At 46.4% G+C, this 140,697-nt stretch overlaps 2 protein-coding genes across 2 annotated transcripts; one reads left to right on the top strand and one right to left on the bottom strand.

Annotated features, from left to right (window-relative positions):
• The first annotated feature begins 47,742 nt into the window (after window positions 1–47,742).
• TOMM5 (translocase of outer mitochondrial membrane 5) lies at window positions 47,743–49,196 on the top strand. The gene is made up of 2 exons (XM_006274785.4): window positions 47,743–48,010; window positions 48,580–49,196. The coding sequence occupies exons 1-2, from the start codon at window positions 47,857–47,859 to the stop codon at window positions 48,612–48,614; spliced, it is 189 nt and encodes a 62-aa protein (XP_006274847.2). The 5' UTR covers window positions 47,743–47,856; the 3' UTR covers window positions 48,615–49,196.
• Window positions 49,197–67,352: 18,156 nt separating this feature from the next.
• Window positions 67,353–108,079, bottom strand: IGFBPL1 (insulin like growth factor binding protein like 1). The gene is made up of 5 exons (XM_059724508.1): window positions 107,644–108,079; window positions 71,425–71,534; window positions 70,077–70,193; window positions 69,564–69,717; window positions 67,353–67,617 (listed from the first exon to the last, which is right to left on the bottom strand). Exons 1-4 carry the CDS (start codon window positions 108,062–108,064, stop codon window positions 69,568–69,570), a joined length of 798 nt encoding a protein of 265 aa, XP_059580491.1. The 5' UTR covers window positions 108,065–108,079; the 3' UTR covers window positions 67,353–67,617; window positions 69,564–69,567.
• Window positions 108,080–140,697: the final 32,618 nt, after the last annotated feature.

The following is a 140,697-nucleotide window of genomic DNA, read 5'->3' as shown; positions in this document are numbered from 1 at the left end:
TGTCACAGCTTTCTTCTTTTATCCAACCAACTAAATAGTTAGGGAAACGGTTCTTTGCATGCAACAAGAAACTCTCCCAATCCCTGAAGAAGGGTGTTTGTGCCCGAAAGCTTGCAAAGGACAACTTTCCAACTATTTAGTTGGTCTAATAGAAGATATCACATTTACGCAAAGAACCTTGACAGCTTTATTCTGCACTATATTCCCCATGCCGTGCAATTCCCCTCTCCCCGAAAAGAGCCAAACAAAGCCTGTGTATGCAGTTGAGAGAGCTGCAAATGCTGGAGACCGCTGCCAAGGGCAGTGGAGCAGAGGAACCGGGTGCTTAGGACCGAGTTACGCTAAGCTCTCTGGGTTGACAGCTATTCAAAGTGTGACAGAACCTGCATTCGGGGGTGTAGGTTGTAGCCCTCTTGGTCTAAGGACATAGGCAGACCAACCTTTGGGTAAATCTGATCTCTTTTATTGAGTTGGTCTAATAAAAGAGATCAGATTGAGATCAGATTTACCCAAAGAACCTTGTCTACCACAGAACCTGCAAGGGTGTTTCCCTCACCTCCATGGGGCAGGGAGGGGAGTGCAGAAGAAATCCCATGTGATTTGCAGTGCTCTCCTGAGATTGTCAAGCAGTGGTTTGCAACCTGTTTTAGACCAAGGCCCCTCCCTCGGAAAACACCAGCTCTTTGCTATCTGGACTTTTCCAGGAAAAGCAATAGAGTGTTTCTTCTGCTGAAAATAACTCCGAAGCACCACAGCAGGTCAGAATGTTTCTGATCCTGTGGATGTTTCTGTCTGGTTTATCTTGTGAAATGTGCATTTGCACATCTAACAGTGCTAATACTGCATGCCACCTATAAAAGGATCACGTGACACCCCAGTTGAGAATCACTATCTTCAGGCTTTGGTTTGCATGGGTGGACTCAGCTCAGCTTCAGCAGAGCTTGATGCCCACGTAGCTTGAAAGATCAAGACCCTGTGAATTCTGGGTAGTTATTCTGAAAAGGTAAACTGTGAGGTTACATTTGGGCTACTTTGACCAAGTCCACTTACACTAGAATAAGAATATTTATGCACTTGTGCTAGAAAGCTTTCAAGGAACAATTTTTCCAACTATTTAGTTGGTCTAATAAAAGAGGTCTCATTTACTCAAAGAGTCTTGTCTTCACACATCAAGGTATTTGGAAGAGCTGTGCCTGTCCATTCCCCTGTGCAAACAAGAAAGGAACTGAAACAAGGCATCCTAATTCTGGAAGAAGAGTGGAGATAACTGTGAATAATTAATTGAGAGTAACTGTGTGTAGGCAGGCTTAATGGAAATACTTGGGCAGCCTTCCTTCACCCCAAAGGCAGGGCAATTTGGTTTTATTTAAAGGAAGAGGGAGAGAATGCTTTGAATAAATGTTGTGACCCAGTCTTGCTTCACAGATCATTCTTGCCTAACCTTGTCGGCTGCCCTCCTAGAAGGGCAGATAATTAGCATCAGCCCTGGAAAATAAATATTTGGTATGCAAACTGAATGTTAAAATAAAGTACAGAGATGGAGGAGATGTGCAGGGATCCTTGCATGGCAGTTTAGCAAGTAGATTCTCTTACCCAGACTATCCAAAGCATCTGGAACCAGTCTTGTCACCTTTGAAGAGGATAAACATGGAATTAACCTGCTAACATTGGTGAACCTTGTCTGTGTGCTGACTGGAACTTGCAGCGGAGTTGAGTTAGCTCACTTGAGGAAGCTTGATTGCAAAAGAGCACTTTTTCCTCCCATCTAGATGCAGTCCAAGTTGTACTGTAAGATAATAAGATAGCCTTCCTCCTTTGGTCCCAGTGATTATTAGCCACCTCTTGGGGTCCTAGAGCTGTGGTTTTCAACCATTTTTCATTTGCAGACCCCTAAAAAATGTTGAATGGAAGTGTGGGTATTCACATACTTTTGATTGATCATGGTCCATAGTCTTCTTTCATGGACCTCTTAGCCCAGGGGCAGGCAATTATTTCAGGCAGAGGGCTGCTTACTGAGTTTTGGCAAGCTGTGGAGGGCCGCATGGGAAGACCCACCCCTTGACAGGTGCCTCGCCCCCTGGTCGCTATCTTGGGACTAGAAGTCCTGCCCCTAACCTTTGACCTTTACTGCCAGAAGTCCTCCCCTTGCCCCTAGAAGTATTCCTTTGGGGAAGAGGGTTTGCCATCTTAGGGGGGAAAAAACTAATTACAGTAAAAGTTCTGTAAAAAAAAAGTTCTGCTCCACTAACCGGCATGCCAGCTTGTAAGATAAAGTGAAACTGGAAGTGCTTACTGTGGCACTTCCGATTTCTCTGAGCCCCCATGGCTCAGGGCAAAGCAGCCTGCGCTACCAAGCTCCCATGGCCCAGGGACATAACAGGCTGTGCGGGGCTGTGTGGGACCCACCTCCCTGTCCCACGGGACCCACATGGGCCCTACGGGAGGGTCGGCAATGAGGCGGGAGGGGCAGAGGGATGCCCCAGACACAGCGTGAGAAGCGGTGGCTGGGGCCACTCAATCGGAATATTTTCTTATCCAGCATCCCCCGTTCCCGGGGGATGCTGGATAACAGAGCATTTACTGGATATGCTAAAAATCAAACACCCATTGTAACATATTTTAATGTAATTAAAAAAATATTTTTGTCCTGATTTGTGTGTGTTTGTGCTATATATGTAGAAGTGATTGCATAATAGCTTAAAATGCAGTCTTACTCTTATATTGTGTGAGGTGTGCAGGGATGTCGGGGTGGGTGGGCATGTGGTTCGTGGGGAGCTTTGGGTGGGAATGGGAGTTGGTGGGGATGTGTGCATGGGTATTGTATTGTGGAGATGGGAGTTACGTGGTGCAGAGTGGCCGGTGGGGGGGCAGGAAAGTAGCAGGGGGAGTGGAAGTGAGTGGAGTGCAGGGCCAGAGCGGGGCGGCAGGAGTGCAGAGTGTGGCCTGGTAGGGATCTATGGAGCTGGGCTGGGCTGCCAATAGGGAGAGAGGGGAGCTGGCTGATGCTTTGGGATGGCTGCGGTGCACTTTGGCCTCCTGCTCCTTCTTGCCCTACAACATGGAGCGGCCCTTGTGGTGCCTCTCAGGGCCGCTGGCATGGTTGTGGCAGCGGAGGAGGACAAGGTGGGCTCGGCCACCGCTGCCTTCTGCTTGTCACCACACTCGCAGCAGTGCTTGGTGGTGCTGCTCACGGGAGCAGCCACTGCCGCCACTGTGCTCCCACCATGCCCAGCTGACACGCTCCGCCTCCCTGCGTGGCTGCTGCCACCAGCCCCACACCTACTCCTGCAGCTGCCATCGCTGCTGTTTCTGGCTGCCATGGGTGCCTTGGCCTGCTGTGGGGATGGCACTGAGTGCAAGTGGTGCTCGGGCACATGGCAGGGGTGCAGTGGCAGCAGCTCAGCGGCAGCTGCCTGCCACCTCTGCAGCAGCCACGTGGGGAGGCAGAGTGTGGCAGCTGGGCACAGCAAGATCACTGCGATGGCAGCAGCCGCCCCTGCACAGTGATGAGGAGCGCAGTGATGAGGAGAAGGCAGCAGCAGTGGCCAAGCTTGCCTCATCCTCCTCCGCCGCTGTGGTTGCCACAACCACACTGGCGGCCCTAAGGTGCACTGCTAGGGCTGCTCCACCTTGTTCCTGCGGCAGCGGGCGGCTGCCACTGGGCAACTAAGCCAGACTACCCCTGCAACACCCCTGCTGTGAGCCTGACCACAGCGGCCACTTGCTCCTGGTGCTGTCCCTGCAGCAGGCTGAGGCACCCGTGGTGGCCAGGAACAGCAGTGATGGCGGCTGCAGGAGTGCAGGGCACGAGCTGGCAGGGGTCCATGGAGCTGGGCTGGACTGCCAGCAGGGAGAGAGGGGAGCTGGCTGACAGCTTGGCAGCTTTGGTCCGGCTGCAGTGCGCCTTGGCCTCCCGCTCCTTCCTGCTGTGCAAAGCAGAGCAGCCCTTATGGCACCCCTCAGGGCCACTGATGTGGTTGTGGTGGTCGCGGGGCTTGGTGGTGGCGGCTGCAGCGGAGGAGGAGGACAACGAGGTGGGCTCAGCCGCCACCTTCTCCATGTCACTGTGCTCATGACAGTGCTCATGGTGCCACTTGTGGGAGCAGCCACTGCTGCTGCGGTGCTCCCACCATGCCCGGCTGCCATGCCCCGCCTCCCTGTGCGGTGGCAGGAATTTCAGTGCATTGGAGCAGACTCAATTGAGTCTGCTGAAGTGTAGCAGTTGCTGTGCTCCAGCAGCTTTGTGCGTCTTGTGTATCTGCATCCATATCAGCGCTGCTCAACCTGGTTCTGGCAATGGGGGATGACCTAATCAGCAACCTAATGATCAAAGGGAAGCTGGGTGACAGTGACCATAAGCTGATCACCTTCACCATCCGCCATAAAGCTGGCAAGTCAGTCAGCAATACAGAAGGGATTTCAGGAAAGCTGACTTTGACAAGCTCAGGAGGCTTGTCAGAGAGGCCCAAAAGGGCCACAACCCAAAGGGGAGGGGAGTTCAGGACGAGTGGTTGCTCCTCAAAGGTGCGATCCTGGAAGCACAAGCAAAGTCTATCCCATCTCGGAGGAAAGGCAGCAAAAGGGCACAGCAGCCCCCCTGGCTCTCCAGGGAGCTAGCGGACCTCCTGCATCTAAAAAGACAGACCTACAAAGGATGGAGGACTTGATCTGCCACCAAGGAGGAATACTCTGTACTGATCTGGACCTGCAGGGAGCAAACCAGGAAAGCCAAGGCTGCAACGGCACTCCAACTAGCTACAAGTATCAAGGACAACAAAAAGTCCTTTTTTAGATATGTGGGGAGCCGGAAGAAAAGCAAAGGCAACGTTGGACCCCTTCTAAACCAGACAGGACACATGACAACCAACGCCCAGGAAAAAGCCAACTTGCTAAATGGGTACTTTGCATCGGTTTTTCATCAGTCCCATGGGACACCCCTGCCCACTATGGGACAGGGAGGCCTGGGCGAGGGAGATTCCTTGCCCTGCATCAATTCTGACCTCGTGAAGGAACACCTTGAGAGGCTGAACACTTTCAAGTCATCCGGCCCTGACAGTTTACACCCCAGGGTACTTGAGGAGTTGGCTAGCATCATAGCCCAGCCCCTGGCACAGATCTTTGAGAACTCCTGGTGCTCTGGTGAAGTGTCCGATGATTGGAAGAAGGCCAATGTCATGCCTATCTTCAAGAAAGGGAGGAAAATGGAGCCAGCAAACTATAGGCCCATCAGCCTGACCTCTATCTCGGGAAAGGTCTTAGAAAAGATTATCAAAGAGACCATTCTTAACAGGCTGGCTGATAGCAACATCCTGAGGGATAGCCAGCACGGGTTAGTTACAGGTAGGTTTTGCTTGACCAATCTCATTTCCTTCTGTGACCAGGTGACCTATCACCTGGACAAAGGAGAAGAGATTGATGTCATATATCTTGACTTCAGAAAAGCCTTCGGTCTGGTATCCCATGATCACCTCTTGGCAAAACTGGCCAACTGCGGCCTTGGGTCCACTATGATCCGCTGGCTGGAGAATTGGCTCCATGGTAGGACCCAGAGCGTGGTGGTTGATGGAAGGCAGTCGCCGTGGTGCCCTGTGACCAGTGGGGTCCCCCAGGGCTCTGTCTTTGGGCCTATGCTATTTAACATCTTCATTAATGATGTGGACATTGGAGTCAGAGGCAGACTGGCCAAGTTTGCTGATGACACCAAACTCTGGGGTAAAGCGTTCACACCTGAAGACAGGAAGATGATCCAGGCTGACTTTTGACAGGCTCAGAAAATGGGCGGATGAGAACCTGATGGTGTTTAACACTGAAAAATGCAAGGTTCTCCACTTTGGGAAGAAAAACCTGCAACATCCTTATAGGCTCGGCAGTGCTACGCTGGCTAGCACTATGGACGAAAGGGACTTGGGGGTCATGATTGACCACAAGATGAATATGAGCCTGCAATGTGATACTGCTGTTAGTAAAGCAAGCAAAACGCTTGCTTGCATCCACAGATGCTTCTCAAGTAAATCCCAGGATGTCATCCTCCTGTTGTACTCTGCCTTGGTGAGGCCGCAGCTGGAGTATTGCGTTCAGTTTTGGGCTCCACAATTCAAAAAGGACGTGGAGAAGCTTGGGAGAGTGCAGAGGAGCGGTACGCGCGTGATCAGAGATCATAAGGTCTGTTTTCCTGATGAGAGGCTGAGAGCCATGGTACTCTTCAGCCTTGAAAAGCGCTGGCTCAGGGGTGATTTGGTGGCCACCTATAAGTTTATCAGGGGTGTTCACCAGGATCTGCGGGAAGCAGGATCTGTTCACCAGAGCACCCCAAGGGAATACCAGATTGAACAGTCACAAACTCCTCCATGACTGTTTCAGGCTGGACATAAGGAAGAACTTCTTTACTGTCCGAGTCCCCAAGGTTTGGAATAGCCTGCCATCGGAGGTGGTTCAAGCACCTACTCTGAACGCCTTCAGAAGACATCTGGATGTTTATCTTGTTGGGATCCTATGATCCCTGCTGACTTCCTGCCCCTGGGGCAGGGGGCTGGACTCAATGATCTTCCGAGGTCTCTTCCAGCCCTAATGTCTATGAAATGTAATTTTAAAACTGTGTTCTTTAGTTAATGCGTGTTAAGACGGTCTAAATGCACATTTTCCTAGTACCTCATAATGGAGGTACTAGATTTAATGCACATTAGTTAAAGGGCATCAGTGCATGTGTAGACACACCCACAGGGGCTCTGTTGAGCCTTTAGAAGAGTGCCTGGCTGTGAGTGCCTTTGGAACCACCTTACCCCTTCCCCCGCCAACTGGGCAGCTGTTCAGATCGTTCTGCATGACATATCCAGTGAGTTTACCAAGCTCAAGGAGATTGAGTTTCCAGTACCCTGTACCCTTGTGCTGTCACTTATCAGTGCCAGGGAAAAGGAAATTGGGTGGTAAAGTTCTAGTCTATCCAGCTGGCAGTGTGTCAATGTGCAACTGCTAGCATGGGGAAATCCATCCCACAGAATCCTCTTGTTTCTTTTTTCTAACTTAATTAATTAAATACCTTTCTTCCTTGTGGAAGTGCACTGGTGTGTGGAGAAAAGTTCCTGCATGACACACTGCAGCCTCCTTTTTTTAGCACAAGGCTGGGCAGGAAGAGAAGACAATCACCTATTGATTTTTTTTCTGTTGTGTGCCTCTGTTTTCACCCTTTCAGACTCCCTAATTAACCATACTGGTTCTACACTGCCCTGGCCCTCTCCCTTCATTGACTCTAATTTCTGATCCTGCTCTGGAGGTTCTTCTTCCTCTCGCTGCGCTTTCCCGAGTTACTCAGTGGTCTGATTGGGAGAGGCACTGATTGCCCCTTGATTTCAACACCTGGAAGATTGAGGTCATCTGGCATCTTTCAAGAACAGGTCCCAAGGTCATTAAGAGCTATTTGGATCCAACAAAATGAGGCTTGGCCTTGACATATGTTACTAATAAGCAACTGCTACTGCTCATACTCTTCCCCCAGGCAGGCTGCAAGTATTGCAGGATTTGCCTTGAGTAGCGTAGCAGATTGACCCCCATCTCCTTAACTCCTGGATTAGATGGCTGGAAGGGGCACGCATAATGAATTTCCTTGTGGAAATGCTGACAGAAACAAATGATATTTTGAAACCACCACCCTGATATTTCTAAATTCCTGGGTCTATACCCAGGGATATGAAGCCCTCCACTTTTCAGGATTGTTCCTAACTTCTTTTTAAAAAGTAGATGAATTTAGTTGTATTTATCCATCTAAGTGCCTTTTTCTATTTGTGATTTACCAAAACCCTAATTTTTAGCAAACAAAAAAACCATGAGCCCATTTGACCAAACTTTTTTCCATTGGAAAAGGCATTTTTCTGTCAAAAATGGCAAAAACATATGCCAAAAATGTTTTTCAAATAAAACAGTTTTTGGCAATGAAAATTTGAAAAATGTGGAGCTGCTCTGCCTGGCAGCCCTGTTGGATGTAGAAAGGGGGTGCTCTCTTCCCAGCAGTGGTAGTTGCATCTGGGCAGGGGCTGCCTGGGTGAGAGGCAACAGGCATGGTGCTATCCTCAGACGCTGCTGTTTGTCTAAGTAAATAGGGCTGGCTTTCACTCTTTAGAGCAGGAATGGGCAAAATATGGTCCACAGGCCAGATCTGGCCCACCAGCAGATTCAATCTGGCCTGTAGATGGATGTCCTTCCCTCAACTCATTGGATGTGGCCCACGGGCAGTTGGCAGTTTCTGCTGATGCATGGTACCAGGCAGGTGGGTGGGACTGCTTCTGCCCAGCAGCATCAGTCCTTGATGCAGCAGGTGGGTGGCAGTGGCAGTTGTGGATAACACTGGGAGGTTCAGGAGCCCTGACACAGAACCTGCTGGCGACATATGCAGCTGATGCCACTGCCCTCCAAAAGCAGTGGAAGTTCCTGCCTGGAGCCCCAACTCAGAACCTGCAGGCAGCATCAGCTGTGGACTGAAACAGGAGCTGCTGCTGCAGCAGGCAGGTGGCAGCATCAGCTGTGACACTGCTGGCAGGTTCTACGTTGGGGCTCTGGAACCTGCTGACTGCACCCACAGCTGATGCCCACTGCTTGCCTGCAATGGAGGAGGTCCCCATCTTGGTCCACAGCGGAGATTTGGGGCTCCTGGTGAACTATAGCTCTAACTGGGTTCTGGTGGGAGGAGGGGGAGAGAGAGAGGAGAGACAGAAAGAAAGGAGAGAAGCACAGAGAAAGAAGGGGGAAGGAGGAGAGGAGAGATGGATGTGGCCCTTAACAAGTCCCCAAAACTCATGAAGTGGCTCTCCAGCTGCAGTAATTGCCCACCCTTGCTGTGCCTGAGAGGCCCATGCAATCCCAGCCCATGCTGCCACCCCATATGCTACACTGAGCTTCCTTGCCATGAGGAAGTACCAGTATGGTTTACCTTTCCCTGTACCACCTCGAGTTCTTATGATGATCATGTTTATCACCACCATGATTAGGGATCAACCAAGAATGGGCCTATATGGTGCCAGGCTCATGAGAGAACAGATGGAAGAGAAGCAGACAGTTCCTGTCCCAATGTCCTTCCCCAAGGCTTTCCACTATCCCCAAGAATAAAATAAAACACAGAAAAAGTGGTAGTTTTTATTTCGGGAGCGAGCTTGTCTTCCCCAGACCTGCATGGGGATGTGCTTCACAGAACTCAGGAGCTGCTCCTGTGCAGACTATTTCAGCTGGACCTAGGTCCCTATCACAGCAGAGGCAGGCCCAAAAAATGCCACACATGCCTGAGTTCAGGGGTAAAATTCTGTGTCTAGACAGCAGTGTGCTATGTCCAAGGCTGGCCTTAGGGATCAGGGGAGTAACTTGGGCCCTAGGGAGATGACTGACATAGTCTGTTTTCAAGAAGCCAAAGCCTGGCTAATCAAGCAGGACCAGAATGGTAGCCTGAGCCTCCATATTTTACATTTTCATCATTTTAAATTCTCATAAGGAATAGAAACTTGAAAAAGAAATAAGCTTTAGTTCTCTTTTCTGGGACCCAGAGGCTCTCCCTGTTAAAATGGGACCTGCTGAGCACCACTTCCACTTGGTAAATACGTGCCAGCATGCAGAGGATCTAGCACGAGATGTTAGGATAGATGTTCTTGGGGTTGGAGGGTGATCTCCTCTTTGCTTGTTCTAGATTTCTGGGCCCTTGCCACTGGTACCCAGTGTGAAGGAACTCCATCCCAGCCTCCTGCCTTAGAGTTGTTTTTTTATTTTTTCTTTCCTCTGTGTCTCGGTCTTCTCACCTGTCTGTTAATCTGGTTGTCCCAGGTTATGGTACATGATCTGAGTCACCTGCCTCTATTATTTTGAGCTATGGCCCCATGACTGGGGGGCAGGGGCTTGTGTCCAGGTCAAGGTGTGATGCTTTTCAAATTGATTGGTCGGCCTCAAACAACACCTGCCCCTGATTGGGTCCAGAAGATGAGGTCAGGAGAGCCATTTAAGAGAGGCTGTCCAGGGAGAGGAAGAGCTATGTTGGGATTCTTACACAGCAACTGGAACCTCTGCAACTCTCACTCTCTTTCAGGATGGTGAAGTGAGTAAATTACCAGAAACTTAACTAGAAAGGTAGCTTATAATGATTTAGAAGTGTACTAAATGGCTATTAGGCCGGTTCTGTTTGCTCAGGGTATTCTTTTGATATTTCTCTGACTTTTCCTCTTCCCCAAGCCTACCCTTTCTACTCCATAGAGCTATCTGCTATAACAAGTTTTGTGGTACATGCTTGAGAGGGATTGGGCACGCCTTTTTATTCCTTTGGCTTGGTTGACTAAGGGAGGCCACTTTCTGTGCTTCAGGGTAAAGGGAAGCACCCCAAGATCTCAGGAGTTCAAGTGCCCTCCACGTCTACAGGGCCTGTGTACGCCAGGAGGCATAGGGCCCAAGCACCGACCAGACCTTGGGTGGTGGCGGCGGTTACCCCAGGCTTGCAGGTGTGCTCCAGAAAGAGGGTCGGCCAGTTGTAGGCACCCCAGGGGAGACACTTGGAGCTTGGTTTTTGGGCAGGCGCCATGTGGTGGGTGGCTGGAGCACCCCCTACTGGCCCACCACACCCAGTGACTCAGATTCAGCAGAAGAATGAAAGGCACTCCCCACCCAGAATATTCTCTACCCAGGGGTATAGGGCACTCTCTAGGTGGTGTGATACATGGGCTTGAGTTTCTCAGGCTGAAGTGAGCAAAGAACCCAGTTCACTCACTTCCTGAGTGAGTGCTCCAATCACTAGGCTATTATATAAAAGGGTGTGCTGGGGATGGGGGGCAGTGATGTTGCTACTCAGCTGCTGTCTGAAAAGAATGAGCTAGTTTTCTGTACCCAAAGGCATGACTTCAGCATCTGAGTCCAAGAGGCTGTTGGGCTCCTTCCCTCAGGAGAGGGAGGATTCCTGGCTCTTTATTCCAACACGTATGTCCCAGTGCTCAGTGTTCCTGGTTGGCTAGCTTGAAGCAGCTTTCTGCTCAGTGCCCAGGCTCTGTGTATTGTCCTATGGAGACACCAAACACTCCCTTCTGACTTTATATGAAGTATTAGTCTGAAGTCAGTTTCTTGTGCAGACTGATTGATAAGAAGTAAGCACCCTGAGGCCTGGGATCTACTTTTAGGGCATACTGAAGCTTCAGTCTGAGATTTCTTGGGGCCCACTTTGGATTTTGCCCTTGGTCAAAAATGACTTGGCTTATAGAGCTTCCTCACTTGGTTGTTGCCAGAGCTTGTACCTTCCTGGTATGACCACCCTGCTGCAGACCACTGCTTCTTGTTGCTCTCACCCAACCTTTATTTGTTTATGTAGTATTTTCTTGTGGTTGTGATGCTGGCCCCATCCTCACTCAATCCGGGTTTCTCAAGTTTGCTCCTTGCAGTCCCCTCCAAGAGGTTAGGCCTGTCTTTGGGGTAAAGCCACATGATTCTTAGACCAGGTCTGTATTCAGTTCCACCACCTTCAGGGTCACCCAGCAAGTCAGGCCAGTGGCTAGTGAGAAAAGAGTAGCTTAAGCAGTCTTCCTAAAGTATCGTGTGTTTAACCATAGGAACCACAGGAACAAAACATTGCTTGAGTGACAAATGAAAGTAAAACAAGAAAGGGTCCCACACAGGCCTCTCATCTAGAGTCCTAGGTAGACCTGTCTTACCCCAGACTCCTCCCCTGACAGGAAAGGGGATCTGGGTCTAATGTTCTTGATGAAGGGGGTGCTTGTATATCTATACAAGCCCAATCTGCTTTGAGTCTACTTCATGACAGAGACCAAGTCATCCCTGGAAAAAACTGTCTTGCAGGCCTACATTGCCTTGGAAAAGGAATATGAGGACCCACTCTTCCCTCTGGCACATATTTCTGACAGTCCTGTTATTGGACTAACTTGCCTTGTGCATACAGTAAGCCAGGCCAAGCTTCAGGATTCATGAGCTATTATAGGAATTCTGAATTTTGTTCCCCAGAGTTTAGATGCATTCCTAATTGTGGTATTCTGAAGAATAGTCCTTAAACTCCTTTTAAAAGAGAAAAGGAATAGAAAAGGAACAGAAAAATTCCATGTGCATTAGCAGAATTGAATTGCTTATAACCTTAAAACTGATCACCTGATTTTTTTTTAAAAATAAATGGTTGCTTTTTAAATCTTAATGACATCTAGAAAGCAATCCCAGATTCTAGTTTCATTGCAGCATTTCTGAGTGCCACATATAGGGACAGTATGCCTTTTCAAATATCCAATAACTCAAAAAAAATACTCAGCTAATTTGACTCATGCTCTGAAACAATATCAGGAGAAAATACAGTATTTCAACTTCCCAAAAATGTCTATGTAAAAGTTATAAACCACTGAAAGAAATGGAGGTTTCTTTTGGAAGCTAGAAATCAACTTTTACTTTAGTGACAGCTCCTCAGTTCTGCAGTGTAATAATAGTAAAAACCTTGATCTTGGCAGATTTACAAAGGTGTGGCTTCTTGAAGTGGTATATGCTTTTCTCAGTTGTTCCCTTCATTGTAAAGGTCAGTATCATTAAACTTTAGTAAGACATCAGACATCTTGTTTGTGTTCCTTTTCAGCTGGACAAAACATTTTGTGGCCACATCAAAGGCAAATTCCACGATCACATTTTCTTACACTGTCTTATCCAACCCAGGACTATTGACAGAGTACAAAATCATGCCCCATACTGATCTATTTACTGTAAGGTTCCTCAAGGCTTCAGTGATATTTAACAACAGATTGTATTTAAAGATCCCCTGTGCCAGCAGTTCTATTTCAAGCTTTTATGGTCGGAAACTAACTTGCATCACCTGACCGCATAAACCAGCACACAATGTCAGGGCAACAGCTTTTGTAGCTTGAGAAGGGACAACATAAGTTGTCATAAATAGACTGGACCCAATCCTGAAGCTAGCGGAAGTTTTGTGTTCAGTTACATGGCAGCACAATCGCCCAATTCTGTGGAGCTTGTCTGACTCCTTGCCTTGTTCATCTGCAGTTCCCATGAATGGGATGGTCTTCAGCTAACCTAGCTGGAATTCAGCTGGCCTCCTGGTCTGAGATGAGGGCTACAAAGCAAATATTTAGAGAGGCCAAGCCTGTGTCTGTCATGCTTGGAAACCAGGACTGATAGACAGGCAGTTTAAAACAGTCTAAGCTCAGACATGTGCCAACGTGGACTGAATCCAAGACTGATGTATGTGAAATACCCTTTGCAATGGTGGAGTGAGGTGCTATTAAAAGTGGTCCTTTAGGGAACAGCCAAGTACGTTTTATTTATTGATGAACTTCCACTGCAATAGCTCATCACAAGGGCTCTGCAATTTGAGGATGCTACATAATTGCTTCCAAACATCTCCAGACACCTGGCCTAATGTGGATCTACTAGACTGCTCCCAGCCCTGGGAAGTGGAGGGTGCTCTGAGTCAGAACTATAGCAATCAACTTCAGGTTCTGTTACAAATTAAAAGTTGCATGTGCTTGTTTCTTAATACACGGATTTGATAGGATGCAATATTTCAGGCCCATCTTCTGAGGAGTGTTTCCCTTTGACGAAGCAGAGTACTACTATATTTCCCCATCTGGCATCACAGAATCCCTCCTGCACCCAGCACCTTTTGAGCACACCAAGATGCTAGGTTAAAATTGCTTCTGTGCCCTCCTCAGAATAGACAAGGTTGGCTCAGCCAGTCACAGATCCTGACCTAACTCACTGGCAGTACAGCCATAGGAAGGGCTGGCCACCCTAGCCAGATGGTCAAACATGCCTCAGCAAAGACTGTCCTGAAAACTGTATCACCCCTATTGAGCATTTTCAATGATTTGGCTAAGTGGTTTCAATATGACAATTTCTTTTTGCCTGGCTCTTTCTAACTCTAGGAGGCTACACACATTCTGGCAGGGTACACCCATGTTCCCCCTTTGTGAGCAATGAGTTTTATTGCCAACAGTAACAACTAGTGAACAAAGTGCACTGGAACCGCCTTAGGTCCAGGCAGGACTCATCATATTGTATTTAGTTAATTTATAAGGTGCAAATCTACCCTGCCTTCTGCCCAGCTTCAGACTAACACAGCTGACTAACTCTTTATGTCCAGGACTCCCAGGCTTTTATTTGGCATCAGGTGCTTCATCTCACATGTATGACTTGGTGCTTGATATAAGTGGAGGGATTGTGCCACTTGTCAGCAGGCATCTATCATGATGGGTCCTTATGCGGCCTTTGTTACTATAATAGCTGAGCATCTCCCACTCTTTAATGAGGGCACGTCTACACATGACATTACGTCGGCAGTCACAAACCCTAATGCTGTAGCAATGTTGCTGTAGCAATGGGCTCCCTTGTTACAGTGTATCGCTACAGCAATGTAGTGGCCAAAAATAATCGTGTACCACCAGCACAGCGCAGTATGGGCTGTTACTGCGCTGCCATTTAGTACTTCCTTTTGTTTTACTTTTATTTGTCCCTCAAGCAATGTTTGGTTCCTATGGTTAAATACACAGTACTTTAGGAAGGCTTCTTGGGTTACTTTTTTCTCTTTGACCAAAAGGAAGTACTAAATGACAGTGCAGTAACAACAGCGCCATAGGGGCAAGTGTAGACGGGCCCAGTATTTATCATTATTACATCTCTGTGAGGCAAAGGGACACTGTTATCCTTTTCCTATTCATTCATGCATACTGCTGTCTGAGTCAGCTTTAAAAGGCTGGAGCAAGAGGTGCATGTTTCTTGCAGCTTCGGGGGATTGGTTGCCCTGCTTGCTCAGTTAGGATTGGCTGGGCCCAAGGTGTGTTGATTTGAGCTTGCCACAACTGAGGCCTGTCTCTCCCCAGCCTCGGGGATTGATTGCCCTGATCGTTTGATTGGGTCTTGATCTGAGCTCATTACACCTAAAATCATTCTTCCAAGAGGACAACTCTCAGGGCATTAGGCATTAGGGGGCTAATTGAGGCTGAAAAAAATTGTGAGAAAGGAATTGGGCAATACAATGCATAGGGAAACAAACATTTCTGCCTACTGAAAACATGCAAAGAGGCCATGATGTATAGCAGCACTAGGAGCCTGATTTACTAGGGAAATCACTTTTGGGTTTGTTTGTTTTTTTGGCTTTATCCTTCTAAATAATCACACTTTGCTTGAATGCTGTAGGGGAGGACCTCTGTGCAGGGGTGGATCAGCTGAGGGAGGGGGTTGTGGTCACACCTCCCTTTTAGGTAGAGCACTAAGTCTTCCAACGCGCAAGCCAATGGGAACACCAGGGGGTTGGGCAGGGAGCAGGAGGGATCTGCCTGCTACTGCCACCACCAACCCCAGCCAAGCCCCCATGCAGCCATTCCCTGTAGTTGGAGCCCCCAGACCAGCAGGGGAATCCCAAGGGGATGGACAGGAACAGGGACCCCCCCCCCAAACTACTGCCATTCCTGGCTGAGAGCAGCACCGTGCTTAGCTGCTTCCCTCAAGTGGAGCCCCCAGGAGCAGACGGAAGGAGGGGATCTATATGCTGCAGCTGTCCCTGGCTGACCTAGACACAGGGGGAGCCCAAGAGCTGCTCCAGCTAGAGGCCGTGCTGAGCAGCTATGCAGGGTGCTGGGCTGGCAGGGGACAGAAGCAGCAAAAGGCAGTCTGCACTTGCTATGCCTGCTTTATCCCCACTCTCAAGGTGTCTCCCACAGGCCAGGGGCTCCAGTTGCATATCACCCTCATCTTCATTATGGTTGAGCTGCAGCATGGGTTGGTTGCATCAGCCACACCCCCATTTTTAAAATCCTGTATTTGCCTTTGTCTTTACAGGTGAAGTTGAATGCATAGGTCGACTCTAATGGTAACTGCATCTCTTGGGACTGCTGAAAAGGAGCACAGCCAAAAGGCAGATCTCAGATTTTAACTGCTTAAGTCACTTGTGCTGCATGCAGCTATAAATATTTTCCTTTTATGCCATAATGTATATTAAAATCCATTCTTATTTTCTATTTGTCTCTATCTGGTTTCAAAAAATACCAAAGATGAAGTCAGTGCTAATTCGAAGTGACTATATAGGGCCAGATGCTTAGGTATGTACACAAATGTCACCCCATTGAAGTTAAGGAAGCTTTGCCAATTTAGACCAGCTGAGGATCTGCTCCACAGGGCTTATTCAGAATAATGGGCACTAACACATCGTAAATATTAACTTCTCTTTCTCTAGTACCTCTAAGTTGATTAGTCAAAGTTAGGTTCCTGCATACTCCTAAGGCACATGTCCCTAAGAGCTCACCTCTGAATTTGTGTAAGTTTACATATATTTTTAATTTTATGCAACCCAATTCCTTTTGGCTAGAAGGGGTGAGAGTTATGTATGTATATGTGTGCGCGTGCACACACACACACACCACACACACACACCACACACACACACCACACACACACACACACACACACACACACACACACTATAATGGACAGCATCACGGTTTACCCCTAGATGGTAGAAATTGCAGGCTGTTTACATCTTGTTTCCATTATTCTTTCCAGTGGAAAATTTTAAAATGGATCATGGCAGCTTAGAGCTGAGAAGAAGTGCACAGTACCACTTTCTCTTTGTGGGTGGAAGGCTTGCCCGTACAGCTATGAGATTTATATTGCACCTGAGAAGTTGGTTGCTTTGTTTATGAAGAATCTGTATTGTTTTTACTGTATGCCTTTCAGCTGCTCTGTCAAGGTACCTTATCCATTGCCTGGATTCAGTATGATCTGAAGGTAAATGAGGCCACTGGGCTGAGCATCTGTGGGAGTTTTAGGCTTTGCCACCTCCCTGCTTATCTTTCTATCTTACAGAGCAAGGCTGGAAATAAGGTCCCCCTGAAAGGAGCAGGTCGTCAAGGAATCATCCTGAAAGAGATCACAAGGGGTGAATCTTAAGGGCTAGGAAGCAAAATTGAGTGGAAATTCATCTTGGTGAATCTGTCAGCAAAAGCTCATCTTAGAGCTCTGGCATCATGATTTAGGCCCAATCCTAACACATGGAGGGCCTTATCTGCCTGGTAAGGCTGCCTTATTTTAGTTAAATTGGCGTAGTTTTCCATGTGGACTCTCTTCAACTGATTTAAACATATTACTTTAGCAGAGATTCATAAATTTGAGTATGATCCGCTGTCCTCAGAAGAAAAACGGTGTAAAGTCAAACATCAGTCTACTTGACCTTCTTCATATGGAATCTCCTTTACCAGAGTTTCAAGCAGAGACTGGTCTGGCATCCATCTGGGATGGGTCAGGAATGGACGAGGTGACCTTTGAGGTCCTTACCAGGGTTGTTCTCGGATTTAAGATCTATGACTTGTTTCACTCTCCCTCTGCCTGATTAGGAACAATTAAGGCTAGGACAACAACTTTTCTCAGTGACTGGATCATTGCAGAGATCATTGAAGTCTGTCACTATTGCTCTAGATGCAGAACCCTGGAGGTGCATTTTCATCCTGGTACCTGATGAACAATTCTACCGTCTATCCTACATTGATAGAATCATTGAAAGTTAGGGTTGGAAGAGACCTCAGGAGGTCATCTAGTCCACCCCCCTGCTGAAAGCTGAACCATTCCCACCCAACTAGATCATCCCAGCCAAATCTTTGTCTAGCTGGGTTTTGAAAATCTCCAAGGATGGAGTTTTCACCACCTCTTTGAGTAACTTGTTCCAGTGTTTTACTACCCTCCTAGTGAGAAGGTTCTTCCTGATATCTAACCTAAACTTTCCTTGCTGCAATTTGAGACAGTTGCTCCTTGTTCTGCCATTTGCCACCACTGAGAACAGTCTAGGTCCATTCTCTTTCAAACCCCTCTTCAGGTAGTTGAAGGCAGCTATTACATCCCCTCTCAGTCTCCTCTTCTCTAGACAAAATAAACCCAGGTCCCTCAGCCTCTCCTCATAAGTCATGTCCCCCAGCCCCCTCCCAATTTTCACTGCCCTCTGCTAGACTCTCTCCAATTTGTCCACATCCTTTCTGTAGTGGGGGCCCCAAAATTGGACACAGCACTCCAAATGTGGCCTCACCAGTGCAGAATAGAGGGGAATAATTACTTCCCTCACTCTGCTGGCAACACTCCTACTAATGCAGCCCAGTATGCCTATAGCCTTCTTGGCAACAAGGGCACACTGCTGGCTCATATTCAGTTTATTGTCCACTATAACCCCCAGGTCCTTTTCAGCAGAGCTGCTGCCCAGCCAGTCAGCCCCCAGCCTGTACTGATGCATGGGGTAGTTCAGTCCTATTAAACCTCAAAAAGGATCTATCTAATCCAGTGCCTCAGTGCAGCCACTACATCCCATCCCTTGGTGAAACCATTCTCTGGATAGAGTTTTGTGCCCTGATGAATCACTCCAGTTGTCTCCCAATTGCTCTGGGTCTCCCTGCATTTGACGTTTCTGCCCCAACACAGCCATACCCATAGATGTGTCTACAACAGATGTATTGCACCAAGTTAAAGGGACTCATAGTGGGGTGGTCAGTACCCCTTGTGACAGCTCTATTTTATACCAGTTTATCACACTGCACATTGCATACACTATACATTACAGCTGGAGACATCAATGGGCAACACCACCCAGAAAGACTGTCCAGCAAAAGAAATCAGGATAATCCACAATCCCCTTCACCTTGCATCACCTCCTACGCATACCAGCCTAATCATGTCCATGGCTAGAAAACACAACTTAGTAGAATTCATTAGACAACAGATCCTGATGTCTAATATGCAGACCTTACTCAGAGAGCCCCATCAAAAGAAAAGTGAGCCAGAATCTGAACACCTTGCTCAGGCTGAGGTGATGGGGACATGCAGGTAGAGAATGATATGATGCAAGCACTTTATATGGACCTCCCTAAACCCTAACAGAGAGCCAGATCCAAAGATATGCCCTGGCTGTGACCACTGTGTCCAGATGGGTATGATGGGCACTGTGCAGGTAAGCACTCATCTCTCTCGATAGAGAATGCTGGGCTGAAGAGGTCAGTGATGTGAGACGAGTTTGTTTGGCTGCTGGGTTTTTTTTGGCCATCTGCTGAGGTCAAATGGGCTTTGAGTACACTATGTCACTCACGGAGCAGGAGAGGAGGCTTATAGGTTGTGCCCTCATTTCTCCCCCCTTAGGAAATGACCTAGGGCAATGCTCGCAGATCTGCCTCTGAAGGGTCGCACTGTCATCTCATGTTGCTTATGCCTTCATTGTGCCAGAGGCTGAAACTGGGGAGGTGATAGGCTTTGGGAGTGAAAATAGTCCCTTGATGTTCCCACACAGACTGAACTGATCCAGTGCTGTGCACCTAGCTGCTGGGTAATTCTTTGTAAGAGTGTTGGGCATATGCCTTGTTCTGGTTGCTCACACTAGGGCTGTGTGAGGCTATGAACTCCCTTTTCATGGTATTACAAGGCTGGTGCAGTACAAGGCTGGGTTTGCAGCCTTCTACTCCCGGCCTGACTCACTAATATCAGCCACCTGACATTTTCCAAAGAAGCCTTCGTGTGCAGTGGGATGAGCTCTGGCAGGTACAGCCTGTTATCACAAGCAGGTTAGATACGAAGTGGATGAATCAACAAAAGGAAAAGAACCTCTAGTTCAGTTCTTGTATATAAGCAGCAGCAGCAGTAGTAGGTGCTCCAGCAGTGTAGCTGCTGCCCCCTTTCCTTTCCTCTGAACTCCTGTTTCCCAGTTATGTGGTTGTGTATTGATCCTCATACACTCAGCTCAGCCCTCACTGCCAGCACCTACATCATGTGTTACGCAGAGAACGTGTGTCAGGGCTTGTTCACAAGCAGAACTGCACTGGCAGAAGAAGAGGTCTGACCAAGTCAGTTATGCCAGCACCAGGGCTTATGTGGAGGTTCTGAGTCTATAGTTTTAAATTAAGCTTTTTTTTCAGTTTCACTCAGCAGTTTAGGAGCTATTTCTTTGGCGACTTGACTGATTTTTCCAATCTGTAGAACAGCTGTGCTCCCCAGAGCTGGCCTGGTTTGGCATGAGTCTGGAGCAGTTGAATACTGCAGGGTAGCAGCATCCTGGCTTAATAGGGTCTGGCTAGTATCCATTCTGCTGTCCATCTGAGGACTAGGCACTAATACAAAGGTCTGTGTTTGGCACCCTGTTTGTTTTTCTGATTTCACAACAGAAACTTTTTGCAGGGTTAGGTTGTTAACCTCATGTCTGAGCCCCCCAACCTGAAGGTCCCCAAAACTCATCTTTTTAGCTTGCTCCTGTCTTTCAGCCTGTATGCCCTCTGGGAGCTAACTTGGGAGTACAAAGCTCCTGCCAGCTTAGTTCTCGGGCTCAGGGAGACACTTGAGCTATCCTACCATACCAATGTGCCAGTCTTTCTTAATGAAGAAGTTCTTGAATGGACACTGCTCCCCCAACCCCTCACCATGGGTGCCTGGTGCCTTTTGAGTCGGGGGGACATGTACGCCCCCCCCCCCCACCCCCTCCAGTCAGTGACTGGGGTTTTTGCTGGCAGCCCCACTCCGTAGCTGGTGCTCACAGGGGGGCCACTGGCACTCCTGCCTGCTCCCCTGCCCGTCATCTAAATGGTGAGTGCGGCCTGACAGGGGGTGCACTGGAGCAAGCGTGGCCTGACAGGGGGTGCACTGGCACTCTCAGGGAGTGCACGTGCACCCCTGTGTATCCCCTACGTGTTGCCACTCCCCCTCACAGTACAGAGGAAGTGGCAAACCTACTTGGGACTTCCCAAATGACTATAAAAGGCTACTTTAACAAGAATTTCAATTGTGACCCCAAGACTAAAGGACAGAGAGGACAAACCATAGGCATACTCTAGAGTACAAGAATGGCTCAAGAGGCACTATTGCATCTGAATTTAAAAAAACCTGGAAAAATGAGTCCATGATAGGCATTATTGATGCTCTTTGACCTCTGCCCTGTGCATCTGCTGGTGTGGGAGGAATGATAGTGAAATTCTGAACCATTTAAGAAAAACTAAAATAAGCCACTTCCAAACTAGAAGGAAAGTGTCCATGTAGAGGTTGGCTCAATCAGTGCATATCTCTGTGTATACAACTCCAGCATGTGCAGGATGAGAACAAGAGAGCCTTCCAGGAAGTGTTGCTTCACTGCACACATTGTGCATGCAGGTTAAAATTCTCCAGGGACAAGCTCAGGCCTGATTTTCACTGGCTTAGTTGGGGTGGAATAAGGGGGCCTTAGAGAAAACAGAATTGGGCCAGACCTGTGCATTAGAAAATACTGACTGGTTTATGCAGAACTAGGCTAGTTTCCAATGTAGGTGACCTTGTTTCCATGGTACTCTCAACCAGGATGCCATGAGACCCTTTCTGGGGTGCTGTGGCATGGGCACTGTCACCATGACCAGGCAAAAGTGCCCCACGTGCCTTGTGAGCAGCCAGACCAGGAGGGACTGCAGCATGTGTGTGTGCTCCTGCCTCCATTTGGGTTATCTGATAAACCTCAAGCAGTCAGGAGCACCTGCTCTTGCCTTAGCCCTTCCCAGTCTGGACCTCCCCCACACCTTCTGGAAACAGAGGCACACAGGACAGTTCTATACCAGTGGTTTTCAAACTGGGGCATGCATACTCCTGGGAGTATGTGGTATTTTGCCAAAGGGTAGGTACCCTAATTTTTAATTGTGGTGGTAGAGCTTCTGATTGTCAGTGTGCAGTGAGTAATGGCATTGCATGCATTGATGTCAGAGTCAGTACTCTTCTTGTGGAATGGATGTGCAGACATGTTTTGGGTGTAAGGGGCATGAGCAGCAATATTTTGCAGGTAAAGGGGTGCATGGCCAAAAATGTTTGAAAGCCACTGCTCTAGATAGTGTTGCCAACTCCAACACTCAAGTTACAAGTCTGATTCAGAAAAATCATAAACTTAAAAAGCACAGAAATGTGGGTTTCTGTTTGTCTCTTGGTTTCAGGCCCTTCAAGTTATTGTATGTAGCCATAAGGGCTAAAGTTTTTTTTTTAAGTAAAGGTGAGATTCTTACCTATCACAGGACTCCAGGAGCTGGGACTAAGACCTCAGATACTGTAAGAATTGCAACACTATATAGCAGTAGTGTAACTGAGGGAGAAGGAGGGGCAACTGGGACAGCAGCTCCAGGTGCTGCCTTTTTAAGGGGGCACAAAACTAGCCATGACATGGCTGTGATCAGCACCACAGAAGCCCGCACTGCCCCAGATGCCTGGCTATGCCCCTGTTATATAGATAAAAGGTTTAAGGAACAAAAACTTTGGAGGCCGGGGAAGAGGCCACAGATGTGTTTCCCTCCTATCTTAGACAAAAAGTTTTACGTGATCCTGGGGAAACCTAGAGCAAATTGTTTCTATTGCTGTTGCTCTTGGATTACTCTTAAAATTTCCTGATTCCAACAGGGTGCCTGCAAGTGGAAAAGCCCTCATATGCATAGGTGTCTTTGGGATCAGGCCATATGTACATAAGGTCACACTTCCTAAAGGCTTTGCTATGAAACAAAGTGAGGGTACAGGTCTTAACATGATCCTCCCAATTCTCTAGAGAAGTGGTATCAAACTAATCTGGACTCGTGGACTGGATGATAACGTACAAAACTGGTCTGTGGGCCAGATGAAGTCCACAAACGAGTCCCATATGCCAAACCCAGCATGCAGGGCCAGTCCAGTACAGGTGCCACATGCAACGTATATCCTGGACTGGCCTACATGCTGCTTGCAGCACACGTGCTGACTCCAGCTCTGCATGTTGCATATAGCATATGTCAGCCCTAGCATTGTTCACAGCATGTGGCACATGGGGCTAGTCCAGGACTTGTGTTACACATGATGGGTGGGGCCCATCTGAGGTCTGGGCTGCATGTGGAGCCCATGCCAGACCAGCACTTTGCACTGGATCCAGCATGTGGGGCAGGTTTATGGGCCCAATCTGGACTGGACCTGGACCCAGTGCACAGGACACATCTAGTATGAGCGCCGCATGCAGTATGTGCCACAAACCTGCCCTGTATACTGTGTCCAGTGTGCACAACAGCTCTAGCCCCTGTGCTGTGTGCATCCTGCAGCAGATGGGCTCCAGACACTGCATGCAGCAATGGAGGCTGGGGCCAGCACATGCTGCATGTGGCATGCCGGTCTGCAATCCACAGGCAGCACTACAGGCCAGACAACAGGACTCTCCAGACTGTGTCTTTGACACCTCTTCTCTAGAGAAGTCAAATTAATAGCTCCAGAACATAAGGAAAAAAAGACCAGGCCTGATCCTCATTTATATGGAAGAGCAGTGAAAAGGGGTCTCAGTACGAATGAGAATCAGGCTGAAAAAAGTGATCAGTTTTAATGGGGTCATAGGTGATAGACATGTGACTGTGGCATTGTAGGTGAACTATGGAGTCTGGGAAGACTTTATGGGATCGGTATGTTTTCATTTTAAAGTTCTGTTGTCTTGATTATATGAGGATGGCCCCCACTGCTGATGGAATCCAGCACACAACTTCCCATGACTGCGTTTTCACAAACTCTAAGCCTGTTTCTTTTTAAATTAATAAGCTACATCCAACTGGGCCTGGACACCACGACCTTCAAGAAGCAATGAGTGATTTCTGGGTGCCTTATTTGAGATATCTTAGAGAGCCCTGGTTTTCACAAAAGGTACTAAGTGCTTGCCTTCTGTAGATCTGGCTGGTGTAAGTGGCCCCAAGGCAAGTGCTAGAATTCACTTGTTGCTTTCTGAAAATATTGGCTCAGAAATTTTCTTTGCATCCTTTCTGAGCTGTTGTTGTCTTTTTCTGGGGTGCTTGGATCAGTAATGTTTTGTCTACACTGCTGTTTAGGGTAGGCTGAGAATCACTGTTAATTAGTTATTTAGCTTGAGCTGCCTCTCTCCAGCTACTTCTCCTTGCTGCAGCTGCACACAAAACACAGAAAAAGAGACAAGCAGTATGCAGAAGGCTGATTGAGTGCTGGATGATCTCTATTCATATTGAGCTCTTCTAGCTTAGTTGGACCCCTACTTGTTTTCCTTCTGTGCTTGGCTCTGATTAGGGGCAGAAGAGACTAGACGTGGGATGCAGAACAACCAGCAGCAGATTTCCTGTTCAAGGCCCTGAAATACACAGGTAAGCAATGACACTGCAAGGGAGAGCAGAGGAGGCTAAGCTTAGTCTTAGATTTGATGCCAAGAGTGTATGCGGTAGGCGGGACTATTGTTAAACTTATGAGTGTTTAATGGTCAGTGGGTTTGGGCTAGTGGGTGGGCTTGGGAGCAGTCCTTATCAGAAGCCATTCAGCCAATTTCTGTTGCCATGATGCACTCATGTCACTTTTTCTTCCATAGGAAACTATAGCTTCTGCTTCTAGAAAAAAAAAAGCAAGTGTTAGCAGAGTGGTTTTCAATCTTTTTTCATTTGCGGACCCCTAAAAAGTTTCAAATGGAGGTGTGGATCTCTTTGAATTGTAAGTGAGACACATCACATACTTTTGATTGATCATAGTCATCTTTCGTGGACCCTTTAGACATAGTCTGTGGACCTCCAGGGGTCCACAGACCAGAGATTGAAGTCCGCTGTTAGCAGGTTACTTACCTAGAAACAATGGATCAGATTAACAGGTTCTAAGGCTCAAAGAGACAACTGTGACCTCTTGACTTGCCCCAGGTGCAGAAACTTGGACCAGTGAGATCCAAAACAGGCATGTGTCCATTAATGGGGCTATACTAGGGAAGATCTGTCTGGTTATTTTTTATTTCTGCTAGAGCACAGTGTGTATTCTACAAAGTTCAGAGAGGGACAATTTAACATTTGTCTTAACCAGTAAAAGGTTATATGCCAATTTCTTTCATTTGTTGCTAAGACTCAAAAAAAGGCAAGGCTTCTGTGGACATCATTCATCTATCATGGGAAAAGAATCCCGGTGCAGAAAATATGGGCAATTATGGAAAGCTTTGCTTTATCCACCCTCTGCATTATCAGAAGGTCTCTCTGAAGAAAAAATACAGGGCAGAGAGATGCATACTCATAAACCAGCAGGATGCAATTTGCCACATTCATCACAAGGAAAAGCATAACAGCTGCTCTCTAACTGGCTTCCTGCAGGTCGTGTGCAATTTAAATGAATGAAACTATTTTTCTGAATTATTTTTGTCTTTTTCCATACACAAAAAAAATAATAATCTTTGCTGAGTTACAAGAAATGCTGTAGCAGGAGGGAACCCTTTGACACAGAAATAGCATGCAAATGAAGACTGGTGACAGGGGTTGCCAGACTGGACTGAAGCTGTGCCAACAGCTTTCCACACAAGCATGAGCTCTTACCCTGTTCTCTCACCAATAGGTGTAACAAGCAAGGTCAGTTGTGGGCAAACCCTGTGGGAGAGCAAGGGTGGGGACAGGGGACTGGAAGGGGCTGCTGAGTGCTGGGGTTGGGGGAGTGCAATGGACAGAGCAGGGCAGTGTAGCAGTCTTACCTATGCCAGGAACTCAAAGACATTCATCAGCTGCTGCTGCCACATGGACTGCCCACCCCGGCTGTTGTTCCAATAGCAGCAGCACAGTGGTCATGTAGGGCTGTTTCTGCTGGCAGGGAGTAGAGACCATTGGGGTAGGGGAGCAATTTTGGCATTCCTACTAAGTTGGCACCTGGGCCTGGTGCCACACTTACCCACCTCTAGTGTAACCTCTAGTTACACTATGCACTAAACCCTTCAACCCATTCATCTCTCTGTGTTGTATCAGAGTTCTGCTTCCTCAATATGACACAAAGTCACTAGACACTGTGGGCATGTCCAGACGAGTGCACACATGCCTCTTGCAGCATCCCAAACCAGTTTGAGATGCTGCAAGAGGCACGCTGCAAATGAAAAAATGTTCCCTGTGCTGCATAGTTGCAGTGCAGGATCAAAATTTGATACCTGGATATCCAGCTATCAAAAATTACCCTGGGGAAAAAAAGTGGGGCAGGGCACAGTCCCAGACCATGCCTTTAGGTAACCAGGAAGCAAGTCTTCCAGAGAGATGCTCTGGCTTCTGGCCAGAGCATCTTTATGTGCCTCTGTTTCCCCAGCATGAGGGCACGAACCCTTAGCATGCTGGGGCAAGCAGAAGTGTGGTGAGGATCGGGACCTGGGCACTGTTGGGAGTAAGTAGGGAGGGACTGTGGAGGGTGGGTGGATTGTTGGTGTGGGAGAGGGCTGTGCTTGTGTGAGAGGGCTGTAGGGGGGGGTTGTGTGTGGGGGGGATGGGGGGCTGGTGGGTGGCATGGGTTCCCCACAGGGCACACAGCCTCCACTGCTGTCAAAGCCCTCCCACAGCACGGCATGGCCCCTATTGCGTCAGAGCTGGCACCACCTGTGCAACTTTTTGAAGGTGTGGCCCGGCTTGGAGTGGCACCATGTGCCTTTCTGCAGCTCTGGTCCACTCATGTTGTCACCCAGGAGCTGGCACCGCTCAAGGGAATCTGCATGTTGTGCCGGGCCAGGTCCTGCATGCTTGGGCTCTGTGTGCTGCCGGGATGGGCCGGTTCCATGGAGGCAGGACCCAGCCCAGCATGACACATGGTCCCCGTGAGCTGTGCTGGCCCCCAGGTGATAGGGTGAGTGGCCCAGGGCTGCAGAAAGGTGCATGGCCTCACGCAGTGTGGTGCTAAGCTGGGCCGCACCCACAACAGGCTGCACAGGTGGTGCTGGCTCTGAGGTGATCGGGGCCACACTGCGCCGCAGACAGCTCCACAACAGTGGGCCCTGAGCACCCCAACGGCTGCTGCTGCTGCTGTGGTGGGGGAGCTGTGGCTCTGCAGGGGGGAGCTGTGGGCCCTGCAGGGGGGCTGGGGCCCTGTGGGGAGGGCAGTCCGTGTGCTGTGTGGGGGGCTATGCCTTGTGGGGGGCAGGGAACCCTCCCCTCCTGAGCAGTCCCCCCACACCCACAGCCCCCCCACCAACTGACCTGCATCCCCCCACATTCCTCCACACCCACCCACACACACACCCACCCACATCCCCCCACACCCCTTTCCACCCCATCCTGCAAACCCCACATGCCCCCATCACACACCCAAAAACCAAAGCAAACATCAAAACATAGATATTTAGAATGTATTTTATTATGGTGATAGAGACACTGGTAGGTTTCCAAACTGCTTTAACAATGTAAATATAGCAATAAAACATTGCCTACCTGATCTCTCTCTCTCTCTCTCTCTATATATATATATCAGGGTGGGCAAAATGTGGCCCGTGGCCCACCAGGCCATTCTATCTGGCCTGCAGAACCCCTAAGAAATTTAGAAAATTAATATTTATCTGCCCCTGGCTGCCTGTCACGCACCCCTCGATGGCTTTCCAAAACTCAGTAAGCAGCCCTCTGCCTGAACTAATTGCCCACCCCGATATATATAGTGGTCCTTTGTTCTAATTGTGGAAGAACATGGAGTTTGGGGTATTTTAAAGAGTGAATTTGGGATATTTCTATCAGAGACGTTGCAGTTTTTAAATAGGGAGTACCAGAATTCCTGCTAGGGAGGCAAGTGTCAGGACCCAGGCAGAGGAGCCTGCTCAGGGCTGGCACCCGGGACCCAGCTAGAGGTGGCTGATGTCCTGGACACCTTGGGCCAGGAGGACATGCTTTGACAGTTCAAAGCAGGCCGACACACTGAGAACATCTTATTGGCGATAGCTACCCAGATTGCCATGTGTGCCGCCACCTTGCTGTAGAGCCACACAAAGGCCAGCTGTGCAGCCACAGCCCACTGGCAGCTGGTCCAGAGGTGCAGATACCTCTGCTGTGGTTGTGCAGTCTCCATCTGGGTCTGGCAGGTGGGCAGGCTTGGGGCCTCATGCTGTCACAGGTGGCAGCAGGTCATAGCCAGGCAGCAGCCTCCACTGCTAGACTGCTGCAGTGGGTAAAGGATGCAGGGAGTTCTCAGGGCTGCTTCAGCACTCCAGCTGGCACAAAGGGTAGTGTCCCCAGATACCAATTGTCCAGGCCCCAGAAGCTCCTATCTATTTGTATCTTCCGGTGGACATGGGCCTTAGGGCCCACCCAGTTAACTAATAGCCCCCGCTGTGTGGGGCCAAAGAGTGAAAGATACAACTAATATTTTTTTGGGGGGGGAGGGGGGACAACTAAGGAAAAAAAACAGGATAGGAGGCAAAAACGTGGGGGCCAAAATGTGAAAATAAGGGTTCTGGAGGGGGACACCGAGCAGAGCCCCCCAGGCCACACCCACCGGTCCTCAAAGGCATCTAAGGAGCCAGTGGAGGTCCCGGGACTTGGTGGGGCCACGGATGGGGTGACCAAAAACAAGAAGGTGGGGGGTGAAATTCAACCTCCAGAGGGGGTTCTGGAGGTGGAGGGGCTGCAGCCTGGTGCACTCGAGGGTCATGTGCACCAGGGTATCCCTCTGCCTGCAGAAGGGGCAGGAGACCAGGGTGTTGGTAAGGCTTGTCACATATATGACTGTGGCCCCAGAAGCTCCTGAGAAGAAGCAACCCTGAGCTGCTTGCCAGGGCAGCTTTTTATACTGCTGGGGTCAGCACAGGTGCTGGCCCCAGGCTCTAGCTCCCACTGGTTACAGATCTGCAAGGAGCTGGGCACGATTATTTTGCCCCAAGTGGCACAATTTGCCCCACACCAAAGTGCATGTCCGGGCACGTGCGCTCAGGCAAAAAGTCCCCAACTCAAATTTGTGCCACCCCTATTTGAGCTGCTGCAAACGCATATGCCTGCATGTGTGGACACACCCTGTGGGTTATCTCAGTCCTAATAATCAGCCTGTCCCTTCCCTGGATAACCTCTGCACCTTTATGAAATGATTCTGAAAGCACCAAGAGCTTCTTGACAAATGGAAATGTAGTCATCTGAGGTAGGCCCAGCTGGCACAGCTGAGATAGATCTTTCCAGGCATGTGGTTCTCAGGTCTAAACCTTTGAAATAGCCCTCTGGCTGTCTTCATTTGCTGTTTCCTGCTGAGGTCATGCCACCTCTTAGAGGAAGAACAAACACATGCACCTTTCCAGCCAAGGTTCAACAGCTGTGGTCAATTTTTGGTGGTTCTGAGTTACAAAATTCCCCTTAATCCGTTTCTCTTTCACCTCAAAAATCCCAAGTAAATGCACCTTGTACCTGACTGCAGCCTTGTCTAAAGTAGACCTCGGAGTGCAACCTGATCCATATGCTTGGCTGGATTATGGTTTATGTCCACAGAAAATCTGAAGTCTTTTTTTGTTTGTTTAAAATGACATTTTTATTGTTCTTATGCTGAACTTTTTCTTTCCTTCTGCAGAATCCCATTACTTTTCCCATCCAGAGAACACAAAAATGGCCCAAATTAATCCTCTTGATCCTAAAAACAAAATCTCCTTTGCTCAGAGATCTTTCTGTATTGCAGGGGCAATTTGCAAGAGAGTCACCAATACCTGCAAAGGTAGGGTTGATAATAAAACTGCCCTCTGCCCATTAAAAATTAAGCAGCTGGTGTGCTGAGACCACTGCGTAACCTGCTGATGAGCACTCTCATTGTTTCTGAGCTCTGTATTGTCTCTCTTTGGCTCATCTACATGAGACGTTTACTGCAGAGCTGCCTAATTAGCTCCATAGTAAATGTTTCAGTGTCTACATGTGCAGACCTATTAGGCTGCAGTAAACGAATAAACTCTGAGGCTAAGCAGTACTTGTAAATACAAGTACTACCCTGCTGCAGAGTTTTTTCATGTGCAGCAATGCACATGTACCTGCTGATGTAACCGCCTGGGGTATGAGGATGTTTTAGTGCAGGGGCTGCCTGCTGGCTAACTCCACATTGAAGCATCCTCATGCCCCAGCCGGTTCCTCTGCAGCACGTTGAGCCAGGCAGGAGCAGCCCTGGGCGGGCAGCGACCCCTGCCCCACCCTGCCAGCCGGGCTGCTCCAAACCAGCTCAACATGCTGTGGTCCCAGGTGCACATTCAAACAGTGTGCCTGGGAGTAATAAACTCTGGTGTGATAAGTGCCAGAGTTCATTGCTTTGCATTAATTGCATGTGTAGACATGCCTTGAATGCTGCTGTTGTCTGTTGTCTTATGATAAAATTGAAAGCTGTTTGAGGCAAAGGCATACTTTTTGTTGTGTGTTTATGCATCACCTAGTACAGTGGGGTCTCACTCCATGATTCGGGAGCCTGGGGAATTCCTGAAATACTAATTAATTAACTAATTAATTAGTACCAGCACTGAAGGTACAAAGCAGTATTATAAATGCCAAGGACAAATGCATCATTCAGGAAGAGAGAGGAAGAATACCAAAACCATATGCCAGCAGTCCATCACATTGACAAATACAGCATCCCATGAAATTAGTGAGAATAGATGATAACAGACATTTTTAATAGTATTGTAATTTATCTATTTTTTACCTTTGGTCAAAGGAGCTGTAGGAAAACAAGACTCTTTGGCTTTAGAGTGGGTGAGAGAGAGGTGGCATGTGCTGGTAGCAGAAGATGCTAGCTAGGAGGAAAAGCCAGAAACATTAACTGTTACCCCAGTCAAAGAATTTTCTCTGTTGACTGTGCATAGTAATTTAAAGTCTTGAATCTTGGCTTAATCTCTGCTCGTGGATACACTGCTAGGACCAGTAGCCAGAACAGCTTTTTTCACATTAAGACATTGTGGCCCTTTCTTCACTGTGCTATGGCTGACCAGGTGTGTTAGCTACAAGCTGGACTTAATCTAGTCACCAATTAGTGCATGAACGCGCCGTGCCCCCAGTGGCTGTGGGGGGAGGGCATGGCTGCCCTGGTGGTGGCAGGAGTGCGGCAGTAGGACCATGGTGGCAGTGAGCGGGGAGCTCCTGCAGATGCTGCTGGCACTGGTGGGAGGTGGGGTGGCGAGTGCTGACCAGGAGTCGGCGACCACCCGCAGGTGCTGCCAGCATCATCGGCAGAGACCAGCAGGGATTGCTGACCACCTGCAGATGCCGCCGGTGGTGTCAGCAGCGGGGTAGCGAGTGGTGACTGCCCACAGGCGCCGCTGACACTGTTGGCGGTGCCTTTTTGTAGGGGGTGCACGTGCACCCGCCTGCACCCCCTACGTATCTCCCCTGGAGCTTAGCAGGAATGGAATTTACATTTTACAGGAAATTCTGCAATTTTCAAATTTGTTTTGCTCCCTCAACATTATTTTTTAAAATAAATGTGATTGTTGGGTCAATTGAAATGGTTTTTATTTCCATTTCAGTTTCTTTATTTTGTAATAACACTTTAAAAATGTTAAAAACAGAAGTTGTAGAAAACTGAAACTCAGTAATGTCAAATCAAAGTACTTTGATATCAACAAAAAGCTTCCTTTTGGTTTTCCTTTTCAGAACCATATTTAATTAAAACTCACACACACATTCCTAAGTAGTTTCAGTCCTGGTTCAGGGGAACTCCCCAGTCAAATGATATTTGTCTCTAGTGGGTTATGGAATAGAGAAGATCCCACACAATTTACTGATTCATTTTGATGTACTGGCTGGGGGAGTAGTTAGTTGATTGCACGATTTCACAATGATTACACACTTAATTCATACAACACAATTTTATTTTAAAATTCTTTGCTATGCATATAACACTGCTTAGCTTTAAGAAACACCACAGACATTAAGAACACAATAACTACATATATCAGAAACAATGCTCCGAATGCACTTCCTTTCCAAACAATGCTATAAGAATTAGTATTACAAAAACAACTACAATTACAACTAAAAGTTAAATTTGAATCAATACTATTATTTTCATAATATACTTACAATCCTAGAATTCCGAGAAGCCAAACACCTAAATATGCTTTCATTCCTCAGTAGTACAATTTAATGGGTTGGCCTCAGTAGTATGGTTCAATGGGCTCGCCTCAGCAATGCGATTCAATGGGCTGGCCTCAATACTGATAGGACCAAGTCCCCTTCCTTCAGTCCCTTTCGGGCGCACTACAGCTTCAGCGTGAACTAAGAGATTCGTGTTCACGGAGAGGGTGGTTCAGGTGATCAGTCTGATCCGGCCTACACTTGCGATTCTTCCTTCATTGTTCTACAAGTATAGTCACCTCCAATTTGGGAGAGTAAGTTACAATTTTTATTGAGTGAGTTACCATCCTGGGCCACTCCTACTCAAACCTGTCATTACACCCAAATTTGGGCTCGGATCTTACTCAACAGATTCTTTTGCTTAGTAATTAGTTTCTTTTGTTGATCATTTTAATTACTTTGGGGAACTTCCATATCACTGCAAGTGACCTTTTCTTTCCAATCTTTGTCAAAAGGCTCTAGGGTTTGATCTCTCGGAACTCAGGATATTTGCTTTAAGGATCATTTTCAGGTTCTTTGTTAGACCTCTAAAGATAAAATTCAAAAGTTAAAACTTTGAGCAAAGTCTGGATCTTCCACACGTAGTCCAAAACAATGACCTAGATAAGGAGATAAATCTTATCTTCTTCCTGAAACTGGCTAATGGGCAACCATTACAAACATTCAAACTATTTCATTCAATATGACAATATTCTGTCAAGAAATCTCTGACCAGCTCAAAAATCAGCATATCAAGGATAGACATAAAAGAATCCAGCTCACTGGAGCTGCATGCTGTGTGCTGCCTGCCAATGCATTCCTTTCCTTTTCCTTCAATGTTGACTCTAACTGAATGAGTCACAGAGAAGAAGAACCTGGGTGATTATCATTTATAAAGCACTAACCGGCTGAGATCTTGGTTTCTCAGAAAAAAACAGGTTTTTTTTACAGCCTGTACTGGAAGGGATGTGGAAAGGATAGATAGCATGGTAAACTGTTTGCAAAGCCCCTGCTGCGGTGGTACTGCCAGACATCATTCAGCTCAGGGATCAACCCCTCCAGCCTCAGATCAAATGCTTCTACAGCTTGAATTGCTCTTACGGCACTTGGGCACAAAAGTGGTTCTTATTTTTCTTGAATTATTAGATTTGTTTCCCAGTGTGACTTGCCTCCAACCTGCAGGCTTCTAGCCTGGGGGAGGAGTGAGGAAATAGTAGCTGTGAGACACTGGTTGTAATAGGCTTGTTGGCCATGGTGCCTCCCCTAGGGGCACAAGCAGTGGCGGGAGTCACCCACTCCCCTCCCCATGCCCCCTGGTTGAGCCACTCATAGCTCCGTCCTGTGCCCTGCCCCAATTGGGCAGTGCCTGCCCCTGCCCTAGCCTCCCTCCTCCCTCACTGCAGGGGCCTTGATCTGCTCCCCCCCCCCCCCCATGCCCCTTTCTTCCCCTGGCCCTTTCTCCTTAACAGACTTACCAGCCAGATGCTGCTCTCCAAGCTGCTGGGCTGGCTGTGTGCATGCTGCAGCTGTGCATATGCATGCGACACTTATTGGCAACATTATTGGCCACATCAGCCAAAAAACACCGATTGTGGTTAATGTCAATTTTCCTTCTATCCGTGGTGATACAATATGGACCGATGTATTAGTGCATCTCTAATTAATAGATGTATCATCCATGAATTTGTCTAGGCTGTCTTTCTGAACCTGACTATGCTGTTTGCCTTGACCTCCTCCTGTGGCAGTGAATTCCACAGGTAACTGTGTTGCATAAAAAAAATGCTTTCTTTTGTTACTTTTAAACTTGTCACCTACTGATTTCAGTGGGAGTCCACTCACTCTAATATTCTGGGACTTGGTGAAGAACTTGTTCCACTGCTCACTTGTTCCACACCCTTCGTCATTTTATAGATGTCTATCATATCCAAACAGAAGGGACCTAGCTTTTTATACTCACTCCTGATATGGCAAATGCTTGATGCCCCTGATAATTTCGTTGCCCTTCTTTGTACCTTTTCTAATTCTACTACATCCTTTTGAAGATGTAGAGGCCAAGTTCTGCAGTTTCACCTCTGAGTTCCTTCAGAATTCGTGAGTGACTGCCATCCAATCCAGGTGCTTTATTAGCATGTAATTACTGATTTTTCTAAAACTTCCTCTGTTGTCACTTCACTGTAGTCCAACTGTTTAGATTCATCTACTAGAAAGGATTGAAAGACAACTGTGTGCGGTTTTGGAACCAGAGAGAAGCACATTAAATGGGTCAGGGAGCAAAGACAGGGCTCATGACTTTACTGAGCCCAGCCAACACATGAATGGCAGAAGAGGAATGCAGTGGGGGGTGCTGGGAAACAGTTTAGATGCAAGCTGAACAAGGGCTATCCTGCTCCTGCCTTGAGGCTGTCTTCTTCAAAAAACCTTGATGCTACTGAGCCTGACTTGACTTTGGGCAACATGGGGACAATGTGGAGGGCAGGGAGAAGGACAAGCCTTGGGACAGGGACAAAGACCAGGATGCCACAGCAGCCCAGGAGGCCTGCTGTCCTCTTACAATTCACTGGGTGTGGACCTTTATCCTAGCTCTCTGTAGGAGGGCAGGGGCAGGGAATGAGGCTGAACCATCTGCTGCCTGCAGCCACTTTAGCCGGAGGGGGTGGGGCAGTGAAGATGACAGGGATTCAAAGGCCTCCAAAGCTGAAAAAAATCAGACCACTTAATTTTTCTGGCCAAAATGTATTTCCCATGTGGCTTCAGGATGCTGAAGCTGAGCAGCTGGTTGTGGGGAGGGAAAGGGAGAAAGAGACAGTGGGAGGGGTGAGAAACTGTAGAGAAATTGGGACAGGTCCTGTTACAGATGGCATCCTCTCCTTCGCACCAGATACTCCTTGAAACCACTGGAGGAAAAAAATTACATTGCATACTGACCACTATTGCTACACCGGGTTTCTTGTGCAGATTCTGATACCAAAAGAGGAAAACGAACGCTCTTGCAGTCAGTGCACTGGTTTGGGTTTCAGGAGACCTACATACTATTCCATGTGATGTCACTGACTTCCTGTCTGACCTTGAGCAGGTCACTCATTGCTTCTGTGCCTCCACTTGCTATGTGTATGATGGCAATAATAGAGAGGTAGTGATCTCTGTTAGCATCTGATGAAGCAAGCTCTTACTCATGAAAGCTTATGCTTCTCTGTGTAACCCATACAAAACATGCAAGCCATTTTGTGTTGCAAAGCATGTTGTTGTATATGGTTTTAGTTAAATATGACTCTGTGTGTGTATACTTTTTCTGCTGTGTTTTAGGTACCCATGTTTTCTATATTTGAGTATCTTGTTTTCTCTCCTCTGCTTGGGTAAGCTGAAAAGGGACAGGAATTTTTTTTTTTGTGGAAAAATTTTCATATTCCAGGTCGGATTAGCCAAATTAATTTTGAGTCCTTTCGACTGAGCAAAGCTCAATCGTTCAAACACCATATGTGGTGCTACCACCAGCTAGTATCCTGCAGCCCAGACTTTTCAGCCTGAGGCTTCAGATACTCCCAAATCCATTGGTGGGCATCCTACGTGCAGGCCCAAGCCCAGAGGCTTAGGGTTTGGATGCCCCCAAGTCTCACTTGCCCTTAGCCAATGGCCACAGGTGCAAGCTACTGTCTCTTTCTCCCTTTCCCTCCTCCATTTCCATAAAATAGGTGTGGAGCTGAGGTCGTCCCACTGGAAGCTGCCCACTGGGAAACTAATTACAAGACTCATAGGGCGTCCTGTCCGCAGTACATTGGACAGGGGTGCATCCCTCTACTACACAATGCCATTCAAATCCATTTTGGCCTGGGCAACAGATCTTGATCTTAGCTCACAAGAGGCTGAGAAACAGACAGGGACAGGAAATACTGCACGTAGGCAGATACCTGTGGCTTTTATTAGGCCTACTGTCTGGGGATACCCCCGTTTACTGTAAATAAAAGGGCATGAGGGTCAGTCACGCAAGCAGTAGGCACCAGAACCATAGCTAACTAAGCAGTGTTGGGTTTTTTTTAATTCATTGCTTAAGAGGAAAAATTGCAAGCAAGGCAAGCCCCGATTTGAAAAGCTTGTGTGATATCACGTCAGGTATATAGAAACTTCTCAACTAGGCCTCAGCTCTCTTTTTTTTCTCCTGGGGCTGCTGGGACCTGAAAAAGCTGAATTGGGAGAAGTGAAATGAAGCTATGTGAAGGGAAAACCTCAGGTGCAGGGAGAGAAAGTCCATCTCAGGGCTTCAGGCCTCTATTCTCTCCCTCTTCTTTGCCCTTTTGTTTTTCTGGGTTTTGAGTGGAATAATACTGTGGGGGGTTATTGATCCATGGAGCAGACTAGCCAGGGTTGGAGCCTAGCAGTTTTGATGGCTGCTTTGGGCCAGGGCTGAGAGCCCAGCACGTTTTAGTTGTGGTTGCCACTTCTTTTGGTTTCATGTTAGCTGTGTGGCTGAACCCCTGGTGTATGTCTTGCTGGCAGTTTTGGCTAGAATTAAACGCCTGGCAGATTTGAGCCAGGCTTAAGGCCTTGAGTGGGATAGTGCTGTGGGAGTATTAATCCCTAGAGCAAACTGAGTGGAGTCCTGGCAGTTATTGGCCAGCATAGGACTGGCCCCTTCAGGGATGACGCATAGGGGGTGCACGTGCACCCCTGAGCATGGTGGTGCACCCCCTGCGAAAAGGCGCTGCCGACAGTGTTGGCGGCACCTGTGGGCAGTTCACGATCGCCACTGGCTGCCACTGCTGCTGCCGGTGGCATCTGTGGGAGCTCTGCGCTTACTGCCGCCGGGCTCTCGCCGCTGCCAGCGCAGCTGTGCCCCCCCAGCTGCTGGGGGCACATGCCATTCATGGGCCCCTTTTGGTTGTTTCATAGCTGTTATGTCTCAGTATAACCGTGTAGCTAAGACTAAATGTCCAGACAGCAGCCAAATAGGCCGGGCGTTCTTTTTTTGTATGTTCAGGCCCTGGTGCAGGACAGCCCTGAGTCCCCTTTTTATTGTTTTACAGCTGTTGTGTCTCAACATAGCAGGGAGCTTCGCTGTATGTTTGCTGTACGTTTGGGCCTGGCATGTTTTTGGGCCCAGCACACGTTGTTTTGGTAAATTTTTGTCCCAACCAAGCAGTGTGGTTGGGCGCTAGTTGCAGTTCAGGCTGTTTGGCTGGCCCTTCTTTGAATTCTTTTGCAGTTTTCTGCCTCAGCAGAGCTGGGATTGGGACTAGCAATTTTGGGGTGCAGTATGCTGATGAAAGCCACAGTTAACCCCTCAAAGCCACCATGTAGAAATGGAGATTGGTGCCCTATAGCTTTGCAGAGAGCAATGAGGGGCCCCTTGCAACCAGAAGGACCTATACTCTCTAACAGCTTCTCATGGCACAACAAACTCAAGGAACAGCTCATAGGACTTGCCGGTGTGGGCCCCCCTCTCCAGCCCATTGCTGAAGGGCAGGCATAAGGGTGCAGGTCCCTGGATCTACCTGTTGGGTGAGATGATCCTCCAAGATCAAAGGAAAGTAATCCCTACACGAATCAAATGGGGGAAGAGGGCTCAAAGGCCCCCAAGACTCACCAAAAGCATCCGGGAACGTCTCCAAACAAAAAAGGAGGCGTACACCCGTTGGAAGGGAGGGGCCATCACAAGAGAGGGCTATACCTCAGTAGCTTGGGAATGTAGGGGGGCGGTCAGGAAGGCCAAGGCGGAAATGGAGCTGGGACTAGCGACCCAGATCAAGGACAAGAAGAAGTCCTTTTTCAAATTCTTAGGGGGGAAAAAGAAGGTGCCAAGTAACGTGGGGCCTCTGCAGGACACGCTAGGAAATCTGGTCATCTCACCTGACAGTAAAGCTGACATATTCAACATTTCTTTGCCTTGTATTTCTGAGGAGGGACCTGGATATCACCCCCACTGGCCCCCCCGAGGGCCCTGTGGGTGGCACACCCAGGCCTAGGATTAATGAGGACCTTGTCAGGGAACTTCTGTAGGGACTAGATGTATTTAAATATGCAGGTCCTGATGATCTCCACCCCAGAGTGCTGAAGGAACTAGCAGGGGTCATTGCGGGACCTCTGGCACAGCTCTACGAGCACTCATGGCGCTCGGGCAATGTGCCGGAGGACTGGAAAAGGGCCAATGTGGTCCCCATCTTCAAAAAAGGGAGGATGGAGGACCCAGGAAATTATAGGCCCGTGAGTCTTACCTCGGTCCTGGGGAAGCTTTTCGAAAGAATTATCCTGGCACATGTCCAGGAAGGGCCATCAGGGGAGGTTATGCTCAGGGGCAACCAGCATGGGTTCATTAGGGGCAGGTCTTGTCAAACCAACCTGATGGCCTTCTACGACCAGGTCACCAAGTCCTTGGATGCAGGTGTCACAGTGGATATAGTCTTTCTGGACTTCAGGAAGGCCTTCGACACGGTCTCTCACCCCATTCTCAGTAAGAAACTAGGAGACAGCGGTGTTGATGCCTACACGGTCAGATGGGTCACTAACTGGCTGGAGGGCCGCACCCAGAGGGTGGTGGTGGACGGGTCTTATTTGACCTGGAGGGATGTGGGCAGTGGGGTTCCCCAGGGCTCGGTCCTCAGGCCTGCACTATTCAACATCTTCATCAGTGACTTGGGCGAGGGGGTAGAAAGCACCGTGTTCAAGTTTGCAGATGACACTAAGACGTGGGGGGAAGAGGGTACACTAGTAGGAAGGAACAGGCTGCAAGCGGATCTAGACAGGTTACAGGGGTGGGCCGAAGAGAACAGGATGGGGTTCAACACTGACAAGTGCAGGCTAATGCACCTGGGGAGGAAGAACCAGCGGCACACCTACAGGCTGGGGAACTCCCTTCTCGCCAGCGTTGAGACAGAAAAGGATCTTGGAGTCGTCATTGATGCCACAATGAACATAGGCCGACAGTGTGGGGACGCGGTCAGGAAGGCCAACCATACCTTGTCGTGCATCCGCAGATGCATCTCAAGCAGGTCCAAGGAGGTGATCCACCCCCTCTACATGACACTGGTCAGGCCACAGCTGGAGTACTGTGTCCAGTTTTGGGCGCCGCACTTCAGGAGGGATGTGGCCAATATGGAGAGGGTCCAGAGGAGTGCCACCCACATGATCAGGGGGCAGCAGGGCAGGCCCTACGAGGAGAGGCTGAGGGACCTGAACCTGTTCAGCCTCCAAGAGAAGGCTGAGAGGGGATCTAGTGGCAGTCTACAACCTAGTCAAGGGGGACCAGCAGGCATCGGGAGAGTCCCTGTTCCCCCGAGCACTCCCGGAAGTTACAAGAAACAACAGACACAAGCTAGCGCAGGGTAGTTTCAGGCTAGGCATTAGGAAGCGCTATTTCACTGTCAGGGCAGCTAGGACCTGGAACCAACTTCTAAAAGAAGTGGTGCTGGCTCCTACCCTGGGGGACTTTAAAAGGAGGCTGGACGAACATCTGTCTGGGGTCGTTTGACCCCAGTACTCTTTCCTGCCATGGCAGGGGGTCAGACTAGATGATCTCCTCAGGTCCCTTCCCACCCTACCAACTATGAAACTATGACACCCCAGCCAAATTCACTGATCCCAGATTTTTGGGTGGGGGCTTGAGCCATAGTGAAAACTTACTGGGTACCCTAAAATTTGAACCCGGCCTTTGTTGCTGCCAACTGGTGCCTGGCAGAAAAGGTTACATCTGATTCAGTTTGTCTATAAGTTGCAGTTCTACTCTGCCTTCTGATGGGGGTAAGATATTTATCATGTAAAACATGCACCATCCCCCCAAAATTGGTGTGTGGGTATTAAGCAGAGAAGCTGAGTTCTTTGCCCAGGATCATAGGAAAGTAGAGATCTCACAAGGTCATCTAGTTCAGTCTCCTGCTCATGGCAGGAGTGTTCCTGACTAAACCATCCCAGTCAAGTGTCTGTTCAACCTGCTCTTGAAATTTTCCAAGGATGGAGATTCCACAGCTTCTCCAGGTAGCTTGATCCAATGGTTGATCGCCCTCATAGTCAGATTAATCTCCAACCTAAGTTTCCTTTGCCACAACTTGAGGCCATTGCTCCTAGTCCTTTCCCTTACAGACATAGAGAAAAACCCATCTCCATCCTCTCTATAATTGTCCTTCAGGTAACTGAAGACAGTTATATGAAATCCTCCCTTCAGTCTTTGCTCCAGATTAAATAACCCTAGTTATTTCAGCCTTTCCTCATAAGCCTTGCCTCCAGAGCCAACCCTAGGGGCGTGCGGGGTTTGTGCGAGGCAGGGGGGGAGGGGTAAATGGCCAGAGCGGGGGGTGGAATAGGGGTGGCGAGTGGCCGGAGCAGAGGGATGTGGGGGGCGGCAGGGTGGCTGGAGTGTGAACTGATGGTGTATAGTGGCCCGCCAAAGCATGGGGCCTGGGGTGGTTGCCCCGATTCGCCCCCCCCGCCCCACAAAGGGACAGCTCTGCTTGCCTCCCAACTCCCCAACTAATTTCTGTCACTCTGCACTGGACTTTCCAATCTGTTCCCATCCTCGAAATAGCACAGGAAGAGCACAGACCAGCTACAGACACTTCCTCAGCCTGACGAAGGGTGTTTGTACCCAAAAGCTTGCAAAGAAGATTTTTTCTAACTATTTTAGTTGGTCTAATAAAAAATATCAGATTTACCCAAAGAAACTTGTGAGCCTAGCACAGGACATAGAACTCCAGGTGAGGCCTCACTAGTGCTGAACAGAGCAGAAGAATCACTTCCCTTGATTTGCAAACGGCACTCCTGTTGACACAACCCAGGAGGTTTCGTCCTGATTCACAGTGCAGCAGCTGTGGCATTATTATTCAGACACCTGAGGGAGCCAGTTAACTTAACGACTCATTGTTCTTCTCTCCACAGGTGTTAACAATTGTCTCTTTTTAATGGTTTTGATGGTTTGCTAATCAAGCTAACCTTTCCTAGGGCAATTTTGCTGTCTGCTAGCTGCTCCTAGTCTCTCTACTCCTGTTTCTCAGCCCTGGAGATTCTTTGGCTCTTGACAAAATCATAGATCCACCCATGGACACCAGTCTTCAGTGGCAGTTAGCATCTCACCTTTAGTTAAGCAGGGAAGGTAGGGTGATGTGGCTGAAGATTAGGCTCTGTCTCTGTTCTATGCAGCCATAACTCTGGAAAAAATCTTTTTTTCATTCTACCTTTCAAAAACAAGATGTGCATCATATTCTGGGGTGAGTTCTACGCAATAAAACATGGTTGTGCTTTACTACCTCATAGAGGTGTGGTGAGGAGAAATCCAGTCATGCTTGTGTGCTATTTCACTGCCACTGCTAGGGGCATCCCTCTGGATAGGAGGGGAGGAGGCAGGCTAGCAATCCTGTAAGGATGGTGCTGGTGCACCTAGACCCAACAGCTTGCATACAAAGACAGCTGTGCGGAGGAAGTGAGAACAGAGTTTAATTGGGTGGACATGGGAGAGGAGGGGGAAGGTGCCTGGCTCAAGCTGCTTGGAGAGAAGCACAGAAGGCACCAGATGGCTAGTGTGTGAGCAGCAGAGGACACGGGTGTCTGTGGAACAAACACCTCTGCAAATGGAGCCATGATTCATGGCCCTGCAACAGAGGCTGCTCCTTCAAGGCTAACTCTGCCTGAGACTCTGGAGGAAGCTTGCTGTGCAGCCCGGCAGCTTCACCCCACTCTGCAGACTCCTTCTACTGGGCTCTTTGTCACCTGGGAACATCTTGCCTACAGCTACACTTTCATTGTTCAGCATCTGCTTTGCAGCAAGGGCCCAACCCCTCACAGCTTGCTTGCCACCACTGCTTCTCTCCAGAATTCATTTTCTCCAGCTGTCTCCAGACTCTTGCCCCCAACTCCCCCAACAAGAAGCAGATGTGCTGCCTCATGCTGCAGCACTGCATTCTTGATATCTAAACTCATGCATTTTGCTTTTAAAATGCAACACCAAAACTGAATGGTCACTGCATGGTTCTGATCAGTAGGGATTCTGGTTATCCCTGATAAAAAAAATTGCAAATTCTCTGATAAAACCCACCAAATCCGTGATTAAAATGAAAGGCCCCTTATAGCCCCTCTGGTTCTGATGGTGCCCCTTGCTTCCTTTCCCACAGCCCCCCTGGCTCTGCTCATGCCCATTTTCCCCCTCCCCCCCAGCCCCTGGGCCCTGTTGGTGCCCCTCACTCCCCCCCCAAGCCCTGTTGGTGGCCCTCGCCCGCCCCCCACATCCCCCTGCCCCCCCCCCCCAGCTACCACGGCTATGGGGCCAGGGACCTGGGTTCACAGCCCCCTGCTCTTGGCAGGAGGTAGCAGCTGCTGGTAGAGCCAACTCCGGCTTGGGTCTGGGGGACCGACTCCCTGCTGCTGTGCACACTCCTGGGGGGCACCGGGGACCCGTGCCCTGTGGATCTGTGCACAGGGCAAGGGCAGGCTGTGGGCTCAGGCCCCCACCTTACTGCCCTCCCCCAGGGACTCTGCAGCTCAGCAGGTGTGACCCAGTGCTGCAGGGCCACTCAGGGAAGCTGCTTCCTGCTGTGAGCTCCGCACTGCCCTGATGACACATCCCCTGCGTATGCAGCAGCAGTACGGCCAGTGGCATGGGGTTATGCCCCTCACTGCTACCATGCGGGCAGGGGACACGTCACCAAGGCAGCACTGAGGTTGCGGCAGCAACAAGCTTCCCATGTAACCCTGCTCTGCTGTACAGAGCTGGGTTGCACATGTTGGGCTGCAGAGGCCCTGGGAGAGGGCAGCAGGGTAGGAATCTGCAGCCCGCCCTGTGCACAGATCTGGGGGGCATGGGTCCCCCCTACCCCCTGGTAGTGCCCCACTCCCAACCAGGGTCCTGTGGCCACGCATTGCAGCCCCAGGCCCCAAGCCCTATGCCCCCCTCTGCTGGGCAGCAGCCCCAGCCTCAGCTCTGCGCAACTCCCTCTCTTTTGGCACCTTGATTTAAAATGAGAAATCCACATTTTCGTTTGGTAAAGTGAAAAATCCGTGTTTTGCTCCATTTTTCCATGGGAAACGGAAAACTCAGATCCATGCTGATCAGTTCTGGCCATTTCTCTTTTGGTACAGCAGCAAAGGCAGGCAGAGTGCTCCCCGCTGGTGTTCTATTACTCAGGATGATCATTATATATAATATATCTTTATAATCTCTTTATCATTATATATATCTCAAAATAATTATCTCCTGCAAATAGTATCTCTTGCAAAATTCTGACAGAAGGTTCCCCTAATTGCATTAATAGGCCCATCAGCACCTGGCATTATGGGTGGCTGGCTTGCCCACTAAGTTAATGCCTTTGACAAATATTGTACAACATACAGCAGACAGGAGGCTTAAAGGCAACATAGCCAAGAGGAATCCTTCATTGATGATGAAAGCAGTATCTTGCCCAGAGCTTGTAAAGGTGCTAAATCCTTCTGCATATGGTGACTGGAACTGTCAGTATCATCAGGACATGCCTTTAGCCACAGAAGCGGTGGTAGGCAAAAGCTTCCAGAATCTCAAGAGGGGAAAGAACCAGTGCATACGGTCATAGAGAGCTGCTACACTAGGTCAGACCACAGGTCAATCTTGCCCCATATGCTTTATTTACAGTGGTAAAAGGAAGAGGATTTTTGTAGGGCTTATCCAAACCAATCTGTCCCTTGCCCCTCTTGCCTAATAGCATCCTACATTCAGAGGCCCAAAGAGTCCTAACTTGGAGTTTGTGGCCATGACCGTTATGTTTAATATCCACCGATGGACCTCTCTTGTTTGAATTTTTCCAGTCCTCTTTGACCCTGGTTACACTGTCAATTTGTACAACATGCTGTAGCAAGGCGTCCCACAAATTAATTCCACAATGTGTGGAAAGAAACCTTCTATTGTTAGTTTTAAGCTTGCCAGCTGGGCTTGGAAGTGTATTCTGTTGGGCCCATCCCTACAGATATCTAGGGAGCTGCCTTGCTGATAGGCCAGAGCTGGCATACAGAAACAAAGTTTCCAGTTGGTACAGGTGTCAGGACCTCTGATCAAGGTGCCTGGCTGGGCTAAGCACCTAAACTACCACACCTACCCCTAATCCCTGTCTAATACAACTGCCCCAGTTTTCTGCAGCCAGATTGGCTCACAAAACTGCCACTCACCTCTTAATAAGCACATGTGCAGCCTCAGGCTGCAGGCATACTCTGACAGCCTGAGTCTTTTCCAGCAAGCCTGTGTTCACAGCTGTCCCTTGTTCATCTGACTTCTGACCCTAGCTGTGGCTTTCCTGGCCCTGATCTTGGATTTCCCCTGAAACTTAGCACTGGCTCTTCTCTCTCTGGTTTTCCCTGCATCCTGACTCAGCTTGGCTTCCTTGACCCTGATCTTGGATTTTCCTTGCAACTTGGCAATGGCGCTTTGACCTCTGGCTCCTGACCTTGGCTTACATCTTGGACTACATCTCTTGGATCTCCCCTCTCAGCTTCCCTAAAACTGGGTCCCACATTCTGCTGAGCTAGACCATGGCCTGAAGATTTGGTAATCTGTGGGCCCATCGTGCTGTCCCTCAGGGCTGATCCTCAGCCAGATCCGCTTCTGTCCTGGCTGAACCCTTAAAACACGTGGATGCTTGCCTGGGTGGGTGCAGAATGGCACCAGGAGGTAACCCCACCCAGCTTTACAAATCTATGTTGTGGAATACTCTGGGAGCCTTATAATGCCCCTGGACCAGACACCTACATAGCTTCCATCACCACAGGCACTTCTGGGACGTGAGGAGTGAGTTTAGTTTCATAAACCAAAAGGAACAGTAACAATTTGGGATTTCAGATTTCACAGGGGCACTCAAGAATGATCCCTCTTCTTTTGCTATGGTGAACAGAATTTTTTTGTGATCACCCATAGCCAGTAGTCACATCTTAGTCAACTGGTAGCCTGTGAACCCCAGTGGAACATCTCTCAGCTTTACCACCAAGGCAGAGGAGCTCATTGGACTCTGCACCATCAGTGTGTACAGTCAGGAGTTGCCCCTGCTGGTACCCACCCTTACCACAGCATTCCAGACTTGGGACTAAAAGTGAAATAGCCTGTTCCATATTTCAGACACTTTCTATAACAACATGAGATTTAAATTAGCATCTGTGGCTGTAGGTACTTGTTATAAACGATCCCCCAAGATCCCATTTCTGCCCTTCATCTTGCTCTGCTCTTGTCAGTGACACTGCAGTCACAGTCTGATAAACAGGGATCCTGGTTTTCTCTGATTTTAAAAAATCCCCAATTTTCAGATATAAAAGAGTAACCCAAAATCCACATTTGTCCATGATTAAACTGAAACATTACTATCTTTCTCTCTCTATATATATATAGATATATTAGTGGTGCTTCACTCTAATCATGGACAAATGTGGATTTTTTGGGTTACTTTTTTTAAACCGACAACTAGGGATTTTTTTTAAATCTGAGAAAACTAGGATCCCTGCTGACAATCAAGGACTCTTCTGTTGGGGAAGGAAGCCCAGACTGGAGTGGAGCAGGGATAGACTCCTTAGACTCTGAAACACCCCTTCACACACTTGCTCATGGGAACAATCACCATTGTCAAGGATTATATACCACGTGATTTAAACCCACTGCTAGTGTAAGCAGATTAAACTCCCATTGATGTCATTAGAAATTACACCTCTCACTAGGGCTAAAATTTGCCCATGCTTCAGTGTCTGAATCTCTCTGTTCTGGCTTGTGAGCCATTCAAGCAGAGAGAGGGGCTGTGAAGTGCTGTTTAGGTGCTGTACAAGTTAACAGAACATGCTGTGACTTCAGCTTCTGTTTCCTCTAGGAATAAACTGAGTTACAAGATAATTTTATATTAAATTAGACAGAGCACGGAAAGCCTGGTTGTTTTAATAAAAGATATGCTCTGGGTCCTGCAAAAGCTGAGAGCAATGATACGAAGGAAGTGAAAAATTATCCTTAATGGTAGGTATTTCCTCTCAAACATTAGAAATCCACAGCCTTGTGCTTAGAAAAACAACAAGGCTATGCTGCGGAAGAACCTGGGGTTAGGTCATTTTCCAGCAGAACTATAACAGCCTCTCACTGATCTTGTCTAAAAGGGGAAGTTAAATTAATAATACTATAACCATGTTGTCACTCTGCCATTCCCCCAAGGGCTCAATGCCATGCTGACCCACCCTCTTAATTCTGAAGGAAATAGAGGCTGGTATGAGCTGAAGCACAGGCTGGAAAAGTAACATAACCCCCCCCCCCCCCAAGCTCCCTGGGGCTCTGTGTTTTGCCTCTGCAGCATTCCCATTCCAGGGAATGAGAATGAATTATAGATAACAACTAATTGCCCCAGTGTGAATGTGCAGCTGAACTTAGTCTCTAGGCTCTGTGTAAACTGCTGATACCAGAAGCAATGAGAACACAGCTTGGGCAGCATCCCTGAGGTGAATTACTGCCTTGAATTCACTCCAGAGCTGACTATCATCCTGTGTGGGAATGGAGGGTGCAGCCAAACACACTGAAGAAATCACCAGCTATGCTGACTGCATCTTGAGAAAAAAGAATTCACCGCAACAGCAGCACTGCTATTAGGTCAAAAGTCCCACATGCTAGAGACATGTTACTGTACCCTTGAAACAGATCCATTTGGCATGTGTATTCCTTCTCTTCACGGTCTTCACTGTTGTGTCACAAAATCCAGAGGTCCATGCCAGATCAGAAGCTGGGTGCAAGCAGAGATGAAATATTCCCATAACTAAATAACGACTGCAATGGTCCAAAACATTGACCAATAGGTTGCAAATGTTTTTTCTATCTGAGCCTTCTTTGCAATGGACTGGCCAACAGATGACCTTACAAGTTCCCACCCTCATCCTCTTCTCCGGTCCCTTTCTTGGACTGTTACCACATCCTTGGGTTCTCGCTTTCTTTCCTTTACTCTTTTACATTGTTTTTGTCACTACAGCAGCTGGGTACCTTGACACGGCTGCAGCTCTGATGCTGGAAGGACCTTTTCTGCCACCAGCTCCCTTGAATGGCAGAAGCTCCAGAGGCCAAAGCCATCTGCTGCAGAGCTGCATCCATACTGGGGCAAGCTGTACCAGGTTGTACTGGATGTACACAGGATGGTAGGTTTTTGGGGTGCAGACAGAGACCCAGGCCCAACCTGACGACAGGTGGAAGCTCCTGAGCATGTTTAAACCAGGGTGCAAATTAAGAGGGAGCGGCAGAGGGGGGGGGGGCAAGCCGAGAACCCCCTTTAAGATTTCAAAACCATAACCTGGGGAAGGGGGTAGGGCGCCTCTGTTTGGTTTGCTCCTTCTCTTAGGTATACTTCTTAATCCATGAACCAGACTTTTTTTTGCAGACCCCCCCCGAAGAGTCAAAGTGTAAATCTAAACCTAGTTTAAACCACTTTGTAACCTTCTTAACTCCTAAAGCCAGCACAGGCCCAGGGGCACATGCTCATTTAGCTCCTACGTGCCTTTCAGGGCAGAGCACACCAGTTCCTCCTTGACTTAAACTAACCCCAGACGAGCCTGACTTTGACCAGGAGCGTCTACACAGCCCCGTTTCATGGATCTGCCTAAACCCACCAATTCTTGCACATCAGGTGGCCATAACTCAAGGGTGACGGGAGCTAAACGATATGAACCAGGCCGCAGGCTGCCTTACTGCAGGCACCCCCTGCAATCCTGTTCAGCCAAATAAAGGGGCAAGGCTTTTGTACTACAGAGCGGCTGGACGGGCTCTGGGGCACCAAGAATGGCCCTCCCCTCCCCAGGGCTAGTACTAATGCTGGGGCGCGGGCCTGGCGCTCCTCCCTGCGCAGCAAAGTGCCCCACGTGCAGCCCAGGCCACAGCCCACCTGCAGAGGCCCCGCAAGCGCAGTGGCAGGGCGCACGCTGCCCCTGCCACCACCCGGGATCGTCACCACGCAACCCCGCCCCACTCTGGGTGAGGGCAGCAGCCTCACGACACTAACGCGCATGCTCGCTGTTGGCGGCGTTCTGATCCCGTCACGCCCCAGCCCTGCGTCGGGCGCGAAGGGCGGGGGCGTGCCCCTTCTCCGTGCCCGTAGCCGGTGGGCGGGGCCGTGCCTCAGCCCCGGAAGGAAGCTCCGCTCTGCCGAGCCGGAGTTGTATGACCCGGCACGATTCCGCCGCCGCCAGCAGCATGTTCCGCATCGAGGGGCTAGGGCCCAAGATGGACCCGGAGGAGCTGAAGCGGAAGATGCGGCGCGATGTGCTCACCTCAGTCCGCAACTTCCTCATCTACGTGGCGCTGCTGCGTGTCGGTAAGGGGTGGCGCGGCCACGTGCGCGGGGCTCGGCCTGGGGCTGCTGCCCCCCTGGCCCGGGCAACTCCTGTGTAGCTCAGCCAGGTGTTAAGTACGAAACGATCGTATTGGAAGTCCCCAAATGATCGTGTTTGCTGAAAATACCCTGCCAATAAGCCTCTTCCTACTGATTCCATATCGGTCACTGTATGTGGCCAGTGAGCAAGTGAGATCGGGGTCGTGCAAGTTGAAGCATTTCTTTATTTTGAGGTGAGCTCACAAGGAAGGGTTGGCAGCACACCCAAAAGTCAGTTAAGACTCCTTGAGAGTGACGTGGGTTTTACATGTGCTGCATCGATGAGCTGCCTCAAAATTATCGTGCGTGTTGAACAGTTACTGATCGTACATCGTACAAGGGTTGGAATGATCATACAGATATGATAATTATTGTACACCTGGCAGCACTGCTCAGATAAGTCCTGCCCCACGGGCTCTGGTTGCAGTGCGCACACAGCCCAGGGCTTGCAGCTGTTTATAAACCTGCTCATTTGCACTTAGTTTATATCTTGGCTGTCCTGTCTCTTTCAGCTCCTTACATCTTAAAGAAGCTGGATAGTATATGAATACAGAAGAGCTGCAAAGAGGAGGCTGGGTACATGAAAACACAAAATGGACAGTGGCTGCTTTTCCCTTTTAAGAAGCGTGGTGCCAAGGTCAGACTTCACCTGTGGAATGGATCTGGAAAATGATTATGTTAAACATTTGACTTTGAGAACAGGAGCCTAGCTTGAAGTATGGAAAAATGGTTATTATCCCTGCAGCTGACTCGAGGTCACACAGTGCTCCTGTGTGTCTGCATACAACTTTTTTTTTTTTTTTAAAGATTATGTTGGTACCACTCATACTGTATGTTTAAAAATTGTATCGAACTCCATATTTTTTTTAGAAAGTGTTAAATGTAAGCAAACTGTTCTGGAGCTACCTCTGAAATATCACAGCTGTGGCTGTCAATCTTACTGATCCTGTCTCCATGTGAAGATTAAAATGGTTTGAACCCTGAAACTAGTAAAACCACCGGGGAGAAGCTGTTAACTTGAATCCAGTTCCCTATGGATTTTTGTTGTTGAAATAAAATGGAAGAACAATTCTGTTATTTCAGGCACAGTCCAGTAGTGCTCTATTTTTAATAAAATCAGTTCCATAAATGTCCTGGGATCTTGTATTTACTCTGGGCCATTGTCTCCTTTAAACATATTTTCCTCTTGCAAACAGATTGAGAGAAATAAGAGAATGAAATTGGCAGGGCAAGGAGCACTCATCGTACTTCCGTGTAGGACAGTTCATGCCCTCCAGAGTTTACAGTGTAAGTAGACTATACTCGTAGTTGGTAGATGGAGAGAAAGGAGGTGACCTGCCAAATTCACCTCCTGGCCTATGTCAAAGAATCCTAGAAAAGCATGCCTGGAAGGGGGGACCCTTCATAGCCCCTGCTCAGGGGAGGAATCTGTTTGTAAATCAATTTATATACGTGTTTGTTTAACTTAGTTGTAAATCTATGCAACCCCCCTGCTCGACTATGGGGCGCACGTGAACAATCCCAGGAAGAGGACCATGCCCCATGCTACACTGGAAGGCAACACTCCCCCACAATCCATACTTATTTGACTGGGATAAAATGCTTTTCTGACCCCAAATATAGTGATTGGTTTGACCTTGAATTGAAAAGCAAGATCCTCTAATCAGTAATCCAGGTTTTTTTAGTCCCAACAGAGACATCTGCCTATCCTAGTCAACATCCCTACTCTTAGCTGCAGCCCACACCAAATGCTTCTGTCCTAGTCCACTAGATCGTGCTGCTGCTTACTGCATACCTGACTTTCAACAGCACGGGAGAAACTGCTCTCTGCTCCCCTTGGAATACTCTACCCTATGATCTTCCTTTACTGGGAAGATTGAATTGCTTGCATTCCTAACCTGACCCACAGCATATATGTCTGGTTCAGTGATAATGCTGTAATAGGTGGTCAGCAGAGGGTACTAGAGATATTTCAAGACATACAAAAAACTATAGTTTTTGTATGTTTTTGTCTCGGACCAACATAGCTACCAAGTACACCCCAGAGATATTTCAATGCTTTTCTGCTACTTCTTTCTGCGGTGCTCAGCAGAATCGGAGCCTTCAGTGAGCTGCAGAAGGTGAATGGGATGGAGCAGACAGCTATGCTAGCGTTTCAGTCCGTTTCTCTGAGCCTGTTTCTGTTTCTTGCAAGCTGTCCGTGCCCCTTGGGACCTTACCTTTTCCTTCAACAAAATCCACACAACATGGCAAGGAGCAGAAGTGGGTGGGGCACCTCAGGAGTGCTTGAAGGGTGTTTGTGTGTGGGAAGCTCTTCAGTTGGTTACGTTCTTTGGTTCCATGTTGAATCTATCAATTTAAAAGCAGATGCAGGTTTCTTAGTATACTGAGTTCAGGTGTGGACTGAGAACTTTGCCAGAGTACTTTGCTTGCCACTGAACACCCTAGTTAGAAAGCAGCAAGATTTTCTGCACCTTTTAGGTGGCAGCACATGCCTGCATGCTAATAGGAGATGATGCATGATTCTTGGAGTCCCTTGCCCTTTCAGCGTACTGGCCATCTTTTTGGGGCTGGGTTGTGGCACAGTGTTTCTACTGATGCCCCTGTGAGCAAGCAAGCTCTGTATGCTGAGTGGAAGTGTAACAGGTAAGATCTCCCTATAGCAGGTTTAGGCAACCCCTGGCACAGGTGCCAGTGCATGGTACATGAAGGCATTTTGCCTCGGAGTAGATGGACAGGGAAGAGGCCAGGGCTGTGCTGCCACACGGATCAGGCCTCCTGTGGCTCCCTGACTGTCCGTCTCTGGCATGCCAAGATCTTACAAGTCAAGATTGCAAGTGTTTTTGGTACTCTGCCCAAAAAACGTTGCCAACCTCTGCCCTACACCCTGCAAACCTTGTGGGCACTTTTGCTCTCCCCTAACCCTTTGTACTTCATTGGCTGGGGTATCCCCCTTCTCTCCACCAAGCCCCAGCCCTACCAGCTCTGCTGGGGGCTACCATCTCATGCACTCTGCTGCTGAAACGTATGCTAAGAGACAATTTACAGAATCAAATGGTGGTGTAGGTGAGTGAGTGACAACAGCTGAAGTGCTGCAGAAGGGGATGCAGGGCTGCAAGGTGTACAGGTGGAGGGGTGGGACGTGAGGGTGCCCACCAGGTTTCAGAAGCATTGAGTAGAAGGGAGAAGGCATGTGGAATGGACCTTTAAGGTATCGCCTTCTATTTTGAGGGTGCCTCCTTACATGCCCTGGGCTCCTGCCCCACTTGCCCTACCCTAGTTATGCTACTGATGCCAAAGAATGGGTTTGCCTTGGGTATCCACATCTTGTCTCCATCGGTGGAAACTGACAAAAAAATGTAAAAAATCCTGTCTATCTCAGTTTCTTTAATTCATGTCAAAATTTAGGGCACAGTCCTAATGGGTGAAACATGTTGAGTTTGTTAGCCCCTAAGACTATGGTCAGTGTGGGGGGGGCAGGGGGTGGTTAGGAGCTATCTCTGCTGGGAGAGCTTATGCAACAAATGAGGATTCAAGGTTGGGGATGAGGAAGCAGTGGAGGAGACTGTAGGGAGCCCCTTCAGGGAGGTGGAAGGGGCCACCAATAAGTGGTTAAAAGCTGATCTCAGTGCCCCCTATGCTTGCATCCTATGCTGTGATTTGATGGAATAAAGCAGCCCTACTCATTTTCATGGATTTTATTATAAGAGTCAACAAACATACAACAGACCTAACTATTACTTTACTAAATGGAACAACACAAGAATCAAATTAAAGTCACAATTAAGATCAATTCAGTAGGTTCATTTCATCCAATTAAGAAATTAAAACAGCAGAAAAATCAAATTATCAAGCTGACACTAGAAGAGATAACTCTGCCAATCTTGTAAGAAGAGGACTGGAGGAAGAGCCAGCTTTCTTTCAGTTTAAGTCTCCAGACACTGTTCTAGCCAATAGCATGCATTGACCTAGCTGGGAAAGGGGACTGATATCTACGGCCTGGTCATATATCCTGGACAAGAGAAATCATCCAATGGAAGCAGTGTAGTTTTCAGGTTCATTTGCAGGGAGTCAAGCTATGTGAGTGCTTGCACTGCTCTATTTCCACCATTATCATCACACATTTTTGAGGTAGTTCTTATTTGTCCCCTTCATGCCCTAACATAGGATCTTTCTAGACTCAATGCAAGGCTGATGGTTGAATCATATACAGTAATAGCTTTTGAGTAATCACAACTTTTTAATCCAGAAAAATATAGTTTGACTATTTTGATGACAGGTTGGTGTTGACTTTTAGGAAACCATTGCATGTGCTGTTCCTACAAACAAATACCTACACTAATGAAAATTGGAGATGGGGTATCTCTTCACTGAAACAAAAATCAAAATACAGAGTTTGGACTTCTGCAGAGTTTAAGCTCCTGAATTGTTTGTTTGGTTTTTTTTGTCTGTGTTTCACAAAGCAGTGGTTTGTAATCTAGACCTGCGCAATGGAGGCTTGGCGCTCTCTCGTTAGGTTGCGGCAGGCAGATTTCATAAAATCATAGAAAAGTAGGGCTGAAAGGGACCTCAGGAGGCTATCTAGACCAAACTCCTGTCTAAACCAACCCAGACAAGTGTGCAGCTAACCTGATCTTATAAACTTCCAAGGATGGAGATTCCACAACCTTTCTGGGGTGCCTGTTCCAGTGCTTAATCACCCTCTTAAGGCACAGACAGAAGTGACAAATTTGGCCCAATCTGGCCCCTGAAAGTGCTTTACAGCTATGACCAAACACAAGTGTACAGCTGCAGAGTGCTTTAAAAGGGCCCAATCCTGTGACAATCTGAATTCTCATTGCATAAAGGTTCAGATGAAGATGCTGCAAAACAGAGTGCCTTCATTAACGTCTGTCTGCATGCACCAGGAGCAGGGAGTTCGGTCTGGGAAACCCCCTAGGCTCCAATCCATCTGCTCAGTCCTCCAGTGCCAGCAAAACCCCCCCCCCCAGACTGAACCCCCTCCTCTCCGTTCCCCTTCTCCCATTCTGAAGACAGAACTGAGCCTAGGTAGTGGGAGGTGCACGGCTCTGGGAGAGCAGCTGCAGACTTGCAGCTGCTTCTAATTGCAGCTGAGTCCCCCAAAACCTGGGACCCAACAGTTAATGTTTGTTGAGCCTGGGGGATTGCTGTAACTCATAGCGCTTCCTGCAAAGTGCTATGAGTTACAGTGGGGAGTTGCACGTCTGTCTGCCCCTTTGGGCCACTTGTACACATGGCAGGGATTTAGTCCCCTAAATTGAAATGGTGGGTTTTTAATTGTGATGATTAAAAGCCCACTGTTTTAATTTAGGGGCTTCTGTCACTATTATGGTGAGGGGCCCAATCCTTCTTTCTTTTTACTTGTGAAGCCAGTCCAGCTCTTTCACAACCGAGGGATGAGCTGCAGGCAGGTGGAGTGGCTCCTGAGCTGCAGGGGACCCTGGTCCTTCCCTCTGCAGCAGTGGTGCCCCCCAGGGCTGCTTGGGTGGGCTGCTAGTGGGTGGATACTGGCTGTGGGGTGCCGCTGCTATGGAGTGAAGGTCCAGGGCCCCCTGCAGCTCACCTCCCAGGCACAGGAGAAGTGGGCAGGCTGCGCAGAAAAAAAAAAAAAAGGATCGGGCCTCTCACCACTTTTTTTTCCCGCTCAGTAGAGCCTGCCCGTGTGAACTGCCTCTGGGCTGTGCAATCCCTGAGTTGCAGGGGGGGAGGGGAGGGTCCAGTCCTTCCCTCCACAGTGGGCTTGGGGGAGGGGAGGGTCCAGTCCTTCCCTCCACAGTGGGCTTGGGGAGAAGTTGGATTTGGCAGGTGTTGCCTGCAAGCTGGGGCAGCACCCACATAGACAGCACTTTGCCTGGGTGGCCCTGGGGGGGTGCCACTGCTGCAGAGGGAAGAACTGCCCCCCTCCCCACAGCTCAGGTACTGCACGGCACAGCGGCAGCTCGTGAGCAGGCTCTGCTGAGGAAAAAAAAACAGTGAGGGGCCTGATCCTTTTTTTTTTCCATGGAGCTTTATAGTTGGGTGGTGCTTGGATGGGGTGTAGGGTAGGTAGGAGCCCTAAGGAGGAGGGGGACCTTGCACATTCAGGCCAACACACAGCAAATTAGACCACCTCCTGACAAATAAACATTCAACACCAAGATGTGGCAGGAGAGAATTGGATGACCTTTGCTGAGTGGTTTGAACTGGGTGAGTCCATTTCCTCATGCCCCAGTCTCACTGGGTGCAGGGCTGCCGGGGCCTGTGGCCCTATCCTGTACTGTTCCAACACTACATTGCAAACTAAACTACACGCGGATGTGGTTTAGTTTGCAACATAGCAAACTCATTTAAATCGCACCCCCCTCAGGCATGTGTACAGCATGATTCAATTAAACCATAAAAATGGCCAATTTTTGTCATGTGTACAAGCGCCCTTAGTGAAATCCTTCCTAATATTCAACCTGAATTTCTCTTGCTGTAATTTAAGATTATTGTTCCCTGTTCTTTCCCTTGTGACCACAGAAAATAGTTGATCATGATCACCATTCTCTGAATAACCACTCTTCACCCATTCAAAGACTGTTATCAAATTCTCCCTCAGTCTTCTCCAGACTAAATAATCCAAGTTCTTTCAGGCTTTCCTTCTACTTCCCAGACCTCATTTTTTGGCTCTCTGCTGAACTCTGATTTGTCAATATCTCTGTTAAAGTGCAGCACCCAAAACTGGATGGAGTACTCCAGGTGATGTCAGTGCTGAACAGAGTAGAATAATCACTTCCCTTGGTTTGCAAGTTACACTCTTATTAATACAGCCTAGTATGCTATTGGAGTTTTTATTATAACAAACAGAGATAAATTTTACCTATAATTAAACAATCAAAATTTTCTGAGGTTCAATTTTGACTGGCTGTGTCTTCTCTTGGGTGTTGGTGAATAGATGTTCAAATACCAGACCTGTAGTAAGTTCAAGGCAACTATTAAGAAGGCCAATTTTGAATCCCTAAAAGGACATGAGATGCAATGAAGATATGCTCTAATTTGGGAGGAGCCCCAAAGCAAATTTTGTAGCGTGGCTGGACTGGTCTCAAACTCACTGAGGACCCTTTATACATAGCTGACTTGATATGCCTGACAGTGGTGCCTATACCTGTGGGTTCAGCTGGTGTGATGAAGGATAAAAGAACTAGTTGCTGGATAGGTCTTTGTTATTTCAGACTCTAGTGTAGTAGACTAGAATACAGGGTATAAATAAGTGTCATCAAATGAAGCAGATTAGCTGTGCTGAGATATGTCCCAGCATAGCTGATCTGTTTCAGTGGCTGAAACAGACATTGTGCATTGTCCCATAGGGTTTCTCCCCTGCCTCTCCTAGGAGCAGCTGGAGCTGGATCCTGTGGGACAACAGGTTATGCATCTGCAAAAAGGGGAACCCTTTTCCTACTAGCAGAAGCATTCCTGGGGAATCCCTGGGTATGCCTCTGCAATCAGGGAAACCTGTTTTTCCCCCATTTGCAGAGACATACCCCAAGATGGATTCCCCAAGGACATGTTTCTACAAATGGGGACACCCTGGGTTCTCCCATTTGCAGAGACATGTCAGGACATGGTGCAGCAGCAAGATATGTGCCCAGGGAATCCCTTGCCAGGAAGCCTGGGCAGGTGCTTCTGAGATTTCAGGGGCCTGATTCTGTATGTCCTGGGAATGGGAATAGGGAATGGGAATTCCTGAGGAGCTGAGGATTGGGCCTCTGAAGCTCTAGGTATCTCTGTCCAGGGCAGCTGGAGGGCATGGGCAGCTCTGGGCTGCCTACACTTTCCAGGTTTAAAACAGTTGTCTGCTGCACAATAGCAATGCAAATTCATACCATCTATGTCAGTGGTCACCAACCAGTGGATCTTGATCCACTGGTAGATCTTGGAGCCTCTTGTGGTTGATCTCAGAGCCTCTTGGAGTTGATCCAAGGCTGGGGTGGGGGGCTGAGTGTTCACATGCATGCACGCATGTGCCCCAGCCCAGCAGGTCAGTCTGTGGGGGAGGGAAGGGGCAGGGGCTAGATCAAGGCCCCCGTGGTGAGGGACAGTGCTGCAGAGGCAGGAGCAGAGGTAAGTTGTGTGGGGCCCTGGCCAGGTGGGACTTACCTGCTGGGGAGGTGTGCCCTCAAATAATTTTTTCTCCCTCTGCCTTTATCTGCCCCTGCCAATTTACCTGCTGGGGGGTGTGATGGGGTGGCGGCAGCACACAGTAGATCTTGGGTTGCTTTTAAGTGCCAAAGGTGATCTCCTACTTAAAAAGATTGGAGACCACTGATCTCTGTCATGGTCACAAATTTGGGGCATTTATGGTATAACAAGAGGTATGGAGGTCTGTCTGCTTAGCCTTTGTGTTGCCATAAACATTTTTATGGTGACACAAAAACAATGTTTGTTTCCAGCCACAGTCAAGTTGGAAGAACAGGGGACTATCAAGTCACAATGGGGAAGGGGTTCAGGATCCTAGCAGCCTTGAGGAACTAAATTCTTATTGGTGAGTGAGAGCTCAGACTAGAAACAAGGGGAACTGCCACTCCTCGAAGCCTGCCTGAGCTGTTACTAGTTCTTTATCTAAGGTGTCATAGTTGCATCCTGAGGGACATTTTCTGCAAGTAGTAGGTGGAGGGAAAGAGATGACAACATGGCTCAGAGGGCTGTGATAAGACATCCCCAATGAAGAACCTGGGGCTTTCAGTTCTACTACGAATAGCCTGGTGGGATCTGGATGCAGCAAGAGTGGTGCTGAGGTAAGTGCCTGCTTCAGGGTGTTGAATGTGCTCTGGGACTCCTGGAACCAAGTGAAGCAGGCCCCCTTCTTCAGAATTGTCACCAGACACAAAAATCTCTTGATAAAGTGCTTATAAAAGTCTGGAAACCCACTAAACACCACATTCCCTTGATGAATTGGCTTTCACAGCAAGTTACACCATAACGGACCAATTTTCACCAGGTCTTGTGTTAATGGGCTGTTTGTTCCTAGCTTTGAAAATCAATATTGCATTGATTCAGAGTTGTTTTTAAACAGTCCTTCTATCGTTTCTATTGCCCACCACATGAATGTCTGCCAGAACACAGTTCTCCATATGTCAGATTTTCTTGGGACCTAGTATAGTACCTATATATTTGCTTACCAGACGACTTCAGCAATTGGGATTTTATCTTACTATCTAAATGGCATGTTGCCATTTGTCTGTGGTTTTAGTTTCTAATTAAAGTGTAATGAAGTCCACTAAAAGGTTGGCTTTTTGTATGCTATAACATACTTCTGTCTGCCAAGGATTAGGAAAAGAAAGTTTCTTGAAAGAACTTACACCATCACTTTATCTCCCACTTACTAGTGAACCTGCTTTGCGTTTTAATTGAAATATGACTTCATGCTTTCATAATTTTCCCTGCTGTCCTTAAGTATTTTTAAATATGTATCTACCAATTTCCACTCTGATTTCTCCTTATTTCTCTGTTATCACTTCCTGCTACATGGACCAATCCCTGGAGCAGCAAACATGCTCAAGATATTTTATTTCTCTCCCTGGCATGGATCCTGTTGTTTTTCCAGGGTTGTCCTTATTTCCATAAAAATCACAGGCAACTCTGCATCCCACTTCTTTCCTATTTTCTTCATTACTTTCCTTTATATGTTCCTTTATAGTTCTGTCTTTGCTCTCCACTGTCTCTTGATGCCTCTGGGTGGTAAGGTGTAAGAGATTTCTGCTCAGTTCTGGGCAGTACCTCTCATACCTCTCACCTTCTTCATTATTATTTGTGTCCAGGTTTTGTCATCAAAGAGGACAGTCCTTCATGCCATCAAGCAACCTTTTTTTCATCTGGTATTTTCACATCTTATATGTGCTGGGTCTCAAAAAAGGCTATGCAGTAATAGCTTAGCTAGTGCTATGTTGTCCTATCCCATGCAAGTTGCGCCCAGTTATGGGAGCCAATGCTGTATGCCTTCAATTGAAACTTTAGGAAGTCCTCAAAAGCTTTTGCAAGGTCTATTACTGTTTTGTTTGCCAGAGATGGTAGAGAAGCTTCTTTGGTAGTAATCCAATATGCTCAACTATTGGTAGATTACCACAGCGGTGCCTTGATGATTATGAGATGCATGCCAGTCGTATCAGCCCACTGGAGAATTTACATGTTTGGCATGTGGTCTTGCCATCTCACTCTAATTTTTCAGTCTGCCTACTTGAAAAATGTTCAATTTTTGGATAGCAGCTGCAGGCCATCAAAGGCATAAAACAGGAAGGATAGAAAAAGTACCTTATGTATTTTCAATTTAGTCCAAAGTTTAATTACTCTCTACTTCTAAAGCCAGTCTCATAGCGTTCCAAATGCTGCACTGGCTTTGGCAGTTCTGTTTGAAGTTTTATTGCTGATCATGGCATCATGTGCTACCATGATTCTGGGGTCATTAAATTTGGGAAATGACTTGGGATCCCGTTGGTGGAGGATCCCTGTTCTTTTTAGATTGATGATCAGTCCCAAAAAGTTAGCAAAGCAATCTGCAGTAATTCATTCATATGTCCTGCTGAGAACGAGTGACTAAAGCACAGTAGTCAACAAAGAAATGTCTGTCAAGGAGTTTACCAGAGACTTTCATCCGCATCTGCAGTCACTTCAAATTACAGAGTTCCATCAGTCTTTCATTGCTTTTCTTGTAAATGATAGTGCATGGTCACTGTGTCTCTTTTGGGCCATTTCCAAGCAGCGGTATGTGTGTTACGGTAAAGTTCTTGCAGTTACCATAGAAGTGCTTTTCTGGGTAGCAGTAGTCTACCCATTTTGCAAATGAATCTTTGATTACCAGCATACCACATGTTTGAGTACAAGTCCAACTCAGGAAAGGAGGAGGTAAAAAACATGGGAGAGGGTTTTGTGAGTGTGCATATTTGTGGTCTGAGTTGCATCATCTTTAAATTTTGTTTGGGGCAGTGAACTCGCAGATGCTCACCTTAGCAGCTGTTCAGTAGGAGACTGGGCTATGAGGCCAGACTAGCCAGGGTTCCAGTGACAGACAGGGTGAGCAACACCAGAATCCAGCAAACCGGGCGGGTAGTAGGGGGGTTTGGCTCCCCCTCTGTATTTCAGTGGGGTACTTTTTTTTTTTTTAAGTTCAAGTTAGATGAGTTTTTACCAAGTAGGGGAGGGAGATATCCTAAGATGTGGATTCTTTCTCGTCTGCCTGTGCTTGTGTAGGCTCTGTCCAAAAGGTGGTCATGACCTCAGATGCTTCAACCCAGGTCCTAGTCTTGCTTTGTGAAGAATCTGGCCTGCACCTCTCTGCCAAAAACAGCCAAGAGAGGGAGTGCATCTGTAATAAGAGGAGGTGCTGCTTGGTGGACTGACTCCTTCAGGAAATACGTAAGGAAGCTGCAGAAGGAGGTGACTTGGTGGGGAAGCATCTGTGACCATATGGACTTCAGTGACAGAGACCTCCAGAACTGGGGAAGAGAGCCAGCTGGAGAAGGCCTCAGGGAACAAGGAAGAAACAGATGTGCAGGAGAATGGAAGCTCTCAGCTGGTCACTTTCAAGGAGAAGGAAAGTGTTTTTCCTGCCGTCTTTGAATATGTGCTTAGGTTTCTGGGTATTTTTCCCCTCCTTTCTCTGAAGCATCAGAGACTTACCACAGCTTGAGATAGAGTAGTGGGTAGGGTGTAGTTGTGTTCCTAGCAATACTGAAAAACTTTGCTGGTACTGAGAAAACTCACAAGTGGCTGGCTAATTCAACTTGCTCACATGCTCGTGGTTAAAATGATCACCAGGTTTCAATGGCAGGAAGGAATTTTTCTGCCAAGTCAGACTTGAAATTTTCCCCCTGTCCTTCCTTAGATCATCCAGGCATATTACTTAAATTCTGTGTCACTGAAGTAGCCCAAAACTTTGGTGGTGTCCATGGAGTCTCCTACTCTCTTCCTTTAGCATAAAGCGCTTTTTTTTCCTTTTGCACTAGAAGTCTCACATTTGATGACTTATTGCAGTTGTTTTGTGGCTTGTAGTATACGCATGGAGGGACAGTGTGTGGTTGTGCTCTTAACCTGATACATATTATACAGTTCCCTGCAATTGCAAGGAACTGGACACAATGGTTGAAGTAGTCCCATCCAGTCCTATGCTGCTGTTTTAAGAGCTGTTTATAACTCATATCAATCGCCCATAACACATTTTGGTAAGGACTGGACGGCAACCACCCAGTTGAATTGTCCTAATGGGTTAGTAGCTCTTATGCCTTACCTTATGTTTTGCAACTGTTTAGATTTATATAGCCTTTGTGTGCTTCAAAATGGTGTTAGCCTAAGGTTGAGACCCTCAGTTACTAACAACAGACCATGCGTGCATTTTAAATTTCATAATTGCCCTATAAGCCAATTGAAATATTATGCATTTGCTGACATCTGGTGGCTAAGTATAATATTATCCTGTAAAGCTTGTGACCTTTCCATCTTTTTATCCATGTTTTCAAGTACAGTGACCTTGAGCAGGGCACCTTTGAAACTTGCAGGGTGACAAGGAGGAAAAGGCACAAGGAAAAGGCTAGGGAGGCAGTTTTCTGGAGTTGCTGGCAAGCACTGAGGTGATAAGAAGCACTTTGCACTCCTCTCATTCCTTTGTAGATCCCATTATAAATGTCAATAAGGTGTTTTGTTGACTTTTAAGTTTTGTCTGGTTGTTACAGGAAGTTGCTTTGTTTTGCCTGTTATTTCTGTTATTTATTTGCCTGTTTTGCCTGTTATTTTGGGGGTCAGACTTGATGATCTGCTTAGATCCCTTCCGACCCTACCCTACCAACTATGAAATTTCTCTCAGGTTTTAAGCATCTCAAATAAACTTTGTTGTTGTGAATTCTGGCTTCTGAGCTGGCTACCAGTAGATTTGAAATATGTACAGAGCTGTAGTTAGATATGTTAGTTTTGGGGTTACCATATTTTTAGTTTAAAAAAAGAGGACACCTGTGGGTGGGAAGGAGAGGAAGGGGGAGGAAGGTATATGATTGTGAGGGGCCAGTGACATGCCCATGCCCTGCCCCTGCCCCTCACTCCCAAGCCTCAGCCCCCCCAAGCCTTGCTGCTTCCCCTCACTCCTGACCCACAGTACCCTGCCCCCAGACCATGCTGGTGCCCCTCACTCCCAACCCGCAGCCCCCACGTCCATGCCAATACCCTTCACTCCTTACACACAGCCCTACCCACCCAGCCCTGCTGGTGCCCCTCACTCCCAACCCGCATCCCCTTGCCTCCCCTGCCCTGCTGCCCATGGAGCTCCCTGCTGCCCCTGAAGAACCCTCTCCATCCCTGTCCACTGCCCTGCTGCAGCCCCAGCACCGGCAGGCACGTGCGCGCGCACACACACACACACACACACACACACACACACACACACACACACACTTACCTGTGCCTGCAGAACACATGATACTCCTGTTGGGGCAGAAGTAGAGCAAAATCCTGGACATTTGCTGATATTAAAAAAAAACCACCCAGATGGAGATCGGAGGACCCAAAAAGAGGACATGTCCAGGAAAACCCAGACGTATGGTAATCCTAGTTTTAAGTCAGGCAGAAGACAGGGCAGGGTGGCACTTTAAAGACTACTGGCTCAGACAGTAGGCCACAGCCTTGTTAGATGGTACAGGCTATGAAAGCTTGTGCCTCTCAGAACCAGTTAGTCTTTAAGGTGCCACCTTGCACTGCTTTTTGAACTGTGACCTCTGTCTGCAAGCACTCATATATTTTCTCTTCTTTTGCCTGTTATTTTGGGGGTCGAACTTGATGATCTGCCTAGGCTTGATGCACCTGACTGGGGTCATTTGAGCCCAGTTTTCCTCCTGCCCAAGCAGGGGGTTGGACTTGAAGATCTAAAAGGTCCCTTCCGACCCTACTTCATGATTCTATGATTCTTTCAAAGACTAAACTGCTTTAAAAGTCACAGTACTTTTTGGTAACAGCTTTTTTTGGAGTAACAACATAATCCTTGTCTCATAAGTTTCCTGGACCATCACAGCTACATCACCACTCCAAACCTGCTTAAAAGCCTCAAGCATGACAACAGCACTGAAGCACTCTCCTAGGGCTGCTGGCAGCCTCATAGCTCTGTGGTGTGTTTTTGTTTACAGACCAGCTATTGGGGTGCTAAAAATCAGTGGACAAGTACTCTACCTCCCATTGCAGTCCCAGGGAATGGTTTCCCCTTTGGTCTCATAAATGTTGGGCAGGACACAGCACGCAGCTACTATTCTGGGAATATTTAGCTTGCTAAGGTGATGCCAGGTCATGAGATCTCTCCAGTGCCCTTCAGATGCCCAAAGGCACATTCTATTGTCTATCTGCATAGTCAGTGTTTGAACCTTTCCTTGTTGCCATTCATATGCCAATATGTCGGAATAGGGAGGCGGTGCTCTCCCCTATCTTGGGGGTCTTTAAGAGAAGGCTGGATAGGCATCTGGCGGGGGTCATCTGACCCCAGTACTCTTACTTGCCCAGGCAGGGGGTCGGACTCGATGATATGTTGAGGTCCCTTCCGACCCTAGCATCTATGAATCATCTATATGGCTTCTTGTGTCAGGGCAGGAAAGAGCAGGCTGAATCCCTCAGAATGATTAAATGATTCTAGGCATTTAATTGCCTCCAATGTTAATGTGGTAGTCTGGGAGGAATATCCCTCCTGGTAACTCATGAAAGGGCCATGTGTGCCTAAAAATGCTAGCATTGTTCATCTCTCCCAACCACCTAAGCCAACAATTTACATCTGTAACCTGGCTTTGTGATGCACCCAGGTCCATATCATCATGGAGAAGTACGCCTTTCTATTAATGTGCTAGTCAGAAACTGGTTGGAAAAGTGGCCAGAAGAGGTATATGAGTCTTGTCCATGGCCCTATACAGTTTGAGAACCCATTACTCCAAACCATAGAATCACAGAAAATTAGGTTTGGAAAGGATGTCAGGTCATCTAATCCAACCCCCTGCTCAAAGCAGAGCCAATCCCATCTAGATCATTCCAGCCAAGGCTTTGTCTAGCCAGGTCTTAAAACCCTCCAAGGATGGAGATTCTACAACCTGCCTGGGCCACCCCTTCCAGTGCTTCACAACTCTCCTAGTGAGAGAGCTTTTCCTGATACCTAACCTAAACTTCCCTTGCTGCAACTTGAGACCATTTCTCTTTGTTCTGTCATCAGCCACCACTGAGAGCAGTCTAGCTCCATCTTCTTTGGAACGCCCCTTCAGATAATTAAAGGCTGTAATTAAATCACCCCTCAAACTTCTCTTCTCCAGACTAAATAAGCCAAGTTCCTTCAGCTTCTTATCTTAAGTCATGTGCCCCAGTCTCCTAACCATTTTTGTTGCCGTCTGTTGGGTTCTCTCCAATTTGTCCACATCCTTTCTGTAGTGGAGGGCTCAGAACTGGACACAGTAGTCCAGATTTGGCCTCACTAGTGCTGAATAGAGGGGAAAAAAACACCTTCCTCGATCTGATGGTAACACTCCTACTAATGCAACCCAGTATGCTGTTAGCCTTCTTCATAATAAGAGTACAGTGATGACTACTTGGTGGGCTCAATTGGTTAAAGCACCTGCCTTGTAAACAGGAGATCCTGGGTTCAAATCCCAGTAGAGCCTATGAAAAGAAGACAAGTAAACTGTCTTGGCTCAACAGGAATGCCTAGGGGTTTTAAAAAAAAAAAAAAAGAGATGAGTGGATGGAGTATAAAGCCAGTGGTGGATGATGGCCATGTGGAAGTGGTGGTGCCCTCAGCATGTGCAGTGGCACTGTCCATGGGGCCTGGGGTGGTTGCTTTGATTTGCTTTTCCCCAAAGGTGGCTCTGCACAAGAGGAACACCAGCCCACTGAAGGTTAGCACTGCCCTAGTAAAGGGATACTTGGAGGGGCTTGATGTGTTCAAGTCAGCAGGCCCAGATCATCTTTATCCAAGGGTGTTGAAAGAATTGGCTAGTGTCATGGCAGAACTGTTTGGGCACAAGTCCCAGAAGACTGGAAAAGGGCCAATGTGTTCCCTATTTTCAAAAAGTGGAGGAAAGAGGAGACAGTTAGTCTCACCTCCGTCCTCAGGAAAACCTTTGAAAAAATTAAGGATTATATTTGTGGGAGTCCAGCAGGAAAAATAATGCTGAAGGGCAACCAGCATCGATTGGTAGCAGGTATATCCTGCCTGACTAACCTCATTTCTTTTTATGACCAGGTCACAAAATGCTTAAGACGTAGGAATCGAGGTAGATCTCATCTACTTGGATTTTAAGTAGGCCTTCGATACGGTGTCTCATCCTATTCTCACAGATAAACTGAGTGGCTATGATGTAGATGATTACACAGTCAGGTGGGTGGCAAATTGGCTTAGGGGTCACACCCAGAAGTGGTGGTGGATGGATTGGTGTTAGGGCTGATTCGATTTGGTGGAGATTTGGCCTGATTTGTTGGCTGAATCTGAATTGAATCAGATGACCCTTTAATCTCTCTGAATTGAATTGGAACCCTTTGAATCGATTTGGAAAGATTCAGAAAGATTCAGACATAGAGACAGCTTTAAATGCTTTTTCTACATAACTGTAGGTAGCAAGTGGCTCATGAGTGCTGTGATGCCAGGGCACATGGAGCATCCCACAGAAGTGCGGGGGGCTCCCAGTGCGCTCGGCAGCAGACCTGGAAGTGGACCAGAAGCACTTCCGGTCCACTTCTGGGTCTGCCGGGGAGTGTGCTGGGCCCCCTTGTGCTCCCCCAGCTCGGTGACTAGTACCTCCTGGGTCGGTGGGGGGGGGGGAGGGGCACCCAGGGTCCCCCTGGAGCTGATTGCTGAGCTGGGGGGGGGGGGGGGCGGGGATATGGGAGCTCTCTGCATGCTCCCCGGGAGACCCAGAAGTGGACCAGAAGTACTTCCGACCCACTTCCAGGTTTGTCACCGAGCAGGTAGAGGTCCCCCTCGCACTCCTGTGGGACCCTCCATGTGCCCCAGCATCGCAGCGATCATGAGCTGTGCCTAGTACCTCGGGGTATGTAGAAAAAACTTTTAAAGCTGTGTCTATGTCCGAATCGCTGATTCTCCGAATCAGCATTGAATCTTCAGATTCGGGTTTGGCTGAATCGAATCAGGGACAGTGATCTGAATCAATGAATTGAATCACTGTCCCTGATTTGGTCTAAATCTGAATCTGAATTGAATAGATCCCACTTTGTACACCCCTAGTTGGTATCAATCTGGAAAAATGTGGGCAGTGGGGTGCCCCAAAGCTCAGTCCTTGGGCCTGTGCTGTTCAATATCTTCATCAGTGACTTGGATGAGGGCGTGGAGAACACACTGTCCAAATTTGCGGATGACCCCAAATTATGGAGCAAAGTAAACATTCTGGAGGGCAGGGAACTGATTCAGATGGATTTGGCTGTGCTGGAGAAGTGGGCAGAACAAAATAGGATGCAGTTTAACAAAGATAAGTGCAGAATATTGCACCTAGGCAGAAGGAATCACCAACACACTGACAGATTGGGAGATGACCTTCTAAGCAGCACAGCAGTGGAAAGGAATCTCAGAGTCATAGTTGACTCAAAGATGAACATGCGTTGACAATGTGACAAAGTGATCAATAGAGCTAACCGCACTCCATCGTGCATTAACAGGTGCATCACAAACAGGTCTAAGGAGGTGATACTTCCCCTCCATGTGGCACTGGTGAGGCCACAGCCGAAATACTGCATCCAAATTTGGGCACAGCTCTTCAAGAGGGATGTGGATAACCTTAAGAGGGTCCAGGGGAGGGCCAACTGTATGGTTAAGGGCCTGCAGGTAAGGTCCTACGAGGAGAAATTGAGGGACCTGGATCTCTTCAGCCTCCGTAAGAGAAGGCTGAGAGATGATCTAGTGGCTGTCTACAAATTCATCGGGGAGGGTGGGGGGGAGGGAGTCAGTAAGAGGTACGAGATACAATGTTTATCAGGGTGCCCCTTGGAGTAACTAGAAACAACAGCCACAAACTGACAGAAAGCAGATTTAGATTGGACATCAGGAAGAACTTCTTCATGGTCTGGGTTCCCAGAATCTGGAATGGGTTTCCAAGTGAGGTGGTGCTCTCCCCTACCTTGGAGGTCTTTAAGAGGAGACTGGACAAATACCTGGCTGGGGTAATCTGACCTCAGCACTCTTTCCTGCCCAGGGCAGGGGGTTGGACTTGATGATTTACTGAGCTCCCTTCCGACCCAAAAAATCTATGGAATCCATGAAATCTTCAGTTTATAATCCACTATAACCCCCAGGTCCTTTTCTTCAGAGTTGCTGCTTAACTAGTCAGTACCCAGCCTGTACTGGTGCATAGGATTGTTTTGTTCTAAGTGCAGGATTTTGCACTTAATGAATTCCATGAGATTTTGTTTGGTGCAATCCTCCAATTTATTAAGGTTTCTCTGAATCCTAGCCCTACTCTCCAGTGTATCTAATACTCTCTGAAGCTTGGTGTCACCTGTAACCCCTCCATTATTTCTTCTACATTTCTGAGATTTACAACCCACTATATGACCTCTAGATGGTGATGGCTCCAAACAGTGGACTTCCTGACCTCTAATATCCCACAGAAAACTATCTGGTGACACCAGCTTCCACAATGAGATCACCACCCAATTCTTGACTGATGGGTCTGATTTTCTTGCATCAGAGCATTGGTGGATGGGGGGAGCTTAGCACACAGCTCAAAAGAGGTTGTTTTCTACATGTGAAAGTTCTGCAGTCACTATTGATCATCTCACACCTGCAGAAGAATGTGATTTCTACTAGTCTGTGCCAGTCTCCTGAGCCTTCCTGAGATACAGAGGCATTCCCGGATCACCAGAAGCCTGCAGCCCCCAACCATGTGCTGTAGTGTCCATTGATTATCCTCCTTTTCCAATTCTTCCTCCATGGCTGCCCACTGTCTCCGCTTCTCACTCTTATCAGTCATGTTGCAGAGCTGTAAAAGAGTGGAGTAGTTTCTAACTCCACTTCTGAGTTACAGACATCTTCAGAATATAGGACGCTGGCTAGAACTTGACTGTAGCTGCTGCTGTGTAATGGACTAGAAACAATTACTAAAGTTTAAAAAAAATGTTTGGTGTGTTTAAAGAGCTTGCTTGCTTGCTTAAAAAATAAAAGACACTATTGTAGCTATACCACTGTGATTTGTCTTTGGGAGAAACTGAGGTGTGGAAATGATGATCTAATTGCTGTTGTTCTTGTAGAGTTGAGTGCCAATAAAAAAAAAATAAAAATCCCAGAGACAGAATATCATTTAAAATGGTAAAAAAAAGTCTTGCTTTTTATTGCTCATTATTTTCTCCCAGTTACAAACTACATATTTTCATTATGAATCTAATATTTATCTAAATAGGAAAATGTACAAAACCAATGTTAAGCATGTAACAACCATATTAATTTAGGGTATCCTAATTCTCAAAGTGTAAGAAAGCAAAGCAAGCCACTCATTGACAATTTTTTTTGCTTCTGCTCAGTGTTCCTAGTTCCCCTCGAGTGAAGGTTGAATCACTTCTTCCTAGACAGGGAATGAGAATTGAGAGTGTTATCTAGTGGGATCTCCTAATACCAATAACATGTCTCCATCATATGCTGTGTTTCCAGAATACAGCTAGATGCTCATCATTCTTCTCTTCCATCTCCATGTCCCTGGCCTATGTCATACTTTTCATTATGTGTTTGACATCATTCACCATAAAATGTTGTCGCTCGTCTGCTTGGTGTCTGTTTATGTCTGTGCCTCCACAATGTGTCTGTTAAATGGTGGCATAAGACACATGCACCACAAGTCCTGTTTTGAGGACTCAGTTGGACCAAATGTTGCATAAACTGGGGTGAATTATAACCATGTACATTCAAGGATATCACAAAAGGTGAAGTGACTCAGGTGAGCTGGTGATAGATGTGAAAAGTCTTTCTGCCTCTCAGCACGTGACATTAGCATCTTTACAATATGAAGATAAACTCCTGTGGTCTGGAGATAACAAATTAGTTCTTATCAAATAACAATGTGTATTTATATAGTGGTAATTACTATATTGAAAACAGCAATTACCAGCTAACTAAAGTCTTCTGCTGACCTTGATGGCCTTTTTCTGGTTGTCTATGTGGACTTAACATACTAACTTGGAATGCTGTATCTGCTTAATTCCCACATTTCAGAGGCAGTAATGGATAGAACCTTATGGATTTTCGTGAAAACTGTAAAATCAGAAGTCACGAGTGGGGGATGTTTAATGCCCATGGCATATGGTTAGCAGAAGCAGCAGCTCTAATCAGCTCTGTAATTGTGTAAAGCAGGGGTTGGCAACCTACGTTCCACAGTCTGGATCAGGCCCACAAAACCACTGGATTCTGCCCATGGATGGGGGCTTTAGTATTGTTCAGTAGTGAGGCACTTTGGGTGTCGGCATTCTCCCCATGCTGCCATGGGGAGATGCACCAGCTGTAGTTGGGTACAGCTGCAGTTGGGCCTGCATGCCTGCCTTTAATCCAAGTTGGGTCATTCTAGCCCGCAGCCACAACAGGCTGCCTATTGCTAGTCTAGAGGTGTAAGTAAAGCTGATGGTAGCTGTTAAAAACCCTGTCTCAGTTCTGTTCCCCTTCTTAGTTTATAATGTTTTATTTCCTAGACAGAAAATAAAAAATACAGTAATAGGTGGGGATGGAGATATGAACTCCTGGAATGAATGGGAGACAATGACAGAGATTGAAATGGGAGACCAAACAAGCCTCTAGCATGTGGCAGAAGTGTGAGTGGGAAGCAAAGAGCTCCTAGCATGAGAGAATGGAAGCTGAAGGAGTTGTAGGAAGTCTTTCAGGATTGGGGACAGGAGTATAACCCCGAGGGAGCTTGTGGAAGGAAATGGAGACATTCAGGAAGGCACTGGTGCATGCAGTGTGCTCATCTCACAGTTGTTATACAGTTTAATGTAATGCCTGAATTTGGATTAGCCCAGAAATGTTTGATCCTGGAGCAGCAGCATCTGTTTTTGAAGACATCATATGTATAGTGCACTGTAATGAGCTAATTTTGTGTTCTTTTACAAGCATGGGTAAAAGAGAGACTGACTTTGCTTGAGATAATACTAAGCTAGTGGTTCAACTTGTAACTAATTCCAAACCCTGCCTATCTCTCTCTTTCTCAGTCATAGTCTTTCCACCTCTGCATCTTCAGAGAGAAAGTTGATGCAAATACAGATATTCCTCACTTAACATTGTCCCGGTTAATGGTTTCATTATTATGTCGCTGATCTATTAGAGAACATACTCGTTTAAAGTCGCACAATGTTCGATTATAATGTTGTTTGGCTGCTGCCTGCTAGTAGGTAACTACTGTGACATAATTGGATTTGCTTAACATCATTTTGCTTAAAGTCACATTTTTCAAGAATGTAACTATGATGTTAAGTAAGGAGTAGCTGTAGGGCCAACAGGCCGCTGTTGGGGAAATGGTCATATTACCTCATTAGAAAACACTATCAGATGCTAGGAAGTCAGTCTTCTTGCTTTTACTTTGCTCTGTGACTTTGATGTTCCCATCAGCATGCATTTCTCCAACCATATTGTTAGCATGACACTGGTAAACCCCCTCATCTTCCTTTGTCAGTGGATTAATCTGGCAAAAGCAAAGGAGGAAAAAATGAATCACAGGTACAAAATGTCATCTATAAACCCATTTGGACTAAGCATAGAAAAAAGAACATCTGAAAGATTTTCTCTTTCCTACTTTCCAGATAAACTCTGATTTTTAAATTCTGTCCGTTTGCTAAGCAGAAAGTGTTTTCAGGCTGCTTTGAGCTTTTCTGCCTAATCATTCTTTTGAATTTCTCCTCTTAAAACCTCTCTCACTTAGGAAACAAGCTTATACTGACTGTACCATCACACTTGTATGGAGCTGTGTTGCCAGATCAACCTGTCCTTCCTCTTACCTCCCGCCACCCCTGCCCTCTAAGCAGTTTGTTGTGCTGGACTTACCAGGACCCACCCTGTGCTCTCATGTTTAGAAGGCCCACCACGAACTTGGACTGCCATGTTTACTCTGTCTCCAGGCAGTTCTTCCAGGAGCTTAACTCCCTTTGGTGACTCGGTGACCTGCAGGGTTTTGTGACATTGGCACATTGTTAGAATACAGGCAGCTAGTGCCAGAACTCTGGGCTCCTCTGGCCCCCTCAGTCTGTATCCTAAGCAAGTGGGAGTTCAAAGTAGGGAGGGAGAGCTCAGTGTAACAATAAGTCAGGGGGAGCTCCTGAGTGCTCAGCACTTAAGGTTGGCCTCTGTCTTGTTTAAGTACCTCACTTTAAGCACCCTAGTCTGGACATGTCTGCTTCTGCTTAAGGCATCCTCCTCCCTCCCAGAAACTTAGTACCTCTCTCCTCTTGTCACTCCCCAGCCTGTAGTTCTGGAAAGCATCACCTCTACCATCAGAGTGGGGACTGGGAACTTGAGGGTTTGGGGACAAAAGACTTTCTTCCTATAGCCCAGGCATCTCATAGATATGGTCTGTGGAGCTGTGTGATCTGGCCTGGGGTTGGCAGGGATTGGGGGGAGGTGGGAGGCAGGAAGAAATTTGCCTAGAGCCACAGCAATTAATGTTGCTGCCATTTGACTTGCCACCAAATTTCCAGCCTGGTGGGCCAGATGATACAGCTCCATGTTCTGGATCTGGCCCATGGGGAGCGCCATGATTTTCATCTGGTCTGCAGGGCTGGATGAGTTTGACACCCCTGCCAAAGCCAAAGAAGGAAGCAGTTCTCTGAAGTCTCTTTGTACAGGTGTTGTCAGAGTTGTGCTCTCAGCTCTAGCCTGCAGCCCAGAGATAGCTAAGCTGGAGAATCGTCTCCAGTCAAGTCAGTCCAAAAGTAAACATCAGCATTTGGCTATGCTTTTGTTATGAAACCTCTTCTCCCCAACAGGGATTTGCTAGGTCCAGGGCCAGAACCATACTTGATGTAAACCAGCCCAGCTGTATAGACTTCAGTGGCATGCACTGATTCATACTAACTAGGTAGCTGGCCCTAAGGTTTCAAGCTTTTTAAATCCTTGGGGTCAGATCTGTTAAGAACAGTCCTTAAATCTTCATAACCTCTCAGCATGATGTGTATGGACAACTCCCTTTGATGGATGGTTATGATGAGGCCCAGCGTATAGCCACATTGTTCTTACGTGGCTATACAGTGGTAACATTAAATCTGTAGTTGGGTGACAGAGCAAATAAATGAGCCAAATTCTTGCTGTTAACATCAGCAGATGAGGCTCCATGTCTGTGTCTCATGTACGATTAGTTTTGTGTCAGGCTTTGACTAAAAAACAGATTTTGGCCTACCTTTCTCCATGTGATGATAGGTGTGGGGACTGCCTTCACTTCGCAGGACAGGTACACTTGGGCACCAGTTACATTATGGATCTTTTTTGGTGGCACAATGATCACAGGAGCTGGAAATAAGAAACCGATTGCTGATTTAATGCTTTTATATGGTACGACTAACTGCTCTGAATGTTCCTTGCCAGTTTAAACAATGACCAAAACTATGACATTCATGAGCTGGAGACAATTCAACAGTAAGGGTCAGGATCTATTTTTAAACCAGAAGAAATGGAAATAATTCTGAGGGTTTAATTTTAAAAGCATTTAGCTTTTCCAACTGGGAAGCTTGCTCTTACCATGTTAATCAGTTGTTTTGCTATTTCTGTGACCAGATACACTGACACGCAGAGAACCTTTCCTTAGCTTAAGCTTCAATTGTTCAGTGAGGTGACTGTGGGCATTGCATAAGTGTATGCACCTCACTAGAAGATTGGGGTCTTGCATGCCTAATTGTGACCAATGAACAACTACTTATCCTGTTAAGGAAGGATAGTGTGACACAAACAAGTCCAGCCATTGAAACTCAAGTTATGCATGATAAAGCCTTTTACTATTTGGAAATATAAAGAATGAAAATTAGTATTCTTAAAATAGGTTAGGAGAAGAATAAGACCTATTATTAAATTTAGGATTAAAGAGTTTTATATGCTGCATAAACAAAATTTCTACACATTTTCAAAATGTTTCTGCCCAGATTGGGTGTTATTTATCAGGTTTGCAGGGGTTTGGGTTGTAGCCGTGTTGGTCTAAGGACGTAGGCAGACAAGGTTCCTTGGGTGAATTAAATATCTTTTATTAGACCAACCCAAATGGTTGGAGAATAGTTATTAAGCAAGCTTTCGGGTTCAAAAACCCTTCGTGAGGCTAAGGAAGCTTCAGCAGTTGGTAGGAAGAGCACATACCAACTGCTGAAGCTTCCTTAGCCTGACGAAGGGTTTTTGAACCCGAAAGCTTGCTTAATAACTATTCTCCAACCATTTGGGCTGGTCTAATAAAAGATATTAAATTCACCCAAGGAACCTTGTCTGCCATTTATCAGGTTTGGCATTTTCTCAGCAGTACAGTGGTTTTAAAAGTTTCACACATTTCTATATGCTAAGGGCTTGTCTGTGGACACAGACTGCTAATACCCACTATCGATAATCAATATAATAGAGTGCATAGTAGCTTTAGTTTTAAGTATATGAACAACAACTAGGGAATTATGTAACCTCATGCAGTTTCTGTACACTTATACTAAGGCCTCAATCAAATTCTCCCAGAGGCTTCTGTGGATATTTGTGATGAACACACAAAGGAATCATCTGCTAATGAACTGTTGTCCATGGCTAATATAAAACATGTGAAGAGAGTAGGAAGCCAGTTTATGAGCTGGTGAACAATATGTGGCTTGATATCAGTGACAAGGAAGACTTGTTAAAATTTCAGTATGTTCTGTCCTGCCTAAGTTTCAGGAAACTTCCAGGAAACTTCCAGTCCTCCTGTCTACAAGTACATTCCTTTCCTTACTGATATTGTAGACCTATACTATCCAGTCATCCTTACTGTACATCCCTATATTTTCAAGAAGAGGTTAGGTTTCCAGAAAGAGGCTCCATAAACATTTGACAGGGATGGTTTAAGAGTAGCATATTCTTGCATTTGTGAAAGGGGTTGGACCAGATGACCCCCATGGTCCCTGTAGTAACAGAAGTTATAATTTAGAGATGCTCCCTAACATAGGAGACTGAGGAATTTGGGAATGGGAAGATGGTTCCTGAATTAGGTAGTAGCTAGGTAGTTAAACAAACGGTCTGCAGAGGTTAGCCTCTGCTCCACAATTAAGGTTTGTTGTTTTGTTCTTCTCATTCATGTATGCTTGTGTTTATGGAATTTGATGATCACTATAGTCCCTTCCTGTCTTAGAATTCTAAAATCTTCACATCCCAGTGAGGGTCTACAAGCTCCACTTGACTTCCGGGTTTGCAGACATAATGAGCTGCTGCCCATGACTGTTTTGCAATGTTGCTGTATCAAAGCCATGTGCTAGAGGACACAAGCATGCAAACTCTTCCAGTGGGAACCCTGCAACTTCCTTTCTTGCTTTTTTTAAAATTGAACTTAATTAGCACTTAGGTTTGGTTTTGATTCATTTTTCATCCATTCAGTTTGAATAATGTTGCAATGTATTTAAAAATATTTATTTACTATCTGTGATCAGCTGTCTGGGGTACATTATTTTGCAGTGGCTCATAAAATTACAAAATCCTCAGGCTGGAAGAGTCCTCAAGGCTTATCTAGTCCTACCCCTGCACAGATGCAGATTCATATTTTGGGGTTGAGAAGTAAGGTTGGGTTTGGGAGGGATACACTTTGTATGGAGTGGTGTGGGGTGGAATGCTTTTGAATCTGGGGCTGAGGGTTGCTGCTTTGCTGTATTATTTTAATATTTCTCTCTTTTTATAGATTGTTTTATTGTAAGCCATCCTGAGCCTTTTTTCAGAAGGGCAGCATATATATTAAATAAATAAACTGAATGACAGACAAGAATTTTTGTGGACGATATTTTTTTTACTGGACCAACTGCATGGTTGGGATGATTGTAGACAAACTTGCAGGTATCGTAATACCTTTTCTCATGTCTGTGGGAGAGAAGCAGGCACAATACAGGTAAAAAGTGGATGGAACAAAGGCTTGTGTAAAACCACATACGTAAATAAAACCAAATATAAGAGAAATGATCAGGTGGCCAACAGACAAAACTATGTAGTAAAAACCTGATGAGTGGAGAACAGGATTGTTTAGGAGGGTTGTTATCACCTGTGAAATGCTCAGATTAGTGACTATCAGGGAGAGTATAATGGACCATGAGTCACTGTCTATCTCTGATTTTTAAGTGTTCAAAAGCACTGCTTCTCTCAGGGACATCGAAAGGGGAAGGGTACTGTGATACCCCAAAACTTATCTAAATCTGTCCCAACCATTTAGTTGATCCAATAAAAGATATCGCCCACAAAATCTCTTGCACATTTCCTGGACCACTACAGCTACAATATCAGTTCAGTACTATTAAATAAATCTAAGCAAGTTCTGTTTGTTAAAATGTTACTACTGCCACCCAGTGGTAATGAAAGAGAATCTGTAGTCTTGCAGAAAGATTTTAGTGTGATTCAGTAACAGGAAGCAATCTACACACACCTTAAGCCTCACCATTAGTGCAAAACAGAAGGGCACAATTAAATTGATATATAATTCGGCAGACAAATCAATGCTTTTACCTGCTGTCAATAATCAAAAGAATTCATTAGGGATGAAATGCACTGTGCCCAATGGCGCTCGTTTCATTGCTGAAGTTCACGTATTGATTATGCGAGAGGCAAGGATTTCTTAGGGTGATTTATTGTCAATCAGCTTATTGACAAAGAATGTCTTACATTCAAAAACTTGTCTAACTTTATCCTAACTACATAGGTGGTCCAATAAAAAACACTTGCGCAGAATTTCTGGACCATTACAGCTACACTATCACTCTTACACTGCCATATTGATTACAGCAGACATTTACAAGCTGTAAGTCAATAAGGCTCAAGATAACACATGCTTTAGCAAGCACTTACACATTAAGGCTACCACATGTGGCATGAATGTAAGCACTTATGTCATCCTTACTGCCCTAGCCTCCATTAATATGAGGCTTCTACTACTTTTTTGAGGTGCTTTCCAGTTGTGGGAATCTGTTCCAGAGTACATAAACATTCAGATTACACTCTATGTGAAAATACCCGCCTCTGGCATCACTGGCATTGTGTAGAGCACAGCAGGCCATGGTCAGACATCTAGCCTGCGGAATGCTGACCTGCAAATGATTTTGGAGGCGGTGATTTTTTGTGGGTGATATCCCAACTGCATGGTTGGGATAGACTAAGACAAGCTTTCAAATACAGGGCATTCTTTTTCAAGTCTGAGAAAAAAGCAGCACAAAACAGTGTTCAAAACAGGCTGTAGGGTGGTGAAATTGGAGAAAAGACATTCCCAGGAGTAGTTAACAGACAAGAAAATTGAAGAAGAGATAGCTTTATTAATGGAAGATAGAGACTATTAAAATGGGGAAAAGAACATGGAGTAAAGACAGATTAGCAAGACCCAGTTATGAATTAAGGCAATGTAATGAGTTATGAAGTGAGTTATGAGGGCAATGTCTGTGTGCCATTTTGCCTTCAGCTGTCCAAATGTACTCTCAAGTGCCAGCTTGCTCTTGAAAGGTAATGGCTTCATAAGCCATAGCAGAAGGTCCTTAAAATCCAGGTGGGCACCTGAACTGCTCTGATGACTATGTCTTTGGGGTAAGGAGTGGGGAATGAAGTACTGGCTTATCTAAGCACGTCAATATCTTCTCTCCTCTCCTCAAAACCCTGGCATTGAGCTTCTTGCCACTGCTGCCCATATTTGTGTTCCCCAGTCACCCACTGAGTTTTGATGACCCAGGAAATAGTATATGGTCACAATTAATGCATGTGTTGTCTCCTAACAGAAAGGCAGACAAGAGGCACTTGTGTGCCACCAGTGGCTTCAGTGCAGTTTGAGAACCCCATTCTCTGAAATTCTGCTGTTATTTCAGGCATCTTCCATTTCATAAAGGCATCACAAAACAGTTCTGCCTCCCTACCCCCACAGCACTTGACTTGCCAACACCAAATGTGTTAGCCAGAGACATTCAACAGCCAATTTTCAGATAACTAGGAGCTCATTTTTGATGTGGGATAGGTCCCCTCGGAACTGTGCTTTGGCACTGGAGAGTTAAGAGGCAGGCTTCTTGCCCCAGGCCAGTCCAAGAAGGTCTGCTTTGCCACGTGGAAGTTCTGGAACTGTTGCTAGGCATCTACACACAATGTAACCTCACTACTTCATGATGCAGAGATGGGCAAAATATGGGCCATGGGTTGGATCCAGCCTGCCAATTGATTGTATCTGGCCCGTGGCTGCCCCTGAGGTGTTCCACATGGGGCCAAGCCCTGCCTGCTCCTGCCTGGGGCAGCCTGTGCTGCGTTCCTGCCTGCACTGGCCCCACTCCCCCTCAGGGACACAGCCCTGCTCAGCTCCCCCACACCTCCAGTGGTTCTTCCTCCTCCTGCCCCTACTGTACTGCTCTGGCAGCAGATAGCATGGGCAAACAGTGGTGGCCACGTGGATGTATGCTGGGTACCACTTGCTGCAACCAGGCAGTTCCTGCCCAGGCTATTATGTAATTGCCTCTACTCAAAAAAACAAAATCAGGACAAAAATTATTTTTTGAAATAAAAATGTTACAGTAGATGTTTGTTTTTTTGTATATGATGTTTTTTATCTATAATTGTTAAAATATCTTCAGAAAGATTTTATGTGTGCGGCCCTCAACAGCTCAACAAAGCTCATTAAGTGGCTCACCAGCTGAAATAATTGCCCACCCCTGCCTTGAGAGCTCTCATGTTCCAGGGATGCTGCAGCAGGTTTGGGTGAAGGTCCAAAGCTGCAACATTTGCCTCCATATCCATTTTGTCAGATTCCTTGCTATCACTCCTCCCTCTGGACTCATTGAACCCAATGAGCATTTGGGCTACCGGTAGGAGCTGCTTGTTCCTACTCCTTGATTGTTTCACACATAACAAGCACACTTAAACAAGCAGCGTGCAGGGTGGCTCAGTGCTGCAGAAAGTGCTCACTGTCATTTTGAAGCGTGGGGACGCTGATAAATGAGACGCAGGAGGCTGCACAGTAATTGCCATGCTCCAGTAGACTCAGTTAATCGAGTCTGCTTGGATGCACTGTAATCACAGCATGTCAGAGCAGCCTCCGTGCTCATGTACAAGCACCCAGAGGCACTAGATTTAATGCACATTACCTAAAGAACATTGATGAACGTGTAGACATGCTCAGTGAGCGCTTCATAGCCCCCAGTCTTCTAGGGGCTGCTGTGTCATGCAGCTCCACACCATTTTCACTCCAACTTCACTCTCCCAGAGCACCTCCCTGCCAGAAACAGAAGTGCAGAGGGCAAATGGCCTCTGGAGTTAGGACTCTAGGGTCTCCCAGTTCTGATGTTGGGGCGTGGGATCTCTGGTCTCTCACTTCTGACAGGGGGGCGCTCCAATAGAGTGGAGGTGGAGCATACAAGAGAACACTCGCTGATCACCTGCCCTGCTCTTCCTTCTCCTTCTGTGCAGGGCTGGAAGGGGGAAAACGGAGTCCCACAGACCCTGGAGGACCAAGCCCTCCACTGTTGTACTCTGGAGAGCATGCAAACATAATTTTCAAGTGCTTTTAAATAGTAGTTGTTTCCTACAGGGTTATTTTAGAAGATCTTCCGTCATTTGCAAAGTGTTTGAAAGGACATATGTATATGTCTGTTCTCACCCTTTGAAGCTCTGTAGAGGCATCTGAAGTCCTTCAAATGTTATGCCTGTCCACACTCACTGTTATTCATGCAGCACATTGGTCAGCATTGCAACTGCTTGTCAGCAGCTTTTAATGGTTTAGGATCCTGCTTCCTGTGCTGGTCAAGGGTATGTTTAAAAAATAAGTATGTCATATTTGTAATGCAAATACCTGGACAGCCCTTGGGTGACAATCCTGCAAGGGCAAATATAGCTATGCAGGTGCAGACAGAGTCTAAACCGGGGGCTGGGACAGAATACAGTCCGTGGAGCGATGTTGCCTGACCCGGAAAAGGTCAATCAGCCCCGTCCAGCCCAGGTGCAGGGACAGCCCGAGCTGTGGTATGTGTCAGGGCACACAGTGGGGCTGGGGTGGCGTGGCTGTCAGACCCAATTTCTTAGCAACCCCTGGTTTAAGTTGTGTCAAAACTAGCAGCTACAAAGCTATGTAAAAATGCCTACTATGTGCATAACATTGAAATAAGATTTAGCCCCAAGTGTTTACACAGTCAAAGCCAGAGAACTGATAGCTGCCGGCGCTGGGGTCATTGACTGCAATACTTATCAAGACTAGGGATCCAACCTCTAACAACCTAGAGTCATTAAATAGTTTAATTTCTCAAGTGACCTTTCTGTGAAAAGTTTTTTTGAGAGTCTACAATAAGTAGTCTATATAATAGAATCATACAGAAGTAAGGTTGGAAGGGACCTCCAGAGGTAACTTAGGCCAACACCCTGCCTGAGGCAGGATCATCCCTATCCAAACCATCCTATAAAAATCCATAATCTAACCTCCTAGTAAAATAATTGTCAATCCTGACACAACACAAGACATAACACCTTAACCTGCCACAGGTAAAGCAGAGGAACCATAGCACCCAACATCCTACTTCTATAAAAGGGTGTTAATATACGCTCAAGAGATCCCAGGTAGAGGGCCACACCTCCCCGCTACAGAAGAAGACAAAACCCACCTTAGTTCATACCAGTCTGACCATGGAGTAAAATTCCTTTCCATCCCAAATATAGAAATTGGTCTGACCCTAAGCAGAGGGGCAAGACCCTCCAACCAGGAACCTCCAGCTTTATGTCCCAACAGAAGCACTGGCACACCCCAGAATATGCACCATATTCACAATATGTGGATACTCAATATAGCCAGAAGCTATTGTGAAATTAGCTAGAATTTAAAATGCAATAGTTTTCACACACTAGCTCACCATGTTAACATTCTTAATTCTGCATTAAGCAAATGTCTGCACTAACAATCAGTCATGTGCTCTGTAATGTCCAACCAGCCTGTGCTATGTGCCAGTCTTTCCCTGCTGACACTGTTAATGCCCCAAGATGGATTTCTAATGCTCCTTTAATCTTGTAGCATTGTGCTGCATCCCAGTTTCTCTTACACTATGCAGTGCATTTCCAGGAATCAGCCCATAAACAATTTGTCTTTCTGCAGCACTGGCCACCATTTTGAAGCATGGGGATGGTGATACCCGAGACACTGCAGCGCTTTAATTAGAGTGGCATTCAGAGCTGCTCTAATTAAAATGCTGCCCCTCCGGAGCACATGTAAAAGTGCCCTCCATTGTGAGGTACTAGAAGAATGTGCATTAGTTTATTTTAATGCACGTTAGCTTAAGAGCGCATTTTTGTGAATTAAGATAGGATAATGCACATTAAAGCACACGTGTAGATGTGGCCATTGACAGGTTGTTCTGCTCTCTCTGTCCCTGTGGGGGGCATTGGAAGAAGCAAGAGCAGAGCTGCAAGATGCAATAGTTCCTTGTCATGCCACCTAGTTGGAGAGCACATTGCCGCTTGCAGCTGTGGTGATTTTGAAACACTCTAGCTGGAAAGTGTGGCAGGGACTGTCACAAATGTGGCAGAGGCTGTCACACAGATAAACATCTGTGGTTGAAGGGGTCCCTTTCTTAAGCACTTCAAAGTGCACCTGCACTTTGAAGCATTTCAAATGTTACGCGTGCCCTTACCCAGTCAGCATTTCAGTAATACATTTCTAATGTAAACAATCCAGATGTTCTTTATAGTGGTCATGGAACAAAGAACACATATTTATATCTGTTGAGGGAAGAGAGGAAGGGCTTAACACAAAACTATAGCAGGATTCAGGTGTCCTACTTTCTCTAGAATATCTATTTTTCTATCATTTGGACAGCTTTTTTAGCAGTATCTATAGCAACATTTACTAATGATAATAGCCTTCATCCCAGGGTTCACCCTTGCCAAATGAAGCCAATTTTCCACTAGGATGTACTGTCTCAACAAAAGAAGAGCACTTAGAAGCAGTCACCCTGGGTTCCCCCCTCCAGAGCTCTCCTCCTCCTCCAAAGACAATTAACACAGGAGGGAGTCTTTAAGCCCAGTCAATATCCAGAAGCTTGCTGTCACTCCAGTTACTATTTCTAATCTCGCCTGCCAAACTGAACTCAGATCTCTAGAGTTTACGTGTTAGCATCCTATTGCAATCACCCAGCATGCTGGGCAATGGATGCTACTTCTGATCTCTATTCAGCATGTGGATGCAGCCCGAATATTGAAGGCTGCAAAAGGTGTTCTGATCTCAGCTGGGACAAACATAGACTTTTCTTTCCCCCTTTGGCAGCTGGCACAGGACACATCACTCTTTGAAAAACAAAAGAAAAGGAAAATAGACCATCTGTTACTAGGTACAATTACCATTGACAAATGAATATTTGCAGTAATGCTACTTAATTGAGTCTGTAAGATGATAAAGTGTCCCATGCAAAATGAAGAGAAATTCCCTTTGGAGTCAAGGATTAATACCTGCTGAGTCCCTTCTGCTTCCAAGGGCTTTGATGATCTAATAACTTAATGGTTCACATCTGTTTTAAGATACTGTTATACTTGGAAGTAAATTTAAGCTTTCAGGGAGAAAAGTTGTCCATTATGACAGATTGCAGACCTGCAATGGGAGTATTATGGTAAATGATTTCTGATAGTATGTGGCTTTCAAAAATAATTGCCAGTGGTCCATTGAGCGCCTGATGTACTATACCTAATGCTCCCCAATATTTATAAGAGGTTTTCAATTTGTAACTGTCAAGGAAAGGTCACGCTTTAAAAACCTTTCTTAATGCAGCATTCAGCTACTTACTCATGAATGTGCTCTCACTTATGTGCCATGTAGGCAAGAAAAAAATAACTAGAAAGTAGCTGCTAAATCAAGTCTAACCTATCCACTAGAAACAGGCCCATCGTGAATATTCATTTATGCCATGCTTTAGTATCCTGTGGTTTAGTTTAAACAAAAGGAGATGGGCAGGCACTTTTGTAAGAATAGTGACATATTCTTCTCCTCACAGGATCTTTTCCTCTCACCCTTACCCAGGCCTGCTCAGCTTTACAGCTCTTTATGACACTTTCATCTGGAGCAGATTACAGCCTGCATGGATTTGCAGAGGGCTGTTCCTAGCTTTGTCACAAAATTCAATGTCAAATGCTGACAGATATTGTCTAACTAGTCTCTGTTGTCTGTGATGTCCTTTTCAAAACCTGAAAATAGCATTCCGTTCCCTATTGAACTATGTTATTTTCCATTTGTCAAGCTCACTTCCATATCCCCATGACACGCTGAGTGTTTCTATTGGAGCCTGAAATTAATGGGGGCTTTTCCCCGCTTCCTTATCAGAACACTTGCATCACAGATGTCAGCACAATTCTTTCTGGGTAAAATTCACCCCAGCCTTGCACAAAGCCTGAATAAATGGTCTTTGTATGGGCTGCTGAGCCCTGGCTTGGCAGGAATGGAATTCCTCCCTCACCCCATGGGCAGATTTTGAGGTGGCAGCCCAGCTCCTAACAGGCAAGGACAGCAGTTGCTTTCATGCTGTGGGCTCAGTGCTAGGATTCCAGACCACTGGACCCATGTCAGTGTGAATCCAGCAGCCCCTGCTCTCCTGCCTGTCCCTTGTACCTCTCCAATATTTAAAGTCAGTGTGGTGCCAACCTCCTTGAAGTGTTCTTGTTGACCTCTACGTCTCCTGACCCCCACAGATGTCATGGGATGCCTGCCCAACATGGAATCTAATCTGACTGGTCTGGAGAGTGGGGCCAGCAGAAAAAACCCAAGCCTTCTTTTGGTTTTTTAGGCTCTCCACATTGTGGGCATGAGATGTTACAAATTGTTGGCTCTTCTAAAAAGGAATAATCACAATTAAGACTAGAACTGGGGAGAGCTACAGAGCTTGTATGGAAAGAAAATGTGACAGTAACCTCCTTGCGCTCTGGTCTGTCAGCTGTCACCAGGGAGCAGTGAGCATTCCCCTGGTGTTCCCTGTCTGGGAGTGGGGGAGGAGGCATGCATCACATGGGAGGGGCAAGTATTGCAGCCATTCACATTTTTAACATATTTTGCTGATGAATATCATTTTGAAAACAAAATCAGTAACAGTCCAGACCCAAGGTATTTGAGCATTAAGGATTCTAATGCAGGAGGGCAATTTTTGACGGAAAATGCTAACACTCTGTCGTATGATACTTTGGTTTTGGGAGCCTGGTAACCTATGAAGCCATGACTAGGATCTCAGCTGTTTGTGACCTGATTGAAACTCTGGGACATAGTTATTGCATTATAAAGGCTATCTAATTTTGCAAATGGGCCATTTGTTTGGTGGCTCTGGGTGGACAATCTAATAACTGCAGAAGAGAGGAAAAGGTCCTGGCACTGTTAAAGTCACAGTAGAGCTGTATTGATCAGCTGATGCAGATTGCCCACAGTGGGACACAGAGCCCTTTCTTAGCATCATGGGGAATATTCAAGGTACATTCTGGCAATGCTACTAGGACTCAGAAGATATAACTTGTTCCTGCAGCTTCGGAGTAATTGAGTTTTAGCTCAAGGTGCCTGGCGAGGGTCCTGGAAGCCCTGAAGGCAGTTAGGCTCATCTCTGCAGGCTGTTGAAAGCCCAAGACCAGAGTTGGTAGAAGCTGTTGTTTGAGTTGGTGATGCTTCCCTTTGCACCAGCAACTCTGAGTCAAATGGCAAATGAGTCCTCTATTTAAGCAACCAGCACTGGACGTTGTCCAGCTTGCCAACAGACAACTTGTACAGAATCTCCTGGCACCTACTGAGAAAGTGTTAGCCAGGCACATCTGTGGGGTCCTACATCCCTAGATTCTAAGATCTGAAGATGGAGCAAACTGCATCAGCATCCTCAGCTGATGAGCTCCTCCTCTTTTGCTGTCCTTAGTAGGGTGGTTATGGCAAAGAGAGAGTTACTTTCTTTTAACACTGAACAAGGAACTCTATTAACAGTAAGGAAACCATTATTATCTCTAAAGCCCTTCGTCTCCTGGTAGCTTTTGGATCCTTCCCCAGGCCCCTCCTGTTTGGCTTCCTACTACAAATTTGAAGTGACAGCACAAATCTCAAAGCACAGGCCCCTTTGAAATGGTTCTGTTCTCTTCTTATGTGAGAAGACCCTGGTGGTCATGATGGGCAGCTACTCTCATTTGCTTCCCAAGCTCTTTTGTGCAAAGGAGCACTGGACTCCAGAGCCCTGCAGGTGGCCATGTAGTTGACTGCTGCTGAGAAATACTAAGTTCCATTTTTCTGTGATGTTTGACTTGTCTGATACAATAAAACAGACAGCAACAGGGTGAGTGAAACAAGTTAATGTGGTATGATTGCTAGACTGTTAAGATTAAAAACTTGCAGGGACAGATAGGGCATGGAGTAGGTACTGCTAAGTAAATAAATAAGTGTCTGTAGAGCAGGAGTTGGCAATGTTTTTTAGTCGAGTGCCAAAAAAATCCATAACCTGCACTTTGAAGATGTTGCTGTGCCAGAGGCAGACAGTGGGGGAGCCACGAGGGGTTCGACCCTTGCTGTGGTAGTGCAGCCCCAGGCCTCTTCCCTGCCATGCACTGCTAGGCATGCATGTAGCTGCCCAGGGGCGACACGTAGGGGGTTCATGCAGGTGCACACGCACCCCCTGAGCGTGGCAGTGTACCCCCTTCAAAACTGCACTGCCGACGTTATCAGCCACTATACTGGATGCAGTCTCCAGGCTGCATGCCACATCCAGTCTGTGCTCTGGGTAGCTGCTACCTGTGATGGAGCACAGGCTGCTCACAGCAGGGCTTGCAGCCTCCTGGCCGCCTGGTGTGAGCAGCAGGGCTGTGCAAAACAGCACCATTTCGTATAGACTTCTGGTTTGCGGTTTCGATGGGACAGTGTTTCGTTTCAAGTTTCATTTAGTTTCAAAAGCACTGTTCCGTTTCGTTTTGTTGAAACTGTTTTGCTGTTTCAACGCTGTTTCAATGTTTTGCCCACGTGCTATAATGGGGAAGTACAAAACTGACTATAACTTCGTCATTTTTTGACAGATTTGGATGAAAAGAGCAGGGATGGAGGGGGTGAAGCCTGCCAAGTTTCGAGGAGATCAGTTGAGGGGTTTCTGGGAAACTGAACCTCAAATTCTTGAAAGCAAAATTCATGTCACTTTAAAGTGTGAAGGCACAGGGGGGTGAAAACAGCAGGCACGGTAGCCCCTGCTGAGGCCAGAAAGCCTGCCAGCTATCAAGGAGATAGCTGCAGGGGTTTCTGGGAAGCTGTACCTCAAGCTGCTGACAAGCAAAACTCATGACTTGTGTGACTGTGTGTGTGTTAAGGCTCCCCCTCACTGGCGCTGGGGCCTCTACACGACATGGTAGCGTGCCCCAATGATGTCTCCTCCTCCCCTGGTCCACCACTTTAAATAACAACAGGTAAAATAATAACTTAGTGAGCAGCAGAGTATCATCAGCAGCATCTCAGGCAGCCAAACTGTGACAGCCTTTCTTTTCTCTCCTGCAGGAGCTTCTTTTCCAGAGTGTGTGTTAAGGCAAGCCCTCACTGTGTCTTTCCCCCCTCTTCCCCCTCCCTCTCCTTACTTTCTGTTTCCCTGCACGCAAGCCCAGCTTCAGCTTTGAAACTCAAAACATTTTGACAGTTTCAAAAGATTTCTACTGCCCTCGTTTCATTTCAAGGCTGTTTCAAAGCCCTTCATTTCGTTTTGATTTTGCTGTTTCGAACTTGAAATGAGTTGAAACAACATCAAAATGAAACAGCCAGAAGAATTTTGCACAGCCCTAATGAGCAGCCTGGGCTCCATGGCTGGTGACAGCTGCTGTTGTGCCAAACAAAATGGCCTCACGTGTCATTCTCTGGCATGTATGCTGGGGGTTGCCCACCTCTATGTAGAGCATTCTGTGAGTGCTAAGTGCTGAAAGATTATTGTTAACCATTGTAACAATTATTACTGAAAAAAACATTAAATACCAAGAGCTGGAAACATAAACATTGTCAATTTGTGGAAAAATCAGCTGCAGTTGACTTGTGCTAGAGAAGACAGAACTCAATGCTAACTTTCAGATCAGCAGTGTGCACATTTCTGGACACAACAAATTTTGCTGCAATGCTAAAGAAACAATTTTACAATACGTTAAAGGAAAGAGCCAAATACACAGTGGGTGCATCTACATATGCATATTAATATGAAGCAATAAACTCTGGCACATATTGCATTGGAGTTTATTACTCCCAGGGCTGTGTTTATGTATGTGCCTGGAACTGCAGCACATTAAGCTGGCTCGAAGCAGCCTCTTCCTCCCCTCCTGGCTGTCAGGAGGCTGGAGGGGAGGAAGAGGAGAGGCAGCCTGCCAACCTGCGGCTGGTCCAACCCGGCTCAAACCCCCCCTGTGGCGGGGCTGGCTGGGGCATGAGGGTGCTCCAGTGCAAGCAGGTAGGCCCTACACTGAAGCACCATGTGCCCCGGATAGCATCTACATGTGAGATGCTGCTGTGTTGTGGAGTTTATTAGTTTCCTGAGGCCTACTAGGGCCTCACGTGTAGACACCAAGGACATGTCTACATGTGTGCTTTAATGCACATTAGCCTATTTAATGCACATTAAAGCGTCACTTAAAAACCTATGCTTTTTACTTAATGCGTATTGAAATAAGCTAATCTGTATTAAATATCACTTAAGAAGCATGGGTGCCTATGCATGAGCTGGGCGGCTGCTCCGACACGCTGTAATTACAGTGTGTCAGAGCAGACTCAATTCATTGAGTTTGCTGGAGCGTGGTAATTACCGCACTCCGTTCAGCCTCTGGGTCTCAGGTATCAGGAACTCCACACTTCAAAATGGCGTCAGGGGTGCTTTAACTAAAGCTTGTACAACAAGCTTTAGATAAAGCACCCCCACTGCCATTTTAAAGCACAGGGAGGCTGATACATGAAATGCTCTGGGCGCTGTATTCAGTTTCTTTTATGCTTAATTTATCCAAACCTTTAAATGAGGACGGGGAGAGAGAGAACATGCACGGACAGAAATACTTATTATAACCTTCTCAAACTAGTACATCTCAGAATAGCCATGCACTCAAGGGCCCAGATGAGCGGTGGAATGCGTGTGTGTGTGAGGGACAGAGGAACACATCAAGAAAGGCCATATTGTTAGAAGACAAAAGGAGAAATGAAAGTTGGCATAACAGCACCACCACAAACTATCAAATGTCACCTGCCACCAATGTGCTGTAGCTACAGTGCCCACAGTCTTCTCAAACCAATGTCAGTTTAAAATGTTTCCTTGCTTTTACAAGGTCTGGCTCATATACCCACTTAGGATAGTCCAAGTAAAAGATGATTATGGCTAGTAACCCACAGTGCAATACGGATCGGATAATACAGTATATCACATCCCAAGGATTCGGCGCCTGGCTCACTTCCCTTTTTTTCTTTTATCCCAGTTTGTAACAACAATAGGGTGTAACTGCCTACAGTGTTAAAGCCAGTGTTAAAACTGTCTACGGGTCCAGATTTTTGCATACTTGTTCAAATACAACACAGGTGGCTTTGGATGTACACTGAATTGGTGACTGTCTTTGGGAAAGGTACTGCTTTATGGATCAGATTCTCAACAACTGAAATTCAGTTTCAATAGAACAGAAATTCTTGTTTACAGAGGCTGAGGATCTGGCCCTATATATCTAGTTGAGAAAATGCAGTTTTACTCCTCTGTGTCCATGCCTCCACTGAAAGAAGGCAGCTACTACAAACAGACTAACTCAGTAAGGAAACTTAACATTTCTGTATTTTTTTTGAAGCAGAAAGACTTTGATCTTATCCAGAGAAACCAGCCTTGTTAAACTCTGTTATTCTTGCTTGTCTGAATTGGCAATCCCCCTGTCTGAGAATGAACTGCGGCTTATTAGTGACAAGCAGAGCTCCTAAATTTTGTTAAGAGTTAATCACCCATAGAAGTGTGACTATTTCTGGATGGTAAGTTTGCAGCACATGGAAGTCTGATGGAATTGAGGCCAGTGTTTGTACTATGCAGAAATGGAGGCCCTCTTTCTATTTAAATAGGTTGTAACACAAGTGAAACTGGTGGCTATTTTGCTAAGTGATGGGGACATTTTGTCCTTGTGTCTCTTTTCCCCACAATCTTGTCTTCACAGTGTTTATAAGCTGTTTCTATTGGCATAAGAAAGATGCTCTTAGGGGGTATAGGCATTCACTTGTATAGCTTTTAAGCACCATATTATTACAGTGCAAATTTCAGGAGCATAGAAAGGGGCCTCCTGAGTCCAGTCCCTTGCATTCAAGTGCAATTGTTAATGAAAAGAATCCCCCAAATCACTTCTTTGAACCCACACCCACAACTACAAGGAAAAAAGTTTTATAGCTGGCTTTATGATGCAACCTACTGTTTATGGGATTTTTTTGCGGAGTGCATTTATAAATAGGAGGGAAAAAAATCAGGGCTACCTAATCACTGAAAAAAAAATCAATGAGAACCTGGCTCCTAAAGCATTAGATGCCCCTGAACATTTTACCTGGACTGACTACTACTATTCCATAATGTTCTCTGATGTATTCAGAAATGTGTCTGCCTCAGTATCTGACTCCAAATAGGCAAGGCATCACCAAAAATATGCAAGGGATTTTAGGCAAAAACTAGTAGTGTCCAGTTTGTCAAGAAGTGGAAAATTGGTTAGGACAAGTCTCCTAGACTGGGATCCTACACCATAGATATATCCTTATATAAACAAGAAAGAAAGAAGGCAGGCAAATAAAGAAAGCTACAACAATGAAAAACAAAACATATTACAAAGCTTTCTTATACACAGAATTAAAAGACTACGTGGGATTTTGTCCTTGCTTAATCCACCTTTTGAAGCAGTAATTTAAAATGGAGCTCTCTAAATCACTGGAAGTAAATCTTGGTAAATAAAGCAACATATCATCTTTCCCCTTTTGATTATTATCTTGGAGCAATACAGGCTGAAGAAGGGCAAAAGTATCATGAGTCTAATTCTGACTAGAAAATCTCAGTAAATCTTAAATCTCTGGAGAATGTTTTCATCTCAACAGATGTTTCTGTATCTTCTCTTTTCAAATTACTTCCTTTTCCCCTTCCATATTAACAATGGGCTTCAGCAGCACATAGTTGTTATGTAGCAAGCCCAGAGATTGCAGCTACCACAAATTTATTTTGTTTTATGCATACGGCACCTTTCAGATTTGCAGGTGCATAAAAGAGTTGCACCGAAGATGAAATAATGGAAACGCAGACAATCAAAATACAAACAATGAAAGCTTCTGAAATCAGATCTCCCAACCTCCCCCAAAAGGGCCTAGATAAGCAAACTGTTCATTCAGACTACGTGAAACCACATCTGGGGGAGAGAACCACAGGACCAATAGCAATACCTCACGCCAGAACCCACCCAGCATTTAAATGAGGTGTGGTGAGCTTCAGCTTTTGACATGCCTGAAAAAAGCTTCCTGTTTGGAGAGACCTAGAGCCCAGACCAGAAAGGACCTTGCAGATTAATGCTAACCTGTTCATTTGCACCTGGGAAATGAGTTAGAATCCAGTGCAATATGCCCTTGATATAAATCCATGCCCACTAAGGTGCCATAGCTGAAGCTTCTATATGCTCCTCAGATACAGCCTCAAGTGGAATGTAATCCAGTCTGGAGGCAAGGAGGGCAGTTAACTGTGCATACAGTGAGAAAAGATACAACCTTCTCACCAAACACATGGAAACTCTTTGCTGATGCTGATTTCTAAACATCCAGAAGCAGCTGAGGGTTAATGAGCCTCATAGGTTGTCAATCCTGATGGCACAATGCAGACAGTAGATTCAACATTAATTCGTGTCACCTCCTGTTCTTTCCCCAATCCATCAGCATGACTTCATGGATCTGCACAAATTTTCATCTTATAAAACACCCTCTCACCCACAGCATGATCTTAGCTAAGTCAAGTCTAGTGACAGGCTAGCTGGACTCTGTGTGTGAGTAGAAGCAAGTACCATTGTCAGGACTCTGCATAGGGGGCAAGCTCCACAGACAATGCCCCATCTCCTTAGCAACCTTGCACTGGAACTGAGCTAAGCTGGATGACTGACTTGTGCAACCCAACAGAAGAGAAAGGGTGCCAGGTCTAGACTTAAGCAGGTTTCACACCACAGTTCAAGGCAGTACATCTTGAAGATCCATTGACTTTGGAGCGGCTGAAGTCTTTTTTCTCAACGCTACCTGGACTACTCCCCAAAGTGGAGCCCTGGACATTACTTCTGGGGGAGAACAATAGCTCAGGTGTCTAACTGTAAAAAAAAAATATGGCAAATCTAGCAGCCCACACTCCCTGCATTTAACCAACAGCTGTTCCACCTCCCTGAATACCAGGACAAGTTTTCTCCTTTGGAGAGAGAGAAACCTGAACTATTAGCAGGTGCTCAGGACACATTGTTCTATTCCATTAATGTAACAGAAGCTTGGAGAGAGACAGTACAGCCCCTGTGATCTCCTGAGTAATGTGGAGAACCATGGACCTTCCAGAAATCCTTACAAGCCTGTGTGGTTGTTGGTTGTGGTTGCAGGCTTAACTACACCTTTATCCTCTCCCTGGTCTCTGAGGGTCCTGCTAGGTGTTAGTCCTTATGCGTTTACCCCATCACAGGTGGAATTCAAGCTTTTTTATGCAGTGGTATGTCCTGTGCATCCATTGTGCTTGGCCAGAAGATCTCATGGGGTTGGATACCTGTGGTTCTTTCCATGGAGAGTCTGTGGTCAGTGGTGAGCAGTGTGACCAGACAAATGGACTACTTCCTCTGAACAGTACAAGCAGAGCATAAGGGAAATGGGCTTTTCAAACCACAGACCAATATGCATGTAGACCAGGTGAGGCCAACTTGTGGCATCGGTCCATGGGTGGGTGACACGTGGCAGATCAGGGAGGGGACAGGTAGTACAGTGGCAGATAGGGCAGGAAGCAGAAAGCAAAGTAGCTATTCAGGAAGGGAGCACAAGGAAGGAAGAAGAAAGCAGAACAGCAGATCAGGCAGGGAAAAGGGATCAGAGTGGCTAATTAGTAGTATGCCTGCCAAAAAGGCTGGCTCCCACTGGTGTAGGCTACCCTACCTAAAGATTTCCTCACCCCTTATCATGACAGCTAAGGAAGGCACTCTGTCTTCCTCAGACTCTCAGGTACCAGTCTGTGCCAATCTCTCCCCTGGAAAAGCTCCCCAGAACACACTCTCCCCTGCCTACTGGGAGTCCCATAACTGTTTACAGTCCTTCTGATCTGCTGGTTTCCAGCAGTGGCAAAACAAGCTGCATAGCCTGTCTCAAGCTTCACAGTGAACTCAAGCATGCTCTCTTCACCACTCAGAAGTGTTTACCCTTTGTAGTTCTGTCTGAGACACACTGTATGATTTTAAGCCAATATTTTTAGTGCTGGGTACCTCAAGGGATGATCATAAATTGATATTTAGACATTTAAATGGCTTGAACCTCAGGATCGCTCAGTTCTATCCCCAGCTCTGTCACAGACTCCCCAGTGTGACCTTGGGCAAATCACTGAATTGGGCTGGGAAACCCACAGTCCCTCTCAAGAGCCCTGTCTTCAGCATGCTTGAATGCAGCTGCAAGGGATTTCCCCAGAATAGTTCCAATACTGCCCTTCTAGTTGAGCATGTGGGCAGAAATGGATGGATAGGGCATCTGTAAGACCAAGCTTCCTTCAACAGTACTAGGGATATGCTGCCTGCAGCTACATACCCTGTGCTTAGAACATAAGAATTTATGAACATAAGAGACTACTGGGGGAAGACTACTATCACACTGGGTCAGAGCAGATTTCTGCCTTGCTTAGGGTCTTGTGACACAGATGCTAAGGGGAAGAATACTTATGCAGATGTCACCCAAACTTATCTATGCCCAGTTGCTTTTTCCCTACAGCTCCCAGCATTCAGAGGCCTCAGAAGTTCTCATTTGGAAGTTATATTCGTTTGAGCTGTGTTGGTTTAAAAGCATAGGCAAACAAAACTCTTGTGGTAGGGGCAATATCTTTTATTGGACCAACTAAATAGCAGCAAAAAAAATTCTTTCTTTACAAGCTTTCAGGCCCAAATGCCCTTCCTCAGGCAAAGAAGAATTCAAAGATTGTAAAAGTTCTCCCAGGCAGAAATGAAACTTCATCTTGCACAGCTTGCAGAGAAAGAAATTATTTTGTTACTATTTAGTTGGTATAATAAAAGATATTGCCTCTGCAACAAGAGTTTTGTTTGCCATTTGAAAGTGACACTCTTAGCTATCATGTTTAATACCACTAATGGGTAGAACTGCGTAAATTTGTCCAATACAAGGATTCAGAAAGACCTTGATAAACCAGAGAAATGTTCTGAAATCCATCAAATGAAATTCAAGAAAGACAAGTACAAAGTCCTGCACTTGGGATGAAACAACTGCTTTGCATTCATTCAGACTGGGGAATGACTGGCTAGATTGTGGTACTGCAGAAAAGGACATGGGGGTTACAGAGGACCATAAGCTGAAAATGAGCCAACAGTGCGCTCTTATTACAAAATAGGCCAAGAAAATACTAGGCTTTATTAATTGGAGCATCACTTGCAAGTCAGGGAAGTGATTTAAAAAATGATTAGCAGTCTGGGAAATGTGACTTACGAGGAAAAGCTGAAAGAATTAGAATTATTTAGTTAGCAGAAGAGAAGACTGAGGAGGATTTGACAGTAATCTTCAAATACCTGAAGGTTGGTTATAAAAAGAATGAAGATAGATTATTCTCTGTGGCTGCAGGTGACAGGACAAAGAACAGTGGTCTTCAATTGCAGCAAGGTGGTTAAATATAGGAATAGGCTACCCAGAAAAATTGTGGAATCTCCATCCTTGGAAAGTTTTAACAGCAGTTTAGACAAACACTTGGCTGAGATGGGTTAGACCAGTGATTCTCAACCAGAGGGCCATAGCACCCTGGGATGCAACACAATCCTTTTTGGGGGTGCCATGGGATGCTGCACAATATTAGCACTGTTAGGTGCAAACACCTACACATGATTTACAAAATAAACCCAGAGATTTGTAATAGGAATCCATAGAGTCATAAACATTCTGACCTGTGGTAATCTTTGAGTTCTTTGGTCAAAAATGAGTGAAAATTAAGAACCGGTATTTTCCAAAGGGTGCCTTGAGTTTATCAAGGGATGCCTTAAGTCTGAAAAGGTTGAGAAACACTGGTTTATACAATGTCATAATGATGTTGTCTGCTTTGCTTTCATTTTCCCTCTTAATAATTCCTAACGTCCTATATGCCTTTTTGACAGTGCCTAAGCACTGACCTGATGTGTTCAGAGAACTATCCACAATAATTCCAAGATCCTTTCCTGAGCAAGTAGCAGCTAATTCAAAGCCCATCACTGTATATGTGCATCTTAGGTTATTCTTTCACATGTGCATCACTTGGTACTTAACAACACTGAACTTCATCTGTCATTTTGTTGTCCATCCACTCAATAAAACCACAGCGGGTGGTCTCTGCTGGGCACCCACCATTAAAAGTATGAGAGAGAGTGACTGAGGGTGATTTTAAGAATAAAGACTTTGGTGAGAGACCTAGCTTTAATCTCTGCCTCTGCCCCATCCAAACAAAGTAAGAGGTAGTCCCTTGCTCCTGAAGTGCATGTATAACCTGGTCCCACTGCTCAGGGACTAGAGTGAATAATACCATGGAAAATGCCATACATAGACAAAGCAACTGAAAATGTTCAAAGCCTATGGCAGTTGTGTACTTGCCCTTGAGAACAGAATAAGAGTTGCAAATGGCAGCTGAGAAAAGCATTTAATTGGGCTGGGGTGGTAGGAAACATCTTGCTGAATGCCAAGACATTCATTCTTTGACAGCCAGAATGGAAAATATTCAGAAACTGTGATGTCTTTGAGCATATGCAAGAGTTGTTTGGCAAGGCCTCCGACTGATGTTTCAATAGGGATTTTTATGTTAATAGCAGCAGTGGTTACAATCTGCTGATATGTTGATGATTGTTTCATGATAAACCATTTTAATTAAAAAAGATAATGGGAAACCTAATAGTTTTGTGAAGTTCAAGATATCTGTAACAATCCATCTTTGTGTACTATATACAATCTGGAAACATAACCAGATTTGTACCTAATCAGCCACACAGATACGGATAATGCTAATGATCTATGCTAATCAGTATTGAAATTAAAGTTCTAATGCCAAACATTAAATAGCTTAATTCAGCTAACTGTGAGGCTGCACTGGAAGCCGAATTGCATTTGAATCGCACTCATGCGTGAAGGCCTCCTCTTTGTCTCATTTACAGAGTGGTATTCAAGTCCTCTGAGTTACTTAGTAACACACTGCAAATCTGAATACGACAGCACAACAGCCTGTGGCTGGAGAGACTTTGGTTTTTAATTTACGTTAAACTCTTGCAGCAACAGCTTTAACTGAAAGGTCCACTATTTACAGAGTTTACTGGGGCAGCCTCCAGTTTCGATTAGTTTAGCATCCAAAATGCTTCCTAATTTTGTTTGGCTCAAAACTCCTGCTGAGGTTGCCAAACAAGAATCTAGTGTGCACTTGCAGCAGTCTATTTGAATTCCATTAATCCTTGCCTTAGGATGACTTCATACAGTGGCTGAGCTGTCAGACTTGCTGAAAGTGTCTAGCAATCCAGAATTAAAACTTCAGTAATGCAATTATTATCACAATACTGACAAGAGAACAGCTCCCAGGAGAAGTGCGGCTGGCTCTACTCACTTGGGCAAGACTGCAATGGCGTTGCTTTCAAGAGCTGGAATGCTGTTTTCTTTTTCCACCACAGCATACAGCATATGTTCAACAACATACTACATGGCTGAGGGTCCTGTTTGGCTCTCATCCATGAATTTATAGGACCAGGTGGCAATAGTAGCAAAAACCCCTTTTTCATCTCTGATTCTCTAGGAAAAGTCATTATTTTTCTCTTAGGCCAAAGCCTGGCCAAGTGGACTCACATGTTGGCTGGACTGGTACCATTCCATAGAATCACAGAAAACCAGGGTGGGAAGGGACCTCCGGAGGTCACCCAGTTCAGCCCTCTGCTCAAAGCAGGACCAGTCCCAATTAGATCATCCCAGTCAAAGCTTTGTTTACCCTCATCTTAAAAACCTCCAAGGATGGAAATTCCACAACCTCTCTGGGTAACCTGTTCTAGTGCTTTGCTAACCTCCTAGTGAGAAAGTTTTTCCTGATATCCAACCAAAACTTCCCTTGCTGCAACTTGAGACCATTGTTCCTTGTTCTGTCACCTACCACCACTGAGTATAGTCTAGCTCCATTCTCTTTGGAATCACCCTTCAGGTAGTTGAAGGCTGTGATTAAATCTGTGCTCAATCTTCTCTTTCCCAGGCTAAATAAACCCAGTTCCCTTAGCCTCTCTTCATAAATCATGTGCCTCACCCCTCTAATCATTTTCATTGCCCTCTACTGGACTCTCTCCAATTTGTCCACGTCTTGTCTGTAGTGGGTGGCTCAAAACTGGACACAGAACTGCAGATGAGGCCTCACCATTGCTGAATAGAGGGGAAGAATCACTTCCTTTGATCTGCTGGCAACACTCCTACTAATGCAGCCCAGTATGCTATTACCCTTCTTTGCTACAAGGGCACACTGCTGGCTCATATTCAGTTTATTGTCCACTGTAACCCCCTAGTCCTTTTCTATAGAACTGCTGCTTAGCCAGTCAGTTCCCAGCCTCTACTGGTGCATGGGATTATTTAATCTTAAATGCAGAGTTTAGCACTTGTCCTTATTGAACTTCATGAGATTGTTTGGTCCTATCCTTCAATTTGTCTAGGTCTCTGAATCGTAGCCTTACTCCAGTGTATCTACTATTCTCTCCAGCTTGGTGTCATTCACAAACTTGCTGAAGGTACACAATACACCATCTTCCAAATCGTTGATGAAGACATTGAACAAAACTGGCCTCAGGACCAAACCTAGGGCTTTCCACTTGATACTGGCTGCCAACTAGAAAGCAAGCCACTGATTACTACCCTCTGAGAGTGATGATCCAGGCACTTTTCTATCCACCTCACAGTCTATTTATCCAGCCTGTACTTCCTCGGCTTGTTTGTGAGAATGTTGTGAAAGCCGTGTTAGAAGTCAAGGTATATCACATCTCCCTCTCTCCGTGCATCCATAGAGTCACTCATATCATCATAGAAAGAAACCAGGTTGGTCAGGCATGACTTGCCCTTGGTGAATCGATGCTGACTGTTCCTAATCACTTCCTTCTTCTCCAAGTGCTTAGAAATGGATTCCTTGAGGACCTGCTCCATGATTTTTCCAGAGACTGAGATGAAGCTAACTGGTTTGTAGTTGCCTGGATTCTCCTTCTTCCCTTTCTTAAAGATGGACACTATATTTGCCCTTTTCCAATCACCTGGGACCTCTCCTGATCACCAGGAGTTTTCAAAGATAATGGCCAGTGGCTCCCCAATCACATTGGCCAATTTCCTCAGCACTCTTGGGTGATTGCTGAGGAAGCCCCATGGACTTGTACACATCCAACTTTTCTAAGTGGTCCTTAACTTGTTCTTTTGCCACTGTTGGCTGCTTACTGTTTCCCCAAACTGTGCTGCCAGGCTCAGTAGTCTGGGAGATGACCTTCCCTGTGAAGACTGAGGTAAAAAAGGCATTGAATACTTCAGCCTTTTCCACATCATCTGTCATTAGGTTGCTTCCCACAATCAGTGAGGGACCCACTCTTTCCCTGATCTTCTTGTTGCTGACATACTTCTAGAAACCCATCTTGTTACTCTTCATGTTCCTTGCTAGCTGCCACTCCAGTTGTGTTTTGACCTCCTGATTTCATCCTGGCATGCCTGAGTAATATTATTCTACTCCTCCCTAGTCACTTGTCCAAATTTCCACTTCTTGTAAGCTTTCTTTGTGTTTTAGCTCACTGAAGAGTTCCCTGCTAAGCCAAGTTGCTCTTCTGCCATACTTGCTAGTCTTCTTGCACATCATGATGGTTTGTTCCTATGCCTTCAATAAGTTTTCTTTAAAATATTTAATAGATTCCATAGACATTAGGGCTGGAAGGGACCCCAGAAGATCATCGAGTCCAGCCCCCTGCCCCAGGGGCAGGAAGTCAGCTAGGGTCAAAGGATCCCAGCAAGATAGGCATCCAAATGTTTCTTAAAAGAGTTCAGAATAGGTGCTTGCACCACCTCTGGAGGCAGTCTATTCCACACCTTGGGGGCTCAGACAGAAAAGAAGTTTTTTTCCTTATGTCCAGCCTAAAACGGTCTTGGAGGAGTTTGTGACCATTTGACCTTGTCATTCCATGGGGTGCTCTGGTGAATAGGTGTTCCTCCAGATTCTGACGTACACCCCTTATATACTTATAGGCAGCCACTAAGTCACCCCTGAGCCTGCGCTTCTCCAGGCTGAAGAGTCGCATGGCTCTCAGCCTCTCCTCATAAGGCCTGTTCTCTTGCCTTCTTATCATGTGCATGGCTCTCTTCTGGACTCTCTCAAGCTTGTCCACATCCTTTTTAAATTGTGGAGTCCAGAATTGGGTGCAGTACTCCAGCTGCGGCCTAACCAAGGCTGAGTACAGTGGGAGGATGATATCCCGAGATTTGCTTGAGAAGCATCTATGGATGCAAGCCAGAGTGTTGTTTGCTTTACCAGCTGTGACATCACATTGGTGGCTCATGTTCATCTTATGGTCAATCATGCCCCCAAGTCCCTTTCGGCCATGGTGCTAGTGAGCATAGCACTGCTGAGCCTATAAGTGTGATACGTTTTTTTTCCCCCGAAGGTGGAGTACCTTGCATTTTTCTGTATTGAATGTCATCAGGTTTTTATCCGCCCATTTTCTGAGCCTGCCAAGGTTGGCCTGGATCACCAGCCTATCCTCAGGTGCGGACGCTTTACCTCAAAGTTTGGTGTCATCGGCGAACTTGCCCAGTCTGCTTCTGACACCAATGTCCACATGAGCTCTCTGCCCACGGCAAAGAGTTCACAGTGGCCTACGCCTGGGAGCAGATGGACAGTGACACTATTTTTATCAGCTGACGCCTTTCTATATTTCAAATTTGGCTTCTGATACAACAAACATAAGAATTGGCGGAGTGGGGAGGGGGATGTAGAAGTAGATGGCAATTTGGGCACTAGCATACATTAGATGATTGAATAGAAGATCCTGAATATGACCAGCTCTCCTGGACTCCTTTCCCCCTCAGAGTAGTCTCCCAGGGGATCCTGCCCTTCAATTCCCTGAGTGAGTCGAAGTCTGCTTTTCTGAAGTCCAGGGTCCTTACACTGCTGCTCTCCATCCTTCCATTCCTCAGGATCTTATATTCAATCATCTAACGTATGCTACTGCCCAAGTTGCCATCTACTTCTATATCCGCTACCCCCACCCCAAATCTTCCATTTGTTGTATCAGAAGCCAACTTTGAAATATAGAAAGGCATCAGCTGATAAAGATACTGTGGCTGTCCATCTGCTCCCTGGCCTAGGCCACTGTGAGCTCTCTGCTGGCTCCACAGAGTCTCCAGTGTCAGTCCCAACTCCATCACACAGGGTGTGTTCCTATCTTTAAACTGCCAAGAGAACTCAGTGCCTCTGGGAAAATGCAGCTCATAAAGTCTAAGATGAAGCATGTGAGAGTTAGAGATAAGACATTCTCAGCTGAAGGGTTCCAGTCATAAGAGATTACGTTAATCCTGGGCCTGACTAATGTGGGTGTCATAACCAAATGAGTTGAGCGCCTATGTCACAGTGGAAGGTTTCACTGATTTGATGTCCATAACGCTGTGGGGTTTCCTGCCACAGTGGAATTTTCTGCCACGGTAGAAAACCCCGGTGCAGTGAAAAGTTCCTGCCAGCTTTATGCAAACACGCACACCACCATTGGCCGGTTCTAAATTATTCATATTTGGCGACTAGTGATTGGCTTGTTAGTCATATAAAAGTTAAAGCAGTTTCCGCCCAAGTTGGAGAACTCCGCGCACATCTCGGAGTGAATTTGGCGGACTGATTACCCACCAACGACTCCCCGTCACAAGACCCTCCTGACGTACCCCCGACCCCGGTACTGCTGTAAGCCGGTTACAGAAATTTCTTCTCGTCTCATCTCGTTTCTCTCGCATCTTTGAGAGTGTCTTTTCTACATCTGTAACTGCAACTAAGCTAGTCAACTCTTCCTACGCTGTATACACCGATGGCGTAAGTAAACAATCTCTTTGTTCAACCAGTACGCTTCAGTGCCTAATTCCGCTCCATCGGTAAAAGTACCCGCCTGCCGTTTCGGGGCTACTGGCCACAGCCCGGCCTACCACTCAACCGCCACAGTGGGGAACACTGCCAGCCTTTCCACTCTGGCCATGGGGAAAAAGGTTCATCAAGGTGACAGTCACAGCACCCTGCTTTCTGTCTTCCACCAACAAAACCCCAAACCAGCCCAGGCAACAGCCACACACACAACTCTCTACTTTGACAATTGAATTAAAGCATGTGACACATATGCTAGTGCAAAACTGTGGAATGGATAGACAGACTGGGGGTGTCCGCATGTGCCCTTATGGCGCCGTTGTTACTGCATTGTCATTCAATACTTCCTTTTAGAAGTACTAAAAGATGGTGCAGTAACAGCCTGTACTGCACTGTATGCACCGCACACAGTTATTTTTAGGCATTACATTGCTGCAGCGATGCACTATAACAAGACAATGTGTCACTATGGTGACATAGCTGTGGCGTCACATTTTTTGCCCATGGGCGCTACGTTGCCATAGCACATTGCTACACTGATGCAGTGTCATGTGTGAATACACCCACTGAGACCTGTTTTGTGGAGAACAGGTTAATAAACAGTCTGTGGGCTACTACCACCAGGTAACCAATATGCCCTAACTTCACAAACACTGAGGGCCATATGCACCAAAATCTAAGGGTTCTCTGGACCCCAAAAATGAATGGGCAGAATCCCGTTGTACTTTACACACCTAAATGGCATTTTCCAGCTGCAGAATGGTCATTTTTGGCAGTTGTTCAGTAGGCTGAGCGTACGTCAGTCAAGTACATGGCTCTGAATGTGTGTAGACTGGGCAAAAATACATTAAGGAATTCTACCTGGGAAAAACCTATGATTTGTGTGTGTTAGATGCCAGAGTGACTTCTTGCATTACAGGAGGACTGGAGAGGGTGTTGGCTAGTGCCTGACCTGTGTGGCTTGGTAGTTTAAGCAGCAGACCAGAAGTCAGAGACATGCAGGTTGAATCTTCTTCTGAAACAGAAGTGTTTAAAGCAGTGGCTTTCAACTTTCTTAGATTCAAGGCATCCTTTTGGAAAAAGCCAGCTCTTAGTTTCCAATTGTTTCTTGACTATAAAAGACCACAACGGGACAGAATGCTTTTGACACTTTGAATTCCTAGTTGAAGTATCTGGGTTTATCTTGTGAAATGAGTGTATGTGTTTGCACACCTAGCGGGGCTAATATTATATATGACACCTTGTGGCGACCTATGATGCTGTGGAAACTTTTTTGAGAATCATAGGCACAGAACACATAACTCTTGTTTCCTGTGAGTGTCCTAATCACTCAGCTGCTGGTGCTAAATCATAGGATGGCCCTTCTCATTTAGAAATCATAGAATCTGAAAATTAGGGTTGGAAGGGACCTTAGGAGGTCATCTAGTCCAACCCCCTGCTCAAAGCAGGACCCAGTGCCATAGCAGCGAAGTTTGGTGCCCGGGGCAAAGTCTGCAGTGGCAGGCTACCCTTATCCAGTGCACAAATCTGGGGGGGGGCACCCCCCTATAATTGCATACACCCCCAAATGAGCCACTTGCAGCTCCATCCTGTGCCCCACCCTGCCTATTGGTGCCCCTTTGTGTTGGCACCTGGGGCAGTTGCCCAGCTTGGCCCCCGCCCTTGCTACGGCACTGGCAGGACCATCCCCAACTACATCATCCCAGCCAAGGCTTTGTCTAGCTGCATCTTGAAAACCTCCAAGGATGGAGATTCCACCACCTCTCTGGGCAACCTGTTCCACTGCTTTACTACCCTCCCAGTGAGAAAGTTTTTCCTGGTATCTAACCTAAACTTCCTTTGCTGCATCTTGAGACCATTGCTCCTTGTTCTGTCATCTGCCACCACTGAGAACAGTCCAGCTCCATCCACTTTGGAACCCCATTCAGGTAGTTGAAAGCTGCTATTAAATCCCACCTCAGTCTTCTCCAGACTAAATAAACCCAGTTCCTTCAGCCTCTCCTCTTAAGTCATGTTCCCCAGTCCCCTAACCATTTTCATTGCTTTCTGTTGGGCTCTCTTCAATTTGTCTACAACCTTTCTGTAGTGGGGGGCCCAAAACTGGACACAGTACTCCAGATGTGGCCTCACCGGTGCTGAATAGAGGGGAAGAATCACTTCTCTCTATCTGCTGACAACACTCAATCTAAAGCAACTCAGTATGCTGTTAGTTTTTTTCACAACAAGAGCATACTGCTGGCTCGTATTTAGCTTACGGTCCACTGTAACTCCCAAGTCCTTTCCTGCAGAGCTTCTGCTTAGCCAGTCAGTCCCCAGCTTATACCAGTGTATGGGATTGCTCTGTCCTAAGTGAAGGAATTTGCACTTATCCTTATTGAACCTCATGAAGTTTCTTTTGGTTCAATCATCCAATTTATTGAGGTCTCTCTGAATCCTAGCCCTACCCTCCAGCGTATCTACTACTCCCTTGAGCTTGGTGTCATCCACAAACTTGCAGAGGGTGCGCTTCATCCCAGCTTTCATATCATTGGTGAAGATATTGAACAAAACTGGCCCTAGGACTGACCCCTGGGGCACTCCACTTGATACTGGCTGTAAACGAGAACTTGATCCATTGACTACTACCCTTTGAGCTCAACAATTGATCCAGTTTTCTATCCACCTTACAGTCTACTCATCCAACCCATACTTCCAAACTCTCATCGTATTTCAGAGCCCAAGGCCTTGGTTGAATATCCATTCTGCAAGATCAGCCTCCATGGCTTTTAGGGGACATATAATACTAGTAAAAAAGGGATCACAGTTGGAGCCAAGCAAAGACAGCTGCTTTGGCATGTACAGTCTGTAGCCATTATTGTATTAAAGGAGATATTTTTCCATGCTTGGTGCATGCCTAACTGTGTGTATTTTATTATTTTAGTTTTTACTGGATGTTTTGTACTTTTCTAATGGGATAGTATGATTTCTGATTTTGCATCAACGTTTTTCTCCTATGAAGCTTCATCCTTAAAATGGCTGTCTATGCTGAAAGGACAAGTCCGTAGACTCATCATTAACATCTTCAGTATGCGAGCCATATGCAAACACACACTACAACAATAAGCAATATCTCATGCTGTATTCACAACCTGCATCACCTCTAATAGGAAGAACTCCATGAGAAAAGAAAGCTGAAAGGCTCTGATCAAACTCTATTCCTTTGTGCAGCTGGAAGGTAGTGAGAATTATGCTTTCAAGTCCCAGAGATGCTTTTTAATTCTCAAACTCACCCTGAAATACATAATTCTAGTATCAAAATACCTTATTTTTGAAAAGTATGCCTCTCTCAAGTTAATTTTTAAGTGACAAAAAAGATTTTAGACCACAAAAAGTTTGTGACAAAAATACAACATAAGCTCAAATACTGCAGAGCCTTATGCACAGACAGGCTAAATGTTAAGCTTGGAGTAGTTCCCTAAAATCAATAGGACTATTTGTATGAATAAAGGTGCATTACCTTCTTTTAAAAGTCTTCAGGACTTCATTTGGTTTTTGGTGCTCATGGTTTGGTAAAATTTGGATAAAATATCCCACCAGTACTGGTACATGTTAAAAATCCAGCAGTCATTGAGTCCATTATGCATATTAACCTAGCATTCTAACAGATTTTTAAATTAGTTTTATGAAGTCTCACTCTGACTTAAACCAAAGATTAAAATAGCCAAATAATTTTAATTAAATAATGCCAAATGCCTGAATGTTAAGATACGATGTTAGTGCTAACCTCATCATTTCTGTAGTGCTATTAGGGAAAAAAAGCATATACCGTACTATTTCCATGTTTTGCAAAGACCAATTGTGTTCTGCCCTCTATACAATTAAAAAGCGACTAAACATATTTATCTCAAATAGTTCTAAAAAAAAAAGCAAGATAAAATATTCACTTCCAGGAGTGCTCCAAACATGAAAAATGCCTACCTTTAAGTGTCTGTAACAGGATGTTTTAATGGGAACTTATTTGCAACTTTAACCATAGTGAGCATGACTGAAACCTGTTATAGTATATTAGAGTCATAAAAACAGATAATGAGGAAAAAGAGGAGACAAAGCCAAGCTCATTGAAACTAACCAACACAAGTCTAAGTTATGAATATTGAATTGTGTTTGCCCTGGCACTGAATTTAGCACAGCTTTTGCCTAATCTCTTATTGGTTGAGTCAGCGAAAGGATTAAAGGGAGTGTGAAAAGCGGTGGTGGAGATGAAAGGAGATCAGGAATTTATTTCTTGATATATGCAGAGCATTGTAAAGAACACTTGGGGTGTCAGTGGCTCAAAGGATTCTAAGAGCCATTCAAAAAGCCCATAGCATGGGAGATTCTCTTGCTTTAGAAGCTCAGCCTCCTGTGGGATTGTAGAAACCAGGCCTGTCTCTGGAAAATGGTATAAAGTCTTTTAATAAATGCATTTGTTAGAAATTAGAGTTGATGAAAAGGCAGGCAGCAGAATTCTGTAAGCTCTGTTCATATATCCCCATCATTCAAAGCTGTCAGTAAGCCCATGTTCCATTATACCAGTTTGGATATTTAAAAGCCAGAGTGGCGATTGTACACTTTAAACAGACCTCCAGGTATGCCATTTTGTCTCTGAAATATATCTATGCTATATATGGGATGCTAGACACAATGAAACTGGAAACCACGTTTAATTCAGGAGCTCTTTTCCCCCTACAGGCTTCAGAGATGCTCATTAAAAAATAAACAAATGAGGAGGAATGGTTTGATTACAAATAGTAAAGGAAGCAGCTGTTCTCCAGGCCTGCCCAGCCTGCACGCAGCCTGGGTCCCACAGGGAACTGTTAAAAATTACCCCACTGATTACAGCTGAATAAATTAGTGCCCCTGGGTTACGATATAATGAGGTACTTACTTATACATAAATGTACCCCTCTTTGGCTGCATTTTTATCATTACCGGAACAAAAGGAAGAAGATGCAATAAAATATTAACTAGCACTAATAGTTAAATAACATTGTGGAGGGGAGGTGACTGGCAAAGGGAAGAAAACATGAAAGCTGACAGCCCTTCTTCAAGTCATGCTGTTGTTGGACCAGTTTGATGGGACTGAGTACAAGATGCTTGGAACTACCTGGCTTGTGTCCTGTCATCAGGACAGCACAGACAGATGACTACTGCACTCCTCTGAAGGTCATGTTTTAAGCTTTCAGGCAGACCCCTTTGGCTCCACACAGACCACAATAAGGAGCAAAATCTGTACCCCATGCCCTCCTCTGTCCCCTTGCAGGGCAGAATGTCCAGCATGCAGCAGATCTAGGAGGAAGCCTCCCAAATGAGCTCAAATGCTACTTCCTGAGCACTGGGGGAGGGTTTTTGGGGGGAGCCAGGCTGGGGTAATGCCCAGTGTGTCTGTAATTGCACAGTAGGGACGAAGTACAATGGTCCCCAGGGAAAATGCAGAACTGAGGCTGTGGGAGCAGCTGGGTAGCAGTGCTAGTGGGGCTATGAGGGGGCAGAGGAGAGTCAATGTCTGTCAGAGATCCCCCGTGCTTTTGGCTTTGTTCTGGGTTTAAGATTTGGATCACGGAGGATGGGGCTATATTCAGTGTTCTGGGAAAACAACAGAGGGTAGAATTATCTAGGGGCTTAATTTAATGGAAGTTTAACTGTGTATCTACTCAAAATGCTAACTATGCATTAAGAATCTGTGCAGAAAAGATTTCTATATGCCAGGTTTTAAGGAACAAAATCCTCTCCTGGCCAGTACAAACTACTTTTTGAACTACCAGATGTGACTACAGCTCCAACCGATTAGTTGCTAATCACAGTTTATTAAAAATAAATAATCAGAGCTTCCACTTATGAATCAATGATAAAAAAGTCACTAAATGTCACAGTCTTTTGGAGGGTGGTGGCGTGTTTTTACTATACAAGGAACTTCTGGAATGATCAGTGGTGGTGGGGGCATTCATTTTCATCCCTTATTTTTATTTTGTTTTTAATGTGCCGAGTATTTGTGTGTTAAATTTTAGCCCTACATGAATTTTTATTATCAAGTTAATTATTCTGAAAATTCAGATTAATTATATAAGCACTGACAGTGTTAGCTGTATGAGCCACGGTCCTATAATAAAAAGCAGAGTGCCATTTTTTTCAGTATCAGAAGTAATTACATATAATTTGGAATCATGTTCTGAAATGCTCTAGCTAATGTTTGTGAAACACTTGCAGATTAGAAAATGTTTGCCTCTAAAAGGACTTAGTTGCACTGAGTTATTAGTTCATTGGAAGGGTAAGCTGAATACTCAAGACAGAACTTACCCATGTGTGTCTGGAGAGGAACATTTTGAAAGTGCCCTCATCTACAAGCATCTTATAATTTTAAGAAAAGAAACTCAGAAAAGTTATTGTTTAGGAATATCACTCACCAAGCAAAAGAATTAGCACTGAAAGATTTCTACAGACCTTGACATGTTTGGATTATGACTTTGTCACAGATGAAACTGCTTACTTCTAAAATGAACTCATTCAGTGTTTGACTACCTGATCCTCTCAAATGGCCTTTTCTGTATTACTCCCTCAGTTCGCACAGTTCAGAAAAGCACTTCAGCTCATGCTTAACTTTAAAAATATGCTTAACTTTAATGGTCTCATCTTGTAAGCTCAAAGTTGAGGATATGCCCAAGTGCCTTGCTGGTTTGGGTCATGACTGCTCAGCCCTTTTCAGAGCCAAGCCCACAACATGCAACACTTAACCCAGTTTGGCAGACACACCATTTCTTCTGTGTGTGTGTGTGTGTCCAGCCAGCTTGGAAATCAAGCATTTCTTTCAGGGAAAATATCAAAAGTGAGTGAACCCATTTCACCAGGTGCATGGCTTGTGAGCGTTGGAAACTCGTGAGATCATGGGGTGCTGTGGCATATTGCTCTCAAGTTACTGAGGTGGGAGGTGGAAACCCACAGCTGGCTAAGACTACCTGGAGAATAAGAGTGGCTGGATAGCAGGGTCCCTGACCTGGGGGTATGCTCCAGCCAAAATAGCAGCTGGAGTACTTCTGTGCAGTACTCTGTGCAGGAACTTAGAGGACTCTGGACATGGGAGAACACACACCCGACAGCTCTGAGGATTGAGTTGAGCCCACTATCCATGGGATAATGAGGCTGGAGCCAGAAGCACTGCCTAGTGGTTTTACTGCTCCTATGGTCAGCATGGTGGAGCTCTGTCCCAGGGCTACCCACTCTTAGCTGTACACCCCCTTGGTCTCCCCCAAGAGCAGTCTTTTCTTCTTCCCCAGGATGTTGGAAGTCCTGGGAGCCTATTGCCCATGGGAAGTGAACCAGAGCCTCTTTTATTTCCCAGCTCAACACTCTAATCACAAATCAGGTTTGAACACTTATCTGAAATGCTGGAGGTCTTAGGGGTTTTGAGCCAGGACTAATTTTTGCTTCTTAAACATAGCACAGCAGTCCAACCACCACTCCACAGGTCATGCATTGCTCATTGCCTTCTACAGTGTTCCCTCTGAACCAGAGCCACTGACATAGTTTTGAAAAAGAAAGATGGAGGGCAGGGCAGGCGGAAGCTACTGCTTCACTGGGAACAAAGGCCCTAACCAGAATTCATGCCTCACTTTCCAGGCTGGCAGGTGCCTTACAGACATGGGTGGCTGATGCCTCTTGAGTCAGGGGGGGCAAGTGCCCCCCCCCGGTCAGCGGGGCACTTCTAGAAGCGGTGCGGCGGTTTTTGCTGGTAGCCTCGCTCCCTGGCCGGAGCTCATGGCGGGTCACCGGTCCTCCTGCCTGCCCCCCTGCCCATCGCCTAAACTGGGAGCGCAGCCTGACAGGGGGTGCATGTTTACCCCCGTGCATGCTCTATGCGTTGCCACTGCTTACAGAATCACACATCTTCTGGCTTGCTCTCTTCCTCTGGGCTCTGCTCATGGCCACCCAGTACTGACTTCAAAAGAATTTCCAGAGAAGGAGCTGAAGGATGGTGGACTTGCTGTATGGGAGTTTGAGTGCTGGACTGGAAAGTCAAAAAGGCCTAAGTTCAAAACCCCCTTCTAGGTGTGAGGCATGCAGGATTCAGGACCTCTGGCCTCCTCAGCTCCTTCTGTGGGGAAATGATGGGAGGGTTCATTCTATGCTTTGCTGCTGCCAGTCTGGATATACAGTATACATAGTCAGCCACATGTGTGTGGCTATGCATCCAGAGACAGAGTACCTCTGAATGTACAAGTACCAAAAATACACTGTAGATGTCCAAAAAGGCCACTCAGGTGAGCAGGAAAGAAGAGAATGTGTCAAGACCTAGGAGCAAGCAGGCCAGCTACTGCAATGCTTACACAGTGCTTTATCTCTGCAGCACGGGCAGTTATTACATGGGCAAAGCACCCTCCCCACATCACCCCCATGAGGAACTGTCCAGACATGACCAGATACCCCCTCCCCAACCTCCAGCCTCTGCTCGGCTCCTTCTCTGCAGGTGCAAACGTGACTCCGACTCTGTTTCCCCCTGCAAACATCTGCCTGCACACTTGAACTGACCACACTTCCAGTGCAGCAGCTGGCAGACACCCGCAAACCCCAGTACCCTCTATGGACTGCTGTGGGGGCCGATCTGAAGGCATGCACTGGCCCATGTTAGTTATTGAGCATGGGATTTAGGGAGACCACATCTAAATTGCAACTTCCTAGACCTCAAATGCTGGAGGCTGCAAGGGGGGGAGGAACTGTGGGGAAAGAAAAAACCCCTGGGCACACCCAGCTCACTCTCCCTTTCAGCATCCCCGCTCCGCCACTGGGTGACACAGGGGCTACTGGGTATGTGTTCACTGAATTCATGGGACAAATAAAAAGACGAAACAGGGATGGGAGTGAAGCTTCAAAACCAGTGCCCCGACAGGGGGGACCACTTGCAGTGGAGCACAGTGGACAGCACCCACGGACCCTTGAACGAGTCCAAGGGGCCAGTGGGCACTGCCCAATGAAACTCTGCCTGGAGACGTGACCAGAGGAGGGGCAGGAAAAGGGTCCCGCAGTCCTCAGTCCAGGTCAGAGCCTCCCCCGCGGCTAGGCAGATTGCCAGCTTGGCTAGGGCCAGGAGGGGTTGCCCGGCCTCCCTCAGTCCCCGCCGCGCCCCGCGCCGCCGGACTCACCCAGCTTGCACTCGCCGTCGTGCGCCTTGTGCAGGCGCGGGCGGGCGGCCCAGCTGTGCAGGCGCAGGGCGCAGACGCTGCGGTAGGAGCGCCCGTCCGAGCCGCACACGGCACCGTCCTCCTTGCACACGCACACGCCCGTGCCCTCCAGCGGCGCCGCGGCGCCCGGCCCGCCCGCCCGGCTCACGCACACCAGCCCCGGGCCGCAGCGCGGGCCCCGCGCGCCGCCGCCCGCCCGCCCGCCGCAGCGCTCCCCCTCGGCGCCCAGGCACAGCGGGCAGCAGCCGCACTCGTCCCGCGCCGCCAGCTCGGGCGCCGCGCACCGCGCCGGGGGGCAGCCGCCCGGCTCGCACGGCCCACACTCCGCGCCCGCCCGCCCCGCCAGCGCCAGCGCCAGCACCAGCGCCACAGCCAGCGGCATGGTGCAGACTGGGGCCGCCCCGCCGGCCGCTGCCTTTTGACAGCTGTGGCCCCGCCCCGCCCGCGCCGTCCCTGCCGGCTCCGGCTCCGGCTCTCGACCCCCGCCGCGGGACGCCACTTGGCACCGGGCCGCTCTTAGAAGCCGCCGCCCGACAGCTCCGGGCTCCCTGCCAGCGCCTCTCCGGCCACTAGGGTCCCTGTGACACCCTGCCTGAGAGTCGCTGGGTGACACCCCCCCTCCAAAGCCGACCCGGGCAGGGTGCGGGGCCCGGGGCAAACCAGCCCGCCCCGATCCTGCGTGCCCCGGACCCGCGGCGGCAGCGGGCAGGAGGGCAGCGAGCGGCTGGACCTCCACCTCCACCCCTCTCTCCTCGCCTCTACACACACAGCGACCTTCCTCAACCAAACAGCTCCACGTACCTCCCCTGCATGGCTTATTGGCCAAGCTCTTACACTCCTGTCCCCGCTACTCACCACCCTGCAAGACAAACCCAGGGATCTCACCCGGAATGTGTAAGAATCAAACTGAGAGAGAGGAGGCACAGATGACCATAAAAGATCAAAAGAGAAGGCAAACTCTCACACCATTTCGTGCTTGCCACCCTGCCCCAAGAGACTCATCCTCACTGAGCTTCTTAATTGAAAGTTGCCATTAACTTGGTGCTCATGTACATATATCACCGTTCAAAAGTAATCCTCCTTTTAAAAAGAAGCCTAGCTGAAGTCGTCAAGGATCACTCTTGCAAGTAAGGTTGGAAAGGAGCACACTTGCATGTCTGTCACTAGTGACATGAGCATGCATCATTTCCCACTATGTATTTACATTTTAAAGTTTGTGAATTAAGGCATCTATTTGGTAGCCATGTTGGTCTGAAACAGTAAGAATGCAAATGCAAATGAAGTGAGGCATGCATACACCTCAAAGCTTTTTTCCTAGAATAGATTCATACAATTCTACATTTCACGTTTCCCTTCAATCACTCCATAAATAGTATATAGGCTTCATTATTTAATTTTAAATGGAGCCATATTAAGATGAATTTACATTGTTAGAGGTTTACTTGTTTGTCCTTTTCACATGCACATGACCTCATGGTGGGGGGGAGGGAAGAGAGAAAGGAAGCGGGAAAGAAAAAGGGAGGGAGAAAAGAGAAAGAGGGAGAGAGGAAAGAGAGAGGAGGAAGGTGGAGGCTAGGTCCCCTGGGGCACCACATTATTAGAGGTGCTGATTACAACCCCCACCTCCCAGCATTTATTAATAGCACACACTTTGGTATTTGAGATATTGCAGTATTTCCTTACACATAGAATCCAGATAGGTTGCTTGGCAACTTCATATATAAGAATTTATAAATGGGAGCCATATAGGTGTACATCCACTGGAAACATAAATTAGCATCAGTAATCAGAGAAAAATGAGGTTTCCTGGCCAACAACAGCTCAGAAGTTGTAAATATTCAATGTTATGTATTGTTCCGTAAATTATGCACCGCGTGCTTTATTATGCCAAAAAATTGCATGCATATCATCACAAAACTCTCCAGGGTACAATTATGAGATAAAATGAATGTTCATTTATAACAAGTTTCTGGAATACTTAAAAGCACATGCAAGTTTTAAATGATTTTCCCCTAGTATTTTAGGCATTTAATCAGTACATTATACATCTTTTCAAGAGTTATTTAAAAAAAAAGTTTATGTATGTTTAACAAATCCTTTGTATATTTTATTAAGACATACAATCTACCTTATACATTAAAATACATCCATTCTATAGGCTAAAACATTCTGAATATTCTATATTGGTGATGTGAAGGCATATAGAGGTATTCCTCACTTAACAATGTCCAGGTTAACATTGTTTCATTATTATGTAGCTGATCTATTAGAGAACATACTCATTTAATGTCGCACAATGTTCACTTATAACGTTGTTTGGACGCAGTGGCATAGCGTGGGTCTCCGGTGCTGGGGGACCAATACTTACATTTGCATCCCACTCCCTGTCGGCGGCTGATTGCTGAGTGGGGGGGTAAGGGGGGGGTCCCCCAGCAGCCAGTCGCCAAGCCTGGAAATGCTGGTGATGAAACTGGCCACCCCCCTGCACCTCCCCAGATAAGCCACTCATGGCTCTGTCCCTCATCCTGCCCTGCCTGTGCAATGCCTGCCCGTGCCCCCGCCCCCGCCCCCGCCCCAGCCCCACTCCCTCCCTCACCACAGGGGCCTCAATCTGCCCCCCACCTCTTCCCTCCCCCTGCCTCCTCCCTCACAACAGACTTACCAGCTGGGCCCAGCTGCTCTCTATGCTGCTGGGCTGTGCTCCTGGCTGCCTGCGTGCTGTGCTGCAGTTGCACGCATGCATGGAGCATTTATTGGCCACATTATTGGCCGCATCAGCCAAAAAAAGCCAATTGCCAATACAGTCAATTTTCCTTATATTGATGCTGATCTGATATGGGACCAATGTATCAGTGTACCTCTACTATTAATATTTCTCTTTTTTTTACCCCCCAAATAAAATTGCAGTTACATCATTGACCAATTAAACAACATTACAGGAGTGGAAGCAACAAGTTTACCTTATTCTTATAGAATAGGTCTTTCCCCAGCCACTCATTAGGGCTAGTATGTGATTGCCCCAGCAGAATAAATGGAGAGATGTCACATAGATCAAGTGATAGCAGCCACAGCACAGATAGATCTGCAATACAAGAGAGGAAGCTGGGAAGGGCAAATGTCCTGCAGTGCTTCTAACCCTGGGGCAGTAGAGCTTAAACGCTCTGGCCAGGGTTTAAGGCCTTAATGTGTTAGATACTACATATACTAGATGAAAAGAACATCCCTGCCTCACAGTGGTTTCCTATTCTGAGTACAATGCACTATCTGTCAGAGTACTTTGTGCACAATTAAAGCTGCTCATAAATGTAAATATTACTCTCTATCAGAACTTTATCAGAAGAACATGATTAAATGTTGCCAAGTCAAATGCCCAGAAATTAAATGAAGTTGGTTGCCTGGGTAACCTTTGCCTATGGGCAGCAAGCACATGCTGTTTTCCAGAGGGACCCTGACCATTCAGTGCACAGGACTGGTAGCTCTCAGTGAATGAGGGAGCTGATTGATGTTTCTTTTAAACTCATCACTCAATACATGATTCCCTGCTTTCGTTGATGCATGCCACTCCAACCTTGCACTGAATATATGTTATTAATTCCCTTACGGACTTTTAAATGTTTTGATACAGTGTCCAGCAGGCATCCAGGAAATGAAGAACCCCTGTAAGTTTCTGGTTGTAAAAACTTGCCTAGCACCATATGGGAAGTTTTTGGCGAAGCCAAGTATAGAATGTTGATATTCCAATTTACATACAACTGGCTTAACCATCTGACCATCTTCTCCATCCCTGCATATCCCTCATTCACCACATATCTTCCGACTCTGAACCAGGGCCCCTGTATAAAACATGGTTAGGTTCACTACACAGCTACGCTGAACTCAGTTTATCTTGCTCACTGAATGGAGCAGGGAACCTGTGGGGAAAACCAGACCACATAAAGATCAGATCACAATGCATGTACAGAATTAAGATTACACAGGCCACTTTAATTCTGGAACTACCATAATGTTCTTCAAGTAGCAGAAGCACTGGCTTAGCCCTTCAGGTCATTGCTTATTTGGCCACGAGTAGAAGCTTAATGCAAGAGATGCCTGGCAGCTTCTAAAGTTGCTTTGCACTTCCTCTGGTATGGGTTCTTGAGATCTATTTGAAAGGTATAGGCATGGTATAGACATATGTTGGGGACAGGGGCTGTATGGTCTAGGCTTGCTCTGGCCCGATGTTTTACTGGAGGGTGACGTCAGAATGGGGATCGACTCTATCACAACCACTCTCCGGTGTTATCTTTCTCACCTGCCACATCTTTGATCTTCTTTAAAGTTGGGAGCTGGTTATGCTGGCTGATAGGGCTAGGCCTGTCCCTCAGAAGGATTTTTTCATGGGGCTTTGCTTCCCTTTAAGCCCTACCTGTACCACATCCTAGATGTTATCTGATTTCTTCTTTTGGGCCATGACCCCTTGTCACAAGTATGGCAGTCTTTCCTATGCCAGCGGGACCCTGGTTAGGCCCTTGTAACCAATTCAGTAGAAGTCTATGAGTGGCTCAATCCTATTCAGCCTGCCACTCGTTCAGGGTTCATCCCCTTCTATTAATTGACTAACAGCCTTCAGAAGTAAATCAACTTAAATCAATTCCCTTAATTCCTTAACTCTCTCAGAAGGTGCATCAGCAGAAGTCCTTTCCTTCATTCAGGGTTTGTCCCCTTCTATCAATTCATTAGTGGTCCCAACCAGAAAATCAACTTAAATCCAAACATTCATTTGGGTTTTATCCCCCTCTATCAAGTAATTTAGCCATCCCAATCAGAAAATCAACTTAAGAGCTGAATTCATGCCCAGCTGGCTCTACTTCCTTGCTCACAGAAGGCTGGGGCTTCCATGCCATACACCACCTGTTTCCCCCAGTACCTACTTCAGCTCAGGGCTTCAATCCTTCTTCAGGTGAGCCGCCTTGGCATTCTGTCAGCAGTCCTCATATTCATTGGTGTTTCTCTGGCCATTTGTGCTCATTGTTGTGCACCCCTTCACAGCAGTTTGTTGCAGGCTGGCACAGACAGGAGAGTCCCCCAGTATTTTCCCTCCTTGGATGCTGTGGTCTCTGGCCGGCTGCCCCTCTCTGGTGCCAAAAGTACTGTTCTGCGCTCCCTCACCACCAATCACAGGCAACTGGTAGGGGGGACATAGGGAGGCATGTGGCCCCCTGAGACGGGCCCCCAGCTCAGCACCGTTTAGCACAGGGCAGATTTTTTGCTGCATTGACTGGCGGCATATTGGGGCGGGGGGGCACTAAGCCATGGCCCAGAAGTATAGTAGTGGATATGGGGCTTTTGGACCGCCCTTGGGCCCGCCCACAAATTGTGCCCCTCCCCCCCAACTCAGGAGCCACCAGTCATAAAAGCTTATATGCTGACTCAGATACAGGGGCAGTTTTATATCCATTGCATGTCTATTAAAGGTTACTAATCAGAAGGCCCCTTTGCATCCATGTTTACTCATATGAAACAAGTATCTGCTAACAGGATTCATAGCCATGCTGAAAATAGATGGAAATGTTGACAGGAATGGTTAATTTTTCCACAGTGACATTTTTTCCAACAACTGAAGAGAACACCCATGGGACTATGTCAAAGTGACCTAGAGCAGAACCCACGCTAATGCCTCAAAGAACTTTGAGGGGAGTTGCTGGGCATGTCTACATGAGATGTTAAATGTGCAGTAGACTAATTTTATTGCGAATTAGCATGTCATGGGAAAAGCTGTGCTAATGTGCTAATGCGCAGTATAATTAGTCTGTTGTGCATTACCATTAAAAAGGCTTGTATTAGCACTACTGCACAGTAGTGCCAGTTACTGTGCGCTGAGTTAGTACCTGTTATTACAGGTACTAAACTTAATGCACAGTAACTATGGCACATTAATGCATGTGTAGACACACCAGCTATGACAGGAACTGGAACAAAATTTATTGGTTTACAAGAAGCCAGAGTATGGCTTTACCATCCAACAAATGAAAGAGAGAGAGAGAAGGAGAGGCATTCAGGACCCCAGCTTGTGACATGGGAACACTAAGCAGCTGAAAGTAGGGCTGTGTGAAGCTGCAGTCCCTGATTGAATTCAGCAGAGATTCGGCCCAATTCAGTTGCCGAATCTCTGCATCCAAATCGAATCAAAGGACCCTTTAATCTCTCCAAATTGAATCGGAACCCTCTGAATCAATTTGGAGAGATTCGGAAAGATTCAAAGATTCGGGCCTAGAGACAGCTTTAAATGTTTTTTCTACATACCTCTAGGTAATAAGCGGCTCATGAGTGCTGTGATGCTGGGGTGCATGGAATGTCCCACAGAAGTGCGGGGGGCTCCCAGTGCGCTTGGCAGCAGACCTGGAAGTGGATCAGAAGCACTTCCAGTCCAGTTCTGGGTCTGCCAGGGAGTGTTCTGGGGGCCCCCCTCATGCTCCCCTGGCTCAGTGACTGGTGCCTCCTGGGTCTGGGGGGGGTCCCCCTGTGGCTGGTTGCTGAGCTGAGGGGGGTGTGGAGGCAGATCCGGAAGTGGCCCGGAAGTACTTCTGGTCCACTTCCGAGTTTGCCGCTGAGCACGTAGAGGTCCCCCCTGCACTCCTATGGGATGCTCCATGTGCCCCAGTATCGCAGCGATCATGAGCCATGCTGGTACCTTGAGGTATGTAGAAAAAACTTTTAAAGCTGTGTCTATGTCCGAATTGCTGATTCTCTGAATCAGCATTGAATTTTCAGATTCAGATTTGGCCGAATTGAATCAGGAACAGTGATCTGAATCAACTAATTGAATCACTGTCCCTGATTCGGCCTGAATCCAAATCCGAATCGAATAGGGCCCCACTTCGCATACCTGTACCTGAAAGCACTACTAAGTCTTTCTTAAAGTCCTTGTTAAGGGATGTTTCAGATAGAAACTTGAAAACAACATCATAGCTGTAAACTCTCTTTGAATGAAATCAAGCTCAGGTGGTTACTTACTGGTAACTCTGCAATCAATTACTGTCAAGCTGAGCTGGGGAATTCACTGCATGCCAGTTTTAGCTGATATGTAGTTAAGTCTTGTGCATGTCATCTCATTTATTGGACAATGGCTTGATAAACTCCAGTGTCAATACCTCCCAGAGAGTATGCTGATCTGTGCTTATGTTGAGCAAAGGTGGTTTATATGTGTAATTGGATTGTAGAATGGGATATATTTATGATTATGAATAAAAAGGTATTGCTATGAATTATCATCCCATGAGAGGAAACTTCAAACTAAATTAATTTTCAGCAATTAAAGGAAAAAAAATTAACTCTGGAATTCAAAATGACTGACAGTCCCATAATTTGATTGGCACATTCACTTAAAAGGAAGGCACAGCTCAATATTGACATTATCTGTCAAGCATATATTTACCACTGTGACAAGATAGTTTACTGATTTGCTTTCTTATAAGGTACTTGAGGATCAATTATATCTTTGCAATATTCTAAACACTATCTTGCAATCATCCTCATTTTGCATATTGTAATTCCTAATATGATACAGTAATTTGGTTAATAAAACTTATAAAATTCTCAGATCTGCTCTACAGCTAAACCAATAAAGGGCCATGGGGAATATCACTTAATTAATTTTAGTTAAACAACAAATGTGTTTCTAATGCCATCTTTCATCTGCACCATGCATAAGAACAAACCTTAAGCCTTAGTCAGAAGCAGTAAATACTTTGCAAATTGGAAAATGGAAACTGAAGGAAAATACTTTTCCCAGGTCACTAAGCAGGTAAATTAGAAACATGTGTGTAAATATTTCTAATCCCTTACTGCATAACTTTGATCTTGAAGAGATATAAGCACATACTTACTTCATGCCTATGAAAAATGGGTCTATTCATGCAAAATGAGCCACATGTCAGTTCACCACATGCTAGGGGCATGGAACTTAGCCTGAATAGGGGTGTGTTTTGTTTTACACTCACTTCAGCAGCAAGCAATATCCAGTTTTGGAGCAGGGATTGGAATCTGGTCATTTGGCCTGAGTTAGTTAAAAAGATGCCTCTGTGAATAAATCCCCCTCTGTCTGTCCCTGCTTGGGTCAGTCCAGCTACACTCCTTTCTCTTTCACTTGCTTGCTATTTGGTTCAACCTGATCACCCAGGTGACCGGGCTAGAAAAATTCCTGAGGGGAGGGGAGAGGGTTTTTTCCTTCAGTGTTGTTTTTGGAACACTAAAGCAACAGCCTCCAGAGAATCTCTGGATGAATCAGTGAGTGAAAACCTGGAAACTAGCTAGTAGATTAGAACTAAGTAATATAGCCATGTCCTAAAAGGGTCCCCAAACCCACTATTTATGAAGGCTCAACTTCTTGTGGTTTGCTCAAAGTGTTTAGAACTCCTTTGTTCTACTTCCCCTGCACTTTCTCCCCCTGATCAATAAAGGTATTGGGTTACAGTGTGGCTGGCTGTTTCACTGTGGAAGGAGCTCAGAAGGGGCCTTTCTGCTCCCTGCAGAGCTTGACTATTTATTGTTTCCCTCAGTTGTACCTGAGGTTACCCTGGGAGGCTTCAGGCGAAAAGAAGCACCCAGAAATATTACCAGTGGGCAAAGTACCCCCAAGTCTTGCAGGGACTGTGTACCCCAGGCTGTACAGAACCCTAACAGAGACCAGTGCCCGGGTGGTGGAAGCGTCACCTCAGGCTTGCAAGTGTTCTCCAGGAAGGCCATAGGCTTACCAGGAGAGACTCCCAAAGTGTGGTTTTGGACCTGGCACAGTGAGGTGGGTGGATCTGTGTGTAGCGCCTCCTACTGTGCTGCCACAGCCTCCAGGTATCTCATAAGTCATCACCAACTTGAGGAGGACACCTCAAGTTGAAGAGGACACATTTCACATATGTCACTTAATCTGGTTGCAAGGGAAATTAGTTCCAAAAAGGCCCTGCTGTCATCATAGGGTATGTTTATGCTGTATCCTCAGCACTCTTTGAGGGTAGCATGCTCTTGAGCACACCCTGCCTGTCCAAACCTGGGATTGGGGATCACTCATAGCCACTTTCAAGCATTTTGGACATAAAGCTCTCAAGAGTGGGGACCCTAGGTTGGTTTAACTGCCACATTTCTGCATTTGGCTGTTGCAAATGGGAGAGTGGGGTATGTGATTTTTCCCAGCCCCTCTCTCCCAAAAGCTCTTGCAGTATGGTATAAATATGTTCATGGTGAACCTGATTCTGAGGTGGGATGGGATATTGCAAAGAAAACCCACTTACTGATCTACTTAATTACAACTTATTTCCTTCCACTGTAGGTGGCATCTGACATTTCAAAGAATTTTACTGTCTAAGAAAAGCATGGAGGGGTAGGAACTTTTCCCCCTCTGATAAGATTTTTATTAAATCTGGGGTCATATTAATAAAATATATATAACCAATTCACCCAATTATGATAATCATTTATAATGTGACCTTACCTTTACTTAAAACCTTTATCATACATAAGAGAGGCTAAAATATATGCTAATTGTTTTTATTGTGCATTTTACAATGAACTGTATTATTGGTTTATAAGAATCCAGCTAGCTTTAGGTCTTACTTAAGTTCATCCCTATTTTTAGGTACAGACATATCTGTAAGGAGGAGTAATAGGGCAGGTAGAGAAATATGAGAAAATAAGAAAGAGGAGAACTGAGAGAGGATATATATATATATACAGATTTTACTCAAATATAAGACAAGCCTTCCACCAATCAGCATGAGGTAAAAAAACCCTCATTTTACATTTGTGTACAAAAAAATCTTACTAAAAACATTTGCTAAAAGCAGCATGTGCTCAGTAATAGAAACCAACTATGAATATCATCAAATACAGTCAACACTGCATATGACTATGAAAAATATGGCCCTTATTGAGCAAACATGCCAGTATGAATCTTGTTTTGTTGGTGGCCCTTAAAAAAATGGGCAAGTGTTCCCCCATCAAGGAATGGGGTACCAGGAGGGAACCAGGCCTGGAGGTACTGCAATACTACGCCTGCACTGGGGAGGCTGGAGCAAGTTCCAACACCTTCTCTTGGTGTTAAAAATGTTACATTACATATGGTTGGCAAAACTTTTCTCTCTCTTTTTTTAACCTTTTACACATTTTATTAAAAACACACTTATCACCCTACACCTGCAAAGCTACACATATTGAGCATCCTTGTTTTACCAAGACTTCATATCACAGAAACAACTACATATCAAAAACATACAACTACGTATATTAAACCCTTAAACAACTTACATAAACTTCCCACAAAAAAACCCTTACAGAAACATTTTTCCTCATAGAGAACCCCATAGAAAACTTATCTCAGTAGCCACCTGAAACTCTCCACCCCTCTCATCAGTCCTCTTTGTTGGCTTAGAGAAACAAGTGTGTCCAGTCCTTTTCCCTCCACTTCTCCCTCTTTCAATCTGACCTCTTCCTTGTCCTATTCAAGGTAGTATTTCAATTCATGCAACCCCAGCTTCAGGAACTCTCTTTCAGTGAAATCTAACCCCTTAAACACCCAGGTTTCTTACTTTCCATAAACTGGTTTTAACACATGCTAATAAAGTCCTTAATAACATTTCCTCTGGTTCCTTTGGTATGAGTCCATATACTACCATCTCCTACGCTAATGACACTTTTATTCTGATGAAACTCAGAAAGTGACAAACCTTTTCCCATACCCCCTTTGCATATGTACCTTCCCAAAATACACACCCCACTGTTCCTTCTTCCCTGCACCTCTCCCTTGGGCACCTTGATGAATTTGTCAAGTCCTATCTGTGTTGTACTTCTCTCACTAGCAAGATATTTCTTACAACAATTGATGCTAGGTCAGCATATTCCCCTTTTAATTGTTTACCTGCCACCTTCACCTGTCCTTCTGTGAAGGTTCCCACCAACACCATCCTGTTTCTCTCCCTTACTGATTTCATCAGTTTCTTATGATCCTTCAGGACCTCCAGTTCTACCTTCCCTGTTTTATACCTCTGCATGAATCCTTCCATCCTGATGTCCTGATGTAATGAATATACTCCCCATTTCCTCAAACTTACAGCTGTGTGAAATCAGGGGACATGTGTTGCTTTCCCTTTTCCCTTTGTTATTGCCTTGCATATTGTGCTTACATATTTTGCATAGACAAACAATCCCAAGTCTGGAAGCCCCCATCCCCACATATGTCTTGCTTTGTACAGTGCTGATCTAGCCTATCTTTCTCTTTTGGATCCCAGAAGAGCACACATATTCCCCTCTGTACTTTTGCTATCTGCCACCACTTCAGTGCAAAAAGAATTCCTGTGTCTAGAATGATCAGCAGTAGCACAGCCTTAACTGCCACCACTTTTCTGGAACAGGACAGTATCCTTCTGGGCCATAACCAAAGTATTTGCTGTAGCTGTGCTGTCAGATTTTCCCATGCTGTATTACCTTTCCCTTCGGAGTCCATTGGGATCCCTAGCACTCTGATTTCTCTCTCTCTCTCATTTGAAGGCTCAACTTCTCCAAGTCCTTCCAGTTCCCCATTGCCATTATTGTGCTTTTTGATGTATTTAGTTTAGCCTCCATCAATTCTCCATATTTTGATATATGCTTTAGCACCCTTTCCATTGAAAGTCTATCTCTAACGACCACTTTTATATCATCCATGTATAGTACACATTTTACCTCTCCCCCTCCTGGTATCTTTACTCTGCTTCTGACCTTGTCTTTTCTTATTTTTTGTGCTGATAGTTCCACGGTATACACAAACAGTAGTGGCGACAGGGGGCACCCTTATCTAACCCCGTATGGATTTTAAAGGTCCTGCTTAGGTGCCCATGAATTTCGACTTGACTCTCCATTTCTCTATACAATAACCTTATCCAACATATAAATTTCTCTGGGAACCCCATTTTTCCTAGCACCTCAAATATGTAATCATGATCTGTCATATACTTTTTCTTAATCTAGGTGTGCTATAACTCTGTTTGTTTTCCTCTCTTGGACGTGGGACAGTATATCTCTGATCACTCTGATTGTTCTGGAGATCCTTCTAACTGATTCTGCTCATACTTGGTCTTCATGTATGATCTTCTGGAGATTTTTCATCATCCTCAAAGCCAGTGTCTTGCCCACTAACTTATAGTCTATATTAAGGAGTATAATTGTTGGCTACAAATGTCCAACTCGGGATCCTTAAAATTCTAGTTTATTAGGCGGATTGAAACACTGTAATCATAAACCTTGGGGCTGGTCCACACACACACATGCACACACATACACACACACACAGTAGCAGGCTACAGAGTCAGGTATACCTATCCTACAAGCGCTGGAGTCTGTCGTTGAGGCTTCTTTCAGTGTGGTGTTATCTTCCAGAAGGGGGTCGCCGGCTGGTCCTTCTGGCTGGACAGGTCTGGTCGAGTTGGAGATCAAGAGGGTGCCACTGAGGGTCACTTTTCACTGCCTTTTATCTGTCCTTGGCAGACTTTGGTGACTCCCCAGTTTTCTGGTTTGCCCAATCCAGGGGTCATTGACCCTCGTGGGACTTCCCCCCCCCCCTCGGTGGCTACTGGACAGCATCTGTCAGCCCCAGGGGTCATCCGCATGTATGTGCAGGTTTGGGAGTCTGTTGATGAATTTAGAATAGGGCTCTGGGAGTGGTCGATCTGGAGATATTCAGCCCAAAAGTTGGTCTCTGGTGTTAAGTCAGGCCAGGGCTTCTAGCCCTTGATCAGTGAGGTTTAGAGATTTCCCGGTTGTTATATTGTCTTCTATTGAGTTCAGCTTCCAGGTGATAATTGCTGCCTGCTTCCATGTTACACATTCAATCACTGATTCACTCACTCTTTCAGAGGCCAGCCTGATACAGGGAAGGGCAGTTTGATTCCTGCCCTTGTTAACAATGTTACAATGTATAACTTACTAAAACACATTTAGTTGCAAGTTGAAAGGTGAGGAGTATAAAATATAAGCTACAAATGCCATGGCACACAAATAGATAAAAATACCAAACTACAAGGGGAGATACAAAATGCACACATACAAATTTTAAAATACAATTCCTTATCTTAAAGTGAAAGAGAGAGGAAGGAAGAAAAGGTAGAAAAAGAGAAACATATCCAAAGAGGGGAGAGCAAATGCAGGCAAGAGGAAAAGGGGGCTTTCTGCTACATTAGAGGAAAAGGGGGCTTTCTGCTACATAATCAGTCTCCAGTTTTTCAGGAGGTCCTTCTCCCCTTCCTTGAAGAGTAAGATCACAATGCTTTTTGTAAAAGCTTTCCCTGCTTCTCCTGTTTCTGTTATTTCCTCAAACACTTCCACTATATCCCTCTCTATCCATGCCCAAAACATCTTGTAAAATGGGAATTCCAGCTGCCTGGACCCCACAGGGGACTAAACATGTCTGAGACTGTGGGAAAGTGGAGCCACCAGCATGTCTTTCAGAGAGCTCACTGAACTACACAGTAGAAGTGGGGGTGTGCACTGCACCTCTCTGCATTTGCTCCTATGGGTAGCAAATCAGGGAGACAAGTACAGGAAGCAAAAAGTTGCTCTCGTGGTCAAGGCAGTTCAAGGTCTCCATGGAGAACTGGAGTCTAATCCTGCCTCTGCCATCAAATTCCTGTGTGATTCTGGTCATGTCTCTTACATCAGACTCTCCCCAAATGGGTGTTCAGTGTGTGTGCTCCTAATTTTGTGCGTACCTGACTTGTGACCCTGGGGACTGATCTGCAGCAATGCTGAGCACTTATAACTGCAACTGTAGTCAGTCAGACTGTGTATGGAACACAAAATCTGCTCTGGGATGTGAAATACTTTTGAGAGCTCACACCTACCCCAGCTTGAGGGATGATGTTCCTCTTAATCGCTCCATGTTTCAACTCATTGTCTGTATGATGGTGATATTCCTGAGCTCTCATCTCATAGCAGTGCGGGAAAATAGATTAATTCATGGTTGTGAAGCAGTCAGTTACCCTCAAGATGAGAACCAGAGAAAAGCCCCAAAGGTAATTAATATTTCTGTGTTTCGAGTGGGGTTTGAATCAAGTGCAGGAAATAAGGCCCAGGGTCACATGTTGGACAACAAGGATAAAACAAAACATTGATATTGCTCACTGTCAGCTATCTGTTCTGTGCACTGAATGAGAGAAGGTCTCACAGAGGAGCTAATATGCACTAATGCAATCCAAGCCTGTCATAGTCAAAAAATGAATGAAGGCTGCACAGACTACCTTTGTCCTGGCAGTTTCTAACCTCTGATTGCTTGACTCTGTAACCCCGACCACATGTCTTTAACATACTGGTTGTGTGTGATGCATGATTAGACAGAAAATAAAAACCATTGATTTCTCTGGGCTTTTGGTCAAGGCCAGCAGCACAGGGTGTGACTGTGATAAGCTTTAACTACTTCCATGCCAGACTGTGCTTCCTCATTGATTTGGTACCTGGAGTCAGGGAGTGATTAACTCAGAGCTTGAGCCCTCACCCAAGGGACCCAACATGAGTAAGTTATCACTAGATCTTGGCTCAGTTGTTGATTTAACAGCTTTAGTTACAGTTCATCAGTTCCTGACTGGAGTTATTATGACAAATGCAAGCATTTAAGCATTTTCTGTAAGCGTGAAAGCAGGACTTGATAGTGCTTTAATATTAGACTGGTACCCATACTGGGGGGGGAGGAGGGGATTCCCTCCTTGGTGTGGGAGTAGTGGAATTATTCTGCAAGCCTAAGGGGAAGAGACTGAGCTCACAGAGAGAAAACCTTTGTCCCAGAGTCTGTGACAGTCTGTTATGATTTTGGTCACAGTGAATAATTTGTAGGGGACTCAGACAGCTCTTTTTTTATAGTCTGATCCGCAGCCCATTGGGGTCAATAGAAAAGCTTTCATTGAAGTCCTGGGTGCAGGAGCCAGTTATGGAAGACTAAGGGCATGCCTACAACTTACAATTAGCATCTGCTAACTTTAAGGAATGTTATGTCATTGTTAAAGATAGCATGTGCTGGAAGCAGTGTCATGTTCAGGGTTAACACCCTCTGTAACACGCACAGATCTGAGCTGCTGCCAGAGGGCTGGTGAGCAGGGGCATGACTAGGAACTACCAACTAGTTTGTTCTGTGCCTGCCACGCTTACTGGCTCTCTAGTAGAAACACAAACACTCCAACTCCAAGCATAGATGTGTATGCTGTGCCCTCTAATGCACAGTATACAGGCACACACAGCACCTTGCCACAGCACCTCACTCCAGCACACGGTCCCAGCATGTGCACACACACACACACAGAGCACAGCACATGTGCATTCACACACACACACACACAAGCACAAACACAGAGCCCTCAGCGACTCGTGCTCCCCCAGTCCCCAGACTTGACTTTGGCCAGCAATGAGCAGCACAGCTGAAGCGTGGGAGCAACAGGTGAGGGGCTATCCCTGATTGCATGGGGGCACACTGAGCACAAGAGCAGATAGAAAGCCCTCACGTCACCACTAGGCAGCAGCCAGAGGCTCCCAATGTGAACATCATCCCCTCCCTGCCTCTGCTTGTATGTGTTGTGTTGTGCTGTATATGTGTATTGTTTGTATGAGTGTGTGTTGTGTTGTATTGTGCTATGTGAGTGTCAGATGTGCTGTGAGGTGTTTTTGCATTGTGCTGTGCTTTGTGAATGTGTGTGTATTGTGTTGCACTGTGTGAGTGTGTTGTTGTGCTCCGTGTGTAGGTTGTGCTGTGTGCGTAATTAGGTTTAGGATTTTGAAGAGGGGGGTGCAAATGGTGTGGTGCATCATCACATATAAGACAACACACATTTTTCTCCAGATAGAAAGCAGCAAGAAACTTTATTAATATGCTAGGGGCCTGGGGTTGTATTATTCAGTTTTAGATCAAAGCAAAAACAAATATAACTTTATTGGAACGTGTTAATTTGTTATGGCATATATTGGAGGTGCCTTGCGGGCCAAATGCAGCCTGCAGAGCCATAGGTATCCGGCCCACAGGGCTCCTCATAGATCAGGAAATTTGGTGGCAAGGGAGCAGTGGCAATAAATATGACCACCCTTCCTTAGCCCTGTGCAGCAGGTTGGGGCCAGGTCATATCTCCTCCCCCCATCCACACAGATGGATGGGCTCGGTCATGCCTCTTTTCCCCTGTGGGGCTGAATGACACACCCTCCCCTCCCTCTGCAGAGCTGGGTTGGGGCTGGGCCATGCCCCCTCCTCTCCATGGGGCTGGATTGGGTCTGGGTCATGCCCTTTCCCCTACAAGGCTGGGCCATGCTCCCTCCCCTCCACAGGACCAAGTTGGGGCTAGACCATGCCCTCTCCCCCTGTGGGGCTGGGTTGGGGTTGGGCCACACTCCATTCCCCATTGGGCTGGGCCACAGCCCTTCCTTCCCCCTTACAGGACCAGTTTGGAGCCAGGATGTCCCCTGCCCCACTCCGCATGGCTAGATAGAGCGGTGCCATGACCGCCCCATGCTGGATTGGGAGCATCAGCTAGATCTGGACTACATACAACTTGGGGACTGCTTATCCAGCACACCAGCTAAAAGGCTGAGCACCACTGGCATATATTATGTGTAAAAACCACAACAAATTAAACAGAAAATAAACAAAAGATTTTATTTCTTCAGTCCTGATGTACATGTATTTCAGGCTTATGAAACAAAATCTAGTCTTCTTGAACATCTTGACGGTGCATCCAATGCTTCACTGAAAGTTATTTCTACACCTGAATTGAGGTTCACCTGAGTTAATGTTTCCACACTTGAATTGATGCTTTTAGGTAGAGTTAAAAACAGTCTGCAGGTGCAGGAGACAAATTAAGAGAAGCAGCTAGTAGCAGAATTGCAGAAGAAAGAATAGCTTGATGAGTGGAACATCAAAACCATTAAGAAAGGAGAGAGGGTAGTTAACACCTGTGAGTTTAGGAGTTTAGAAAGAATCAAGTAAATTACAATGAGCTATGAAGTGAAATGATTTCCTCACTGCTGCCTGAATAGAAATGCAGCTGCCAATTTCAGGCAGTTGGTTTTGAGTTTTGAGTGGACCAGGAATTACAGGGGATTGCAACTGCACTACTGCACCTGTCCTGGATTCACCCCTGACTGTGTGTGTGTTGTGCTGTTTGTGTTCTGGAGTGTGTGTGTATTATACTATGTGTGCAGCCCCCTATCCTTGCAACCCAGCAGCAACCCTTCTCACTCATCAGTTGCTGCTCCTCTGTCCAGGCTATCCAGGTTGGGGGGGGAGGGGAGGCAGGGAGCATCAGAGTCCAGGAGGAGAGCTAGTTTACCTGGGAGCTCTACCTCCAGGGATACTGGAGGATTGTGAATTGGTTGTTTGCTCTTCCATGAACAATTCAAGGTTAGGCTAAACTGAGCTGATTAGCACAGCTCAGAGACAACCCTTATTTCAAATTACAGCTGGGGGCACTTAGCACTTGTTAATGAGTGTGAACGCGTGATCCTTCACATTTTAACTGCCCTTAGCAAAGTTTAACTTTAATTTCTAATCTCACCCTAAATAAATTTATATCCAGAACAGTTGTGTGCTGTTTAATATGTTTGGTAAGTGCTGTTAAACTCCACTCCCGCACCATGCCAATAATAGCTTGATTCTCTGTTTGCACATGTGTGGGTCTGTGTATAAGTCTGTGTATGTACCACAGTAGCGGATGAATAGCATCTATTGTGGCATGTTCCTATATTGTTCTTTGCTGTGATACTTTGCAGTCAGTGTTCACACTGCACAGAAAAGATTTACTCTTCTGTATTGTGCTCTCTAGTACCTGGCATCTTGTTCTGGGCTGCCATTCTGATTTGCTAGTGCTAAACACTCCTATTGCTCAGGGCTCAGATTGACCTCAAGTGATTAGCATCTGGGTCTGATCACCAGGTTAAATTTAGCCCAGGTGTGAGTGGCCAGGATACAAATCACACCCAGGCTGTGCGTTCACTGCTGTTGTATTCCTCATGTGTACAATGCTGGGGACAGTGCTTCTTAACACTGCACTAAGTTAAGCCACTGTGTTTCTTTCCTTACAAATCTGGGGACAACTTGTTGTCCTTACAAATAGATTGGCAAGATTTTGCAGTGAAGGGCTGCTTTAATGAAGTGTATCTCCAAGAGTTGACCACTTCTCCGGCCACGCTGCTAGAGCCGGAGCCGGAGGCACAGTCATGACTCCTCCCTGTAGTGTGCTGCTGCCACTTCTCCCTGCTGCCACTTCCCTCCACCACCTAGGGGGAAGCCCTCTGCCAACAAGATCCTGCTGAAGTCCTCCAGATTTGAATAAAATGTTTAGATCCAGCCTGTAGGCCATAGGTTGCCAGCCCTTGTCCTAAGAGAATTGTGGGAAGGCACTGGAGAATTAGCAGCACTCAAGTGACTTAGCCTGTATCCTCACTGCAAAGGGGAGGGTTGCCAGCCTGACTGAAGATGGAACTTCAGCCTGTATCCCCAGATACACTGGTTTCCTGGGGCATAAGCATCACCACACTCAGGTGGGAAGGTTCTGGGTGTGGATGGAAGGGATGAGAATTCGCAACCTTTTTAAGACCCTTCATAACTTTTCTGAATTTAGCAGCACCCGTTTTCAAAAAACAAATGTATTTAATAGCTTAACTTTCACTTGTTTTATGACTATGAGAAAAGAACAGAACAATTCCTCTGTTGCAAAGAACTCGGACCACAGAGGGTTGGAATGCTTTTGGTACTATGGATTCCTATTTGAAATTTCACCGAACGGCGCTAATATCATGCAGCACCACAAGTGGTGCCCTTGAAAGGATCACACTGGATCCCAGGTTGCTGTGATACTCCAGTTGAGAATCACTGGGCTAACACTCAGGTATGAGGCTTAACATGAGGTGTTTGGCAGTAGATGGTCAGGCTGCTGAAGCTCTTGTCACTGGTTCCTGCCTGCCATCTAGTGGGGAATATTCCTGCTGCTTCCCTCCTGTTCTCTGCAAACAAAACTCAGTGCCTGGTACCAGCTGGCGAATCACTTATGAGTCAATCATCTCTGTTAGGTAGCCCCTAAACTCTCTTGTTGTTGGCTGGCTCTCCCACAAGGATCTCTAGATGCTGTGCTGGAATGGCCATCTTCCTTCAGTTTATCTCAGGATCTTTATAAAGCCGCCCAGTTAGGAACAATGGAATAAGAAATTAGGAAATTAGGAATATTCTTAGGAATAAGAAAATGACACTTGCTGCATGATACTATTTCAGAGCCAATACCACAGCAGAGCAGTGTGCTTCGCAAAGTGGCGGATCTTGCATGTAGTGCCTCCGCCTCCCTGCTCTGGTCTCTGAAACTCCAGGGAAGCCCTATTACCTGTGTGACATGGGAAGGCAAGGACCCCTGTGCCAGAGAGGTTCATGTTCTTCCTGTGCAACTTCACAGCCTTTCAGCCTCATGGCACCTGGGTCATCATGTCAGCATGGCAATGGCACTCCACAGTGTGAGGAGGCTGTTCTCCCTGGTGCAGGGTGATGTTCCAGTCAGCCTGTGCTGGGATGTTAACAAATGTGCATTAGAGAGACTCTGGTTGTATTGATCATGGAGCAGCTAGCTCATAAAAAGGATCCCTGTGGAGTCTGTAAACTACTCAGAAACACTCCCTGTGCTTTCCTGCAAGGCAGAGCCATTGACGTAGGCCCACCTGTGCTCAAAGGCAGCAGCAGCACTACTTCCAGTTCAGATGGCAGGGTGCCTGGAATAGCATGACTTGCTCAGTTCAGTGCTACCTGGCTTGATAACTGTGACTCACCCATTCTACTGGGATGCTGGTAGTGCACCATAGGAATGGCACAGAAATGACGAATTGGCTCAGCTTCCTTCGTCAAAGTTCACATCAAAGATACTGTGTAGGAAGGACAGTCGAGGGGCCAGGGAACAACACTGTGACTAGCTATGGCAATAGGCTCCCTGTGGGACCTTTCCCTTAATTGTGGGCCCCAGGCCCTCACCTGCACAAGAGGGCTAATGTTGTATATCTCACAGGATAGCCTTGAGGATAAATTCACAAATGATTGTGAGGTGCTCACATACCTGCTAATTGGGGCTAGATGCCTGGATTATAGTGAGGCAGCAGCACCACTCCACCTGAGGCTGAGATGAGTTTATTGTCCAACAGCTGATTTTTCAAGTCTTATCCAGGTGGTTTATCTTGAAATTGACTGTGTTTGATCACAGTCCAGGGAAGAGCTAATGGTCCCAATTAGAGGTCAATAAGGAAGGATTTTGCAGCGGTTTCCAAGATACTGTTCTCCTCCCATGCCAGGTTGATGGTAAAATTCTGTAGTTCTTATAAAGAACACCTTATTTGTGCCACACATCTGGGGCTCAAATAGTGACTCTAATCCACCTTTTCCTGATGTCATCTGATAGCATTTGATCTCACTGGCCACATCAACATGAGAAGTTTACAGTGTAGTAGCTTGTTACTACTGTGCAGTAGCATCTCCAGGCACGACCTGTGATATGATGTTACCACACAGTTATGAGCTACTGTGCAATAGTAATGAGCTACTGTGCAGTAAGCATCACTAGGTAACTGTGCCAGGACACTACTGCACAATAATGCCAGTTACTATGCAGTCATTTAGTACTTGGTTATGCAAGTACTAAATGACTGCAGTAACAACATCAATATTTAAAAAGTGATTCAAGATTAAACTTGGATCTAAAACCAGGCTTGACTTTGAGCAATGAACTAAGTAGTACTAAGGTTCTGCTCACTGGGGGCAGACAAAATCACATAGATCAGGGATTGGCAACCCGTGGCATGCATGCTAGAGCATGGTACATGAAGGCATTTTTCTTGGCACTTGTGCCTTGGGGCTGATGGTGAGGAAGAGGCTGGGGCTGCACTGCCACAACAAAGATTGGATCCCTTGTGACTCCCCCCACCACCTGCCCAGAGGTGCATGTGCACCTGCTGCCAGCAATGAGATGGACCAGGGTACCATGGATGCTAGTGCAGCTGCTTGCAGGCTCCTGACTGCCTGCCACAGCCAGTCCGGCTCTAGGCAGGATTCTGCCACCCGCCATGTATCCCAGGCTGCTCAGGAGGCTGCAAACAGCTGTACAGAGCTCCACAGAGACCCAGCCCAGCTCTTTGTTGATAGTAGGTGCACACGTGCCTCAGGGCAGACAGCAGGCAAGGGACAGGGGCTGCACTGCCATAAGGATTGGGCCCCTTGCAGCTCCCCGACCATCTGTCTCTGGCATGTCAACATCTTCCAAGTAGAGGTTGAGCTGTTTTTGGCACTGTGCATAACACGTTGCCAACCCCTGATATAGATGGAGCATGTTGCTTAGCTCGGGAAGGCATGATGCTTCTGGTGGCCAAACAGCACCCATGGGCTGATGATCGGAGTCTTACCCTCTGCTGCTTTTTCTAGCTGTGAGTGTTGCCAGCCCCCTCAGGCATTCTGTTCCACCTGGGGACATTTCTGGGGAGCTTTGCTCTAAAAGCAAAGCTTCATCTTGAGAAGCCAATATTTTAGAGTGCTCTGTGCAGGTTCAAATTGGTTTGAAAATCACTGGGCCTCAGCAAGGCCAGCGGCAGTCATGCAGAGCAAGTTTGTCTTGAATGCAGACCTTCCACAGCAGGGGCAGGAGTGTTTACTGCAAATATAGGTTTACTGGGGAGAAGGAGCACTCAGATACACTGTCCCCCTGAAAAGGAACTGGGTATAATATTCAAATTGCTGTAAGCTCATGTACAATGTGGGAGTGTCTTGACAGTACTGTTGTGCAGCAGAGGACGGGGTAGGTCTTGGAAGAGGAGAGCATTCACTGAGGTACCTTGGGGAGTTTATACCTCTGCAGAGCTCCTTTTCCCTCTGCCAGCTCTTGAAGGGTGTGGGGTGCTTTAGGCACCACTGTACCCTCCCTTGCTGTCTTCAACTCTTCACTGCTCATTTCTTACCATATTCGTGCTGTAGCAGAAAGCCCCCTTTTCCTCTTGCCTGCAGTTGCTCTCCCCTCCTTGAATATGTTTTTCCTCTTCTACCTTTTCTTCCTTCCTCTTTCTTTCACTTTAAGATAAGGAATTGTGTTTTAACATTTGTATGTGTGCATTTTGTATCTCCCCTTGTATTTTGGTATTTTTATCTATTTGTGTGCCATGGCATTACTTTTGTAGCTTATATTTTATACTCCTCACCTTTCAACTTTCAACTATAAATGCGTTTAGTAACAATGTTAACAAGGGCAGGAATCAAACTGCCACTTCCCTGTATCAGGCGGGCCCCTGAAAGAGCGAGTGAATCAGTGATTGAATGTGTAACACAGTAGCAGACATCAATTAACACCTAGGGAAACCACAGATCAACCAAGAAATCAATAGAAGACAATGTAACAACTGGGAAATCTCTAAAAGTCACTGTTCAAGGGCTAGAAGCCCTGGTCTGAGTTAATCAATGCTGGGGACCAACTTTTGGGATGAATATCTCCAGATCGACCGCTCCCAAAGCCCTATTCAAAATTCATCAATGGACTCCCAAACCTGCACGTACATGCAGACGACCCCTGGGGCTGACAGATGCCATCCAGTAGCCACCGAGGGGGAAGTCCCACGAGGGTCAATGACCCCTGGATTGGGCAAACCTGAAAACTGGGGAGTCACCAAAGTCTGCCAAGGACAGATAAAAAGCAGTGAAAAGTGACCCTCAGGGGCGCCCTCTTGATCTCCAACTTGACCAGCACCCGACCTGTCCAGCCAAAAGGACCAGCCGGCGACCCCCTTCTGGAAAATAACACCACGCTGAAACAAGCCTCGATGGCAGACTCTAGCACCTGTGCGATAGGTATACCTGACTCTTGTAGCTCACTACTGTGTGTGTGCATGTGTGTGTGTGTGGGGACCAGCCCCAAGGTTTATGATTTAACTTAATTACAGTGCTTTCGCCTAATAAACCAGAATTTTTAAGGATCCTGAGTTGGACATTTGTAGCCAACAGTGCTTCCCTACAGCATCTCCACTCCCATGGGGGACATAGAAGGTCAGAGTTGGGGGCTGAGTGGCAATGAGGTAGAAGGCCAGAAGGAAGACCCCTCTGTCATGCCTCCCTTACTACTGCCACTTCTGCAGTAGACATGAAATTTGTGCCCCAAAACTTCATTAATGTAAAGCCAAAGTTAACCAGCATTGCTTTGTACCCTTCCAGAGCAGCACAGGTACCTGCACTTAAACCTCTCAAACCCAGGATACAAAGAGCTAAGATAAAACAAACAGAAATTCTAGGCCTGATGTTTCTCACACAGATACTAACTTATTAAAACTAGCAAGCACCAAGTGATAGCACCAAACCAACAGTATTTAAGATAGGAACATAGGTCTAGAGGGGGCCTCCTGGGACCCTGAACCCAGTCACTTGCATTCACAGGCAACTGTTAACCAAAAGGATCCCCCAAATCACCACCAAGACACTATAATGTGATATACCTAAAAGCAGGGGGGATAATGACATTGCCAATGCCTAGCCATTGCAACAACAGGCAGTAGTTGGATAATATGTAATCAAAAAATCCTGGAAGAGGCCCATGTCCATGTTATGGGGAAAGTTAACCCCTCGACCCCCTTAATCTATGCCAATTTAAACTGGGTTTCCCAGCTAAATACAGTTGCTTTAGGTGAATAAGTGTAAAAACAGATGAGGCACCTCTGTTGGGGTCTTCCACGCCCCACAGGGAAGCTGTGCATATTTTGTCTTTTCAGTTCGTTTTCTAGCAACAGTAAATATAGTTGATATAAAAATAGGAGCATAAAAAATCAGGAAAGTGTCCTTGGCAGGTCTAAAAATGTGCTTACATTAATGGAATGGATTGTCAGCCTTGAGTTTTAATTTGTAGGCAAAACATGATGTAAAAGACTGTCCCACTAGATAGGCAATGTTCTTTGAGTAGATGTAAAATCTTTTATTAGACCAACTGAGTACTACTGAGTACAACTGTCCCACTAGATGGCTCTCTTGTCCTAGGATTACAAGTCACCAAACTGCACATCCAAACTTTCCCTTCAAAACTGAAAAGGTTTGAGTTTTCACAACTCACCCTACTGTTAGCTCAGAGCCCAGAGCACCCGTCAAGTATGGAGAAATGTGGACAGGGGCAGCCTGGTTATGGGAGAACTCAGGCAACTCCTGGTTCAAGTGGCTCAAGGGTTAGTATCTGTGAGCCACACTGGCAAATGAAGATTGTGCTTGGAGAAGCTTGATGACATTTAAATGAAACATTACTTTGGCCAAGAATGGGGTTTACTTATAGACAGAACATTTTAAGAGGAAAATGTCATTTCTGATGAATCTTTCTGATGGGGAAATTGTAAAAGCCAATGTTTCATTTAAATTTTTATTAAAACGCTCATTGTTAAAAAAAGCTCAAATAAACAATGGATATTAATTTTTTAATATTCAGGTTGAAGTGTTGTTGTAGCTGTGATAGTTTAGGAAATATCCGAGAGGCAGGGTTTTCTAGCGATATCTTTTATTGGATCAACTGTATAGCTGGGAGAACTGCTGGACAGGTTTTTGGGCATCAAGTGCCCTTCCTCCTGAGGCCTGAAGGAGGCACAAATACATGCTGAGCTAAATATCAGTGAAGAGACCCCATGTAAATTTAAACAGTTTGGTTGGGGTCTGTGAACTAGAAGTAAAGAGATGTAAGCAGAAAAGATTAGAAAACACAAAAAATGCAGTACATTTGGCAATCTAGATTAGCATTTATCAGATTTGGTTTGTCAGCTCCCATCAGCCCCTGATTTGGAAGCACAGCTGCCCTACTCCATAGTGAGATGTGATGGTTTGTTAGGCTGGCTGGTAGAGCACCTGCTTACTTGGCCAGGCCCCAGAGCTGTTTGGGGACTTACTCTGGCACCAACCTAGCAAAGCAGTGAAGCACACGAGTCACTTGCACTTAACATTAAGCACATGCTCAAGGACTTTTCTTGTCTGGGGACTTTTTCCTTCTACTGATTATAACATTGCAGATATCAATATATTTGTACTTCCTGGCTTCTGATTTTCACTAGTGGCAAAGGCTTTGTGAGTATCTATATAAAGTGTGTGTACACATGCAGAAATGCCCAATTAGTGTGTAATATCATTCCTTATGGATAGACCCTAACCACCAGACTGCACACAGGCAGTAAAGACAGGATGCCCAAGAGTCTGCTCACTGCTCCATGGTTTGCCACAAACTCTTGCAGTTTGATAATTTTCTATTTTTGTTTAGTTCCTGTATAAAGTCTAATGGATCTAAGGTTAATCTGGGTCATCAGAAAATTAGGACTCACTGACAGAGGTGGCCAAAGCCTACAATACCATGTTTCAGGTTGGGAGTTAAAAATGGTCTTTCTTGTTGCAAGATGGACTAAGCGACAGCTGTGCTCTTAGAGCAGAACAGCTGGGCCTTGCTGAATCAGTTTCAGTAGTCAGGTTTGGTCCTGAGCACAGCCAAATGGTGCAGCAGGAACTGGTTTGGCAGAGGGTGCAAATTGAAATCAATAACCCTGAACTAATTGATGCCAACTGAGGAGCCCTTCTGTGGCTCAGGCAGGCTGTTACACCGTCTCTGCAGACAAGGGAGGTGGGCAAAAGATTCCACTAGGTCTGTTGAACACTGGAGGAAACAGCACCTCTTCCTAGTCTAAGCCTGTCTCCAGCCCCCAAACCTATGCAGGGGTTGGACTCAGTGGCCCAGCAGGCTCTGTCCAGACCTATGAGGTGCCTATAGATGTGGTTGTTCACATTCTAATTAGGTTTAATAAACATGAGGGTGAGCCATTTTAATTAGAGCAACTGCCCAGGAATGCTCTAATTAAAGTAGCCCTTCCTCCCCACCACAGCATGTATATAGACAGCCATGTTTTCTAGGTGTTGCCGTCCTGTGGGACAGAATTATGAGAGGGTGCCAAGGAGGCTTCTCTCTTTTCCTAAGTCTCAGGTTTATTACACACTCGCCTCTAGTGGCATAGAACAAGGCCCAAGCAACTTACCTTTCTTGATGCCCTCTAGCAACCTCTACAACTGGATGGGACTGGAAAAGGAGTAAAACGTAACCTATGAAAGCCTAGTATGTAAGAGAGGATAAGATAGCGCAATGGATTACCAGAAACTGAACTTCTCCTATCCCTGCTTGGGACTCCATTTACCCATCTATAAAAATGTGGGCTCTTCCTGCAGGTAAGTTGCAAGAACACAAGTCTATTATTCAGAGTGCATTATTCTGTATTATTCTGCATTGTGCTAATGCCGTGAGGTTCCACTGTGATTGGACCTATTTTGTGATGTATGCATGTTTACAGGCATATTATAAGTGGCCCCAGGAAATTTCTAGTATAAGCTGCCTCCTGGTGGCATTCAAGGCTTGCTCCCAGTGGCCTTTCAGTCTGTGTCATTGTGAGGGGCCCAAATGACATGTTGAATGCCATTTGTGACCACAGGACACGACACCAATCTCAGATACTTCAACCCCTTTCATGTTGGTGTTAGAAATTCGCATTTTGCTGCATTTGATCATATTGTGCAATAAGAGATCAATACAGCTAATCATCTTTCACATAGCACTGACTTGTATTTGTTTAAATGTGGAGAGTGTGGTTTATAGGTTTATTTTAATATTTGATGTGTGGCTCTGAAGCTGCCAAAATAGAGGAGACCTTTGCCCATATGGTGAGCACAGGTTACAAAGGCATTTGTCTCATTCCATGACATTGAGAAAGATAACCATATCCAAGCACAGGCATTGGTTTCAATGAAAATATGAAGCAGTGAGGCTTAATACGGAGGGTCTGACACTTGGGACACCTGGGTTCTAGTCCTAGCTCTATTGGGTCACCCAGGATACTTCAATTACTTGCTCAGTGCCTCAGGTTACCCTGTCTATACAATGGGGAGGATGATTCTGCCTCCTTTGTAAAGCTGTTTGGGAAATAGAAATGAGCAGGTCTCTTTAGGTGCATTGTAATCACTGCTGCTTGCACTGATTTGGTAGATTCCAGTATAGAGTTTGCTCCTTAAACTTTGCAGCTGCCCCGTTAAAACATTTCATTTTAAAATGAAAAATAAATTGACCTGTACTAGGTCCTTGCTCCTCCTGCCAATGGTGAGTCATGGTGTCACAATTTCCAATACTGGAAAGATTTTTCTTCCCGTTTCTGTGTGCAAGATTAACATTAACAACAGGGGAAATGTATGGGTCTAAAGCAACCCCTATTGGAGTCAATGGCAGCAATCCATTTGCCTATCATGGCTCAAGATCTTCAGGGTGAAGGAGTGAGACCAGCTGTGCACAAAGGCTAGGATTTCCAAAGAAGTCTGGGAGAACAAGGAAAAAAAATTCAAAAGGAAAAAAGTGATTTAGAAGCCTAAGTTGCCTTTTCAAAAGTGGCTTGGGCACTTAGAAATCAAAGCATATCGGAAAGTCGCTGAAATATAGAGCTCTCAGTCACTAATGTTCTCTTGAAAATGCTACTCATATTTACCCAAATTCCCTTTGAAAACTGTATCCAAAGTGCTTTCAGGTGCACAAATAAATAAACAAGGTAAAAACACAGCAGGAGAGGCTTGCTCTCTGAAATGAAATACTTTTCAGAGGTATGGATTTACATGTTTTGGATTTAGCTAGGGAGTCCACTTTTTCACCGTGACCACTAGAAGGCAGTGTGATTACATACACATTCATGTCTGGGACATTGGCCTAGGTAGGATGGTTTGAAAGACATTCTCAGACGCACAGTAGAAAATTGAATTTTACAAGTTGATGCAGCTATAGCATGAAGGCACCCTTTCAGCTCCATTGCTAATTATACTAAGAGTTGCGAGTAAAGCCAGGATCAAACCTTGTCAGTATGGGTTAGCAATGCAGATCAACGTTTTCAGAAACAGAAGCCTAAATGTTAGGCTCTGAAAGCTATATTTAGGCACCTGTCCAATTTACAAAAGGATGCTGCACCCACAGCTCCCATTAAGGTCAATAACTACATTTGTGCATGAGTTTAAAAGCCCTGGTGGATTGGGGCAAGAGTGCTCAGTACCTTCATGACTCGACTTTGCTTAGCACTTGCAAGTAAATCTGTTGAAATGAATTTTAAGCATTTTAGAATGGTCATGCCACCCATATTTTTTTCATCAAATGTCACTTTTTCCCTCTTATTATGGGAAACAGTTGCCCGAAACGTCATGTTTGAGTTTGACTCACTTCTGTGTTTACGTAAAATGCACAGTCCAGGGCATGGGAGGGTGAGGGGAGAAAAAGGAGACATTAACACGAAGAAATTATTGTAGAGGAAGCAGAGTTCTCTGCTCATTGCTTGCCTTACCATTGCTAGGGAGAGGGCTCTCTCTGCATCTCAAGAGAACTGAGAACTCGGGAAGGATGTGGTGGTGATAGACAGTGTTGTAGCAGTGAAGTTTGGCACTCGAGGCAAAGCCCACAGCAGCAGCCCACCCTCACCCCACACACAGATCTGGGGGGCATGTGCCCCTCTCTCCCCCCGTGCTCTCCCCCCCCCCCCCCCCATGCTTGCCCAGGAGTGTACACAGTGGCGGGAGCAGACCTTCCCCCATCCCTGTGCCCCTCCCTCCCAAACGAGCTGCTCATGGCTCTGCCCTGTATCCTGCCCTGGCTGGGCAGTGCCTGTTGGTGCCCCTTCATGTCAGTGCCCAGGGTGGTTGCCCTGCTTGCCGCCCTCTGCCCCGCACTAGCTGCAGCTCTGGTAATAGAGGAGGAGATAGTAATAGCAATAGCTTTGTGGGTTAATTTAGGGAGTTCTTCCTATTTCTTTAGGGTGGTGTGGGAGAGACCTGAAGAGTGTTGGGTGGAGAAATTAGCTAGTTAGACCCCAATAATCATCTAAATGAACCGAGGGAGGGCCACCCTTCCTGCTTAGGCAGGAAGGGAGGAGCTATATTGTGAAAGGTCCCAAGAAGTTTCTGTCTGATGTGGTAGAGACAGAGAGAACAGTGGAAGGACAAAAAATGGAGGCTGGGAACATGACAATGTAATCCATTCCTGTCAAATTCAAGATATGGCTTGCTGGAGAGAAACTGGCACCTTGCATTGCTAAATGGAAGCAATAAAATAACACTTCTTGCCCAACAGATGATGCCTACAAAGTCTCTTGGTGTATCCAGAGCTTGTGTGAGGGACAGCAGATCAGCATCTCCCATACAGGACAGAGTTTGTTCCATAAGGCAACCATAGTCTAAGCCAGTCCTACCCTGTGGGATGTTTTTTGCAAGATGATACAAACCAGAAATATGAGTCTGCTTCCAAGGGGAGGCCTTTTGGATTCCACATTAGCCTCCATGCCATGCTGGGGGAACTGGATTTGTGATTTCTTTGGTAGAAGAATCCCCAAATCCACTTACCACCCACACAAATTCAGCACCAAGGTCCAAAGTCTCTTGACGCTAATCCAGCTGCAGGCTGGATTTTATCATCCCACAACATTTATGATTAAAGGAGAAAAGAAAATATCACCAGAGATTTCTTTTTGTTTAACGTGGAGAGTTGTGTTAAATTTGCACACAATGGTGTCATGATTGGTCTTTTTATCCTGGGTGAATGATCAGCTGAATAATCAGAGGAAGGTAGGCAGAATAGTAGAAAGCTTATGAGCAAAAAAGGAACAGTTAATCAGCATTCATACCAGTCTGCCTTCTGGTTACAGAGGGGAGAAACTCCATCAAAGTCAGCAGAGCTACACCCTCCAAGACCTGTATAAAATTTGTTCCTAAGAGTCTGTTTTTTGGAATTACCAAAAGTGAAATGCATTCTCACTGGCAAATAGCTTTCCTAACTGGCAACATTTTCATTAGCGAATTTTTGTCACACAGCAATAGGAAAGGATTTTGACCTCCAGATGAAATATTGTTATGAATCTCATTTCGGCTTGTAGCACATGATTTAATCTGTTTATTTTACTTCTAGCTGTCATATCTCAAATTCTTTTGGTATCAAATATAAAAAGGGAGCATATTGCAATGAGCCCCTGTTTCCTTTGCAATATGAGAGATTGTATTGACTGGGTACAAATAACATCCCAAAGTGTAATATACAGTAGAAATGGGAAATTGCATGAGGCACAGGGAAGCTCTTCTGAAAGAACAGGAGTCTGGATTTTATATCAAGAACTTATTAGCTTATCAGACTCAGAGCCTCCTGCTCTCACATACAATGTGCTGCTGTCTCACCATGTGTGTGCATGTGAGCTCTCCAGGAGAAATGTGTGGTTGAAAGGCCCCCTGGGCTCTGAATCAGGTCTGCTGAGATGGCAAGAAGAAGTCCCTATCTTGTGGCAGTCAGTCAAACATTCATCATAGACCGTGGTGGCATACCCCTTGAATTTCAAATGTCCCTTTGAGCATTCTCATGTTTGCCTTGGGTACTATACGTAATACAAGAGTGCTCCCAGGGTGACCCAGCAGCCAGCCCCTCCATACACCTTTCCTTTGGATTTTACCCAGAGAGGGTTTATTGGCAGATGGCCATGGACAGCTGTTCAAAGCACAAGTCTGTGAAAAATGGTAGTTCAGTGGCTCTTCTGGGGGAGGTGCACTACTGTAGTCATGGGAGCCTCTAGATTTAGGGTGGTAGTTTCAGGAGGCATTTCACTAGGGAATGAAAACTGATCCTGAAGAAGGCTGAGCCAGGGAGGAGGGAGGCTGCAGCTTGAGCAGAGGAGCACAGCAGGGAGAACTTTTCACTTAGCAGGGCAGGAACCAGTTAACCTCCACTCAAGTTGAGGCAAAAGCTGTGAAGCAGCTATGAGAGGCTCAGGTGGGCCATGGGTGGCCTTCATCAGCCCTCAATATTTCTTCTTTGGGACTACCTGATGCTGTCAGCATGGGTGACTGGTGCCACCTTAGGCGGGGGGGAGCACATGCCCCCCCCCCCCCCCCCCCAGCAACCAGTCAGCAACTGGGGGGGGGCGGGGTCCCATGGCCAATCTCACGAACAGGGGGAGGGGCAGTCAGGGGGTGCACTGGTGCTCTTGGGGGGGAGGGGTGCACATGCACCACTGTCACCACTGGCTGTCAACACTGACATAAACCAGAGCTTCCCTTGGCCCTGCTACCATGTCTGGCTTTGCCTCGCAGTCTCTGATGGTCTGGTCAGCCTGTCTGGCCCTGCTTCAACCTTTGATGACCCCACCAATTCTTCTGGCTCTGCCCTGCAGTCTTGTCACTGTTTCCAAGGGCCTGAGGTACAGTACCACTGGCAGGAGTTGCTGTAGTGCTCACTGCCATGTTACCTTGCAAATAAAGTCTTCATCTTGCTGGAGCCCCTCCAGAGGGTCGCACAGCAGGGGACAGTTGACCTAGGGAGGCTGGGGAACATTGTTATTAGGCGGCTTTAAGAACAGGTTAGAGCAGGGGTGGCCAACCTATGGCACAGGTGCCACAAGTGCCCCAGGCAACCTCTATGTGGCACATGGCAGATCAGGGAGGGTATAGGCAGCACAGCAGCAGATAGGGCAGGGGAAGGGGATTAGAGTGGCATTCAGGGAAGGCGCAGGGTTAATGTGTGACATGCCTGCCAATAAGGTTGGCTTCTACTAGGTTAAAGAAACCTCTGTAATAGATGATCTAGGTCAGGGGTGTCAAACTCACCTGGCTCCCTGGGCCAGGTCTGGACCGTGGGGTTTCTCGGGGATCAGAAATGGATTCACCTTGGACAGCAGGGTAAGCAGCATCAGGGAGCCACAGGGGTTAATGCAGGTGTCTTGCTTGCCCCCCTGTTGTTGTCATGGATCTCAGTGGGGCTCCATACCCCAGATTTCAGTGGTGGAGCCTACCCCCAAATTCCTAGCTGCTCTAGGAGCCCCATGGGGCAGATAATACAGCTCTGCCAGCTGGAGCCAGCCTGAGGGCTATATATTTGACACCCTTGGCCTAGGTGCCTGTAATCCTGCCCAGTGCAAGGGCCTGGACTATGTCAGGCAGTAGGGGCCAACCCTTTTGGCATGTGTGCCACAAGGTAAGCCCTGTACCTTTGCTAAATGTCACTTTGATCCCTTTCCCCTGCCTGATTTTTATTTTTCTTCTGCTTTCTGCTCCCTGCCCTGTGATCCCTGCCTAGTTTTCTGCTCTGCTTTTTGCTCTGTAGCCTGTCTGTCACTGTTTTCTGCTCTCTCCACATGCAACATGCCACACCGAGGCTTGTGGCATGTGTTGCAGGGGTTGACAGCCCCCAGTGTGAGCCTTCAAGGTGCCTTATACTTCCATGAGACTATGACTCCACCAGCCTCTGCAGTCATCTATTGTCAAGTACTGCTCTTGTATAGCATCACCCACCATAGGCTTCCTATGTCCAGACCTGCTACCCTCAGGATGGGAATGAGCTTGGGTAGCCAGCAGAAAGCTGTCCGCCTGAGCTACAAACTATCTCTGATCCTTCATCCTGACCTCCATTTTAACCATCATCCCCCAAAAGGGTGCAGTCCCACAGCATTTCTGGGATGCTGACCCATTCATCATTCTCAGAGCCTCCCAGAGGGCCTTTGGTAATCTTCCCGTCATTGCTTCAGGGTTGATGCCAAAATGTGAGGCACATGTACCAGAGAACAGTATGCACGTGTATGTCCAGTAGCTGGCTTGACTGTCTGTGGATCTGAGAGAGAATCCTGTCCCAACCGGTACGCTAATAGGGCTGCACTGCATCAAAGCTTTGTACACAGCCGCATTCATTGTGGTACCAAGGAATGGTTCAGTTTTCTAGTGCAGGGGTTGCCTGACACTAGTTCTACAGGTTTGGATTTTGAAAGGAGGGAGCTTAAAGATTCTGGTTAGGTGCCTAAGGGCTTTGTTAGTTGCATGTTACTCTTAGAATGTGTTTAAAGATGCTTAAAATATGAACTTTCACAGGTTGAAGAGGGAAAACTGATGCTAAGTGCTCTATGGGTGTCCCAAATTTATGCCAATTTGGGCAAGTGTTAACTCTGGGTCATGCTACCAAGCTTGTGTTATAGTAACATCAAGCTGCTCCATGGAGA

The sequence above is a fragment of the Alligator mississippiensis genome, chromosome 3 (assembly GCF_030867095.1).
Source record: "Alligator mississippiensis isolate rAllMis1 chromosome 3, rAllMis1, whole genome shotgun sequence".
Taxonomy (NCBI): domain Eukaryota; kingdom Metazoa; phylum Chordata; order Crocodylia; family Alligatoridae; genus Alligator; species Alligator mississippiensis.
This window is presented reverse-complemented; position numbering and strand designations above follow the sequence as displayed.

Excerpts from the sequence above, each read along its gene's own strand:
- TOMM5 (XM_006274785.4), top strand. The coding sequence starts at position 47,857 with ATGACCCGGCACGATTCCGCCGCCGCCAGCAGCATGTTCCGCATCGAG. Across the intron at positions 48,011-48,579 it reads CGTGGCGCTGCTGCGTGTCG|CTCCTTACATCTTAAAGAAG; the intron begins GTAAGGGGTGGC and ends TGTCTCTTTCAG.
- IGFBPL1 (XM_059724508.1), bottom strand. The coding sequence starts at position 108,064 with ATGCCGCTGGCTGTGGCGCTGGTGCTGGCGCTGGCGCTGGCGGGGCGG. Across the intron at positions 70,194-71,424 it reads CTATCATCACATGGAGAAAG|GTCACCGAGTCACCAAAGGG; the intron begins GTAGGCCAAAAT and ends AAAACCCTGCAG. Across the intron at positions 69,718-70,076 it reads AGAGCACAGGGTGGGTCCTG|ATTAATCCACTGACAAAGGA; the intron begins GTAAGTCCAGCA and ends TGCTTTTGCCAG.